Source organism: Labrus bergylta, chromosome 20 (genome assembly GCF_963930695.1).
Source record: "Labrus bergylta chromosome 20, fLabBer1.1, whole genome shotgun sequence".
NCBI classification, from domain to species: Eukaryota; Metazoa; Chordata; class Actinopteri; order Labriformes; family Labridae; genus Labrus; species Labrus bergylta.
In genome coordinates, this window is record NC_089214.1 from 14,731,410 (window position 1) to 14,875,588 (window position 144,179).

Below are 144,179 nucleotides of genomic sequence, written 5' to 3' on the forward strand. Positions count from 1 at the left end.
ATTGCTCTGTAACAGAGCGTAGATATGACTTGCTTTCCCATGTACCCCAAGCATCATAAACTGCATGAATCAAAACAAACATGGCATCACTTTGAGATCCTTCAATTCATTCAGTTGTCGCCACCGCTGAAAAGCAGCGGTGCACGGCCGGGTTATAGTACTCACAAGGAGCCAAGGAGGCATTTGATTGGTACTTTCCATCCGGACCTCACAACAGTGATAAAAGGGGATTACAGCAGCTAGAGATGATGGCTCTTTTTCAGAGCACATGATTTTTTGTACGCTTACTGAAATCACCAACCCTTTTACCTTTAACTCAGAGATTTTGAATTCACATATTTACGATGACAGTTCTTGTTGTTGTTTTTTAATCATTGGCAGCCTTCCTAGGCCTGCTGCATTTTTGGCTGAAAAGCCAATATGATTTTCTTCCAAAGCCTTGGGGTTCATAAATCCCCCCCTGTACAGAGAGATGCTTAGCATTGATGGGTGTGCACAAACACATTTCCATTCCTTTGGGCGTTTTGTGGAACAAAACAATCAAGCAGGGTTAGAAAGTCACTCGGTACATTACAGTGACGGATTCCTGAAAGCCCAATAAAGACCCTTACATCAATGCCAGCTTCAATTGATTACTTTTAATGAGTGCAAATAAATAATTCAGGACTCCTCACACAATCACACACACACACACACACACACACACACACACACTTAAAACTTACAAGCACACACTCACTGTGGGAAGCAACAGAAACTTTACTCAAGTTTAATGCCCTTCTTTTGCTTTGCCTTTGTTGAAATGTCTTTGAGCAGAATTGCTTGTTAGCACTTTGCCAGCCACCAGATCCCAATAGCACCAATAAGACGGCATCAGAGGACCCTTCATCCTGTTAAGTCAGACATAGCGGTCAGCATTTGTGAAAGCATGCTGCAGATTTATGTTAGCCAGGATAATACCAGGTTTGTCTGAACTGCAGAATATGTTTGTTATTGCTCTTGCTTCTTCCTCAATAGAGTTTCTTTATAAGCACAAAATCCTTGTACTTTTGGGGCATATCCATATATGTATACCACACATAGGTTAATGAGGTGTTAACTTAAATTAACTTATTATTGAATTTGGATATTCATGGTCCAAGGATGAGGCGTTGGGTTTTTACGTCCCATGCCTGGGATGAGGACGCCTCAATCAATATCTAATACTTTAAGAGCAGATAATTCATGAAGCAGCATTAGTTCAGCAATTGAAGACCTGTTTGCAGTAGGTGAGTTGTATAAGACGGTCATCCATGCCTCAACATCATTGGTTTATTCAAAACTTTGGCTACCAGCTGACTGATGATTGGCTCAACTTTGGTTTGGCTCAAACATAAAGAGTTTCTAGACTTTACTTTTTTATTTTTAAATATATTTTTGGGTCATTTTTACCTTTATTTGATAGATTCGCTGAAGAGAGAGAGAAAACGTGGGGAGGAGAGAGTGGGGGATGACATGCAGCACAGGTCCGATATGAACCATCGGCCTCTCTAGACTTTCCTAAGCAGAGTCCAAACATTGTCATTCCAAAATTGTCAAACAGGCAGAAAACTACAACACGACTTTCAGTCATTCATTGGGCATCATTACCATGTGTTTTTTTTTTTTTTTTGTCAACTTTACTAACCATACCAAATGTCTTAGAAAGCTAAAAAGAGGACTGTAGCTTTTGCATCTGTGAGAGATGTTGACATGCTGGTATTTTGCATTGTAGGTTGATGATACATGTGAATGCTAGCATTGGTTGAATTTGTAACCACTTAACGTCACTGTGAGGGTTTTTTAAGCTATTTAAAAAACAGACTGAAATCAGTTGTGATGTATTTTTATGAGCTACAAGAGAAAGCAAAACTATTAGTAACAAAATCAGTTCCATTCTAGTATTGTAGTACTTTAATTTGGTCTTGGTCTCAAACCCGGTCTTGAGACCAATTTTTGAAGGTCTTGGTCTTGTCTCAGAATCGAAAGCATTTTTACTCGGTCTTGTCGCGGTCTCGCCCTGCCTTGGTCTTGACTCACAGTCCTTAAAGGCTTTACATGCGATTTTTTGATCCAGCAGATGTCGCCCTTGAGCACCAGCATGAAACCAAAACAACTCATGCTGCATTGTTGTGTTAGCATGCTAATGCTTGCGATCTTTATTATGCTCGTTTCTTCACATTGCATGTAAATTTACCTGAAATGACCGTGATCTAGAAACGCTTACGTGACATTCAATTAAGCTGTGAGTACAGTATGTTGTAACATATTTGTAACAACACCACAGGTAAGTGAACCCAAAAGCACGACTCACGACGCAGTCTTTGATGGGGGGAAAAAACAGTCTTTACTCTTGAAGAAGATACAATCCAAAAAAGTGATCAAAGGGGAAACAAAAAGGCTTGAACGCTTCTCACAGGGGTCGAAGACGAACTGGCACAGAAGGAAGGGAAGCTACAGACTAAATAGTAGGGTGAGGGGGAAGACAACGAGATGCAGCTGGGAACAATCAGGGCGGGGCAGACAATCACACAGGTGGGAAACACATGAGGGCGGGAAGTGACGGATCTGAAACGAGAGGAGAAATTAGTGACCCAAAACAGAAAATAAAACAAGATAGAAATAAAAACAACCTAAGACCCTGAGCTGGACATGACAATATTAACATAAAATCAACCCAAAACTCACAGGACATGAATGAAAACCCCCAGTCTTCCTGTTTACTGATAACAAAAGCCATTCATGTGATTAACCGTGCAAGACACTTGACATCGTAATGTAAAGAACAAAACGTCATAAAAAAACAATAAGCCTTTAATCCAAGTTGGGGAACCAGACCACTTGGGTACTTGCGAACGAATCTCTGAATAAACAAACCCAGGAAGACAGCCATCTGCCGAGTTAATCAACATGGCAGGGGAGGCCTTTGATGTGATCTGGACTATCTCAAACGGACTTAACAGCTTTTAGACCCATTGAACAAACTGCCTTAACCAACATAATCCATTTCTGTTATAAAATAATTTCGGTTCAGTCCCTGAATCGGATAGAGGTATCCATGACATCAAGACAAACACTTTCATGCAAGTTAGATTCCGCTACGACCATTTATGACAAACTTAGATATTGGAAAACTAAATCGCATTACCTGATGAACTCTACGTGAATCTTACATGGAGCACTACTGTCCCCTAGTGGCAGGAGCGCTGTACCGACCTGAGTTTCAGAACAGAGGAAGTACGATAGTTACTATGTGATTTTGTCCTAGTTATAAATTTAGTATTGTAAGATATGATTCTATACTCTTCATGTTATATTAATGTGTTTTGTTTTGAATGATGAATGGCATAATGCTGATTCATTCCCATACAGGCGGAAATCGTCCAACTGTCTTCAGGTTGGACGTAATGTCTATTTCATTGCATAATTGTCTGAAATGGTTAATGTCGGAAATAATCCTACATACAAATATTGACATGGTGATGTTCATATGATCAAAGTTCTTATTTATGCTCTTAAGTAAAGAACTCGGAGTGGATTAAATTAAAAGTTAAACATTGGAGGCGGGTTAGATATTAGGCCCTGCCCCCTTCGTAAAGTCATCCTCAGTATAAGTAGCTCGTCTCTCAGGAGCTCAGTGCTTTTTTCCTTTTGCTTTTTTTTTTTTTTCTCTTCTTGCAAATTTTATTCTGAAACTCTTTCTTCCCTCTTTAGATGTCTCTCGTTAATTCTTTTCTCGAACCACGTTGTTCTTCAAATTTTGCCGACCGCAAAACTCTTTGAATTTAAGTTTGGATTCGCAGGACCTGCAGAACTCGAATCCAACTTAAACCAACCCTGATTCTTCACACACGCATTCTAAGGCTTTTTCTTACAGCCTAAGATTGAGCGCCACTTTCTTTTCTTTTTGAACACTACGCATAAGTAAGGAAAAGTTCTGATTATGAGATTGGGGTGTTCAGTCAAGCTTGTGGTATCCGAATCAAAGCCTCAGAGTCCATTTCATCAAATTTATTAAGTTCCCTTTTTATTTTTCTTCCTCAAAACCCCACTTCGTTAAATCCCTCAAACAATATAGTTAAACTCCAAACTTGACCTAAGGATCTCACCATGACAATCTAAACCATTCAATTTTATTGTTATTCAAGTTATATCACTGTCATAATTACACTAATATTACCTTTGCATTTCCTTTATATTCTTCTGTTCATCATTTTTTCTTTGTTAAACTTTCATATAAAATTTCAGTACTTTGTCTGTGTAATTTTATGGTTTTTACTACTTGAGAATTCATCCCAATGATATGAGACAGATTTATAGGTTCATTAATTACTACAAGTAATATTAGTTTCCTTACTTAACAAGGATGGTGCCCCGACTTATATATATTAGATATTAAAAGTAGATACGCTACAATGTTATTCTTCTTTTCTCTAGTCCTTCAATTAAACAACTTTTATACGCGAGGAGATCAGCCGGCCGGCTGTCCCGGTGTATAAAAAAAAACTGAAGATAGGACTTGGAAAACTCGGAAAGCATCGCCGACAGTGGGACTCTGGTGTTACACCCATTGTAGACAGTCATGACTCACAGAGTTATTTTCAGAGGATATACTTGATTTATATTACATTTGTGTGTGAAAAATCGCATATAAAGCCTTATAATATATAGCCTAATATCTTTGTCTTGTCTTGGTCTTCCAGCACTCTGGTCTGGGTATGTCTTGGTTTCAGTTAGTGTGGTCTTGACTACAACAGTAGTTCCTTCTAGTAATTGCAGAAACTTTTTTTTTTTTTTTTTTACATTTCCCAGACAAATGTTCTGAATGAGTGATACATTTGACCGTTAAAAGACAACATGACAAGATTATATTATTGAATTATAACTTACACATGTACAGGACAAAATTAGCAAAGCAAGAAGACATACAAAGATCAACACAAACCAGAAGTTCCTCACAGGGGCTTTAACAGTTGGCTTTAACACCAATATGAGCCATATCATGATGATGTAACATTAACCATATCAGTGCTATATCCCAAAAAATCCATTTGAATAGTTAATAATATTTCAGGAGGGCAAATGACAAATGATGCCTGGATCCGAAGATTATTACATGGCTTTGAAGCTGTGTTGTCATGGAGATGGTATTCATCAGAACAAAACAACAACTACCTGTTAAGCTTTTATAAACAAAAAGCAAAGTGAGTGGGAACATTTATGGTTGGCTTTTCTTTTAATCAAAAATTGCTTATGCATCATGTGAAAGGTATGTGCCAAATGACTGCTTATGTCCTTGAGGTTAAAAATCTACATTGAGGCGGGTTGCCTTGGTATTTTCTGAGAACTATTATAGAAGACCGTTATGCGTTGAGATATTCTAATGCCATTCTGTAGTTGAAATTTCACATGGGAAAAAACTTGAGCATACCTGTTCAGTCCAGGGGTTCAGGGTTGTTCAGCAGCCCCTCTGCTGAGTTGTCCACAGAGACAGTGCTTCTTGATTTCCTTTTTCCTGGCCAAAATGCTCCCTGCCAAATCCACATCTCGAACCTTTTAGACCCCTGCATCTCCGCCATGTTGTTATGGTTTGATCTTTCCCCATGTTATACGATGTACAATGTCATCTTCGAGGTGTCAGAAAGCACTTGGGAAACACATAGTCTCCACCATGCAGTGCTGCCAGTGGGGTGCTCTGCATTAAGCACTGGAATCACATCAGCTCTCTCACTCAGCAAGGATTCTGTCTCTACAACATGTATATTTTATGAGCGTATGAAAATGAAAACCGTTGTCTCTCACTGTTTATTATTTTTTCCCCCAATGGAGGCATATAAAAAGAAGAATAAATCTTGGCCATCTGTGATTCATCGACACTGCCACAACCCAACTTATTTGAATATGCAAGGTTTAGACAGGCTTAGTCATATGATGATTTCCACCATCATTCTGCTTTCTGTGCTGCAACACAACCGGTGGCTTGATTAGATCGCCGGAGGCAAGCCGGTGGTTTGCCCTCGCTTTCCCTCCACATAAATAACCATCATAGCTCGCTGAATTAACAAACATGGGCTGAGGGTTAATTTTGTATTGTTGCTCCTCTGTTTCTCCATCTCTTGCTTTTTCTCCCCCTGCTTTGCAGTCTGAATTCACTGATTAAGTAAACCTGATTAGCAGAGCTGTGGCTGCCAAATTCACTCAATTCTCCTCAGTTCCAAAGCGTTTTTTTTTTTTTTTATCCTCTTGTTTATTTTCTATTTCTCTATCTAGTCTTTGGAACAGATGCAAGGATGATGAGCTTTGACAGGCCCACTTTTACCAACAGAGAAGTAGTTTCCCACAGTTGCACTGATGAAGGCTGACTGCGAAAACCAAGAGACCTGCAGTAGGACCAATTTGTAATATCACCTGCAAAGTGTTACTCCTTCCCCCCTTATGGCATGAGCTCAAACTCTGTATGAACAATTAATGAGGGTTCTAGATTGCTTCACTTTTAGGAAACTATCAAAATCAAAATATATGGTTAGAAAGAGGAGGTTAAATATATGGAAACCACCTTTTACTATATACGTTAATGCAATGCCATTGGGTCCACACAATAGTCAAATTTATGACAATCCCTAAAATCTACATCACTTCCATTTATATAAGTTTATAAATATTAATAATAAGATGTAATGTGTCTATAGTGTTCCCGTCCCGGATTTCTTTCCAGGAGGATTTGTCTTGAGAGCTGATGATCAACCCTACTAACCAATACCTCAACGTTACAAAAGTTGTCCGAGTGTGCTTCCCTCAGTAATGACCATTGAGTCCATCTTCAGCTGCTACATATGCTTAATATTTGCTTTAATTTAAAGAAATAATGCAAAGAAAGCTCTAGAACTGGAAACTGTACTCTCTAAATGATGCTGCTGATCCACCTCTGTTGTTGGCAAAGCTGACATTCAACGCTCGGTCCCTTCTTCATTTTGATTGGTCGGAGAGGGAGGAGTGACATTGTCGATAGGGGCAATGTTCCAGAAGTTTAACTCTTTTCAGCTGAGAGTTCTGTGACGTCGAGCTCATGGTGGTAAGCACTGAAAACTGCTTTTGTTTTGAATATAAAAAATGGGAGCTAAATCTTACCTTGTGTTGGAGCACTGGTTTAGCTTTGTAAGTAGAGCAAGCGCCCCATGTACAGAGGCTACAGCCCTCATAGCAGTCCCTAGTCCTCATGGTCACAGATTTGAGTCATGAAGGTGTTTGGTGCGTGCCATTTATAAAACATACAACCATTTGCACATTTTTGCAATTTCTGTTAGTCATCTTCTCCTGGAAGGGGCAGCTGTGGACCAGTAGTAGAGTGTGTTATCTCTCAACCGGAGGATTAAGGGTTCGATCCAGAGCTCCTGCAGCCTTTTGTCCAATTTGTCCTTGGGCAAGACACTGAACCCCAAGTTGCGACCTCTTCTCTGTCGACGGCGTTATAATGTGTATGAATGGGATTAGTTACTTCTGATAGTCACATCTACCATCAGTGTGTGAATGTTTAAGTGTGACGTGTGGTGTAAAAGTGCTTTCAGTAGTCAGAAGACTAGAAGAGCACTATACAAACTCAAGTCCATTCACCAATTACCATTCTAGTTTTGCACACTTTACACTTCCGAATTATTTTGCACAGGGATGCTGTATAGTGTTATCTGTCTTACTCGCATGGGACATTGTTTTGGGGAAAACTCAGTAAGGATACTTATTGTTATCTAACCTGCACATTATGTCAGTTTGATGACTTTTAAAGCGGTGTTATTCAGTCTATTGAGGCCTCTTTAGTCCTGTTGTATTTATTACTTAGCATAAGTGCATAGTATGGCAATGCTCACTCTTGCACATTGTTCATGAGAACACAATGTCATTTGGATGGCAAGAATAAGTTGTATGTTTTAAAAGTTAAATGCATAGATTTAAATCAAAGGATGCCCATTCAGATAAATCCCCACACTTACAATCTGCCTTAAATAAAAAAAAGCATATACAGTAATGGATCAAAGCCTAAAGCCTAAGTGTTTTAAAGCTCCCATTTTCTCCAATTAAATCTTTATCTCAGCTCACACATTAGGTCTGTTGTCATATGCTTATTAAGTCATCCAAAACTGTGCCAATCAGCAGCTACACATCCTTACACACATTATTGCTCGAGTTTCACATATTACTGTAATCCTCTTCATTTTTCCTTATTTATATTTGAGTGGTTGCATTAATGAAGGATGGTCGATTTTGAGAAAACATTTAGCAGCACTATCAAATGAAAATTGATTAATCCAAAGAAACTGTTCAATGAGTTTGAAACTGGGCCAGTTTTTTTTTTTTTTTTTTTTTTTTGCCATTGTCAGCACTCTCTTCAGTTCACTCCCCCTTTCTTTCTTTTTTTTCAAGCTCAGTATGTTCCCAAGCAAACAGATGGAAGCCCTCGGTGTTTGAATTTCATCTGTGAAAATGGTTTATTTAAATATTATTCTGATATCGTCATTATAATACAAACTGTTGCAATGTTCCAGTACAGAAGCCTCACACAATACCAAAAGAAAAAAAAAAAAAAAGAGAGAACTAGAATTCATCAGAATTTTTGACAGCTTAACAAACAGACAGGACCGCATTGAAATGAAATACATTAGAAGAAACAAATACATCTAGAGTGGATGGGTAGAGTGGCATATAAAACAGAACGGAGAAATGCGTGTGATGTTTCTAAAATGGCATCCCTGGATGAAGGAACTGCTGCTCTCAAGCCGTCACTGTGAACTCTTCTCTTCTTTGGTAACAGAGTCTTTGCTGCTTGTAAGCAACCCAGCCTCTGTCACAACCCAAACTCATGACTCATTTTGTATTTACTCAGTGTCACTTTTAATCACTCTGATCACAAATCAATCACTACTCCTATCTCCACGTCTTTTGTTATACAACTCGTTGCAAGCATCCACAGTCCCCTAGATCAGGATGAAGCGCTATAAAGGAGATGTTTCTAATATATATATAGAGATTTTTTTTTTTTTTCGTCAAATACATTTTATCCAAGTTCATTTTCAAGAGATGAAAAACCCACTTTTGGACTTGTTAACACTTGAATATGAGTACATGACACCATTATTACAAGTACAGAACATCATTGGCCTCTGCCTTTTTAAATGGATTTAAAAAAAAAAAAAAACATGTTAACATGCTGATTATTTCATTTACAAGTTGTACAGATCTGTAACTTTTTACATGAGGGTTGGACAAAACCGTCCACTAGTACTGTGCACACTCTCCGACGCGCTGCTGCACATTCCCAACACAATCAACATCCAACATCCCGTTCTCAATACCTTAAAATAAGCTGTACTTTATTCTGCAAACTAAACATTCTGAATCTTTATACATAACATTTTAAAACACAGCAATCGTTTTCCAGTCACTGCAGAGTTGCTTATATATTTATATATGATGGTGATGCTAGATTAACTGTCCAAACAACACCCTGAAGCTATTTTGGACTTGAGGGATTAGACAGGGTTGCACCCTTTATCACCTGCACATCTTGTACCCCTGCTGGAAGCTGCTGATGCTCCTTGTCTGATCCCGAAGCCTCACACACTCTGCCTTTTGAACCCTTTGCACTGCATCAACACGTTCCCCCCCCCCCCCCCCCCCCCAGAGTTCTTTGGGAATGCAGTAGGACTGTACAGAAGGGATTGTTGCTTTGACTGCAAAGCGGAATAAAAGCTCAACGGGTGGTGAGTATTTAGCCTTTTAGAAAACACACAGCTCAGTAATCGCTGGAGGAATTCATCTGTATGTTATGTATGAATGTTAGATTATACCGTACAACACATGAGGTCACATAATCATGCTTTATGTTAGCTTAGAGTCAATTCTGGGCATCAACTGTGCAAAAAAAAAAAAATGAATGTGCTTAGGGGTCGATGTCTGCCAAAATAAAATATTGATCTTATTGCAGGGCGACCGCTGCACTCCAGCAGCATGATCCTCATGGCGGGCAACATTCACTTACAGCTCTTGAGACATAAATCAACTACTCTATTATTCATAAATGTTTCAGTTTGAGTTGGAACCACTGCCTTCCTGATGGATGGTGCACAATTTCCTTTTTTCGGCTCAAAAGTTAACAACAACAAAAGAATCCCGTTTATTTTGAAGCTTATACTGCATCGCTGTAGTAATCGGAAGCTTACCAAGCGCTATGAAACCAAAAGAACACCTCCGTCTGTGTTTGTGTCAGATTGTCAAAGCCTTCTGCTCATAAATGCTTTGCGTCATTAAAAAAAAACTCGGATATATCATCTGAAAATAAAGCTTAAAAAAAAATAATTGGGAGAATTTCAACGACAACTAACTTATTTCTTCTGAACATGTGGAGGTCATATACAATGATAAATCAATCAATGTTTGTTGCACTGCATCTTATGACGCTGTCCAGCAGAACAAACATCTGGAAATGGAAATGTGTGAGTGTGTGTGTTGGCATGAACATAAAACAAACTATCACTATAAATATATGTATTTTAGATCTGAAGTGGAGGAATACTCAGTCACCGTGGAGTCACCAGAGAGTCATCGTGGAGCAGCTGTAGCTGTACAGCAACTCGAGCATGCTGTTTAAAAACAAAAAAAATGGTGCAAAGCGGATTTAAATTCATCATCCAACGGTCAAATGTTAAGATTTTAAATGACTCATAAATTGTGACATCCTTTTTATTCCTACTGAGGATGCAATACAAATAAAAAAAAATGACAAGGAACAAGAATTATTTTCTTCACACCAAAGCTAGCACATCAAAATAAAGCGGAATTCAACATACTGTTACATCAAACTCCAATTAGTGCTGATCCATGAAGCTCACTTTACATATTTCCCCGCACTTTAAGGACTTCAGAGCAAGAAGCATGCACACCTGTATCACCAATAAGATGTTCATTTATGCATGTAAGCACATTTGGATGGCCAAGACAGCTGAAGGAAAATGACAAATTTAACCAGTTTTAACCTGATGGTTGTTTGTTAACAGTCTGAATTAGCATGTACTTGAATATATTTTGTTCCTCTGAGAGGGCCAGAGTGCCTTTTCACACTGACGTTCCATGGCCAACATGGTGAGCGATGTATACAGCACATATAGTAATTCTCAGTGTCTCAAATAAAACATATATATCTAGAATCATGTATTTTACACAAATGTAGATTCTCCTTTTTTTTTTTCACATTTGAGCAATGAACCATGGAGAGGAACAGTGGAAACCATTAGAAAGTCATTCCTCCACGAGAGTTTTCCAACTAGAGTCTGTTTTCACAGCGGAGCCTTGCACATCGGATGGTGTTCGAGTCGACATCTGTACAAAAGGTAATCCGACCGGTTTTTAAAGGTGACTGGTGTTTACGGTGGCTAATAACAATGTGCTGGGTGCAAGAGCAGTGGACGCTGGGAAATGAGGGCCAACTGTGCTGTCCGCATGGTGGGAAGGGGCGAAAAGACAAACAACCAAAAAAAAAAAAAAACAGGCAATTTTTTTGTTCGCTTTGAGAGCAAAAAGAGAGGGAGAGAGAGAGAGGGAGAGAGAGAGAGAGCGAGATCTGGCCGCAAACCATGTCAGTTCTCCAAATTATAACAAGGCATCCCTCACCAAACCACATGCCAGAAGGAGGACCGCCAGTCCATAGCTGGATGATATTCTTGTACCTGAGAAGAGAAGAAAAGAGGAGTTAAAAATACGATTAAAAAAAACATTTGACTTCTGATGTATAAAATAATTTCAGTTTAGTAGAAAGGTAAATAAATGCGTCTCTGTGGAAGGGAATAGAAATATGTATTTGAATGATATCTGACGACATATCAGTGTACATTATCTTTCCCATACAACAGCTATGACAACCCGATGAGATCCTATGATAAGAAAATGGCTGACCAAGTCTAACTTTTTGAAATGATGTCTCGTTGGGACGATTTTTATGCTTTGTCAGAAATCAGAGAGAGAGAGAGAGAGAGAGAGAGAGAGAGTGAGAGAGAGAGAGAGAGAAAACACAGTCGTAGACAGACGACTGTCTTTTATTGATTACATGATTCATGAAGAGAAAGCCAGCAGAATGGAAATGATAAACCGTTACAAAAGTCATAAAAAGGAAAAAATAATAAGGCTTTAAAATATTCAAGAGGACATTAATCCTAATCTTTTGGAGGTAGTTAGTACTACTCTAAATATCACGTGTGTCGGAATGAATTATGTTGTAGTTGTTTTTTTCTATCAAATAGACATTCTTGCTCTCCGTTTTCCATCAACATTTGCTCAATGCATTTTCCCAAAACAGCAAAGATCTAAGATCTAAGTATAAATGATATTATTCAGATACTGTAAAATTTCTAATAAAAGCCCATCAGAATTTAAGGCCCAGTCCCTGACTAGCCTTAGTGTTAAAATAATAATTTATCAACTTCTGTCCACATTTGGAAAAATGCTAGAATAGAAAAGCAAAATGAAACTAGAGATTAGTAATTCATTTTGTTCAATGTATAGCCCATATTTTTAACACAATTACATATTATGTTTAGTTTCAATCTACAACTTAATAGTCCACCCAATCTTTGCTGTGCACAAGTTTTGTTTGAAGATATTTAAAAGCCGGTCTCGTATTGACGCCTGTCCTGAATAAAGGGAGGGTCATTTTAAAGACCAACGTAAATAAAAGCCCAGGCTATTAATTGAAGTTTTACGGTATACATTAATAACATACAGGACTCCATCCATGCTGTCCCCCTGCAATTACACAACAAAGTGAGTGTCTCAATATGAAACCTCTTTTCAACAATTTCATCCTTCCAGTGGTCATTTTGTAGAAGTAGAAATTGTGCAATAAATGTTCCTTGACGGCATTTCTCCATGATGGAGACGAGACGATGATGAGCTAGAAATAGACTGATGATGATTAAAAACTACGAGGACCTGTATGTTTATTTTAAGCTAAAGAGACAAGACTAAAACGTCAAAGGTGGTCTGTCAGACACAAAAAAATCCATGCTGTGTTCCCCCCACTGTGCGTTTAATCTCTCTGTCCAAACACAAGCAGGAGAGAGGAGAGGTGTGTGTGCACTGCCAGGAGGAGAGAAGGAAGCGAGTTAGTGAGGCAGAGCGAGACAGTCAGAGCGCGAGCCGTCGCGATTACGAGCATCGACGAGCGAACTATGACGAGCAGCGAGTGACTCTAGTCTGTGTGGTATCATAATATCAGTCACTTTCAAACGCCACAGCGTTCCTTTTGTTACAATGCCAGGAAAAGCTGTTTGATGGGTTGAATCTGGAGCTCTCTGTTTTGCTTCCAGATCAATGTGTGTTTATGTTGTTTACGTTTACCTCTGTGGCAAACATTATAAAAGCAATCGAAATGCGCCATTCCCATGCATCTGATGTATCTCAAAAGCTTGTTTTCTTTATTTAATTGTACTTAGTTATGGAATATACTGTTTACCTCTGCCAGACTAATGAAAACTAGTCAGATGAGTCACTGACATCTAATAAACGCATCACACACCTGTTCTGAACAGGAATTATAATGTAAAGAAGGCCTTGCCTCTTTGGACAAACATGTTTGTGCATGTGCTGCAGCATTCATACAAACAAACTGTCAAGGTCTAAAAGTGGCCTGTTGTTGCTATTTGGTTTAAAAATTCATACATGGATGTGACACGTTCTTACATGAATGCCACAATCTTTTCCCAACAACTGCAGTGTTACTCTCTTATAAGTAAACAGTCTCTAAAGTGTTTTGAAAAGGATTTACATGGGCGGCCAACGTTGCCATGGCCCTGACAAACTGCTATCTGCTCCGACTGTTTACCGAGCTTTTGACGTGACTAACGACTGCAAACCAGAACACTGCCTCTTCAGCCTTGTGCCGTTTGATTCTCCGGTGTCTCGGGGACATCCAATATGAACCGATGTGATGAGAGGTAACGGATGGCAAGTATTCCATCCTATGCAGCGGAACTCTGTACACCAAAGGAAAAAAAGTTCTCTCCTTCAGCAGACAGAAATATTAAAGCTTTAAAAGAAGGGAGAAGTGTGAAAGAAGGAGAAGTATCAGTTGTAATCCTATGAACCAAGCCATGGCAGGCACTTGGGAAATAGAAAATGAAATATTCACTAAATCATATTGACATTGACTAGATTCCGGTGTCAGACTGGATGATTCTCTTAAGAAGGAAATCGTCCAAAGGGACACTGAGTTCCTCGCAGCCAAGCTCTGGATTTTCTCTGGCTGTTGGGGATAGGGGAATGAGGGAGGAATCGTGGGGGGGTTGGGGACTGAGATGGAGGGCTTTGACCCTTTATTCCTCCCTACCACATCTCATTTGGCTCGAGGTGATCTAGAGAACAGGAGTGCCACAGAGGAGCAGCAATCACTCTGGGCCAAAACACCCTTCACACTGAGAATAATTAATCAGCCTCCAGCATGGAGTCAAAGCAAGACACCGATGCAGACAGGCAGAATATAGGAATGCACATGAAAACATGCTCTAATTCTCTCATAACAAGCTTGTCAAGCAACAGTAAAAGAACAGATGAAGGGGTACAACGCCATTAAAAAAAATTAAACCACCTAATTGTGTCAGGATCAATATGTCCTTGTTCCATTTCTTCTTGAATTCTAAACGCCAAGCAAATTTATCTGTCTGAACAGTGCCAGACCGGTAGACCAAGTACCAAGAGAACAAGTTGTTCCTCAGCAGACATATGCCTCTCTATACCTACAGTGGATATAAAAAGAAAACCTTTTAGTGAAAAATAAATAAATGAAAAATAAATTACTGTGGTTTCATAAGTGTGAAGCCCCTTGTACTATTGGGGATGTGGCTGCATTCAGAATTCGCCATTTACATTCGAATTTGTTTTAAAAAATAGTCAGTATACTCCTACCATTAATTAGATAAATTGATTAACCACAAGTTAGATTAAACTGTTCTGGTAGGCCTTTCCTGACATTCACTGAGCTGCATCTTTCAGCGAGTATTTGAACCCGACAGCCAACATGATGGTGCCTCTGTTGTCCAGTAGATCAAGGTCATCCACAGACATAGCTTATTCAGTCCTAGATTGTGTAGACTACCACTCTTATATATGCCTTTGACCTGATGACATACAAGTTAAGTACTTGTGAGTACTTCACAAGTAAGCATTGAGTATTGTTTTAGAATATCAATATCCATAAAGAAATATCCGATTCTGGGCACAACCAAAGCTTGATAAAGAATAGCTCCATAGCTCTAGATTTCCAACACAGTTACTGGGGGGGGGGGTGTATTTGAGGGGCAGAGTGTGAGACCTGCCATCCTCGTAGTTTAATATTGTCAGCAACTCAAATGGGGCCAGAATAAGAAGTTCTTTTTTAAGAGTTTGCACAGGAAACTAGGGGGGTAAACAGAAGTTGGAATGATGGCCTGACAAGGCTGTGGGAGGAACAAGACAGTGATTGGTTAGATTGGGAGTACTTAGGAGGGCACTCTCCCCGAGTCCCAAGAAGAAGGCTGAGGTGTTATTTTTTAGTTTGGAGAGGGACGGCAGAGAGTAGTTGGTCTAAAAAAAATACTTTCTCAATGAAGCAGTGTGATCTGTGAATCAGGCATAGGCAATCGACATATCGATAAATATTCAAAGTTGCCTACAATTTCAATTTCCTATGTTGTGTACACACCTAATCCAAAGGAGTCTGAGAGTTACTTAGGGGTCTACCTAAATCTTTGTAGGAAGATTATGAAATTCCAAATCTGAGAAATAATTGGAAACATGACCCGGAACACAAAGGAAAACGGAGTTGAATATATTTGAAAAAGTCTTAATCCCTGGACACGTAGGCTTCCAAGTGGGATCTAGTATGTCTCAGAACACTGCATGGTTAGAACACCTTGCTTAATAAAAGTAATAGGGCCATATAGGTATGGAAATTGTGGCTACATCTCAAGCCTTTTTCCACAGACAACAGCTACGTCCCTATTAGGGGAACAGGAGTCAAGAGCTTATGAGTGGAACAATGAATACTGCTGCATTCCCATTCACTGCTGACTCACTGCATCAGGATTTTACCACGAAAACATTGCTTCTGTAATGGTGGTTAACGAGCGACTTTAAACTTCACTAAATGAGTCACTCTGGCTAGTCGTGCAATGATGCCATCTGACCTGGTGAAGGAAAAAAAATGATGGTTGGAAAAAGCAAGAGTAACTATGACAACCTTGATAGTTATTTTTGCCAATACTGCAAAACTGGGCTGAATATTAAATCTTTGTTGAACTTTACCACCTTGAGCTGGTACTTTATTACATTTTTTTATACAGTGCATACATAGCACATGTTTTGCTGTAATGCTCAGGTAAAAAAAAACTTAACTCTTAGAGAAATGCGTTTGCTGTATTACTTTCACTGTGAAAAATGGCTGTGTGTTATCCATGTTAATTCAATAACTATTTGAGCCACTGTGTTTGTACATTGCATTACAGAAGCTTTCCTCTGAACTGGAGGCGTAAATATTGTACTAAACTGTTTGAGAAAGAGTGGATTTCCTAAAATCATTTGTTTGACAAACTGCAGATGAACAAATATTTTCTCTTTGTCTGTTGTTTAATTTTCCTACTAGGTCAAATGGTCATATATTCTCTCCCTAGTTTGTTGAACATGATGTTGTTACTGATTTGGTTTTGTGCGCATATTCATTTTGTGAATTCTAATTGCCAGAATACCCAGGAAATGACCCGAATAATCCAATAATTAATGCTACTAACAAGAATTGTGTGTATCCAAAGACTGACGTGTAATTTAGTTCATTTTCACCAAACCCCATGAATACTGTGCTGCAGCCAGAAATAGCTACTAGAACATCAAACACCAAAAGCTACAAGACACACCCATCAAATCCACTCAATCATCCTGTTTGTTAAAGTTTAAAGACTAATGACCATCTGCTTTGGCAAACTAAACACATGTTGAGCTATTCCTGTATGCTTGTTGTTTCTCTAGAGTCTGTGTTCCTGAGCTTCTCTCAGCTCATGCCTGTGCCTGTGCGAAATCTAGTCACACAATGGTCCGGTCGATATTCCAGTTTAACCTGACAGCCTGCATGCAACTTAATCTCCATTTCATCAATCAAAATGCTGCCAAACTGCACCGCGCTACGGGATGCCATTCCTCCACTGTGCGTACTTTCGAGTCAAAGTGCAGCATTAGGTTGGATGTGCAGTAGCCACTGACCATAGCGACAGCCCCAATTAGTGGCAGGTGCCACCATGGTACACAACATTTGACAGGTTTTGGTGCGCTTGACAAAGTGCAGTGTGAAAGTCCACCGGACTTCATATATGAAAGCGACCTACATCTCTTCTACATGAGCTGTGCGACACTTCAGCTGTAGTAAATCTATGTTACTAATGTATTCTTACTTTTAGAACAGAAGCATACCTGCGCTTTTAACTTTGAATTTTCCTTATGTATCTCCCTGGCATATACTTATATCTCTCCCACGCACCCCTGGAGAGGCTCCTCACAGAAATGTCTAACTATATAAAAAATAACACAGTGGTCATTTGAAGTTTTACCATATAATCCTTTTAAGTCATACAATATAATTTGATTGTATGATACTTATAAAACATACTTTTGCCCTTGCTTCATAATGGCCATGAATCTGGTGTCAGGTTCTTTTAATTCTAACCACGACAGTAAAAATGAAGCAACATAGCAACACCATGTCTTAAGCTATTATTCTCGTTTATAAATCAATGACAGTCTTTTTAGTGTGAACAGGTTTTCAATTGGAAAGTCCCTGCCAGCGAGCATACAAAAGGTAAAAGTACCGTCTTTGTTGCCGTGCTATTTTTAGAAGACAACAAAGGAGGATCATTTGTGGATTGTTGTTTTTGTACACTTGAATGCAATTTTATTTCTGAGCAAAGGAACATATTTCGGTGAATAGAGCTCAGTACAGATTAAACACCTTTAATACAGGCAAAGTTGAATGATTTCAGGAATCTATCACTTGCTTAAATCACTTTTAACCTTTTCCTGTCATAGTTTATCTGATGAGGTCACAATTTCTTTGCAAGTCATGTCGTCATTTGGATTCAATCACCGCAATCAGGAGAAGCTCAAAGAAATGTTTCCATCGCAGACATAAATCAGAGACTTTTTAAGCCACATCTCAGGGTTAGTAAAATGTATTTTCCTGGCTCTTCTTCCTGTCGGAGAGAGACTACAGACGCACTGATATTTGGGCATAATGAGCAGGAGTATCCGTCTGAGCTTAGCATAGACCTTTTCAGGCTTTCTCCGTGCATGCTGGGATACAACAGACCCACACAGAATACTCTTCATTTTGTCCTACTTAACCTAACACAACACTCTTACATTTTGCCAAAATGTGTTTGGCTCGCTGAAATGGTGATGTGGAATATCAATTCCAGGCCAGCGAGGCAGGGAGGTGAATCACCGCAGCACCTCTACAGGGAGCTCAAACTGGCTTAGTGCCAGCTCCATCTATTCCTACTGATTCCTGGCTGGCTGACTGGCTAGCTGACTGTCTCTTTGACTCTCATGCTTACTTGCCTGGTGGCTGCAAGTTGCCGTCTGATTTGCTTGTAGACTGATACACCCTCTAACTGACAGTGTGGCTGCCTCAGCCATGACTGCGTTTCTGGCTGAGCGGCTGGTTAAATACAACTGGATGTCATTACCTTGCAGCTTGACTGTTCATCTGTGACTGAGGGTAAATGTGATAACACAGCCTAATGTGTAACACTAAAGCTCCGAGATTAACCCCCCCCCCCATATTTGAAGGTCATACCAGCCATTTTGTGTCTTTCAGATGACATTGCTGTAACCATTTTCCACTTTGCATAGCCATAACTGAAACGGGGAACATGCAACTGTAAATGGCTTAATGTGGGGGTCTATTAAGGAATGGTTTAACCTTGATGAAACTTTTTGTGTACCTGCCTCTACTGAAAATGACTGTGTTGGAATGAAGTTATGTACATTTACACAAGTGCATATCTTACATTTCAAGGGGAATTGTGTTTTTTTTACACCACTTTATTTATTTGACAGTTGTATTATGTGTTACTTCACAAAACACAACTTCAGCAATAAAAAAAGGGCTATGATATCACGATTGTATGAATATTAGGGCAAACTAATATTAGTGAACAGTTGAACAGAGGGACAGTGGTGATTCTAGAGTCTGTTGGGGACCCAGGCAAAAATACAACCCGCCATGTATCACCATTATGTCTGTCACTGTCACGACGCTTACTCCTTTTCCTCCTTTTTACTGTTTCTGTTTTCTCTCCTACAGACAGATCATTTCATTTGTTAACTGTTGACATTCATTGACAAACTTTGGTTTTCACAGCAATTATGCATGCAACGCTTAGCAACGCAACGATAGTGTCGTCAGATGGGGCCCTCTTAGGGAGGTTTCCTACTGTCATTGCAGAACATGCACATTTTGGGCTGCTGCTGTAGTTTAAAGTTTGTGAGCACGCACTGACATGCAAAGCCTCTGCAGAGGAGTTTTTTTTATGCCTTTATGTATTTATTTAGTAATATCTTGAGCTAAGTTTGCTTTACTTCCTGTTTAGATACAGACCTGCTTTTATTGATATATAAGAACATAATAAACCCCCCTGTATATCTAAAGCAGACACAAGTTCAGATTTTGTTGCTAACTTAAATGCACCATTATTTAAATCTATTAAATCAAATTAATTCTAATAAGAAATCACACAGATTAAATGAAGACTATTCATAACAATGAACATGAATATGTGGCATCAATTTGAGCTCTGTGTCGATATATTGACATATCTAATTTTCTTCTAATTGTGTTAAATATGTCATGAAAATTGAAATGGTGCTCGTACATCATTGTATCAAGATTATAACGATTACATAAAAGGGTAAAAGTATATTACCACATGGGCCTTTTGGTCCTGCAGAATGTAACAAGTCTTTCGTAGTAAAAATTGTGAATCCATAGTACTTAAGCATGGCCTCATTTTATGCACAGTTCCCTATCCTTTTTGAAGACCTTCACAGGAATTAGAAAAACAATGTTTCAGTGCAAAGTTTTCCATGTGAGATTCAGAGTACAGCTTTGAACACGGGCTGCAACCAAAAAAAAAACAAATGCAAACACTCTTGGTTGGTCAACATCTATTTTGATTCCAGGTAACTGAACACGTATTGCTGATAGAAATGGTTGGTTCCACTCTCTCAGTCGTTTTTTTTTTAGTGCTGTTCTTGTTTAGTTACTTATGTTTGTTTGGACACAAACTGCCACTTTGCAGACTCATTGGGCATGGAAATAATTTGCCACATTTACTGTGACGCTTGTGGGAATCTCAGAAGTGGGCTTTCTCTCCGCTGAGCACTCACAGACATTAACCAGATTTATATGCACCCAGAGGACAACAGTGCGAATAAGTGAGGATCCACAGAGGCATCCGCATGAACCTGAAACGACACACTCACATTGCATGCGACTGCTTTAGCAATATGAATGCAACCATGAACAGCAGTCGTGCTGTTCTTAACCACCTACTGGAGTGATGACTCATTGGTGTTCTTTCCTTAGACATATGCAGTCGAGGCAGTTTAAAAAAAAAATATGGTGGTTCTTAAAAACAAGGTCAGTGATTTTTCGTTTGGATGAATGCTTATGCAATCAAGCTGAGTCCATATTTGTTTTTCTTCCATGCAGGAACAGGCTGGCCTCAGGGGGGTGGGGTTAGGGCTTGGGTGGGGGTGGGGGTGGGGGCGGGGGGGAGAGACAAGTCTGGCTTACGGGATTTTTTTTTTTTTCTTTCACATTCAGCTCCGTTCACCTCTGAGCTTTGAGAGAACAACACTGCCAGGAACGATGCAGGCCGATCTGTGATCTAACAACAGCTGACACACTGGTGGGGAGTAGCTGTGAACAAACTACTCGGCTGCGGCGACTGCTGCTGCTGCTGCCGCTGCAGCCGCTCCACCAGTCACAGTCACATTCCCCCCCCTTATGGAAAGTGCCTCGTTGTTTACAGATGCAGCAATGCGGAAAAAAGAAAATATCTGCACTCTCCCAGGTTTAATTTCAACTCAGCCCATTTACCTATTGTTGCTCATCTGCCTCCAACCTGAGCCATAGTAATAGAACTCGCTCTCCCTCAGCCGTAACACCTCTCTGCCGCTCAGAGAGGACGGCTAAGGCTGCCTGAGCAGCCACAGAGAGGCATTTATCAGTGTCAGACACACCGCGCTCAGGACTCACTGCAACACAGTTGTCAGCATAATTTGGCTGCCTCATAATCTCCAACTCTGCAGCTCCGGGGATTATTCAACTTTTTTTTTTTTTTTTTTTTTTACCTCTATTCAGTGACAAGTAATATCTTTCTGTGTTTTGCTTCAGGGTGCAGAGGGCTATCTGTGCGCAGTGCAGGGCCAAGTTTGTGTTTGAACTGTCTGACCAGGTAGAACATGATTGGCATTCCTAGATGGAGACAAGCAGTGCCATTAAAAATATAGTTTGATAGTCAAAGAATTGGAAATGATGCAGAGGTAAATGAGAGAAAATTCACACTGAGCCACCGAAGGAGAGAAACGAGGCTGCTACAAACGGATTTACTGTAGCTAATTGAAAACATGCAGATATCAGACTTATGTCCACTGTAACCTTGAGCATGCTGACATGAATAAGATATGAAAATGTTCTGTGTAAAGTACTGTCTGCATTAATTCATCTCCATGTACATGCAAAAAAACACATGAATACATCATGAACACGTGAATTAGTCATTATAAGCGACGAGGAAAGCATGGTGATCTAATGCTACATATATTATCAGTCTTCAGTCTCAGTACGGGTATTTCATCTCAGGTCATTCAAACTGATATAAAAGAAACACTTTTCACTGATCATTGGAGGCATCTCACGCACATGCTTTTAAATTACAATCTGACTAATACATTTTTTTATAAAACATTGGTAAAGCATTTGAATTAGCATCTACTTCAAACATCTTAAAGATGAAATTTCCATTTTGATTGCTGCCTGTTACAATTTAAAGAGTCCATAACACACATTTTTAATGTTTTCCATTTTGTTTTAGTCACAAACACAAATTGGGTAATCGGCATTCTCACATAAGCCCACATTTTGTTGATACAATAATATTTTACATGCTAGATTTTAGAGCCTGCACTGCAAAAACTCAAATCTTACCAAGTCCATGTGTGGCTTATAATAAATGTAATGAGATATGATTGACTAAAAATAAGACATTCACCTAAGAAGTTCAGATAACTGGGGCTTTTCTGGCACAACTTCACCAACTACAGTACCAAGGATGTCATATGGTGTCATGCATGCCTTTGTTGGACACGCCCCTCCCCTCCCTGTCAGTGCTAACCCAGCAGCCCACCTTTGCAATTTGCCTCATTGGCTGATAAATATGTCAATGCATATGATTGGTTATTTTTGTGTATTTTTTTACCAGTTAGATTTTTTTCATCATATTTTTTCAAATCCATGCCTACCCTTTTTAAACGGTGCTTGCAATGTGTTTCAAGACAAAATGTGTCGGTCGTATCGAGTAAATAAAGTTGATCTTAATACTACAAGTGTTGCTGGAGCTTTTTTGACATCTTTAATTTGACTAAAAACAAAAGGCTAAGCTGTTTGTAGAACTGTGTGATTTACTTTGGCCCACGTAAACTGACATTGATGTGAAATAATTAGAGTAAATTGTCAGATAAGTGACCCTGATGACCGTACAATAATATTATCTGTATTGTGTACACTTCACTCCTTATGATCACTTATCTAAAAGAAAATAATATTTTTAAACAAGTGGATTTCATTTTCTTTTCTGAAATAAATCTTCTATGAGCACTGCCGTCTTTTAACAGGAATGAAAGGGTGTAATCATACTCTTCTCGAGTACTGCATGTTTTCAGTCAGGCTGGAGAGGTTTGCACTTGCCAAGAAGACTCAATAGTTGTTGCATGCTTTACACACATGTTGGAAAGGATTTCAGCCGTACAGCGCTTCATGAAGGACAAAGGTAACACTGATCTTCTTTGAAATCCAATGAATGTAATTACACATGTATTAGAATCCACTGATAGAGACATCACGCAGGAAGTTTCATAAATTACATTTGTTCAGGTGAAATAGATACAATCACCTAAAGCCAGTGTGAGTCGCAGCTCAATGTTAATTAAGTATATGTCTAACTATTTAAAATGCAGGGTTTTCTTTGTGAGGAATACGGTGCAATCCTGCAGAATACCTGTGACTGTTGCTTTCATGTTTTATTTTCATGTTCCCTCCATGGGTCATTATGAAAATGTGTATCTAAATTCAATTCTATTTAATTTGTATAGCACATGTCAAAGGCTGGAGAAGTTTGCACTTAAAATCAATGTGCTTCACAGAAGGCGTAAAAAAATAACCACTCATTCACCTGTTCCTACTAGAGCGCACACACAGGACCATCCACCAACCGTACATATGAACTCACACACACGCACACACACACAAAGATAAACTAGCAGCCAAAGGCACAAGACGAAAGCAATGTTTAAGATTCCTCTAAAAATAACTTACAAGTTTCTACAGACCTCAAGTCAGCAAGCAGTTTGTTCAAGAAAACGTCACCATGGTGACAAAACACACCTTCACCAGAATTAGTTTTGACTGTAGATATATACCGCAGACCGATTACCTGCTGATCTGAGGGATATGATCAGGCTGTAGTCATTATATTTTCAATTCTGTAGTGAACTAGAAGCCAATGAAGATTATTTTTTTGAAATAGGTGTTATGTGTTCTATTTTCTTTGTCCCGGTTAGCACTCTGGCTGCAGAAGTTTGGATGAGTTGGAGTTTGTCGATTACTTTTTTTTAGGAAGTCCAGAATAGAGGGCATTACAGTGATCTAGCCATAACTAAGCCTGCAGTGACTTGGGTTGACGAGTCCTGGTGTGGACCAAAATAAGGAAGCACTTCCAAAGTACTGCCAAGGTGCCCTTGAGCAAGGCACAGCTCTGGTGCGCTCCCTGTGTAGTCATGTGTAGCAGCACCATGTCTCCATTAATGCTTGTCCACAGGTCCTGTTTGTGCATGTGTGTATTTCGGGCAGAGTGTAAACCAGTATCTCCCTCAGGGATAAATCAAGTATGTAAAAATATATATCTGCTGGATATGAATGCATGGACCTAAAGGGGTTCCTGTAAGGAAATATTCAAAAGCTAACCACAGAAAGAAAAACTAATAACTCAAATGACTGCTGAATCCCAGCTAAATTAAAGTGGAATATAATGTAAAAAATGTGCCACAGTTTGGGGGCTAGCTTGCTCAGGCTGGGAGTCCCAGAGCTGAGGAGCCTGCAGCAAGAAGACTCTTGATAAAATGGGAAGTTTTAAGTTTCACCAGAGGAGACCTGCCTGAGGACCTCAAGAGCTACTAAAACATAGCTTGGAGTCTGACCATGTAGTGCTTTCAACAGTAATAGCAAAGCATTAAAATCAATTTAAAGACACATCTCTTAGGATTAGTTAAGAGATTAGAAGCAACATTTGGGGAATGCTGGAGGCTTGGTGATTGACGCCAAGTTTTCACACGCAGGGAATTGTCATTGGTTTATTGTTGTACATCTTCTGGAAAGTCTTACATTTCTGGGGTGGATCAAAGATGTCAAATACATCTGAAGAACACAACATTGAATCTACCCAGTCACTTAGATGTACGTTTTAGATTTTGATTCACTGTCATGATTAAACTGTAACTTTCAGCACTGCAGCTGCTTCCTGTAAATGATTGCTTAGTTGTTCTAGCATCCCCACATCCGTCTTTAACACCAACAGGAACACCAACAGGAACACCAACAGCACATATTCATGCTAGAGTACAAGAAGGTAATGTATGCATATAGGCGACAGGTAATACTCCTGTTAATTGGAAACAGGAGGGGGTGAATTCCGCTTTACAGTACAGTAAGATTTCAAGTGTTTCCATGGAGATGAAATGAAGTTTCTGACTCTGACACTCAATTTGAAGTGCTTTTTTAACCCCCTAAATGATTCTTCACAGTACTAATATCTGAACTCTAGAAGTGGATGACTGCGTAGCACTAAAGCTAAAACAGATGTGAAGCTAAATTGATCCTTTACATGACTTGTCAAACAGGATTATGTTCCCATTCATCCCTAAACTAAAACGTCTCACACCATTGAAAGAAAACCTGTGTAACTTTCAAACCAGATGGTGCCATGTTGGTACTATTTTACACTCTGGCAGGGATACTTTCAAAAAACTGTTTTCACACATGCACTGCTGGAAGTTTCTAGGAAATTGCGGAACAGGCTGCCCATGAAATACTCCTCTTATTGCCTCTTCACAAATGTCTCTCAGCCTGATGTTTTCCCCGTCAGACAGGTTGGGTTTTTTTTTTTTTGTAAAGGAGGCAAGATATGATGTGAAAATAGACGCTGAGGAAATGTAAGATACAAAACGACAGAGTCCTTCAATATAATGCCTTTATATGCATTCTACATTTCATTGGAGGTATTGACAGTCTTAGATAATAGGTAGAAAAGGATATAGTCGCAAGCAGACAAGAGTACAAAGCAGCTTAATTACATGTAGATGATCGCACCGTTTCACATCGGCCAAATGGTTTAAACACCTTTACCCATGCCCTCTGGCTCGTGGTGACTCTTTCCTGAATATTTGCTACTGCGTTCCCACATCAGCTAAACCTGACTTCACATGGAAAATTGACATGCATTTTGGGGGATTTCTGCACCCAGTCGGACTCTAAAGAAGTCCCCAGAAAGTCTGCTTATGGCCCCTTGCAGTCTTGATAAATAGTGCACTTTAAAAGCCCTCTAACACGAGGGAGGTTTCAGCCCAGACATTATGCTTGAAGCAAAAACTACATGAGCAAAATGGAACACAAGTCTTTTTTTTTTTTAATGTTCCGCAGTGCCCTCATTATATAACCCTCCACCGGGGGGGCCTTACCTGAGCCAGGGTTGTGTTTATTTGTGTTGGAGGATGTGTGAGAGGTTGAAGTGGAGTCCACCCTCTGGTCTGAACTCATGCTGTCGTGGCCCAGAGAAGAGCTGGACTTCCTCGGCTTCTTGTCCGTCAGGTGCAGCGGGGAGCTTTTCTTGAGAGGTGGCTGTGGTCGTCTCGGCCTGGCCGTGGCGTTGACCTTCAGCCAGGCTTGGGCTTTGTATTCCACAATCTCCCCGTAGTTGGCGCGTGTCACCCTGCACTCATACAGTCCTTCATCATTCTTGCTGACTCTGGACATCTGGAGCTTGTGTGAGATGTCGTTGCCCTGGACCTTCACTGTCTGTTAGAGTAATTAAAAGAGACGATACAGGACAATATAATGGGCTTCATTACACATCATGTTCCCTCATTCTACTACGTGATACAAATATTTTGCAGGGACATCTCTATGTTCAAAATTTTAAAATGTGTTTTTTCTTGTCCAATATTTTTTTACCGATGTTGTTTCAGACAGCTTTTGTTGTCTGCAGGAGAAGAGTCTGTGTGGAGATGAATATCAAATAGGATCTAAACTAATGCAACCCTGTAGCCCACTGTCTATAGTCTGATTATACATTGCTTTTAATGGCTCTCTATAAACAGAGACCTGCATATAAGTGCACTAAAACTCATCTCTAAGATGTTGTCTCTCTACCTGCAATCTTGCATCAAATAGTGGCTTACATGAGAGGGAATCTTATTATTCAAATAACAGAGGCTACATGAAAAGCTGGCATTAGCTCTCAGAAGCTGTGCATGCTCTCTAGTTGCCACCGTATGGAGTGCCAGACTGCAAGCTTTGTATTGTGACTTTGAGTTAACCTTTTTTTCTCAGCTATATGTCCATTAATAATACTCTGCTCTTTTCGTAAGGTCTGTGGAAAGCCAATTCCACAACAACAACAACAACCTTCTAACTATGGTATTTATGATCTCATGTAAGTAATATCAACCGTCTAAAAGTATTTCAAATAACTATCTATCTGATCTCTCTCTCTCTCTCTCTCTCCTCTTCTCATGCTTGTGTGTTCTGTTCCTGGTGACACACCCACCGATTTAGAGGACAGCTTGTCATTCCCTCTATTTTCAAACTACAATGGATTTGGAGAAACAGTGGTCCCTGCTATTGGTGAGCCATGGCATAGTTGTGCAAAAAAGCACTCCCACGTCTGCTGCACTCATTCCCCACAAGATTGGTTCACCCATCTTGCCCAGGAAGCTCAGGGCTGTGCGTGCACCCTGAGGGGTGCCCTGCACTCCCAGCACTTCAGCTTCCCTGTGTGAGCCCCCATTGAAAGCTAACAATTTGGCTAGAGTTGTGCTGCCCACGTCCACCAAGTCACTTGTTGTCACAAATTTAGGTTTCTATAGAAACAAGCAACAAATACCGTACAACGTTTATTTGTAGTGGTGATTGTGACTTAAGAGGGAGAATAGTTGTTCAAAAGTGGCACAGACAGCTATGCCAGGGTACTTTGAGCAGAGAATCAGACGGTTGCAATACACAATGAATGAGGGTGAATTGAATTTCTGTCAGTCAAAATGTTTGCTGCCATGTCCACACAGTCCTGTGAAACGGTATAAACTAGCTAAATAAGCTTTTATTGAACAATGTTTTCAGATAGTTTTGGAATGTTTATTTCAACTACATTCAATTTCCATATGATATGTTTTTTTTTTCCTATTTCAAGTCAAATATCCAGAGGCTTTAAATAAAATGGTTGGTTCAATATAACCTGGGTTTTAAAGTATTGTACATTTTTTCGAATTGTCATTACATGGAAATAAAAAAATCACTTAAATCAAGGACTGCAGCTACATTGGAGAAAAGGTTCCAGACAGGACCAGAAATGAGTGTTCCTATATTTTTTCTCATTATGATTCGATTGTAAGCCTCATGAAATACTGACCCAATGTTTGATAACAATAGGTGACCTTGAGTCAGAACCTGCCACCAATGAGGCTGCGTGGTGTTCTGGGCATAAAAATACACATGCAAAGTGACAGGAAAGGAAAAAAAAATGAGGGGTGGATAGTTGCTAGGGCATGTGCGCAGGCAGGGAGCCACTCTGACAGTAATAATACACTGCCTCCCTTCCCCTGACTAGCTCCTTTCTCTGGTTGAAGGTGTATTATTCAGGAAATCAGCTGCTGTTGTGTTGTGCCCCGAATGAAACGTTGCCAACTTGGGTCACGACAGCTTGCTACTGCAACCAGGCTTACATGATGTGCTTTTCAACTTACACTTATTTTTGTCCCCTCGTCGTCAGGATCCAGCTCTGGTATCATCTCCATCTGTAAACACAGAAAGCAGCAGTCAGAAAAGGAGAGTATTAAGAAAGTGTAAGTAGCACACTTAGTACAGTGAAGCCCTGAAAGAGCCACTCTGAGGACATGCTAAACGATGGATTTAAGCAAGTGTTAGACTCTGGAGAAGCAGCTATGAAACTACTACAACAACTTTCGAAAAAAAAAAAAAGCATCATCCATCCGCTGACGGGTATAAATCTTTCATTCAGACATCAACTCACAGTTTACAGACTGAGTGACTGCAGTGCAATGGTTCTGCCTTTAAAAATAAATGCAAGGAGATGTCACTCTTGCCACGGTGTTTTTTGATTTATTTTTAGATTCTTAGAATTGTTCCGTAAGATAAATTAGAGTCGGCTTCCAGATGGGGAAAACTGGTTCAAACCAGGATGCTGTATGACAAACTAACAGCTTCCTGAGACAAATCATGCCTCAAAACCTCCATCAGTCACTGCAGCAAAAGTAATATAACCCCTGGAAACAGATGACACATAATAGAAGTCCGAAGGCCCAGAATGACTTTTCAATAAAATAGAAAAAAATTCAAAAAAAATTGTGCCTCTAGGGTGCAAGGTATGCCCCTGTTTGATCCCTGGCAGCATAATTCTAGCATGGTGGCAAGCACTAAGCCTACAGCCTACATCATGGACTGGGCATTGATTTTAGAGGCAATAATTTATTTATCCCACATTGGATGCCAAATGGATGTGTGCCCGGGAAAAGAAATAAAGTCTGCTGACTACAAAGCTGAAGAGGAGCAAGAGCGGTGCAGCAGAAAAGGCTTGAAGAGGAGGAGGAGGAGGAGTAGGTTTCTCCAGAGGACACAGAAGCTATTTGCTCCATGGCGCAGACGAAAAAGGAAGGGCAGGATAAGATGGCTACTTATGAGCATTTGCAGCAGAGAGCGTTCCTTCAAGTGCTGTAATTACCTCTGAGAAAACCAGGGCGCTTTTCTCTGGAGGATGTTCGGCAGACAGGTGATTAATGAGCAGAATTTGGAGCCATAGCTTTCTCTGTCTGCTTGTATGCATGACTCTTACATCTTGACATCACGGGTGGACTTGGCAACCTCTATTGTATCAAGGAGACGTCTTTAACAGAGAGGCAGGATTAATTGTCCACCTCCGCCTTGGCGTTAGACTGTTTCAAGTCATCAATTTCAGCCCCCTCTTTTTACAAACTTCAGAGTGGTTATATGGGCTCAGTGTGCAGTCTATATATGTCACCTGAGGAAGATAAAGTTCCAGAGTTCCACTTGAGGACAGATTTTCCACCTTTGTCTTCACAGCGTAGCTGCTGTGATCTGGAGGATGTGTTGATAGTGAGAATAATGATGGATCAAATGGTTGAACTCTTTCTTACACATTTTATTATGGAAAATCTAAGGGGACTGCTGAGATGGGTTTCCATCACAACAAAGCTGAACTCCATGTATTTTCCCTGTGGCCAGAGTTTAATCAATTGTTTTTTGTTTTTTTTTCCTGATATTCCATCAAAGCAAAAAACAAATAATGTTGTTGCTGCATAGATTTGAAAAGACAAGTGGTTCACTACTGTTTGAATATGTTATAAGGGGAGCTGATTATGATTAGTAAACTTGCCAATTTTGGACTCAGCTTGATGAGGCAGTTGAGATTTTGTAAGTCTGATATAATATTTTGTCTGTCTACAGGCTTAGATTAGTCTGTTCTTGGAGCATATTTCTGAGGGTAAGCCCCAAATTTGAGGCATGGTAATTTGAAGTCTGCAGGTGTTAATCCTAGGCTATATAAAACATGGATGTAGTCTTGGTGACTTCCCCCATTAGTTTCTGAAGTGGCTTTGTTAAAGCTGCACAAAATCTCCACAAAACAAATACAGAGACAAAAAAGATTTATAGATCGGTGTTTAAACATATTTAATTTTTCTGTAAAAAATTGCGTTTTAACATTGGTGTGAATGGGCCTTCCTTGGCTTTTACAGCCAGCCCCAGGTGGATGCTCAATGAACAGCTTTTTTTTCATTTTTCATTTTTCAACACTGGAGGTTGCTGCTTGGTGTACACTGGTCATGGTTTCAGCAGGAAGACATTTCAGAAAGTTTGGAGTTGAATATGAGATGGAAACAAAGGTAAAAAGCAAAGACTACAGGATCTTGCTGCAAGTGTTGGTTACAAATCTGAGTGGATCACCATGACATGTGGAGTTGCAAAGAGTTAAACTCTTACCCTGGTATTTTGTTAATGTAAACACGCCCTCTTGTTTAATTCAAACCTGAAAAAAAGATGGCTAATCACAGCTATGCAGATGACACTCCGGTTTACTTTCCCCTTTTTACTAAGGAAATCTGTTACCCAAAACAAACCTCCTTTGACCAAATAATGGGAGAAAAAGAAATACTTGGAATATTACATCCCAGGATTTAAGTTATTGCTCAGCTTGATCCCAGAGTTATGTCAAAAAGATTTGAATTGAGATCTTGGTATTTAAATAGATTCTAATCCGACCATCATCAGTCACAACAAACAGATAAACTGATTTCACTATTTTTTTCAATCTCCGACAAACAGTAAAGACCAAAGGTCTTGTGCACATAAATTATTTGATAAACTTTATCCATGCCTTCATTTCCGGGATAATGAAGTATTGCAATGATCTCTAGCCGTGGTCTTGCTAAAAAATACCGCAAGATGTGTTCACCTCATTCATAACCCTGCTGCCGAGAGAAACTTTTAATGAGATTTGTTCTAAATCTCCTCACTAGCTTCAATTTGCTCACAGAATAAACAGTAAAAGTGCTGCTGCTAGCTTCTAAATCAATGAATAATCACAGGTCTAAACACATTTCTTAACTCCTGAAATAACATAAACCCAGAGGGGGCCTTAGATCTTGAGGAATCAGTCAGCTGGAAGTACCTTGAGTCAGTACAGAAAAAAAGAAGTGAGCCTGCTTTTAGAAACTTTGGAACCAACTTTTTGCTCACCTCAAATGTAGCCACTTTAAAATCCAAATTAAAAGAAGTGCTGCTCCCCTGTGCCTGCACTCTAACTGCACTTCAGGTCCACTTCATTAGTAATAAAAGCTGTTTCCTTCTTTCTTATTCCATTGGACATTGATTTTAGCAGTTCTTTCTTTATTGCTTAGTCTTCATTCTAATGCCGTTTTGCATTTCAAAAGATCAGTGAATCACCAAATGTGTTGTATAAATACAGCTGCCTTGCCAGTACAATGACTTCAATTTTCAAATACAAACAGACATCTTTAGGGAGGCCTTGGAAATAAGTGTTCCATCATTTGCAATGTTCTCTTCTGACTGATCAAAGGTGTACTGTAATAAATTGTTTAACTTTTGATGATTTAGTTCCCTCTGGAAACATATTCCTGATTTCCACAGTGTTTTTGACAGGATGGTTGTCTTTTTATCATTATGACTGTGTTTGATGGAGACTTTAAAGTGGCACAAAGCTTTAAATATTATTATCTAAAATAGCTGCCAGTCCCAGCCTTTTTGTGTTTCTTATGATGTCATTAGCCTGTATTTATTAACATGATGGACACTTTTATTTTCACTCATTACTTATCTTCTGTCACAAGCATGTATCAGAGTCAGCGGCGTGTCCAGAGGGGTAGCCAGGGGAGGCACAGGCCCCCCTTTGAAATCTGATTGGCCACACCAGGTGCCACCCCAAAATCAGACTGTGATTGGCTGTGATTTTGTTTGGGTATCGAAACATTGCAAATAAATGTATTTTTGCAAAGTAGACAGTGCAAGAGTTTTCAGGTTACATTTTCTAAGTATTTGATATTGTGTACATCATTTTTGAGTCCACAAAGAATGAGGCTAACAAGATGTTGCAAAATTGTGTTACTTACAAGTAAAGATCATTAATGGGGACAGAAAGGGTAAACTCATTTGCATGTGTGCACAAACTTCATGCCCCCTGTATAAGTCCCAGTCAAAAAATATCTGGACAAGCCCCTGATCAGTTCCTACAGGCATGAGAAACCTGGAACAGTCATGGAATATGATATACCAATTTTCCGGAGAATAAATAAAACCATACAATTTTGGTAGTTATTTTTAATAGTATATGTATGGTTCAATTAAGATTCAGCTGAGACAAATCTATAGGCTATTGGCTAAAAAAATAATGTAATGATCGGGCAGATTGGTCACATCACTTGACATAATGTTGTTTTCTGCATGGTAAATGTCAGACTGCGACCTGAGCTGCAGCTGGTTCTTTAACAAGAATTAAATTCTCTAATGCCATGAAAATGTAGATTTACCATTGTCTGGCTTCAGACAAGTAGAAGGCTCACTATCACTATCCTGACTAGTGTTCATTTCTTGAACAAACAATATGACAAGAAATTTGTTAGAGACCTCTATTTCATGACAAATAAAAGACATTGAGTAGCATTAAATATATCGATATATAAAAAAATAACTCTCAATACACGTTTTGTTTTCATTAACGGGACAAGCAGGACTAAAATGTAAGAGGGCTTTCCAACACTGGCAAAAATGAAGCCTGATTCATATAGGGCCTATTAAAGGTGTTTATTCCATCTGTTTTCCATAAGGGGAGTTTGCACACTGTCTAACTCCCTCAAACCTGTCTAGTCTCCATCCTAATCACCTGGTAACCATAGCAATAACTCAGCTTGTCATCTTTTTAATGAGTCCATCTAGTGTGTCGCCCAGAGCTGCTCATGTCTAATTACAGTACAGAGAGATATTGGCTGTGATGGACAACATCATGTTTAAGAAAATCTGTCTTTTATAGAGGTGTTCCTGAACACAATAATTTTTTTTTTAAAACATGGATTACTGCTAAACTCAGGTTTATGCACAATGTTAAACATGAAACAGGAAGCTATTTCTTTGTCAGCAGGTACTTTTCCACGTGAAACATTTAAATCTGAAAGCATACACGGAGAGCTGAAGTTGAGAAAATGTATTCATTTAGATTAAGCTACATTTTTTGCTGTGGGCTATGGCTGTATTTCTCCTGTATGCCTTATAACTTCATATATGTATGGTTGACGGCCATTTTCCCCTGATGTCATGCTAAGGGTAGGAAGCTCAAATTTGATTTCACAAACGCAGTGGCAGAGTGTTGGGGAGAGGGTGGAGGGAGTGGTTTGAGAAAAGCCCCACAAGGAACAACACATTCCATCACCTCCCCGCCATGTTTACCAGTTTGCAGCTTCCTGTTTGGTGCTGGCGAGACTGCTCCGTATGGATGTTGACTATGGGGACTTCATTGAACAACACTATTTGTACAAGACAAGACTAAAGACCTGCAATACTATTAAATGTGTTTGATTTTGAAAGAGAGACAAAAACAGCTCGGATTGAGTTTGACCATCTTACACCATATGACCAAGATCACTGAGGTGCACCCAAACCGTGGTGAAACTCTAATGATTTCATCTGACTTTGGAAATGTGTCTGTGACTTTGAAATCGCTTTGTGTGAAAGTGTAAAAAAATAAATAAAATACTTTCCCAAAACTGTATTAGACTAGGTTTAACTAGAAGTCCCCCTAGATCCCAGTTCCCATGTTCCTGCAGCTCTTAAGGAGGACTTTGATTTTGAAATAGTCAGTTATGGGTTTCGTTTGGAACTAACTTTTCCACTACTGTGGCTGTGGGACAATGTAAACAGGAAGCGGATCAAACATTTGATGTTTAATTTATTATGTTATATTTGTTGAGAGCTACATTACCAGCTTCAGATATGAAAGCCGAATCATGTATTCAGCCTCTGACATTCCTTCATGTTTAATTATGTATTTGCATACTTTTATATCTGAAGCTGCAACTGAACTAATGGACTCTATCGTGGAGAGTAGAATTTTCAAGAATCTGCCAAACTGAATGCAGGGGCAAAAAAAAAAAAACCTGATAGTTTTCTTTTGAATACTATATCTCAGGGTTCATCAGGGTGACAGCACAGCATGCATGGCTGACATTAGACACACTGCATAACATCCAAGATGGCAGCATCAGGACTCCGACTGATAACACAGCAGCGTTTTAAAGAGCTGACAGCGATGATTTGGTATCAGTGGGAACAGTGGGATGAAAGGAATGACAACATGAATCCTTTTTACCAGGGTTCTACCCCATCTCTTCTTTCCCCAAGTCCTTTGGCTGTGTACCCCTCGTTCATATATTATAGATTGATAATTATTCCACGTCTGGCCTCCAGCTTTAAAACTTTGTCAGATATTTTATCCAATTGACTTTGAATTTGCAGACACTAAAAAAAAAAGAAGAATCACTCTGTATTTTATGAGTGCAAACCCATTAGTCACCCAGCACTGTACAAATGCAATTAAGGTAATTTGGACATAATGAATGTCCAATATCAATTCATAGTCCTGGCATTTATCATCAGCTGTAAAAGGCATTTATCTGCCGCTAAGATGTTCCAACTGCTACTGATAAAAGTTGTTTACGTGTTAGACCTTTTTTTTTTTTTTTTTTACAGAGAATCCACAGCTGTTGCTTTTAACTGTTGGAACTAGTTAGGGACAAATTTCCTTATATAAATGTAGTCCCAGAAGAAGTTAGTTCCCAGCCTGTGACAGCAATGGAAAAGTTTTCAATGAATCTGTCGGAATAAACCTCCATTATTTTCCCATTTATATTTCATTTCTATCGCCCGGGTGCCTTCTGAGCCAAAGCTGCGGCCGCTCGCAAGTATCTCAATTTCAATCGCTTGTCTCTTTATTGCAAAACCCTTCCACCATGACACACTGCCATTCTTCATGCAAATCTCAAATTGACTTCTTGTAAAATGTGCGCTGCAATTATTGTGCATCAAAAAAGGTCTTTATTGAGTTTTGGAGACTAAATTAACGTCACATGAGGAAAATCATCACTTAAAGTCATCATTTAAACTGAAATATAGGCTCGACCACCCGCGCTGCTTTGACTGTACTGCAGCTCCTACTTTGATGGGATACGATCTCATTTGAGGGCCTTGACCCTGGATGATAGACATGCACAACTGATGAGAACACATTTATATGAACCAAATATTGAAATGGGCTTATCCGGCAATCAGCCGCTTCACAAACACAAACAGTCAGAGGAGGTTAAACTCAGGTCGTGGACTTCATTTGACACATAAAGCCCTGTAATCTTAAGCTATGGTGGCAGAGAAAATGTGTCATTATACACTGCAGTGAAAAGCATATCATCACCAGTTTTCATAAAATGATGCAAGCTTAGTAGTGGTTTAAATACACATTTAAAAAGACATCTATATTGTCCTTAAATCCGACAGGAAGCAATAATACTCAACTTAAATACCCCAATTTGACACGCACCAAAATCAGTCTTATTTCCGAATAGGATCAGAACGCCAAATGCACATCTCAGTTACGTAATGAATTCATAGTTTCTTTCTCTCTTCTACTTAAAGAAAACATAGCTAACCCCCTGTTACGGCGCTGGCTGTATGTGTGTGTGTGTGTGAGAGGATCTCTGATGCTGCTGCAGGTGGTGATCGGTGTTTGGTTAGAGGAGCTGATCAGGTGGAGGGAGGACGCCTGCATCATTGGTCCAGAGTCTGGTCGCAAACCTTGAAGTCTGCTGTGATCCACATCAAGAGCGGCGTTGTGTTCAACTGACAGCAGAAGTAGTTTGTTTATCCCTCGGCCTCCAAACTTCTTTTCTATTTCGATTGTTGTACAAATAGTTGTTGAGTTCGGTAGTTCTGAATTTTGTCTTTGTTGAGCAGTTCATTCGTTTGAGAAGCAGTTTACTGCCATTCTCTTTTGGGCTCACTTTTTCTCCTGTTTTTGTTTTTGTTTTTAATTTAGGTTTAGAGATTTTCTTTGGTGTGGTTTGATGTACTAAAGAGATTATTTAGTTTGTGTGTTGTTTGGTTTTCTGTTCATCGTGCTTCGTTTAGGAGATTGAATTTGTGTTGTTAAATAAATCCTTCTTTAAACCACAGGAAATCAGTCTTGCCTTTGGTTTGGGGACCGGGGGAATCAAGAGAAAAATGTGCAAACAACATGTTGCTTTGTCTTTCTGAGGATGATTTGTTGTTTATTTGTATGGAGTCAGGACAGTGACGGCTAAATTGGCATCGGAAATAGCATTTGGCATTTAAAATACCTGAACAAAAAGACTGGAATTGAAACACTTGTATTGTAAACATTTGTATTGGCGCTGAAATAAGTTTCAATGAAGAAGAAAGAACAGGCATTAAAAAAACATTTCATTTTATTTTGATAGCTTTTACTCCCTCCACGGTTAACATTTTCAGATACTCTATTTATGTAATTGTTTGCTGCTCTTTTATGCAGATATCGCTTTAAAGAGATACCAATAAATCATTATGAGAATACTGTCATTATACCCAGATTGCGTTCCTCCTACTTTTTTTAAATAAATTTCACTACCCAGATCAGTGGTCAGTGTGTGTGCTTTAAAGTTATTAAAGCTATTTACAAATGAAGAAAGACGACTTCATTAATTCAGTAACAACCTTAAAATGAGTGGAGACTTATACAGGTTTCAAATTAGAACCTGCATGTGTCTGCAGTATTTTTTGGAGCACTATTGTGCGTGTGAACTGGATGTACAAATAGCATAACTGTAGCATTTTGTTCAGAAGAGAGCATGGGAAAAATATGTTGGTAGATTTTTTTTTTTTCCAGAGCTTAGCTACTAGTGAGATTTTCTATATTAATGTGAACTGACTGTGACACTGACTTTCTCATGCATCTTTGACACCAGCATTTTGCAGCTAATTTGTGACATTAAACGAGCCAACACATCATTAAACATTAAATGTTATTTAACAGCTTGTTGGCCTTGTTTCACTTATACATACATCTCTTTGCCTCAAACATAGAAGCAGAAATAAAGACTTTTTTTTTTCTCCTCAGAGTCTGTTGAAGATTTTGCTGTCCGTGACATTTGCTGTAAGCTCAGTCTCCGTCCTCAGATATAGCCTATTGATTATCTATCAGCCTTGAGCCAAAACAAACCGTGCGTTTAAACGTGGCGAAATTGCTCTGTAGAATTTTCATTTCAGGCGGATAAGAGCCCATCAGGCCCAAACATAAAGTTCATGGCTGAGTGATTCCTCCGTTGCCTTTACTGTAAACTGTGTGCGGGGTTTGATGAGGTGGAAAAAGACATCATTTGTTTTTGCTTTTGTCACAATTAAGTATTGACAATAAAGTCTTGCATGGAGTTTCTAATCAAGAGCAACAACTCATGAGCCCTAACCCTTGTGCTATACGTTCATTATTTTCTCTTTAGCAAATTAAAAGTAATTCAAAGATCTGAGTCAAAGTAAATGGAAGTGTTTACATTTAGGCTACAGAAGTAAAGTAAGTGGGATATTATGCACAAGAAAGCGTCCACCAGTGATCCCATTGGTGTTTTTGCTTGTTGTAATATCGTTCATTTGGAACGCTGAATGCTGAAAACACTGAACTACATCGGTTTTTGTAGAACATGGGCATTGCCGTCATTGATTCACCCCCCCTTTTCCCCAAAGAACAGCGTTTGTGGATACAGGACATAATGTTCCTAAAATGTTTTCATGTTATGTAACTCTTACTTTAGTTGCTAGGTTTTTATTGTGTTATGTGTGTGTGTTTAATAAATAAAAAAGAACTTGGAAAGTGGATGATTTTGTCTTGATCTGATTTCCCTGTGTAACACTTGAAATCAAGTGTAGTCTGAGCTAAGGTGGCCATGTGCCACAGTAAGTCCTTAAATGATTCATGTGACTTTAAATTACATGGTTACTATATATTTCAATGTGATTTTGCATCGGGTTTCCTGTGTCTAGGCAGTCATGCAAACATCTGTTGGCTTTGTTCCCGGCACATCTGGTTCCTCTTTGTTACTGGCTGTGTCTCTCTCTTGTCCTATAAATGGCTTAATGTGCACAACGTGACACAATGTCAGGATATTTCTAGTAGAGCATCAATGGGGTTTGATGGCAGAAAAAGTCTCAAAGATCTGAAACACCATGTCTCAGTGTCTGTCTCCCACAATCAAAGAGCCAGCCTTTCTTTGTAGAGCCGCCATTTGCTCTGATGTTCTATAATGATACAAGAAGTACTCCATCATGGAAGAGGCTGAGGCAACAGTGTCTCCACACACAGCAGCAGAAAATAGACTAGCATCAGATATAGTAATAGAGTGGCATGCTCTGCGTAAGACCAATGGAACCCACAACTGATTGTTTTAATTCAGCCGTGGATATACCTACACCTCCACATTCATTTTAAAACAGCAGGTTCATGGCCTTTTTTTCTGAGGGATGTAGGACAACATGAGCTTTAGTTGAAGTCCACGACGCAATATCTGACACACAACACATCAGTTATGATGTTAAACAATGTAAGAATATGTGCAGAGGTTCTTTTTCTAGTGTTGGTGCTCTGAAAGCATATCTGCAAAAGGCAGAATTGATGGTAGACTAGATATGATTCTCATACAAATTATAAAATAACCCAGAATAATAATTTAAATGAAATTGTGATAATAAGAAGGTAACTAACTACAAGCTTACAAAACCAAGAAAAATACCAGTATAGAGAAATATTAAATCCAAGTATTGGCACAGATCCTCATATTTAAATATGAAATAGTCTTTAAGGTGCTGATAGTGTGCATAAGATTTTCAGTCTTAAAAACTAGGGGTTGAGAAAAAGCCATAAAGAATAGGTACAGATTTTTTGACATCCACCTAGATGCATTTGTTACAAGACATATTCAGTTGGGCTGCTTTAATTTTTCCATAGTGACCTATACTCCAATGTCAGACATAAAGGCGAAATTCAAGAGTCCTCTTTTTGATCAAGCTAAAAGTGCTTCCACACTTCTTTCTGTGTTGGTACCAAAGACTGTAATTGGACATGAATGCAAAATGTAGGATTGCCAGACACGGACTCATTTGTAAGATAACGTGGCAAAACTCAATGACATATTACAGCATGTTACCATACCATTTCATGGAAAATGTTATGTAGTCATGTATATATCAGGACTGGAAAGAAACCTTGATATTCACAGGCTGCTGTTGCCTCAGTAGTTAAGGACACTCTTTTGCTCAGAGAAAGGCCTTTGGATTTTGCTCCTACTTATCTCAATGTAATGAAATGAATCACTCCACAACCAAGAAAAATTACCACAGTAACCAATTCTCTTTAAGCTAAAATACTGCATACAAGAAATGTATAGAAAACTGCCATAGAAAATTAAGACCTAACATTGCAAAAGGCTGATTCATCCATTTCATAGCACCAGTATACCAAAGAGAACCTCACCATTTATGCTCCCAAAACTGTAAAGGTTTAGGTTTGCTACACTTGTTCTGCCATTGTGAGACTGAACTTCTCTAACCTCCTCAGAATAAGTGGGAAATCTTCCATGTAAAATCCTGTGAACTGTATAAAGTAGGATTTGACTTGCTCTATCCTCAACTCACAACCTTAGTAGCTCTCTTTGGAGACATTGGACTCTCATGATCCGGCCAAAGCACAACACTAGCTGGATTGTTTACTTAGCTTAATGCATTCATCCTATAAGACAGATAGCAACAACCCTCCAGGGCAATGCAATGAAGGAGCAACTTATGCATATGAGGCGCCTACAAATTGACAGTGTATTGATGGGCAATGACACATCACCAATTATGATGGATGGGTTTGGTGTTTGGCGCCATCAGGATCCATTACAGCCAGAACAACTTAATCATATCCTTTAATGAGATCTAAATGTTGCATGCATTTAAATTCAGTCCCTCCAGCAGCTGAGGCTTTTGGTGGCAGCGTGTCCCTCTTGGAGTACAAAATGAGGCCATACTGGGTGTAAAGTTAGAGTACACAAAGCACAGTACTGCGCCCATTTGAGTGTTACCTTATTACAATGCTAACTGACTCCCCCTTGAAGATGTGTTGGGTCTAAGCTCCGTTGTTAACCCCAATTACATCCCACAACTGACAGAGGTCCCATTCACATGCAAACACTAATCCCCTTCACAGTCCATTGGTTTATGACAAGAGCTGTGTTAATTACATGTAAAGCCTGCAATTGTGCGTGTAGAAAACATGAAAGTGCTTGAATTGTGTACAATAACTCCATTACTTTATCCGGTGAAGGGGAAATGATTATTTGACAAGCTGATGTTCCAGGAAATAAAGACCAAAGTAGCACTCTTATTGAATTTTGAAATGGTCTTAAAGTGCAACTGAAAAAGTGAGGTATGAGATGGGTCTTTGCACTGACACCAAAATGCCATAAAGCCACACACACTGCTTAACTATTATTATCTATTCATGACACCCTCACACACTTGGACGGCTACATTTGCGTTGGAAATAGGACACATCAGTCCCAATGTGCAAACGAGGTCAAAAATATGAGGTTGGTCCTCTTCAAGAGTTCTGCGAAAAGGCCATGCAGACATCTTCAGACACACTTCACTGTCATTGTGTTGTAGGATCAGAACCCCACAGCATTCGCTTCAATGAATTACAATAAGTCAACCGAGCCTAAAAGGCTGCAGGAGTGCTTTCAGCGCTTCTATCATCTGTCCATGTTAAATATCTGCACGGCAAATATTGCTTCTGTCTATGTCTATGAATTCCAGATGCAAAAATGTCTGTAAAATACATCCAGAAAATTGTGTATATAATTAAGTTGTTTTTTTTCATTGGAAGTTTTAACAAGTCATCCCAATTATATTCCTAAAAATGTTTCAATATTTGGATTTCTTTAATTAAAATGGCTACTTATATTACCTTTTAACTCAACAAAAGAGAACTAAATCAAAAGTTTGGGATAATACTGATGGACAATTTTCATAGCAACCTCTGCCATGAGTGTGCGAATGGGTGTGAATTGGTAGGTGTGACCTACGGTGTAAAAAGCGATTTACAAGCTCAAGTTCATTTACTGTATAGGTTTAAAACCCAAAAATCTAATTTGTGCTTCAGGATATCCTCATTATAATAACCCTATAGTTTATCAGTATGTCTCTACTAGGTTTGTATGGAGTCCCTGAAATTCCAAAATTGTAAATAAAAAGTTAAAGTAAAAAAAAAAAATACAATCTTCTGGACACAAGTTAGTATCCTGTGCTCACAAGATAATTATATTGTGCACACAAAATACCACTTTTTACTTTTTGGGACTTAAGGGACTCAGGAGATTCCCCCAGCTGTTGCCTGTCAAATAAAAAAAAAAATGCATGAAAAGGAGATTAAGTCTAAGTCATGTATTTATAAAAATTATTGGTTTAATAATTCAATTCATTCATTTCAGTAAATTAATAATACAGGGAATCAATATTGTTTGGTTCCTAATAAATGGAATCCAAGTAAACAGTTAGTCGTTGGTCATGAAAGTGTCAAATAAGACTGATGAGGAGGAAACGCAATAAATCAGAGAACAGAGAACATTTTTCACGCTCATAAGCAGTCGTAAAGACATTTTCAGGAATCATTTTTGTAAAGCTGTGTTGTCGAAAGTGAAACAGCTTATAACTAAAACCACCCGATGTCCCTGACGCCCAGCCACCACCATTAGAGTGTGTCGCCCCCACAACCACCACACGGCCTGCTCTGACCTCCACCTCAACGGGAAGGAAGTGTGGACAACAGGAACGCAAAATACAAAGGAGAAATCTTTCCTGCATCTTATGCCATCTCCCCCTATCCCATTTTCTAGACAATGAGTATGGTCTTTTACCTGTTCTTTTGTTAAGCGCCTCGAGATAACACTTATTAATTGGGGCTAAACAAATAATGATTGATTGATTGATTGATTATAACCTCTGACCCTCAACACCTTTGAGGCCATATCTGGTCATGAAGGTTGCCCTATGTGCAAAATGTCCTTGGGTTTATACAATAACCTGTCAATGCAAATCCATTTTCTTTATGTTTGTGATTGAACTTGCTCACATTCGATGTTCTTGGCTACTAAATTTTTTTTTTTTTTAAATGGTGATGAGTCCATCCACAGCTTCCTGAACGGAAAAGGAAACATAAATATACAGAAGCAAAAAGCAATGTTCTGGCTACAAGATGGACATTTTCACACATATACATTTCCGTTTGGAGAGTTAAGGCGCTAAACTCGTTCAAGGTTACGGCAAAATTGTTGTCATGGTCAGAAAAATTGACACTGGGTGGAATGAGAAAGCTGTAAATGAAGAGCACTCTACCATATCAAAGTCTAAGAAGACCCACTCACTCCACCTTGGCTTTCTCTTTAACTTAATAAATGAAGGTGGTGTTTGTATTATGCGAACAAAGTTTTATATTTTTTATACTTTAAATGTAATGTACACCTTAATAAATACATGAAGCAGTATCTGTTAAAAGCTGCCACTCATGTTTGTCCCAAATCCAATGTGCCAAACTTCTTTTGATGCTCTTTCTGAACCATGAATAATAATAAGCTTTTCTCATTTTGTATTTCTCCTTTAAATGTTGACCTTTGCCGGCTGGCACACGATAAAAGAGCAACCAATAACGCAAGGATGGAAACAGACAAGAGTAGAAAAGGGCGTGATGAACAAGCGTGAAAATGAATCTGCACCTTTGACGAGCCCTAATTGATTTGGCAGTTTCATTTTTTTTTTTTTTGTGTGTCCTGGCAGGCTTATCCATTTCCAGAGAGACAAAAAGGTGAAATGGCAGGGCTGGAAATGAGGGACAGAGGCAAAGGCAGTCCCTGTAGACTACTGAGTGAAAACGAGGGACACTGAGTGAAATGTCAATTCAAGGCGACGCCTAGCAGAATGACAAAGTGCTTACTATTCGCAACGGGAATGCCTAATGAGAGCCGAGGGGTGACATTTGGCGAAACGCTGAATTGTGACATCTTTAGTCCAGTTTTTAAAGCTCAACTTGGCTATTTTGTACTTTGACAGCTCTGACTGACAACTGTTTGAAAAATCTTTAACTGAAATGCCCAGAACCCCCCGCAAGATGACATCAGCAAGTGGTCTGTCTAGTTTGATCAGGGTAGTGTCACTCTCACTAGTCAAAGGAGGCTCTAAAACATTTTAAATTTATCTGTGTTTGTGGACGGATTTTACCATCAGTGACAACACAGCAAATAGCATTGAATTTGGATGGTGAACCGTAGGCAGGACACATTTACATCAATGCTTTGCCAAATACAGCTATGCATCACTCCTTCTGACTCTGTGTAAGAAAATCCAACCAGCTCTTTCTTGTTCTCTTTCGATGCTCCAGCAATCTCATCTGAACATAAAAACTACTAAGATCACTTAAGATTTTCAACCCACTCATTGATTATCTTAGTCCAATATGGTCCAAACACATTGAGGTGAACAGCAGAGCTTCCTAATGAGTTAACTCAAAAAAAAAGACTCTTGAAACAGATTTGAAGCATATCCCTTCAGACAAGAGTCAGTGTTCAAAGCGCTACAGATGGCTGTAGTCTGCTGCCTACAGTAATGATTTGAGACTGTTAAAATAAGAGCCACAGGGATGGTACAATAATGGGAGCAGCACAAGAAAGTAAGTCTTAACAACAACTAGATCACAATAACAAATGCAGCCGCACTAGTGAGTGCTATATCAGGTTGAACGACAATTAACAGCTAATGTATCAGTGAGGAAGAAGTGTAGAGAAAGTGTGGTCGTCACTACTTTTATAGTGGACAGGAAGGCTTCTTATCTTAAACTGTGTAAAACATGGAGGTTGTCTTAGTGATGTCTTAGTATGTATTTTCATATATTAATTTATCTCTGTAATTGTTTGGATATATACAGAAAACATCTTCTTTCTAGCCTTTTAGAAGTATAGCCAAATAGAAAGGAATTTGCGGGGCTGTACCTGCAAACAGAATATAAGCAAGACTGTTAACGTACAAACTCTGTCAGTCAGTCATTCATCCTATGTCTCGTCTGACCATGGCCAAATAAATCTAAGATAATCCACAGTCTGTTTCACGATTTCATCATTGAACATATACAGAAGAAACACCCCCACCTAATTGTGGCGTCACCCATTGGTTTTTAAGGAGACATTTTGAAGTTGAACAATGGTGGTTGCCGTACTGGAAATTATGCTTTCTCCTAACTTTTGATCAATCCAGTCACAGCCTGAAGCCTCCTGACAAACAGCTACAATGTGCCAACCTGTCGGCATTGGACCTATTTGGACACACATGGGTTAATGTTACTGAAAAAAAAACACATACATACAAACAAGACAATGGCAACCTCACAAGCACAGATGAGGTGGCAAATAAAAGCTCACTCCATCTGGAGGAACACCAAACTGTGGCATTGAGAGTTGAAATAATGGATTAATCTGTACAACAAGGTTCCAAATAACCTTCGCACAAGTGGCCTATTTAAGCTCATGCAAAGATTCACATAAATCTAGTGAAATGAGCACAATTAGGACACAGCATTTACAAAAAAAAATCTTCCCATCTGTGATTTCATTCACTGCACGATCCGAAGAGTTTTTAATTCACGTTGCTTGAGACAGCTTGCAAACATGCTGCTGGATCTGCGTGCTTGTGGTCTATTAGCAGGCAGTCTAAGCACAATGGAGCATGAATGCTGTTCTAGACGCACAGTCCGATGTTTCATCATCATGCCCAACTGCTTAAAAAATGTTTTTTTTTAACATGACCTCTTGAGAGGTGAGGTGAACTATGCTATTTAAAAAGTAACTTGCTTGAGTTACTAGAGGAGTTGGCCAAATATTCACCTATCAGCTGAAACTAGAGCAAATGAGAGAAAAATCTTGGAAAATAGAAGTAAGACCTGGAGTTCCTGTTGAGGTCTCAGGTTAGTCAGAGTCAGGCTTAACATAAAAACGCACACACTCTGCACACATGGGTTAATTTGTTTGCTGGAGACTCCTGTGCAGTTCACACGCAGTTTTAAAACCATTAAGATGCTTTCAGAACAAAAGCAAATGATATGTCAACAATGAGAATTAAAAACCAAGTTTGAATGCAGGATCATTTATTTTTGTTCTTTCACATTGCGTACATTCATCCAAACACATATTGATTCCTTTCAGATTCTTGGTACGTCTGCAAAAAACTGCTATCACGAAGCTTTTTGAATGTTATTTTTTGTTTTATTTTGAAGGAGCTCGGAACAACCATATTTAATGCATTTTCAGGATGTCAGGAGAATTTCAACACTGATGGGCTTTCACGACACAGCGTCATGAAAATGTCTCACTTGAGTTAGAAATATTCAACTAGCCCAGTGTGAATTTGTGTCTAGTTGTGTATTCTGACACTCGTGGGCAACCATTCATAGGTAGTGTGCCTCCTGGGTCTTGTAGCATTACCTATAGCCAGTTCCCTGATATTAAATATGCAGTCTGACAGTCACTGGAGAGCAGGCAGAATGAAAATACCTGGAACATTTTTAGCATATTTTGTTTCGTTTAAACAGCAGTCTGAACCTTTTACCACACGCTCACATCTTATATTACCTTACAGCTCGACAACTTTAACTGCATGATGCCGTGTCAACACCCTGAAGGGGGAAATATTTCACTATTGATCACTTTAAACTGCAGTATGCAGCACACAGCATGCTTATGTTTACCAAGCAGGCAAATGTGTGGCGCTTCATAGCAAATGGATTCCAAAGGGAGGAAAGAGGCAAAGCATCTATCATTCTCCACAAAAACTGAAAATATCTGCCTCTAAGGTAGCTTCGTGTGTCGTATTTTTCTGCTCCGCTCCAAAAATGTGTTCTTTCATTACCTGCTGCTCTCTGAGGAGGTTTCCTGGCAGTTGTCATTTCGAACAATGTGAGTTTATACAGACAGGGCTTTCATTTTACTGTGTCCTATTTCTATAATGTGGAGTGTCATGCATTACTAAATGGTGTTTGGTATATACAGGATCTGTGGCCGGCGGCTAAGCTGGACATGTTTCACTGTGTTCATCTTTTGCTACTGTTTTTCTTGACAGAAGATGGATTTTTATCCACTAAATATTGACAAAAAGACAATGTGATTTAGTATAACTTCTCAGTTAAGTACTCCCTTTTATCTGGAGAAACTAATTTGATTCAATACACAGATCTATAGATGAGAATTTGAAGTCCATCCATCCATCCATCCATAATTATCTATAACGCTTTTTCTGTTCGGGGTCGCAGGGGGGCTGGAGCCAATCCAAGCCGTTATTGGGCAAGAGGCGGAGACTCTGTTAGACAGCCAATCACAGGGCTGACATATAGAGACAGACAACAAGCCACACTCACATTCACACCAATGGGAAATTTTAGAGTCACCATTTAACCTAACGAGCTTGTCTTTGGACTGTGGGAGGAAACCGGAGTACCCGGAGAGAAACCTTGCATGGACAGGGAGAACATGCAGAGTCCACACAGAAAGACTCCTGTCCGACGGGAATTCAAACCAGGAACTCTCTCGCTGTGAGGCAACAACGCGAACTACTACACCACCACTATCCAACACTATATTTTATTCTCTAGTAGTTTTAGAGTTGTCTTGACACAGCCCTCAAACCAGGCCTGGTGATTAAATTACCAATAAAAGTTTGCGTTAAAAATAATAATGTTGCTTTGATGCTTGATTTGCACAGTTTATCCACATCTACCCGAGTCTGCAGTCCTGTTTGATTGTTTATTTTGTTGTCAAGCAATCTCTCCTGCAAATGCATCTAAATGCAAACGCATGTTACTCTGGATTACATTTTGGACTTTTTGGTTTTCATTTGGTTCCACTACAAACCTTGACATGTCCAGTTTTATGCAACGTCACGTGTGAATCAAGTTTTAATCCTAGAATTCATGGGGTCATGCTAATCCTGTTAACTGCTGCATTACATGCCTGGATGGATGGTACATTCAGGGGCGCCGTAAGGGGGAAAAATAATATTTGTTATAATATATGTTTAATGTATAGCCTTAAGAGAAGACTGTCTTCACAGTGTGCTCATAATAATTGTCATTTTATTTCATTTTTCTTCTGCAAAAAAGTAACTGGTGGCGCCCCTTAGACACTGAATGTAGTCAGAACCTAGTTGAAGTCACTCCCCCGCCCCCCCCCCCTTGTCTCTTGCCAGTAGATTAAAATCCACCGACTTTGAGTTGCCAGTCAGAGGGAAAGGGGACAAGGAAAGCAGCAACAGCAGTTCATGCGCTCTCTAAGATGTGTGAAGTGTGAGCTTGTAAGATCTACAGCAGATGTTTCCAAAATCTGAGACGTGATTCCTCAGAGTGGTGTGTGAGAAAGTTGACGGTGGGCGTGGAGGGAGAGACCTGAGGCAAAGATACTTGTTGAGATGAAAAGGACATGTGTACGCAGCTTGCTTTAAGATAAAAAAAAAAAAGATTTTCTTTTTTGTGGGCCAGCTGATTGGTGAGTTTTTCAAGCATTGGCTATTTCTACCAGCTCATAGAATACTGGATATTCACTTTAGAGGCGTTGTTTTTCATCTGTAACAATATACTCTACATCCTGACGGTACCGAATGACATAGTTCTCTGTCTACCCACCTGTTTGCCTACCTGTCTGCTTTTCTACTAAAGGCACATGAGCTTCCACAAGCTAAAAGCTAGCATGCTAGTACCACAAGAATGGCCAAGAGGGTGGCTGGATATGGAGATGATGCATTTGCCTGAATCCCAAATCCACATTCACGAGCTCCAAGTCGTGTTCCTGGTAGGCTTGTGAGTGCTAAATGCTGTACAACCTGTGAAACCTAGATGTAGCCAGAGCGAGCATGGACGTGACAGAAAAATGCAAATAAATCGCCTAGTTCATAACTCTTTTATGGTTTTATATAGCACTTGCATTTTGCTGTCAAGTATTAACAAAGTATTCATATTCAATGCTTATTCTGAATTTTGAAAGTTAGCCTTACAGTATCAACACCGTAAAGAAAATGTAAAGAAAGATATAAAAACATACTGGAGGTGGGCTTTTTCTCTTATAAACGGACACATCCTGGTTCCTGGATCCCATGATTGTGTGCCCCATTACTCATTTTTTACGAGTCTCAAGCCCTCTCACCGCTTCTCAAGCCCTTTCACCGCTTCTCAAGCCCTTGGGTACTTATGCGTTCACGCACTGCACACCTGATGCCATCAAAGTCGGTGAGGGTTCAGTGCTTAGGCCTTAGGGTGGACGTTGAGACTGGGCATTTGTTCCTCTCCTCTATCAACTCGTACACCAGTAGTAGGGAGTCTTTGTCAATAAGTTCTGTTGGGGAGTAGTTTAGCAAGTGTTTGGTTGCTTACTTTCTCAAATTAGCTTGCTCTTGCTAGTCATCTTTTTTTGCTAAGTTGCCTATGCTAACTTTAAGCTCCTTAACACCTAATTACATAAGTTTGCATTAAAAATCAGACTTTTATTTCACTAAAGCTTCCTGAGGATTACATACTCAAAGCATTTGCAAATAAACGTGCATTAGTCTGCTTAGACGTTCTTGGATAAAGGATGCACGCTCCTAACAATTCTAACCCATGCATGTCATCTTGTTTTTATGTTTTTTTTTACAACTAATCGTTTTTAGCAGACGCTTTTGTTCAAAGCAACTTACATCAGAGAGTAAATACAACACGAGCAAGGATCAAGAGAGAAAAGGTCAGTTAGTGCAAATTAAGCGTCGTTATGCTCAGAACTGGATCAAATGTATGCACACTGAGTGAGAACGCATTGCCTGTTTACATTTTAACTGCTTTTTGTTTGAGGAAAATGTTCCCTTTTGCAAAAGTGTTGGTTGGAAATTGTTATATTGCGAAAACTAAGAAATAAATGGGTGCGCTGAAATACTATAGCGTGCCTCATGTACACAGGCTGCTGACCTTGTCGCAGTCGCTGAGGGCTTGAATCCAACCTCAGCCCCTTGCTGCATGTCATCCCACACTCTCTCTCCTAAAATGTCCTGTCTCTCTTCAGCTGACCTATCCAACCAAGGCAAAAAGGCCCAAAAAATAACCTAACATCTTTTTTTTTTACAATGAATTGAGCGTCCCTAAGTTTCTGTTTTGTGAAGCTATTGCATTGTGATAATAACTGTAATGTGGTACATATGAAGTAAATGAAATAGTTTTTGGATGAATGATCAAAACAAACATATCTAATGCTCAAAATGATTTGAGTGTTGTTTTTTCACTGACCCCACTGTAACTATCAAGTTATCATTTTACTTTTTTTTTTTTTATCCATCCATTGTCTATCCCGCTTTCTACATTCACCCCTGGAGCTGATCCCAGCTGTCATTGGGTGAGAGGCGGGGTACACCCTGGACTCTTCACCAGTCAATCACAGGTCGGACATATAGAGACCAACAACCATTCACACTCCCGTTCACACCTACGGGCATCACCATTTAACCTTTGTAATTCAATCCAGAGAGCTGCATGCATAGTCTCACAGCATTAACAAATAGTAGGTTTTCCTTTATCTACCACAGTTTTGTAGAAACGGTCAGTTAGCACCATTAGTCATCAGAGTTGTGACTGTCAACTTTCTCTTTCATTTTGAGTAATAGCTCTAATTACGCAATGGCTATTACTTATGCCGAGTATAATAACAGTGTACGATATCATCTTTTAAGATGAGAATTAATTGGCACATCAATCATACATTCAGGAGTCCCAGTTTTTGTTACTTTTGTCGATTCCATGTCAGGAGTGTTAAAAGTCAGGATATTTAATCACAGGTATAATTATAATTCAAAACAGAGTGGATTTTATATAAACGATTAACACAGGGTGACAGGGAGTCATATTAATAATATCTTGACAAGCTTGGGAGCTATAGAGATCGAGATGTCGTGTCAGAGACCAGGAGAAACAGCGCTGTGTTTGTCTGTCGCAGTGGCTATGGATGCAACTACAACACAGGTGCTTCCAATTTGAGTTATTTAACAATTGCTGTGGTATATTAAGGCAAACCTTTTCCCTTTTCCTCCAGTGAGCCATAGCCAGGGAAGGTGTGTGCTGCATTATTGAGAGGTTGTGCTCCTGCAGCGCTTTGATTCTATAAGCAATAGACCTCTTTAGGCAGATAAAAAAAAGTTGAGAGAGACAGAGGGAGAGAAAGAGAGCGAGAGAGTCTCTTCAGAATACTTTGCCATGAATCCATATCGGCTTTGAAGTTCAGCTGCCTGACTTCAGAAGGTAATGAAATAGTTATCACAAAATTTCCCGAAAGTTAAAAGGGAGAAATGAAAGCGTGGACGGGGAGAAATTGCACTCAGATGTCACATTCCTATTATGAAACTGAAGAAACTAAAGCTTGATTCTTCATGCAAGAATTTACCTCCCTGGCTGACTTATATGAAGCTTATATTACGCCATTAAAACAATATTTGTAGAGCATTTTCATTAATCACAGATTGTCCTCGTTTACTGCCAGTATTCAAGCTTTCATTTAGTTCGGTTAGGGGATTAGTCTCCTGGGTCCGAGCCCACAAATCCTGTGCCCATCAACCTGACAGCAATCTATCAGTAAAGTTTAATTGCATGTTGCTCTTGGATAATGGATAGTGTTTCAATCCAAAGAGCAACCTTAGACAACTTTTTTCAACCTCCCCTCACGGCAAGCATTAGTGTCTTAATCAATTTTATGAGGGAAACGATCACAGCAGTCAGTGCAGACGTCTGAAGGGTGGGCGTCAGGGGAAGTAAATTAATTGTGATAAAAAAAAATTAACCATACTGCAGAAGTTTGCCGTTATGATGAGACAGGTTTGACTTTAATGATGTGATGGTGAAAGTATTGATTCATTGAAGTTAGTGCAATGGATTAAACGAGATTCCTCCCTTTGAATTTTAAAGACACTTCTTTTTTTTCTACGACAGCAGAACATCCATCTACAACTAGAGGCGAGTTCACATTAAAGAGTCGGTGAGAGTTTTCTTGTTCTCCAGAGGATGTCTCCATTTTTAAGGTATCTCTTTTATCGTCCCACTACTGCCTATGTTAGCAGTTTTGTAAGTTATTTATTTTAATAACTACCGGCCAGTTCAAATGGACATTTTTTGTGAATTTTCTTGGTCTCCAGAGGGAGATTCCTGGTGGCTCTAACCACACGGATTGAAAGTTTAGCCCCTAGCCATGTTAAACATAACTGGGTTGCGGGGGGCAACCCCCAAGTAATCAAAGATAATTAAGAAACACAAGGGGCGGGAGACCTGGCCAAAAAGAAGAAAAGATGGGAAGGTACCAAGCCAACAACATAATAGGCCATCGCTCCCGGCACGTCCCCCTAAAACTACCAAAGAAAACAGATGAACCTGAAGAAAACAAAAGAGCAAAGATAGCACGATAGGTGATCCCCAGCCCAAACTAATTATTGTCATTGTATAAAAGAACACAAAAAAATTTAGTTGGCAGCAATTCTGTACAGGTGCTTGCATGCCTGGGGAAAAAAATGGAAACTAAGATTGAGAAACAAAAAGAAAAAGGGGGACCAGAAGCTCCTCATCGCATTGCTGCCCAGAGTAAGTGTGCTCGAGTCTCTCCTACCTTGCTCGTCTAAATACTCACCATACTCCCTGAGCACAAATTGCACTCAGGTGTTCAGCAGTGGAAGGAGGAGGGGGAAGCAAGGAGAGAGATAACAGGTGTGCACCATGTAGAGGAAAAACAGGGAGAACAGGGCTGCACGTAACAGGGCATATGCCATAAAGTGAACTTAGTCGAAACACACCTATTGTGGTAACAGGGGGAAAAAAATAAACTGCAAAACTCAAGCTAAGAGTGCCATTAGTGTGCTCAGACACACCGCGAGCTTTGGGATTATGAAGGTGAGAGCTTTCAGATCTGCTTGTGTAATCAGGTAGTAAAGACCTTTTTTTTTTTAAAGCATATAAGCCCAAAAACAATACAAAGAGGTCCTGCATGGGTGCATGGAGTGCCAGGTCATCAAAGTGTAACTGCTTGGTTCAATCTCGGCCCAGCGGTGCTGTGTGCAAAAAGGTGGTAGGGGAATATAAATCAAAGCAGGCAGCCAGTTACGTGACTCATCTCAAAGTGCTACATTACCTGTGCCAATTATGCAACCTCTGTGACCCCATTTCCAACAAGTTCCAACATCTTACTTTGCACTGCCTGGTATGAATGAAATTCCACCTGGTTTGAACTTCCCCTCCCATGGGCAAGGCTACTTTCAAGGCCAGGAAAAATACAAAACTGTCAAGAGGGCTACTTGTGCTTTCTATTGTGGCGTGACCATGGAGGAAAAAAGTGCCCAGAGAAGTGATGCTCTCGTGAAAAAGTGTTAGCTCCTAGCCCAGGCATTGAGGCGTTTACTCATAGAACAGTGGTTACCTCTTGTTGCTAACTTCCCACACCCCAATCATCTTTGAAATTAACGAAGGATAACAGCCTTAACAGACAAATGCAATTTTGCTGACAAATCTGTTGAAATGCACTCCGGTCATGGCTGCTGCTGCTGTTCAGCATACCTAACACTGTTTTTTTGACACGGCAGATTCATTTTGATCAGGAGCCATCACATTCCCTCCTCTTATCTCAACAACACTGAACTTTTATCTCCCAGCTGTCCATCAGCAATAATGACTCAAAGGACATCTTCTCTGCTGTTTTGCATCTTCCAACTCTTAATTTCCCAAAAAAGGCAGGAAGGAGTTCTCCTTTGTATTCCTCGTGTTCGTTTTGTCCACACTTCCTCCCCGCTGAGCTGGAGGTCGGAGCAGGCCGTGCATGAATAAGGACAGCGGCGGTTGTGGGGACGACACAGTCCGATGGTGGAGGCTGGGCATCAGGGACATCAGGTGGCAGTGACCAATCGCCTTGCTGAAGGGTTGGGGGAGCTCTTTGCCCTTAAAAAAAAAGTGGGGTCTAAGTAGTTGGACATATTTTTTCTTTCCTCTAGCTCTTGTTTGGCACCTGAAGTTTCCCCTCACAACTTATTCAAAGAAGCAAACGTATTCTCAAGCTCTGCTGAGTCTCTCTTCTTCTTCATGTGGTTTGTTGTGTCTGCCTCTTCTTCTGTGTTCGATGTGTAACAACGGTTGGAAAACAGTTACAAGCATTACCGCCATCTGCATTGGGGAGTGGAAACTGCCATGTGTGACTGCTTTTATTCTCAATTCTTTTCCTCCTATGACTACGTACACTCGACCAGCCGTTAATGAAGTTTGCTATCTAACATGTTGTATGCTGACAGCTTAAAAAGCTCACAATTCAAATTTCACAACTGTATTTACCATGTAATTGACCTTTTAAAGCGCATACACAGGATTACACAAATAATTAAAGTGTTATCTGTATTTGAAAGCAGCATTTGGATGTTTGTGTGGCGAGTGCTGGCGTGGCTTTAAAATACATGTGGAAAATAATGAGGTAAATAGTGAGCTGTTGGAACTGCACTGCCTGTAGAACTCTTCAATTATGCAAATGAGCTTTTCTGAGGTATTAGACAATGTTGTGTACTTATGTTAAATACTTTCATATTTCCCATTATTCTTTTTTTATTTGGTGTTTTTTATTGGATACAACATTTGGCCTGTTCAGTCAATGGTTTTAATTAAATTAATCAGTGTGTATCTACTTAGCTAAAACACATTCATTTATTGGCTGCACTTCTCCTGAGCTGGAGTAGTCCTCTGCACCTTTTATTCTTACACAGTGGAATAGTACTGTGACTGACAACACTTTCTGGAGCTAATCAGGTTCCATGCACGGTGTTAATCAGTTAATTGAGAAATTGAGTTGACTTTGTGCTTTGCAGTTTTGTCATGAATGGGAGACAAACTTAGGCATAGAGACATTGGGACTCATTCACCACCCGTTCTTAAGAACCAATGTGTTCTTAACTTCTACTTACAAACTCTTTAAGAAGATTCGGAGATTCACCAATGTTTCCTCATGTATTTCTGTGTAACCATTACTCACACTTGCTAAAGTTTCTTCTTCATTAGGAGTACAGTGCTCCACCGACACCATTTTCAGCACTCGATCAGGCACCTCAACATCCTTATTCTGTGCTACCAGGATGTGTTTCTTTGTGTCTGGCGGGCCCTGCACTCATGCCCTTTTTTGGTCATGAGTGGGTGGTGACCTTAGTTGGTACTTAGTTGGCACAAATGAGACAAACATAGGTAAATCTTTCAAGCACCTGCAAAAGGTTAACTGCAAGAAATTGCAAGCTATGATACACATTATTTTGCAGAGAATCTCCAAATTTCTTTGCAAATTTGCCTCAACGCAAAGCCCAGGCAATACAAACACACTAGAACTAACAGCTGTTAGAGTAAAAATTCAGAGATCTGGTGGCATATGTGTAATCGTTGTCACAGACATATTTCCCTGTGATCATTGTAACAATAACTGTAGTCAGGTGAAGGCATCTTCAAGCAAGACATGCTGGTGAGCAGATGTTTTGGAGGAGAATATTACCCTTTGAGTTAACTGCCATTGTCCTGCCCACTGTGTTGTTGGCATACAGCTATTTATACCATGCCACATGGATAATTAGAATGAGCTGCATAATGAGGGCAAATTGCACTCAGCTGAGACACTTTATGAGTGTCTTTGCTTAGTAATGTCATTAGCCCAATATCTATTGTGAATAAGACCTTGAGACGGGGCTGACAGCCATGTGAGCGAGGGTGCTATCAGCAGCCGCCATCCGTTCTTTGTGAAGTAGATCCTTAGTTTTGTTTGACTGTGTGGCACATTTTCCCCAAAAATGTCATGTCATGGTTTCATGTAAAGTCACGCAAACATGAGGTAAAATACGGACAAGTAAGCTGTCAAGGTGTGAAGCTGTTGCCGGTGCATTGAACTAAAGAATAGCAGGGTGGAGACGGTTCATATTTTTGTCTTACTTAGTGCAGATTAACAGGGTGGAGACGGTTCATATTTTACATAAATAAATTCAGATTAACAGGGAAGAGACGGTTCATATTTTGGTAAATTGTTTGTTGATGAAAATGCACCTGTCATAATTCACAAAATATCAGAGAACTAAACAAAGAAAAAAATAAAACTTGAACTACCTGGGCAAATAGAATAAATACGAGACGACTACAGCAAGAATGACTCTCAATTCCCTCAGGGATGGAGAGCGATCCCCAGTAACCAGTCCTCAGTTTGGGTCTAATGTCACTGCATTACCAGTATAAACCCGGCTGCACTCTGAGTGATTGATACCTCCATCTTCGAGGAGATGTCAGCGATTCCCTGTGATTGACAGCTTGAAATGACTTTCTTTACTCACCCAAAGTGCTTTCTGTCTGCTTCCACCTGAGGATATTGAATCAGTCATCCCAACTGCTTTGCCCTCCTTCCACACACACACGCACACGCACACGCACACACACACACACACACACACACACACACACACACACACACACACACACACACACACACACACACACACACACACACACACACACACACACACACACACACACACACACACACACACACACAAAAATCTTCCTTTCTTCCCTCAAAGTGTCTACCGGCCTTCAGACTGTCATTGACCTGAGAATGATAGGGGCCTGTCTGTAAAATGTCTATAGCGTGGGAGTATTCAATTTCTATAAGCCAGCCACGACTCATCCATTTACAGCAATTGTGGTTTTGAATAAACAAGGCCTGAAGGACATGGTTGTGTTATCTTTTCTTACTGTGTCTGCGTTATTGCTTCAACATTTCCCCTGCATGGAAACCTAAAGCAACACACTTTATTTTTGACACATTCAATACCACATGTAACTGTTTTTGCATCTCATCTGGGATTTTACAACTGAGGGGCACAGATAATACTTAAAGCTTCGCTGTGAGTGTCATTTCAGAGGCCGAATGCAAAGTTGCTGCCGCTTCATCACCTCGACGACGCTAAATGTTAATCCAACTGTTGCACTAAATTATGCCAACTCGTGTTCCTCTTCACTACAACAGCAATCCTTTTTTTCTTTTTGTTCTCACTCTCTGTTTTCCGCGACAGTTTGTCTGTTTGCCATGGTAACATGATTGTTCCAGACAAGGACGTTAAAAAAAAAAAAGAAGAAAAAAAGACGAGAAACGGAGAGAAAAAAAAAAAAAAACAGACGCTGAAAGTAATTCAAACAAAAACCCACAGGATGAGTTAAGCCTGAAGTGGCTATTTAAATTAGGTGTGAAGAATGAGAGTGGAATGAAAGTGAGGACTCGGGTGATAAGGCTTTGTCGCAGGATAAGGTCAATTTTAAATGAGCTCTTCTCAGGGCTGCTGGAATGGGAAAGCAAACAGAAAGCAAACAGCGAAACAAAAATAAAAAACTCAGATCCATCACAGGCTGTGTTTGAGTTGACCTTGACCCAATGAGTCAATGTTAATATTAATATAAAAAAGGGATATTTTTGGATATTCACATTATTTCACAAGGCTGGTATATACTGTATAAAAGAGCTGCTACCTCTGCTATCCCGCTGGGAAATATACAGCAACTCTGCAGCTCTATTCAGCTCATTCTTTGGTGTTTCTGGCACATACAGACCACATGCGGGGTCATGCCACAAAAAAACATTTCAGGGGGAAGTGAGTCATTCATAAAACAGTGCACAAAAAAAAATGCGATAAACAGAGAAAATAAAGGCTACAGGCTGATTCCCTCACAATCACGTAATTATGTGCTTTGGTGCACAACCATGTGAACTTTCGATGAGGAGTTCTAGAAGTGATTATGAAACAAGCTCCATTTAATGCAGTTGCCTCTGCATGACCTCAAAGCAAGCCGGCTATTTAGGAGAAGCTTGGCTATCTCTTTAAAGACAATGGCAATAACTGTCACCTCTGGCCCTGGCTCTGATTAAGAAAAGCCATTTTTCAGTATGCAAGAGCCTACAGCCTGAGGTGTGACATTATTATCCTTTCTCGCCATTCTGTGGAGAAAGTAAAACAACTGAATGGCGGATTAATGTTAATACAACACCATTAAGTGTGACTCAGTCTGATTGATGTCAGATACTTGTGAATATATCCATAGTGAAAATACAGCATAGAGAAAAAGAAAAAAGCCAAAGTGACTGAAGAACAAAATAAAAGCTGAAACTGAAAGTGAGAGCATGGCCAACAAAACAAACTAAACAGTTTCAACCTTGGGCTGTCATTTCAACAGTAGAGCAGAAGCAGGTCACAGCCCACCCCACTCATTCCCACTCCCCATTCTCTGACCTAGGCTGCAGATGGACACTTTTACAATTTCATACACGATGATGTCGTTATTGATCTACCCACTCATGCACCATGATTTTACATTGTTTCATTGTCACCGTTTTAGGTGTGAGGCGATATGATTGTGATGTGAAGATTTCTGAGCTTGTAATGCATGACATGTTTACCGTGCAAACAGACCATAGCGTGTTATCTTATCTTATTTCACAGATCAAGGAAGTTGCAACATCTGAAAAAGTAAACCCGTAATTTCTTTTTTTTTCTTTCTCTTATCTTGAATGCGATTTATCTTATTGGGACATAAGCGTGAGACAAACAGCTCATAACGCAAGGTTTTTTAAGTAGGGATGCACCGATGCATTGGTTCAACATAATAATAATCTGACATGAGTCAATGTTATTTGTTGTGACAAATCATTATTCAATGCTGACATCTAGTACACCTAAATCCTGATTCAGAGAAGAGTTTTTTTTAAGGCAGAAGAAGTAACCTGATAAAAAAAAACTCTGATTGTTTTAACTGTCAAACTCGAGAAAAAATGTTGGCACTGTGGGAGTCACCAAAAGAAGTCGTTAAAAAAAACATCGGAATCGGCAATCAGCTATTTCAAACATCAATATCTGTATCGGCTCTGATTTTCACAATCGATGCTTCTCTATTTGAATGTTCTTCTTGCTACCAAGCTAGAACTTGCCATTAGCTTCTATAATGAAGATATACAATTATCAACGGGATGCTCATAACTATAGCGTTTTAACAGTGTTGCCATCTAAGAGCAACTCCATCTGTTAGTTGTGGGGTAAACTATGTGTATGACCAGCACTGAAAAACAGATACAAAGCTTCATCACAACATGCAATGCTCGATAAAACGTGTTTAAAATGTTAAAAATCAACTGCCTTTATCTCTTGCTTTTCCACTAAACAGAGCATATTCTGTTGCATCAACATTTATAATGCCAAGCGTACTGCTTTGTCTACAGCGACTGTCAAATCAACACACAACTAATGTGATTTCAAACTGTATCAATCAATATCTCTACATTAGTAAAAGATTCAGTCACTACTTGTTATGTCAAAGAAATGTAATGAGTACTCCTGGAGCATTAAAAATATCCAAATCCTCATCACATTGATTTATTCCCTACGTCTGTTTAAAGCTTTATGTCATCTATAATGCTGTGGGGTTTTTTTTGTGACGATAATTTCCAACAACATCATTTTCAAATCAAGTCTCTTTAGAACGCATAATACTGCCATGTGTCTAAGCAAACTCAAAAGCAGCTTAGTATTCAGTATGGAATGTTTACAGAGGCGCTGCTTGTCAATAGGCAAGGCAGGCAACTGCTTTGGGCCCCAGGCCACTTAGGGGCCCCAGAGGGCTGACAAACTTTAAACCACAGCAGTAGCTCAAAATGTGCCACTTTTGCAATGACAGTGAGAAACCCACCTAATGGGGCTCCATCTGACAGCACTCACTCTCATTGCCCTGCTTAGCATCTTCTGTATAACTCCTGTGAAAACCAAAGTTTGTCAATGAGAATCACTGAAGGAAAATGAGGACGAATGAGGAAGGAGGAAGAGTGTCAGGACACTGGTAAATAAAATAGTGATTGGAGGGGCCCCCAATTAATTTTTGCCCAAGGTCCCAACAGGATCTAGAATCACCACTGATTGTTTAATTCAAACACAGCTCAGTTTGACACAAAGCTCTCCCGTTTCCTGCCTCCCTCTACTCTTTGTCTCCTCTATTAAAAAAAAAAAAAAAGCCACTACCACTGTAAGCAACGTGCAACAAGCAATATGCAGTGTCATTTAGGAGGCTACATTAACCTTAGCTAACTACAGTCAACAATTAGCATGTAATAGTGAAGTGCAATTATGAGCTCATGAATATCCAATCCAGTGTGATGAAATCAGCAGTAAACGCTTTAGTACAGATCAGCAATTATGAAAAAAATGACAATAATAATCAAATGAAACATCAAATGCAAATACATTTTTTTATACATGAAAAGTGCATGCAGGGCGTGATCTGCTTTTCAACTATAATGAACTCTATAGAGTTTTTATTTCCTGTTTCCTGTTCATCAGACACCACATGTATCCTTCAAAAAGTCATGTGGTGGCCTGTCAGGTCTCCCCGCCCTCATTCACATGATTGGGGTTTAAGCTAGTAGTGTCAAGCTTAATAGCATAATGAAACAGAATCAAATCCAACGTGCAGACTGCTCTCATCATACAGCGTGACCTTGGTTTAGTTCCGCAGATGTAACAGCTGATTTTAATCAACCCCTATGATAAAGAACTGCTTGCGTCAAGCTAACTTAAAGAAAGAGGGGGGGAAATAGTGTGAGAAAAAGTTCAACTCTGAAATGAATACTGATGCTTGAAACAATGATGTAATCGCTCCGTGAAGGGTTCCAACTTGTCTTCTCTATCGCAGTAATTAAAAATGGCAGCAGGGCAGACAAGGACGAAGCCATTGATGGTTCTAAGGAGAATTTTCATCAATTTTAGTTTTGTCATTTAGGCTGGTGGTTGTCATAGCAGGAGTCCCGATCCCTCTTGGGGGTCACCAGGGGGCACTGGGGGGAAGCAGTGACAAAATTAAATAAAAATAAAAATCAACTAACATTAGCTTATTTGTGACAAGGGCTGGGAATTTTTAGGTGTCTCAAGATTCGATTCGATTTCGATTCTTGGGATCACGATTTGATTCAGAATCAATTTTAGATTCAAAACGAATCTGGATTCATGGATCCATAGAGTCAAAGTCTATTTTTGTATGAGTACATACTTCAGGATCTACTCCAATCATCTATTCGACTGGCTGAATTTCTTGCTGCGCCATTTGGCATTCTACTGAGTTAAAGAACTAGCCTTAGCACTTATCAGGGAGTGACTGATTAACCAAAATAAATATGTTTTTGGAAGGTTTGAATGATTTAAAATCTTAGAAGATAAGAATTGAATTTTAAATAATACTATTTTCTTCCCACCTCTATTTATGACATTACATTTCAATTATTTTGCATATTGCAACGTGTTATTTTTCTATGCCGATGATTCAGATTCTGATTCAGATTCTGATTATTTATGAGACACACCACTCCAGCAAATCACAATCGAGCAAGCGCTGAGAGTGACACTAATATATCAGGAAGTTACTGTTGCTGTAAAAAGAGTATCGCTAATAGTAATTGTATGTTTAATTTGGGATATTTGCCATTGTAATGTTAAATTAATTTAAGAATTTTCAGCAAGAGTGGGGTTACCATGAGAGGCTAATTCTAAATGGGGGTCCGACGCATGGCACTGAACTTTGACCCTTGATTTAGGGTACCACAGCTTAGGAGATCAAAGGGTAAGTAGCTGTAAAAGATGAAGTACAGATGTATCACCATGTCCTCCTCATATTTAGAGTCAAAGTGCTCATGGAGAGAGTCCAAAAAGCTTGACATTCACTGGACAGACATATTGCTATGTATCTGTTGGATATTTATGGCAAATGCTTGGTGTCATGTTAGCAGTTGCAGCTATTGAAATACATCTAAAGTTTCTGTCAAACACAAAGTGGTGCTACAAAAGACAAAAGTGCCATAACCCACGTCCTAGTTCACAACAGATTCACATTTGCTCAGGACATAATGAGAATGGACAGACAGGGGGACATATAATGACCTCACAGTTCTGCGTAATAAAATCCATCAAAATTCGAACACCAGCTGCTGTCTCCAGCTGTCATTTGGGGCTGCTAAAGTGAGACATGGCCTCGCACAGCTTCAAAATAAACAGTCTGACATTTGGGAAAATACACATTGATTGCCATCTTACCCAGAGTGAGATGAGAACAATCGATATAATTTTCATCTCCATGCATGCAGCACACAGATGTTTAACCTAGCCCTGTGCAAAGCCTGAAAGCAATGGGAGCGAGCGTATTTGAAAAGCATCATTCTCAGTTTTGATGCTCCTTTTTGAGGCTGACATCAAAAGTTAACCGTCGATGAAACGGCAGCTTCGCCAACATAACCGATTTATTTTGCTTCCTTAGATACAGTATGATCTATTTTAAGGTGCTATGGTTTAATCAAATGGCTTTTTAGATAGTTTTAGCATCTGAAATCACCTCTCTAAAGTGGTGGGGTTACAACTATTTTTAGAGCTTGTGTGAACCAACAATCTAACAAGCGTGTTCACTTTGGGTCGTGATTGGACGGCCGTGTGGAGGAACAATGGCCCTTCTTATTTAAGAGCTCCTTTTTTTTCTAGCAAGTAACTGGGCTTTTTCTTGAAACCACTCCTTACACCCTCTCCCTACACACTTGCACTCTGTTCGCAAAGTGTCATGGAGGGTCTACTACATTGAGTGCAGTCCAACACCATCTTTAGTAGAGAGTAGGCGTGAGTTATTAAGCCCTCAAACAGTGAGTATGCAACGACGGCGACGACTCACTGGACAGGCTCATCAGCTCTGTTGTTTGTAATTGGAGACGCTCTGTACAGGAAGTTCTATGGTATCATCCACACAAACCTGAACGCCTTTGAAAAACATAAAAAATGTGTTGTTTCATATGGTGTTTGATAATACTATAAGATGTTAACAAAAAAGAAATTGCACCAAGCAAAGGCAGCTTTTTCTTATTCTGTGGAGTTATTTTAATGAGTCTGCCAAAGTCCTTTTTTTTTTTTCTAAATGTAGACAACTTGTTATTTTAATGACATGGAACCATGGTTATATAAATGTCCTGTTTCCGTGGGGGCAATCGGAGTTCATCCTAAACATAGAGTGAATAAAATGTGGACATATTCTCAGTGACATCATCCATTGGTTTCTGAAACTGACTTGAAGCCTGTCAAAGACGGTATATTGAAAATGCTGTCTCAAGCCAACTTTCGGTCAACGTAGTAATAGGTAAAGTGCTGAGGCGGGCCTTAAGCCTCCTGACAATCACCCACAATGCCCCCTCCCTCCCCCACCAGTCGGATCAGCTGCATCCCGTATTATAAATAACTGTTGTACTTCATAAACTCCAAATGATTTTTTTTTTTTTTAAATTGGCAGTGTGCGTCAATAAAGAAATGAGCTATTCAGACAATTTTTTTTTTTTTTTAACCAGGCTGTAATCATTTGTATGTCGGCTGTCAAAATGGCATTGTAGAATGGGTGTGTATGTGACTATTGGACTTTGTAACTGGCCTCAAGTGGACACTAGAATAACTGCATTGCAACCTCTATTGAAGTGCACGGTTTTTCACTGAGTGTGGCCATTCATAAACCATTCGTAAACTTTTGCAACTTTTGCCCTAAGACATGATTGCATGACACTGTGCATGGCCTGGTATGTTTCAATCATACTGAAATGGCAAGTCTACCAATGGAACCTTGGAAAACTGAGAGCTGACTGAAAAAAATCAAAAAAATCAAATCAAAGATAATAGAAACCACTTCTGGTCAAATGGGAACAACCCAGGTTTCATGCACCACTGGCATTTGATCCAGACTTGTGAGTGAAGACACAATTTAGCCCTATTCCTTTCAAAAATCATTGCAGAAAAAGAATAACATTGAAGATATAGGACGGTGGGGATGCAGGAAATCATTAGTTTTGCTCAATAAAATATCCATGCTGGATGGAGACAGAGAGCTACTCTGCCTGAGTTATGCCCCCGAACAATCGCTGTAATTGTTTGGAGGCGGCCCCAATCGATAAAAGGATTATTGGCACTGACAACACATGAGTACATATCAGTGTGTGATCAGTGTCATAACTGTTCTAGTGCAACAATACATTACATTTAATATCCTCGGACTGCCATCCAGCCGGCGCAGGCCTAAAGCAATTAAAGGCAGAATCAATGCCCTGAGTCAAAACACTGTGACAGCTCTATTATCCCTGGATATAGGAGGCCTAGTGGAGTCCTATTTCTCTGCTTCTCTCTCTCTCTCTCTCTCTCTCTCTCTCTCTCTCTCTCTCTCTCTCTCTCTCGGTTGCCTGGTGCACACACACTCACACACTCTCTCATCCGTCTTTAACCATCTGCAGTAGACTAGATACAAGCCGCACTATCACACATAATACACCAACCTTTCACATTTCAACCATTTTCGTTTTTTTTTTCTCCAAAGAAAATTCTTACAGTCTCTCTGTCTGAAATAATCCCTTCTGGTAGATCCTTCCTTTTTCCTTCATTACCTTCCTCTCCTCGTTCTGTCTGCCTGCCTGTCAGCATCAGTAGTTTACTGTTGAAATCCAACCACATCAACGTCAGAAGCACATCAGCGCTGACAGCGCTTTGGTCTAATCGCACACTTTAATGTGCTCAGGCTCTTCCAGTCCTCTAAGGAAGCACAGGTAAAAGTGATCTTTGCCTGCATTTGTTCATTTTGACACATAATATTTTGCTTCAATGAACACTGTAGCTAGAGTAAGCTTAAAACTATCCAAAGTAATTTTTTTTTCAAAAGGACATTTCACCACTCCTGGAGCGTTCTGCTTAGGGGCCAGACACACTAAGCACACCAACTTGAAGAACTAATTAATTTTGAGGACATGGGGGTCACATTCTGGGAGTTGGGGGGGTTCAAGCAATACAAAATCTCTAATGTCTTAACACCCAGTGCATTTCCATAAGGATTCAGTAAGCGACCTGACACCACCTGGATTTCCTCACGGAGAGTTTTTGTAACAGCACTAAAAACTGCAACCCTTTCTCTCTTACTGGTCAGTTATTATCCACAAATGTCTTTAAATATTTGTTGAAAAGAATAATTAAATGTGCTACATGTTGTTGGGTGATATAATAATAATAACAAATTAGATTTATATAGCACTTTTCTAAATACTCAAAGAGGCTTTGACAGGAAACAACAAAAAACAAAGCAAAAACTAAGAGAACAACACAACATAAAAGTAGTGTCGAGGGAAGAGAATGAGAGTCTGTGGTTGTAGGCGGTGATGAAAAGGTGAGTTTTTAGGGATTTCTTGAAGGAAGAGAGTGTGGGGGAGTCACTGATGTTTTTAGGGAGAGAGTTCCAGAGGGTGGGAGCTGCAATGGAGAAGGCCCTGTCCCCCCAGGATATGATATGATGATATAGTTAAAAGAAATGTTTTTAGCCTAGGTTTTATTCAGAACACCCTTATTTTTGCTCTTTGTTTCTGACTCTTCCTTTTTTGGTTTGAAAAAGTACGAGATAAAACTTTACATTTGACATGGATCAGACATGTGGTTGTTTTTAAAAGGTTTTGTGGTGCCGCCTACACATTTTCTACAAAGTGATACAAGTAGAAGGTTTAGGCTATGTGATTTCAATACAAATGCATTTTAATCAAAGGGCATAATCATGGCAGCTCAGCGATAACTTGACGTTTTGCCAAAATCCCCGTAATTGCTGTAACTGTCATTGACAATACCAAATCAGTCCCAAGTTTCACATTTGATGGTTGTCCCTGCCTTAAAAATTCTGCCAAAACCTAATCAAGCTGTAGGAAGCGCCGTCCCATCCATGTCAACACAGAGCTGAGATCAACAAATCTTTGACTTCACCTTTTTCCCTTTTCTTTAGGAAGTCATTACTCCACTATATATTTACATAGGGTATCATCAGAAATTTGCACATTATACCTTTAAGGCTCACCTCTGTTTGTTTTGTTTCTCTGCTAATTTCACTTGGATTTGTCATCATCTGGACAGTAAGTCAGCCAAAGATCTCTCACAGCCTGCCTCTGCCACTGACTCAAAATGAGGGGCTGCACAAATTAACAGAGACAAGGACTGACAACAGCCAACGAAGACGAAGCCAAACACACTGCCAGACAGGAGAATGGAAATCATCCACAGATGCCTGATTATGGCAGAATAGTCCCTGACTGTGTTGCAGCAATGGTTGAATTTGACATGCCAAGTCTTACTATGCTCTCTGTAGTTACTTTAATTTATTTTGTCAAATATGTTTTAAGAGGTACATGACTGATGCAGGACAGTCCCTACTAATCCCTCCGTTAATTTCTTACTTTTTTCTTTTCATTCCAGTGAATGGGAAACCAGATGCTTTGAATAGCCTTCATACATGGAGAAGAGCAGATGCATTTCATTTGAATTTGAAAGAATAGCAGATGCATTTGTTCTGTACACCTGTGCTGCTTTGTGCAAACAGTCCATCAGCACCTTGGTGGTTGGTGAGCTTAATGCCAGCAGACAGACCGGCTTGAGTGATGAGGACTCCGCCTGAGGAAGTCACATTTCCTGCAGAGTCCATCATGTTTTTTTTTTTTTGTCACTTCACTGTCAGTAGGTTACCTTAATGAAGTGCAGCAGGTTCTGCAGCCTGCCACTGTCACTACACATGTAAGCATTTGTAGTACACAAGCATCTGCATTGAGCATTTTCTTCATTTATCTTGGGAACGTAAACCAAGTCTTGTGCACTTTTCTCCTGACATCGTTAGTTTTTCATACATTTGCATTGACAGTAATGATAGTCTCTTGGGTCTGTACAAGAATACATCTTGCATTTCTTAACGAGTATGCTTGTCAACACACCATCATGGTATGGATGCAGTCTCTAATGGAAATGTTGTTTAATTCCTCCTGCTGTGAATTTAGACATTTCACAAATTGTAACTGATTAATGCCCACGCCTAATGGGCTGATTAAGGTTCAACCTTTAAAAAAACAATGAAAGGTTGTGCAGAATGAGACAGTTTGTCCCAACACTTTTATCCTGATGTACTTTTGATTCAGATTTTGCTATTTTTTCCCCCTGCAGCTTGCCTTACTAGTCAAATTGACCCCCAAATTTGCAAGTCCACATAACTGCGGGGCCAGGGCTCTCACTTGGATTCTTAGAAAATGATTAGCTCGTAGCCAGATATTCTGCATTAGTATTTATCATTCATGCCTTTCACATTAATTAAGTCCCTATAGAGTTTTCTGGAAAACCATTGAGCTCCATGTTACATCATTATCAAGGTTTGAATAGCAACAAATGGAATGTGCCGATTGTATTAAAGGTATAATATGCGACTATCCGAGTAGATGTCTGGTAGATGTTGCACTTAAGCACCCGTCTCTCAAAAAAAAGAAAACAAAAACGCACAGCTCCCCCTACTCCCACTAACCCTCTCTCAGTGATCCAATTGAGTGCAGTCGTTTCTACAACTGATATCCATTTGGATATGCAGCCCAAAGTTGATACGATTATCTTATCTTTGGTTTGGAAGGTCCGTTGGTTCTTCTTGAATTGTACTCTTGGGAAGAAACTATGTAATAAGCATCGACCAACAGCGTTCCTGATTCTCGTGAACGAAACGTGTTGGAGACTCTGAGCTAAACTCAAACAAGCTGAAGGAAGCGCCATCACTTCCCGTGTGAACACAGAGCTCAAAACAACAACCCCACAGGGAGTTTGACTTCACTCTTTCTAGAGAGGCATTACTCACCAATATATTTAGGATTGATTTGATATCTACTATATTCATGTTTAGAATGTTGCATATTATACCATTTGAAATGAAAACTAAAGATCTGTTATATGTTAGCAACTGATTTAGTGTCTTCACTTACTGCATAATAAGTGAAATTAACTCTAAAAATGTACTCCATGTGTAATAGGCCATTGAAAATAATTCATACTGCCTGATTTTGTGGTTGTATTTACATCCGCTACCTATCAGTGCTACGGTCCAAGTGAGTGACTCGCACACAAGATGATGATTTTTCATTGATATTGATGGTGTTGGTCTTGTCTCGGTCTTGCCCTGCCTTGGTCTTGGTCTTGATCCCTAAATGTCTTGGTCTTGTCTCAGTCTCGGAGCACTCTGGTCTCGGCTGTGTCTTGGACTCGGTTAATGTCATCTTGACTATAACACTACTGTCTGCATTAACAACCTTCTGGTATTTTAGTTCACTGACGAAAAATTTAAAAAAAGATGAATATGAGAGAAATGTCCTTGAACTTATATGACCTCACAAATAGAACCCATATGTGTCTGTCCATGTCATGAAAGATACATTTGCACTGGACAGACACCTAAATAATGTATGCTTTGGTTTAGATTAAAAATGACACATGTGCTACTGACATTATTTAATATGCACGAGTGGGGAATGAATATGATCGTATTAAACGTATATCACTATAGGTCTTGATTAGAAGAAGGTTAATCAATTCTTTCTACTTGAGCTAAAACAATACAGTACTTATGAAAGATCTGGCAGTGAGCATGTCATTATCTATATAGTGAAGAGTAGGTGGATAAGGGGATTGGACACAATTACAGAAATGAATCATGATAGCCAATAAAAGTCCACTACATTAGGTCTAAGCTCCTCAGGGAAAGCATTATGGGCCATAAGTCCTGTAAGCTGAAACAAATCATCCTCCTCTCTGTCTTTGGCAATAGCCTGCTTCCATTATGATCCAAAATGAAACTCAAAGAAATACTGGCTGCCTTATAAATAGTAAAGTCATGCTGCCCTCACTTACACATGGAGTTTCATCTTTTTGTACTTTTACACACAAGTTATTCATCCAGTTATTCTTGAATTGTGCACATCGTCAGATATGGTAATATGCGACTTGATTCTGTACAGTGAGTTTATTAATTATTCATCCTAAAAACACAAACTTGGACAGAAGTCAAAGCATGCTTAATAAAAAGTAACTCTTTTCTTTGAATTATTTTGTTTAGTCTCGAATTGCCTTTGCTGACATTAACATGAGTATCACTCAAGAGAGTAACAACGATTTCAAATGAGTATCTTCAAGTTTTTAATCAACCATTATGAAACATTAACTCTGTGAGGGGTATAAAATACAGTGTACTTGGCATGAAGAAAACACATGCTAGGTTAGCATGCACATGCACATGTTAGGCATGTTTCCCTTTTCTTTGAATTAATGTCAGTAAACAGGACAGTGAGAGATGTAGTTATAAAGGTCATTCAGACAATGATTTTATGTTTATCAAAATGTATAAATATCGGTGAATCTGTATATTAGGATGTTGTTCTTTTGCAGAATGTCTGTGCAATGGATGGCTATTTCTTTATTTTCTGCATGAACTTTAATTCTACTAAAGGAGCCGGTCTTGCTGTTTGTCTTTGTTACATTCTTTTGTGTATTAGTAAGTATGACTGGGTGTGTGGGACCCCAGGAAGAATAGCCGATGCGTATGCTGGTGCTAATGGGGATCCTAATGAGGAAAGAAAGAAAGAAATATGAGGAAGACAGAGGATGAAATGTAGCCATGGTGGTTGACTGATAATGCTAATATGCCGTGTAAAATGAACAAAAAAGCAGTTTGGAAATATCTTCTTTTTTGTGTGGTTAAAAAACATGTTGCAATTATTTTTAACTGCAAATGCTGTGATTAAATGATTTTGGATGATTAGCACTACACACAGAAAGCATGATTTTATTACATTCATGAAACATTTCAAATATCAGCAGATCTACAGCTTAAAGTGCCCTTTGTAAACAACATATTGAGATTCATTTAAATCAACTGTATTGATGATACCAATCAATCAATCAATCTTTATTTGTATAGTCCCAATTCATAACAAATGTTATCTCGAGACACTTTACAAAAAGCAGGTAGAAGACCTTACTCTTTGTTATGTTACAAAGACCCAATGTTAATCCATCATGAGCACTAAACAACATTGAGCTAAGTTACAGTGGCAAAAAAAAACACGTCCTTTTTAGAGGCACAAATCTTGGACAAAACCAGGCTCGTGATGAGCAGCCATCTGCAGAAACTGGGTCGGGCTTGAAAAATGTAGGAAGAAGGATAGGGACAAACAGTGGTGGTGGTGGTGGGTGGGGCGTACAGACAGGTTGTCCACCAAACGTCCTTGTATCTGCCACTAACATGGGTGCCTGTGGCTCAGTTGGTAGAGTCGTCATCTCTCAACCGGAAGGTTGGGGGTTTGATCCCCAGCTCCTGCAGCAACATGTCCAATATGTCCTTGGGCAAGACACCTAACCCTGAGTTGCTCCCGCTTGAAACAAGACCCAATCTCCAACTCCATGCAGCTGTGCTATAACAGTTCTTGGTATTAATTCTAAGCATTAGTTTATCCCATTGAAAGTGAAACCAAAGTAAAAAATAAAGCACATATATAGAATATATATGTGATTTCACAAACCAATTAGGTGTCATAATAACAGACTCAAACATGTTGAATGTAGTTACTAACTAGTGTGTTGAAGGCATTTCTTACACTTTACTGAAACCCTACCTTCCTCCGCTTAATGTCACACTGGCAGCAGCCGCGGTTGAAAATATTTTGTGCTGTATTTGCATTTTTTGTGTCCACAAAATGTGAACAAATGGGGGACTTGACATTTACATTTTCCACAGCACTTACAAGTGGTCAGAAAATTCAAACAGCACGAAGAAAAAGAAAAAACATCATATATTTAAACAACTCTATGGGGCGCTGGTTGCGCAGTGGTTAGTGCACATGCCCCATGTTTGGAGACTGTAGTCCTCTAAGCAGGTGGCCCAGGTTCAAATCCCACCAGTGGCTCCTGATTTCCAACTCTATCCACTATCCTTTCCCTACATAAAAGGCAAAAAAAAGCCCAAAAATAAACAACTTTGTTGTCTGTACTGTTTAGGGTCTTCTATGTACTTTTTAAAAAATCTTCCAGAAAGAGACCAATTTCCCATCCATTTAGGATCATGATAATAACCTAATACTATAACATGCTCAATGTTTTTTTTTTTCTCAGCATTGTACCATAATTGCATTGCGATCAACCATTTAATTAAATTAAAACTTCTAACAATACATTAAAGTAGTTTGGACGTCTCATTGCAGTTTACCAATTACATACTGCTTCTTTAAATAGCTTTTTACAACTGTTAAACAAACTGTGGAACAAAATACAAACAGCCAAATAGAAAATAATCATTTGCATTAACTAAAGAAACAACTAATAAAAGGCAAACATTTAGTGATTAGGAGCATAATGTACTGTTAGGATTAATGTGCTGTTAATGAGATCTCTGGGCGAACACAATACAGCTACAGGATTTGTTGGAACTGATACCATGAAGATGAAGAAGCGCCTTTGGTAGAAAATCTTCTTTTTTTGGAGGGGGCGGTATAGTATAGATCGGACAGTGGATGGAACCGGAAATCAGAGACTGAGAGAGTGGGGAATGACATGTGTGAAATGAGCCACAGGTCAGATTTGAACCTGTGCGGCCCGTTTCAAGGACTAAAGCTTCTGTACATGGGGTGCGCTTCCTAACCACTCGTCCACTAGAGCCCCTGATCAAAGCCTTTCTAAGTTCACAATGAATGCTATGTAAACTGATGGATTCTTGAAAATACAGAAAAAAAGGCTCCCTCTAGTGAATTGTCTTCAATGAGTGCATTATTTGGAGTACACACAGACTGTAGAAAGATGATGTGAGTACTAAATGTATCAGTCTGTGCTGGTTTTTTTTGTCCTACTTCAAAATAACAGTGTCATGATTCACCATACGTTATAACACACAGTTAATATTGTACACAGTTGGCTATTGATAAAGCAGGGGATCAGGTTCATGTTTGACATAATAACAATTATTAAATGACATACAGCTTACTGACACCTTCATGTTTTGTAGACTGCAAACGCAATCTTAAAAAGTATGACACAAATATGGCAGTGGCATATTTCTTATGGCTCATTGTTATGCCCCACTATATGGTGGTGCTACCCACAAATTGACCTAATGAAGTGCCATAAAAAAAATTAACACAGACAGAAAAAATAACTTAATGGTTAACAAAAGCCAGCAATGAAGTAAATCAACAAGGAATACCAAACAATCCCCAACTGGGAGACACAACAGTCCCAACCTCCAAAAGCCTCTCTCCATCAGAGGCCAGCACTGCAGCTTTGAAGCAGTGAGGCCGGGTGCACCTCGTTAAGTAATCAGTAGGTTCACCTGGGCAGAGCTGACGACAACAGGAGGGGAGAAGGGACAAACAGCACTCATTATGCCAATATTGGAAGCTAACTTTAATCAAAAAATTCCTTCCTGTTAAACGCACTGTAAGTAAATTCCGCTGCCAAGGGGCTCTCATTTCAAACGATAAGAAAAGATGACATCAAGGCTGCGCATTTAAAAGATGCAATCATGTTTCAACACGAGCAAACCTTTAGTTAATCATGCCTTAGATGCCTTATTTGTATTCCTGTGTGTAATAAATAAAGAAATAACTCTTTTTAGTAAGAAATGAATCATCCAATATCAACTAATCAGCCTTGTGTGGCTAATTTGTTGTAGTTAAATTCATATTAAATAGTCAAATATTGTGTATAAGTATTATCAAAAAGTTATGATACCCATGTCAAAACACTGTTTTGTCTAGAAAAAGTCAGTGCAAGAAAGTTACAAAACACTGCAATCAACTGAGATTGGCAAACATGCAATCCAAAAATCTGCGTCAGACAGCAATGAACAGAGTGACAAGGCAAGCAAAGGGCTGCAACATGGCGAGGCCTCCAACAATAGAAGAGTATTCCAACAGAGCTGACATCAAAGGCATCATCTGTAGGCATTTGGAGGAGCCTCTGATTCAATTTGAAAAGTACTTCTCTCAGTCTGACAACTGCTTTTGTGACGCCAAATGGATTCAGTTTCCTTTTTGGTGACAGTGTAACAGAGGGGTCACAAAGAACAGTGACAGCAAAGGATCGTCTGATTGAATTATCTGCAGCGACTGTTGGAAAAAAAAAAAAAAGGCGGACATGATATTCAGCCTTCGTCTCCGTCCAGCGGTGGAATCGTCTGCACGGTCGTTACCAGCATCGATATCAAAAGCAATAAAGCGGCTTTGCTGTTTACGACCGTGGATCTGTGACACTGAACCCTCCACCCCTTCAGTGCAAGGAGCATTAATACAATTGAAGAAGAAAAGGAATGTGTGCAGTTGAGGATGTGGAGATTTCCCACTGGCAGGAGAGAAAAAGTATTTTAATTTTCTTTCTTTTTTTCCTGAGGATCGGTTGCTTCCGAAAACAAGGCTGAATTACTGGTTATAAACCATTGCCGTCTGTAAAAGTGAAGTGCTATTATTTTGAAGGAATGCAAGCATCTCATCATGCAGCAGTAGCAGGTCGTATTTTCAAAGTAATCCTTACTGCCATATCAGCAATAAAATATATGAAATACATTCGCGCATTCACATCTACATGGGAAAAAAAAAGTGTCAGTGTATATAAGCTTATTTCCGCAGTGTTAAAGCCACAGTCAACCTTAACACCTCCATCATTACGCTTGTATTATAATCTGCCTCTGCTATCAAACAGCAAGCATAAATCTTCTCCCTAATCCATGTTTAATTTCCTGTCCCACTGTGATGTATATAAGCCCTTTTTCTGCCACCGCCGGTCATTATCTGCTGCTGATTGAAGCACCAAAAGGAATATGGCGGATTATGGAAAAGGCTGTTGGTGAATGTGCAGGCTGCAGGAGATGTATAGACACGTGAAAGCTGCAATGATTGATGGTGGTTACAAAGACTGTAGAGGTTTTTGCAGAATCAATACTGCGTGTGGAAACCCATTCGTTTAAAAAGAAGGTGAGTGGTTAAGACTTTGTGTGTTTGAAGTGCTTGACATTCTCAGCCAATGCTAATGGCCATATCAGTTGCTGTTGTAATTTATTGACTCGTTTCCACCTGTACTTACAAAAGTGTTCACATTTGATGCTGCTGCTGTCTTAGGGATCAAGACAGGAGCCTATCTCTGTGTGGAGTCTGCATGTTCTCCCTGTGCATGTGTGGGTTCTCTCCAGGTACTCATGCTTCTTCCCACAGTCCAAAGACATGCTCATTAGGTTAACCAGCTGGGGATTGAACCCTCGACCTTCAGGTTGAGAGACTATGACTCAACAAACTGAGCCACAGCATGTGAGTATTTTTCTCCCACAGTCCAAAAACATGCTCGTTAGGTTAACTGGTGACTTTAAATTGCCCGTAGGTGTGAATGTGAGTGTGGCTGGTTGTCTGTCTCTATATGTAAGCCCTTTGATTGATTGGTGAACAGTCCAGGGTGTAACCCCCCCCGTGTCTCACCCAATGACAGCTAGGATCGGCTCCAGCCAAGTATGGAGATTAAAAAAAATATATATATATGAGGTTTTGGCCTCATCTTGTGACTGCTGAGCACCAACTAGCTGTCAGGAACAACAGGAAACAAGCTCTTAAGCATACTGGAGACAAGAACTCAGGTAGGTAGACGTATGAACCGAGAACAAGAGAGAAAGGTACACTTAAAACTGAAAAGACACTCGGGTAATCAGACACAGGTGAGACTAACGACACAGGTGAAGACAATCAGGGCAATCAGAAATGGAGAGAAACCAGAAAAAGGGAGGAAGTATGACAAGACCAGAAACACTCCACAATAAAACAGGAAACCACAGCTAAGCAGCAGCAACAAGTAGCAAAATAACATAACAAGAGTAAATCCTGACAACTGGAGTGTTTAGCTGCTCAAAGTAGACAAATACGAATAGTTTAAAAAATTAGTGGGGACCAAAAACAGAGCTAGAAGAGGGGGGGCTGTCAAACGCTGTCAAACAATGTTTCCATTTGTTTGTTGGACATATATGTTAAGGAGTTTAAAGATAAATCAAAAGGGCTGCAAAAAAGAAGAAGTTGAATTGGATATTAGGAAAGGATAAAGACCTCTTAAAGCCTTTAACACGTCTGCAGATACATTGACGTAAATCAGGCTTGGGGTCGGCTTCTATTTAGCTCAAATCGATGTTTGTGTCCCTTTTCATGTTTACTGATTCAACGAGAATCCATCCACTTGGTTTCATAGTGATCAGTCAGCATTCTGTCTGCTACTTTGCAAGTCCAATGAGATGAACTGCAGGTGCCAAACAAAGTTGCGCAAGTCAATCCCATTAGTGTGAGCTCTTATTTTCCGAGGCTTTTGGAGACACAGCATGTCTCTCTACCCAATACTCCATCTTTTCCCTTTCCTTTAGCCCAGTTTTGCTAAAATGTCTCTGTTATTTGCACCAATCAGAACAACTGCTCTTAGCTTCCATGGCGTCTAACTCAAAACTAAAATGTTCCTTGGAGTGACACTGGTAGTCTAAAAAAAAGACCTCTAGGTTTATGAAATTTTAAGCAAATTATTGAGTCTTGTGAGTTCAATTTAAGGAACACTGCCAAACAGAATTCCCCGTCCGCCTTTGTACTTGTAAGATAGACAGAGTTAGATTCAATCTTGGCATCGAGAAAAGTAACATGATATGATAACAGTGGGAGATTTCTTTTTGACCAGAGGGTGGATTATGTTTGGGCGCAGAGTGCACACAGTGTGCTGTTTGGAGGCTGATCAGAGGGAGCTGGATGAAAACAGCAGAAGGTTAAGAACAGTGCAATGTGAGTTAAACTGTAGCATCTCTTATTGGCAGATTTAAATGGGTCAATAAATTGGAATGAAAACAAATAACTATGGAAACAAACATCCTTCTGAGAACAAGAACACTGCAGTCGCACCATTAAACCAATTATTCTCATTTCTTTCCAAGACATTTCAATCTCTGCGGGTTTTATACGACAGTGTTACGGTACAATGTTGTCTTCAGATCCAAATGATAGAATGAGTCACTCAGCTAACTAGCTACTTTTCACTGTCGTTTGCTCATTGCTGGATGGCTGGCTTCTATGAAACATCAGGTCCCTGCTTAGTTAGTCCACTGTGTTCATGTCTGGCCAGCATACAGATCTAAGTAGATCCACATGGGACAGTAAATGAGGATTTATTTTGCATGCATGTATGAATCTCTTCCAGATTTTCCCCCAGAGGCATCCTGTATCCTTATTACATCACATTTCCCATATGTTTTCTTCCATCTGCCCGTCCCTTCATCTCTCCCTCCATCATCTCATTTTCCTCCACAGCACATGAACGCGGACACAACATGGCTGAAGCCGTCCCCGGATCCAACAACAGAGCTGCTTAAAGTTCCACATCAGGGTTCCCTCACCTTGTTCACCCAAACATGATGTTTCACTTATTCCTCCAACCATTTTGCAGACCGGAGAGCGTAGCAAACACGAGGCAGACGAAGGCGTGTCATGATACCATAAAAGCAAGACCAAATTAAAAATATGTGAATCCATTATGCAAAATAAAAATCCTTCAAAGAGAGAAAAAAAAAAATCTCTCTGACCTTCACGTGTTCAAATGTATTAAGTCAGTCAAATGCGTCCTTCCAACGCTTTGATTTTCAAAGAAGAGAAAAGCAGACGGGCATGTGAATAAGATTGCCGGAGCTCCGTCCATCATTCTCACTGACAACAGACCAGTCAATCATAGCCTATAACACTTAATCCATTATCATCATGATAAAATAAATGCCCTCTAACTAGAAAACTTGGTACAACCGTTCTCCCTTCTTGACAATATCCCATTATTCATCCTACTCTAAGACAAAAATTAGCTTTTAACATTTTAGATATCCTTGAAGCCAAATATTATACTATTGAATGCATTATTATCTTTTCTTTTCCTTAAGTCTACAGGTAAAAAAGAAATGCCTGAGCATACAAAGTCTGATGCACAGTATCTATTTTCTCTGTGCCATACAGCTCCGTTGGTGTCCAAAAACGTCTGAAATGTACACACACGCTGTCGTTCATCTTCACTCCCACATCTGCTGTCCTGCTGGCCCAAATTCTCACTGATTCACCTGATATGTATTAATCCACCAGTGAAAATAGTCCCCTTAAGAGCTGAACTGTTTCGTCCCCTTTGATACTTCTCGATTATTATGCATGCTCACCAAAAGGGTTAAGTAGAGGTATAGAAAGCAAATTAGGGTCCCAACTGAATTCAAACCATAAACACCCACATCCTTATCTGCCTTTTAAAACCTGAGCCTGACATTTTAGAGGCCATTTACGACATAATTCTAAACGGCTCCTGATGATTCAAAAACGTTGTATCCACGCAGCACAGGCCGGTTTCATCCTCTGAGCTGCATGATATGTAGACATTATGACTTGTTTAACAGGATGGACTCAGTCCACCAGTGGTTGCCATGGTTGCTTCTTCTTCTTTCTGCTTGGCAGATTTGCAACTATGTGCATGCCGCCACCTGCTGAATTGGACTGTGCACATACGGAAGTGTACCTGGGTACAGAGCAATGTTACTGAATGTTAACGCAGACCAGCGGGGGAGAGGGGGGGAGGGGAGGGGGGGGAGCAATCATGCTCAGGCATGGTACGAACAAATCGTGCCTAATTTGAAAACGCCCTAAAGGATTTATTTCACATATACATCTCCCTTTCCATGCCCGTTATCTTCTTTCAGTGAAAAAAAAATAAAGAAACATGTGAATAACTCTCAACAATGATTTTGAGGTCAAAAATAGAAATGGTGTGATTTCTGCTTTGTTACATTTTTCTTGTTTCTTTGTTGGAATGATTGAGCTTCAGGCTTGAACTTACAACTTCGGTGTTTGGTCTTTTTGTGCAATCTGCAGAGTGCAAAGTGACTCAAGAATCTTCAAAATGTAGGAAGAACAAGATGGAAACCTATCCATTTTCTCAATGGTTTGACATTTTCAGTGATCTTTTGTTGTCATGAAATTTTCTTTTTTCTTTTTTTTTTCGAGAACAGGTTGGCGAGAAGAGAACACTTGAAACAAGTCTGTAGATGTTATGTCTACCATAAAAGAGCACATCAGAGGATCTGCTGGAGTAAGAATGTGACACTGTTGCAGTTCAGCAGTGTTTCAGCAGCACAGTGCAGTCACGGAGCAGCTTTTAGTGAATTCAAAGGAAGCCTCGCTTTGAGACTGATGACTGTAGCCTGACAGCGAGCCGTCTGCAGTCCACTAGTGGAAAATGAAAGCAGCAGGCTCCCTCGTGTGTCTGTGCATTGCCACACTCAAACAGCAACCTCCCGCGGAGAACTCGTATTCACCGCAAACCATTTGGAAGCCATTACAATCATTACGGGCGTGTGTGTTCACAGGCGGGCGTCGGGGCTGATGAAAGCGGTTATCGGGACTAGGCTGCATCGTATTGACTGGCGCTGCAGTTATCGCAGTGAGAGTGTTGTAGGAGGCTACACAGGGCTGCAGTCAGGCAGTGATGGAGGGGCGGAGAGGCAAGACAGTAAGGTCACTCAGAGAGCATGGTGGCCTATGGATTTTATGCTTCCTTGCTGTTACACCCACTGGATTTATAAACTCACTTGTTAAGAGAGGTAAAGCTCGCTGTGGCTCAGGTGCATTTTTTGGTCAAAGTGCGCTGGTGGATGTTTTATGTAACTGTCATTTGTATTCCCTGTTTTCCTAGCTGCCAGGGCCTGACAAAGGGCAAGCCTTGCATCATGTCCACTTACCTTTTAAAAAAAAAAAAAAAAAAGAAGATCCCTCTAACTTTTAGAGACACATCATCATCCTTTTTAACATATCCCAGGGCAGGTAAATCCAGGTTGGAATCCACCCGCAGTCCAACTTTTCTAGCACTCCAGGCGGTATTTGAGGAATGAAAATGCAGTATGAATTTTTAAACAACACACATCTGCGTCGAGTCTCGAGCATCATCTCTTGATTCTCTCTGCCTTCGCTTGATCCACCTTTTGGAGTTTATACAAACAGAGGCTTTTCTGGTATTCAAGATATGCAAAGATGTTTTCATCCCTCGCAGAAAATTGATTCTTAGCTGTTTTGAGTTTGTCTGTGTATCCCAAACGTGAGTAGGGATATAAATACGCCACTGCACACTTGGCGAGCACTGGCAGAAGAGTTACCTTCATAGATCAAACTCTGCTTTTCTCCTTTTTTTTCCCCCCCATATATCCAAACATAATCCCACACTAAATAGAATTACCAGCGGACGAGGTTGTAAAGATCCACTCAATAAATTGATCTTATGGCAAACAATAGCGCTGGGATTAGCTGGATAAAAAGAGAGATCAAATCCAGAGAAGAATCGAATCCACCTCTTCAGAATAAGAGGGATTTAGGGTTGGAAACCAAGAGGGGAATTCGCTAATGCAGTTTTAAATTGAAATTCATGGAAATGAGGCTTTTTATGTCCACTGTGTGCGACATGGCCTACAGCTATTACCTTTACCCAGGAGCCTCTGTTCTGTTCCTTCTATGCTTTTTGATTCTAGGATGGAGGTCAAAGCAGCAAAGCAGAAATCCACAGCCGCAGGGTGTACATATTTAGTGTTTCTGTATTTATTTTCTCCACCGTGTTTCCCACCCCTGACTTTTATGTACGACATTATGTAGCTACAGATGTGACGATGGAGGCTGAGATGAAGCCGGCGATAACCTGACTGCATGCCTTTGATCTGGATGTTATGGATTTCAAAAAAGTAATTGATTTTGTATTGAAGGAAGTGGATTATGTAATAACCATGAATGATCATTTCACTACAGAGGAAATATTTCATAATGATGCATGTTTTATTTGGCCATGCATGACATGGAGCTCAGCGAAGGTTATATTCTCTCACACATTTCTTCAATTTCTTCATTCAATTTAGCCCCTCCCTCTCTACCACTCCACTTGATTTACTCTTTTTAGTGATAACCCAACCAGATTCTGCCACAACCTCTCCCAACCAATCAACCTGCTGCTGTCAAATTTTAAAATCTGTTCTCTCTCTTCCACGGTCAGTTTGTCATTTTCAGTGCGATCACTGCAACCCTCCTCCGCCCCAGTCACCTCCATTCCAGCTCGGCAGAGTTCAGATACAGCCTCAGAAACCCACTCCTCATCACATCCTGCATTCTTCTATCACCACCACAACCAGTGTCTGGACTTCATGGGGAAGTATCCCATCCTGCTGTTGGCCTCACTACCCCTCTGAGTGCATGAAGTCATCATGACGGAGTCTAATCGCCAAAGACATTACGTATTTATCTTTTCCTAAACTTTTGAAAAAAAAAGGAAACTCTTTATTGAATCCCTCCTGATTTAAATATTTACCTGTTGGAGAACGCATGTGCACCCTGATCTTCAATGCCTGCTCAGCCACTAAATCAATACACTGAAACTGATAAAGTACAAAATTACAACAAAATTTACTCATTACTCTCTGCATATAAATCCTCCCTCTACTATTTCCTTTCTTATTCACAAAGAAAAGGAAATTCCACGTCGAGGAGGCTCAGCTGCAAAGAACAGAACCAGGCTCTAAATACAGAGCACTACGTTAGCACTTCCTTCATTGATTTTATTATTTTACCACATATTTGCAGGCAGCCATTGAGATTCCTTAAATGAACAAATGTGTGACTGAGAGATCAACAAAGGCAAAAACTTGGAAATTACTTCAAGCAAAACTGCGTGTGTCATAGGGATGAGCATGTATTCTCCAAGCGGCAACCTTCCGGATCTTTCTAAATGAAGCCAATGCGGAAGTGCAACATCCTGCAGTTCCTCGAGTGTCTGCTTGAGACTGGCTCCAGGAACCCCAGAAGTCACATAAACACCACAGCCAAAAAAAAAGCCAGTTTTTACAGTAGAAATTAACATGTTAACAACCTGGGACAAAAAACAAAATAGGTCTGATTCGTTATTGTCATCATGGGGACACACTGCGCGGGGGTGATTTTTTTTTTAAAACGGCTCTGATGGATTTTACGATGGAAACTTGTTATCAAATGGTTATTTACGCAGCTGTTATGATTGACAGGGGGGGCACGATGTAACGGTTTGTCAGAGGGCTTAAAACCCGCCTCAGCTCCATTTATACTCTATGGTTTTTAATTTGAAAATAAATACACTCAGAAAGAAAGGGAATGAAGAGCCATTATAAGACTAGTAAAAGGACTTCACGGGGTACAAAGATACAGCAACAGACACCAGTCGAATGGAAGCAAATAGTCAAAAGCAACAGTTATGAAATGCAAGAGTTTGGGGGCATGTTTTAGTGCATATGTACCTACCATAGAGAAGAAGTGGACTAAACTGGATCTGCAGGGACATTTCTGGGAAACAGAAAGCTAACAACACGTCTAAGTATAGGCCTCATTCATTTCATAACTGTTTTCTTAGACAGTTGATTTTCAGAATGAAGCCTGTATTTTAAAGTTAAATTGTCTCTCCAAATAAAATTATAGAGCAAAAAATGTGTATTCTTTAAGGGGCTACCTTTTGCCCTCTGTTGATTAAACCTCTCAATAACAAAACTACACCCGGAGCATGCAACAGAAAACCAAACAACAGCACATAATCAGATGTAATCAGGCCCTGCTCTGCCTCGTTTACTAGTCGAGAACCCGCTGCCAAAAATGCTACACAGAGTGATGACCCGTTGCAGTCGCAGCAATCTGCTTATGTTTCTCTAACAGCAAATGTTTAGCCCACACTCGGCCGCCGCCGCTCTCCTCCCCGTCTGCGTATCTTTACTCTTTGACTTGAATCAACAGCATCACAAGAGCAGCGAATCCCGTCAGCAGCATGAATCCTCTTTGTCATGGAGGTGTGAATATTTTGTTTCCGTCTCTCTCTGTTTGTAATAATTATGAACTGGCAGCATGTCATTTATAATCTGAGAGGAGGATCATTTACCACTTGTTGTAGAAACTGGAGCCAAACAGCTTTCACTGTTCATATGCTCAGTTCTCTTATCTGTGTCCAGTGCAAGCTCATTTATATAAAATGAGCACAAATCTTACAAGGTTAACATAGTTATCATTTTGTTCCTATAAGCCCCGACGTTATTATGCCATTTTCATACGTATATTTCTTGCATCAGTAGCAAACTCTTATCTATTTTTATCTTAGAAAATTCAAAGTTTTCTTCTTCCCTTTCCTTCTGCTGCTGCTGCTGCAAAAAAAACGTACTGAATATACATGACTACGACTGTTAAGATAAGATAAGATAAGATAATCCTTTATTTATCCCACAACGGGGAAATTTACATTGTTACAGCGGCAAAGAGCTAAGATTGCAAACAAAAATTGAACACAGTACAATTTAAAGAAAAAAAGAAAAATGTAAAATGTACAAAAAATGTGATATGTCTGCTAAAAAGTTCTGCACCATTTTTCATACCCAACTTGCTTCCATCCTCAGTCATCAAATACTAAAGCTCTGACATAACACACATGGTGGATTCTTTTAACATCTGTTTTAAGTTCTGTTTTTTTTCCATTTCTAACATTTGGTCAATGTGAAACTGTCTGTCTGGTTTATGTTCAATAACTGCTTGCTTTAGTTTAGGAAATACATTTCAATGCACGGTATGACTTCCAACCAATGGCATGTTCGTGCAAACAAGCGTGAGCATGTGTTTTGGGGCAAGGCAGAAGGCCCAATAAATGTATATTTACAACAGGGCTCAGTACAAGTATGTTACATGGCTGGTTAAAACAACCACTCAAGGTTTCCTTTTTATTTCACATTGGACACACACACTCTGCTGCCCTGCATTGTAAACATAAAATAATGTATGACTTTTTGACCTTAGCTGTAAGTTAGAAGATATTAAAACAGCCAGTAATTGAGATAGACATTTTCTCACGCACGAATTAACAGCGTGCCTCTAAGAGTACCTTTTATTCTCATATGTAACGACAAAGAGGCCGCTGATGGACGAGCGGTAAGGCAGCACTGCATGTTTGGAGGCCGCCATCCTCCAAGTGAGTGGCCCTGGTTCAAGTGAAACCTGCGGCTCCTTTTTCACAAAGGAGCCGCACTCATCAAATGTTGCATCACATGAAACGCTTTCTGTCTCTCCAGCGTTGCTCACATGTTTGGTTTGTCACTCTGTTCATGTTTAAATATGTATATGTTCATGGCTAATGGCTACTGTAAACACCAATCAAAAATCTGTGAGAAGAACCTTTCCAGCTTGCTGGTTTCACCTGTAGATGTGCAGAAGTGAATTGCACCCTGCAAGCTTTTTCATTTTTAACGCTTCTATACATACATGGGATCAATGCCTCATCTACTGGGTCTTTTTCAAGTGTTTTCAAGCCCACTTGTGAGATCAATAGTGCATATGAAGGTGAACTTTTTGGAAAGAAAAACTGAGTAGACATTAATGTAATGGGTGTATCTATTTTCTCACTATCAACAAGGTCGTTTTTTTATACTGATGGCCGATTTCTACTCAATTTAATACTTTAGGGAGTTAAAAGAAAAGACAAAAAACCCATAGGATGTTAAGTGAAGGTGTGGGGGGGGGGGTAGATGCCCTTAATCTCGCCTCTATTATTTATGATTTTTTTTTTTATGAAGTGTTGATACAGCATCAACAAATATAAAGGTTTATTTTTGTGTTGCTGTTATTCTTTTTTGCACGACTGTAAACCCTTTAAATAAAATCTTCACATAACACAAAGGTTGAATAAGAATGTTTCTAGCTGCTGTTACACTGTGCCTTTCTATTTTTTTTTTTCTTCTTCTTTTTTAAAGTTGGGGACTGATCCTGGGTCGTTGTAAAGTTGAGAACAGATCCTGGGTCGTTAAGAGTTGAACATAAAGTATCCACCAACCTCTCCACCTGACGCATACTCTGTACCTTCTGCTGCACTATTTCAGTGTGAAAGCGCTGTCTGTTTCCTCTGCGTTCCTCTTTTCATGCCACCCCCTTTTCAAAGATCCAACAACTCTTTTCACTTCTCATGCATGCCGCTCATATTTGCATACATATTTGCATCCTAAGACATGGAGCTCATTTCCTCTGAATTTTCAGGAGACCAGCTGCTTCCCAAGCAAGCATCTCTCTCACACAGCCTTGACTCTGTTCCCATTCAAACCGCAACACTGCAGGACAAACACACACACACACACACACACATACACACACACACACACACACACACACACACACACACACACACACACACACACACACACACACACACACACACACACACACAGCGGCTTTCATTTCAAACAGCCCTCCCTGATAAGAAATGTGGCTAACAATGTGATGTCTGCATCAATAGGCCACTTCAGCCCCAACATCCAAAGAGTCACATGGGATCAAACCCACATCAAAGCCTGGCCGACGCCACTATGAGAGCCCGGCAACAATGGAACAATAATTAAAGCCACATGGATATCCAGCCACCCCCTGTCACACACATATCTCCCTTCCTCTTTGTCACAGAAATAGAAAGAGCACCGTTTGATGTCTGTTATGACAATACACCGAACCCGTTCAAATCTTCACATGCAGCTACCTGCCATAGAATATGTAAGCACGTCATTTTCTATCCATTTCAATGAGGTAAACACACTGCGACGCGCTCATCCGCTAAGAAGCCAATCATTATTTGGGGTGAGGGAAGCTGTCATAAGCAGACGTAATGGAAGAGCGATACATAACAAAATGCCAACACGCCTCCGACGTACTGTTTAATGAGGCACTACACAAGAATATACTCCAGCTCTATTGATTCAGCCACTTCTTATCCATTCATCAATAATCAGGCTCATTTACTTCATTTTTTATGTAATTAATATCCACAATGAGTTTTTTTTTTTTGGACCCAAGACTAGTCCTTAATTAATGTTCTTATTTTTTTATTTTTTATTTTTGATGGGGCTGCTGCCAGCTTAGTGTATTAGGAACTATTTTAACTGTTTGAGCAGAGGAAGGAAAACTAAAGCAAATATGAGAGAAATAACAGAATTTGGCAATCCAAATTATTGGGTAATCAATGAAGATTCTCAGCCTTCAAAAATGTTTTATGAAATGGGTCTGCCTCGAAGTGGAAAAATATCGTCAAGTGTTGTCCATTCATTTGAGGGGAATAAATGTGGAAGGGGATACAAGTTAGAGGAGGGGAATAGATGAATACGATGAAAAAGCAACTAACTGCCCACTCAAGAAGCAGTTTGAGGTATTTGAAGGTCGCTGCATATTGATCCTCGTATATTGAAATACGTCAAGAAAAAGTTTACCACAAGTGCATGGCACCATGTCGAGAACTGTTGCACAAGCTTGACACGGCAAGAGGAACAGCTTGTGCGTAAAAGCGCGCATACCTGTTGGTTAGCCTTTTTTCCCCATTTTTTTCCCATGCCCCAGTGCATGTGCTTAAACATAACGCACACAGCTCTTGGTGTGTGTGTGTGTGTGTGTGTGTGTGTGTGTGTGTGTGGGAGGGGGGGGGGGAGGAGGAGGAGGAGAAGAAGAGATTCATTGTACCTCTTCGGCATCCACGTCTTCCTCGCTGTCAGTGGGTTCCGGCGCTTTCACGAACCACCACTGGATCTCCAAATACACTGACGCGGTTCCGCTCTGGAACGCGCACGCCATTTCTATGTTTTGTCCCTCTTTAACCGTCATGTTGGAGGGCAGATCCGTGAAACGACCTGCAGATGAGAGAAGGAAAGGGGGGGGGAAGCAAGGAACGAAATGAAAGGGGGTATGGTGGTGACAGTTGCCTGATTTCTGCACGCAAAGACATGTATTAATCACTTAAATGGCGTGCTTGTGGCGGCTGCGCGGTCATAGCAGCTGGGTTATTGAAAGCAGGCGCTTGATAAAGGTGCGTTCTTGTTTTAATTGAAGGAGATGGCGGGGGCTCCCCCCTTCTCCTGTCACACACTGACGCGTCTTCATCGGGAATTTACATAACGCACAGTCGCAACATTAGTATGATAAATCAGAAATTCCGTTGCGAGCAACTTGGGGTTTCATGGGAGTTGTTCACCTTTTACCTAAATGTATTGTTCGTGTCCTGTTGTGGCCGTTGTCGTTGTCGTGCTCTTTGCGACCACGGTAATATACGAAATAAACTCTACTGACTTAAAATTATAGTCAAATGCAGAAACAGAAAGCACACATGGGGGGAAAACCACGAGAAATAATAAATGAGTTTGGCCACGGGGAGGCTAAAAAAGGGAATATAGCCTAAAGGAGAGACTGGTGGCGACGATTAAAAAAAAAAGAACAGTGTGGATATCCGTGCGTGCAAACTTTAATGCCAAACCACCAGTGCAACCCTGCATAAGAAACTATAACCGAGCATACAGACTATTTAAAGATGTGTTCGCGTTCATCGGGGGATTGCAGCTATAAGTAGGAAGAAGAGCATAGAAGCGGGTTGAAAGTGGTGATCTCGTTGTGATGAAGCATGGCACACAGGATCCGCACGTCGCTCTCAGGACCACGGACAGCGGCATTCAGCGGAAGCTGCAACTGTCCGTGGTGCTGAAATCGCGGGCTGATCGCTCGCTTTTCATTCATCTCGAACACAAGTTGAACTGATTGTTCTATCTGCTTGCTGTAGAGAAGACGCGATAAAACCCGTCCTGTGTCTTCCACGCAATGGAAATTGACTTGATTTCAAACAATCACCAGTTGCATTTTTTCTTCTTCATCAGGGGGTAATAAATGTCACACATCTTTCTTTATCGAGCATCATAAGCTTTATTTTACCTCGCTGGCTTATTTCTATACATCTTTCTTGAAGTATTTCCTCCTTTCCATTTCCAGAAAGGCTGCGCACTTTTAACACTTTCTTCTACTGAGCTGCTTCCTTCCACCGCGCAGGGCAGCAAGCCCGACACGATCACTGAAATAGACTAGACTAGTTACGATTTAAAAAAATATATATATATATATAGATGTTTGTGATTCCCTACCTTCAAAGGAGAATCCGAATTGCACACAAAATCCGGCTAAGAAAACAAATCCAACAGTATCATGAGAGGTCCACATCATTCCAATATAGAGAGGTTGATTCTTTTACATCAGCCGAAGGAGGAAAAAAGACGAATCTTTCCCAAAAAAAAGAGGCTTCACACCAGCAAAATCAAACAGTTGCTGGGCTCGTGCGTTGAAACGGAGATTGCGGAAGGTGGATCATGCTGCAAAACTACAGCGTGTCGTTGCTGAAGTTCTTTTTCTTTTTTATTCCGCTCTCTGTGTTTCTCTGCGCAGGAGAGAGACCGTCGACTGCTTGGCTGAACTGAAGTCTGTAGAATAACCGGGCTGCTGCGGTGTTCGTCTGCGCTACCGGAGAGACGTCAGTCTAGTGGATCACTGTGGCATCCACGCGCTCCACACCTCTGCAAATCTAGTCCTCACCCGGCCCCTCACTGTCACCTTGACCGCTTGTTTCAAAAGATGCGACGCACACTTTGGCGTCAACTACAAATAACAGCATCCTCATGAGATGATTTTGTTTAAAAAAAAAAAAAAAAAAATGTTAAAATGAGCTGAATGGTGCATAGTTCACTTGTAGTTAGTTTATGGTGGACTACTTTTTTTAATGACTTCATACAGGCCTTACAATCAATGCTTAAATCACAATGTAAAACTCCCGCTCTAACCATATAGTATGAATAAGTGTGCGTATTTAGAGTGGGCGTGTCAAACTCGTGAGTCTTTTAAACAGGCTGGTGACATTCCGACAGCCAGTTTAAGAGGCTATAAAACAATATTGTAGCATGGGTGCGAACAGGAAGGGGGTAAGGGAGGTGGGGTTTGGGGGGGGGGGGGGGGTAGACCAGCGACCCGGCAACAAAAGGGCAGTCACAGAATGTCCTGAGTCACTAGGAGGGAAGACATCCTGCTGTATTATATTATTAGTCTCCTGGGCAGACTGGGAACACTTTGCCCTTTAGTTGCAATGTGCACAAATTATGCCACTCTTAATATTTGTTCTTGATTGATTCAGAGACAAATCGGGGATCATCCTTTTGGGATGTGTGAGGACACAGAGGTATTAAAGTGAGCCCAGGTCCATGCTGCTGCAGGCTAGCTGACAGAAGACCCCGTATACCTAACTTTGAGTAGGCCTAATTTAGTCTTGATGATTTGAAGGATCTAAAGTGAAACACTAACATGTTCTCTAAATGTTCTGCCAGTGAATTCACATTTACTCACCGTGTTGATTCTTTGCTGAACTTTTGCAGAGGTTGCAGTAAAACTGTTGCACCCTGAGTAGCTCATTTATTTCTGTGTATTTTCTATTATTAGGGTAAAGGGTGATGATTATTAGTGACACTTTTGTAGTTGACAGAAGGGTTTGATCATATCTGTTTTTATTTATTTCATTAAAAATAACAAGGTTTAGACTTTTTTAGTCTTTCTTTCTATTAGTAGTTCAAAGGTGTTATCATTAGAAAACAATTTTATTGACATTCTTTATTAATTTTTTCGATGACATTTTGTCTTGATTGGAGAAATGAGTTGTTCTATGATTGAGATTATATTTGAACAAGAAGTGGATCATAGGTTATAGATCAGTTATTGTTTTTATAGATTTCTGAGCAGATCATTTCACCCCTAAAAATATTCATATTCATGTTTTTTTTTTTTTTTTTAGTATTCCAAGATAAACAAGAAACGCCTCATGTTTTGTTGCTGTCTTTGATTCCTGTCACTCAGTATTGATGTTGCAGCCAAACGGTGAAAACAAACTGATGCTGTTCAGAAGTGATGAAAGAAGAAATGAAGAAGCACAGGGAGCGGCAGCAGCTCTCCATGGTGCTGAAAACACTCACTTTTTCCAAACGGACTTTTGATCACTTGTAATGAAAGGAGCCTCTTAAAAGAAGTCGGCATTATTTATTTAAAGCCCCCTGAAACCTTCGAGAAAGAAGAAGAAACAGTAGAAGTAATTAATATATGTTATATAAGTAAGATCACAAGGTTGATTTTTTGACTGGACTCACACACACACACACACACACACACAAGCACACACACAACTTTTTTTGGTTGCACATACATTTTGGGACTGTCCACCCTCTGTGGACACTTTCAAAAAGCAGTTAAAGACTCATCTGTTCAGACTTTGTTTGATCTGTCTATATTTGATTTTATGTAAGTGTCTGTTTGTAACGTCTCTGCTCAATACTTTATTGTGAAGCACTTTGTGCCGTATGTTCTTAAAGGTGCTATACATATAGACTATAGACTTCTTACTTACACTCACTCAAAGTCTTCTTTCTTAACAGAAGTTGACTGATGTGGTTTAATCAGGTTGGACTGACAATAAAATAAACAATCCCTTTGGGGGGTGGGGGGGGGGGGGCTGGTTGGAGAGTGATTGAAGAGTATAGTCCTCATCTCAGCTGCCATGGGTTCGAATGTGAGCACAGCCCGCTCTCTCCTCCCAACATGCCCTGTCTCTCTTCAGCTGTCCTATCAAATTAAGGCAAAAAAACTAGTTTTTCATTGTTAACAAAATTGTGACCTTCATGAAGAAAACACACACAAAAAAATGATTACTGAAGAAAAATAAATAGAAAAGAAAGGCAAATGACAGATTCTAATAAACAATGTGTGCTGCATGGAATCATTGCTGTGGGGTATAATGATTGTACTGTATGGTTGAATGAATGAGAGAGTCAGAGGATAAAACAATCACATAAATAAATAGAGAAAAAGATAAATGAATGAATACAGAAGGGGAAACAAATTATAAACAATATAAAGCAGAAAGGAAAAAAAATAAAGAGTTATTTTAAGGATCACTGTACAAGGTAGAAACACATACAGGTACCAGTCAAATGTCTTGACACATGATTGAAATGCATGTTATTATCTTAAAGACATTTTGATCTAAAGGCTAATGCTTAAATGTTTGACATGTGTTTCTTTTATAAATAGAAATAGTTAAGTTGAGGCATTTGTATGTATGCATTTCTTTCCAAAACAAAAATGAAACACTTTATTTTTATTGTTTTAATATCTACTATTAATCTAGAATGTGGAATATAGTAAAAAAAAAAAAAACCTTCTCTTATTAGGTGTGCCCTAGATACAGCTTACGGTAATCATATAGTATACTGTATTATTGATCATTCTGTTACTGTTGTGTGTACAAACTTTGAACTGGTAGTGTATATAGACATATATAAACAGTAGGTAAAGACATACAAACACAGACTCAGACAAAAAGAAAAATACAATCCCAGCCTTGGACACTTCTAACAAGAAGGAAAAGCACAGATGGAAACACAAACTTTATCAGCCATGTTAAAATGCTGATTGGAGCACTTTGCTTTTTAGGGCGTTTAGTAGTCAACTTTATTTTCTGGTGTGCGAAAAACAAAACCAAGGAAAGCAGCCATGTATCACTTCTGCAACTGTACAACGGTACTGCCTCTAACAGTTGAGGTTCATCACTCATTTTAAATCCCCAACTCATCACTGTTTGTCGGATGGATTCTTTGTCCATATGCAGACTCTAACATCGGCGTGTTCTTATCTACAAGTCTATCTTAGGTCTACTTCCTTCATACTTTCTGACCTTCATCAGCCGAGAAGAGTACAGATACTTATAATCATCGATACCAGGACCTTTTCTGGCTGTCTGCTCCAAAAGTCAGAACTGAACCGGGGGGTGGGGGGGAAGGCGTTGAAGTTTGCTGCTCACTTTACTTTGAGCAAGTTACAAAAAGAGCAGAGACTTAACAAGCTGCTTCTCATTGGATGCTTTAAAGAGGACGTTAAATGACTTGGAGGCGGACACATCTGGCTGTAGATGTTCTCCCTGATGTGATTTTTTTACAGAATGATTTTTTTTTTTTTTTTATCTAAATCAAACCCTGGAGATCTGCTTTGTGATTGGTGCTGTAATTTAGGGTAAATAGACAATACAATTATTATTTATTATTATTATTAATACAATTAAGTCTTTTTCTAATCTGAAATCATGGAAAAAATATATTTTTTAAAGGCCTTTAAATTAGAGATAGGACAGCAGAAAGAGCCAGCAATTGTGGAAAGAGAGAGTGGGTAACCAGCAACAGGTCAGATTTGTACCAGAGCTGCCCACCTGGAGGGCTATAGCCCCCACACATGGGGCGCGCACCAACCACCAGGCTACCCGGCGCCCACACAGAAACAAGACATTTTAAATGCTTTCAGATAGTTCAGCCTGAGATTAGTCATCATAAACTTGGAATGATTTATTTTTCACCGTATCAATCTGATTTCACCGTCATTGTGTATCATTTTTTCACTTCTATATTATGTTTCCTGTTTACGCTAATGAGTGAAGGAATATCAAATTGGAGATACAAACAGCAGGTAAATGTACTACCACCACAGTCCCAAAACTCAGAAGTGTTTGGAGACAGTAGTCCTGATGAACCTTCTCCTGGAGTCTACACTCACACGCTCGTTTTGCAGCAGCATGTCCCGTGTTTTTCCCTCCCATCTGCGCTGCTGCAGACTCAGAGATGTGTTTGCACCTGTTCGCCGAAGGCATTGGAGGAGGTGTCGCCGGTAGAAGCAGTTACACAAAAACACAATGGCTCTTCTAATCATTGGCCCACATTTATTCTGCACAGGTGCACTGTGTGTGCAGGAAAAAAGCTAACTCGCACCTGTTGAGGACACCGCTACGAAGATGACTCACAACTAGTATTTCTTTTTTTTTACTGAACCCTAAAGTGTTTTAAAAATCTAGCAGGTAACAGGCGTTTGTATGAAGCAAGAGATACAGAAAAATATGTATTTACACCTAAACCTAGACTAAGTAGCTTATTCCGCTACTTCAGCATTGTTTCTTTTACATCACGTCTTACACCTTTAAATGAAGGCTCAGACCACAACATTTGAAAACCTTTGCAATGAATGATCATGCATCTCCTTCTTTGTTCTTTGTGAATGCCAAAATGACAAGAAAGTATCCCTCTAGATTGTACTGCTTAAAAAGAACGACATAAAATAAATGGAATTAAATGCTGGTACATCTCACTTTTAACTTGGTTGAACTTTTGAACTTTTTTTTCATAATTTATGAATCCAGAGGGGATGCTTCTCACACACATAGGCCAGAAATACACACATGCACAAACTTGACCTATGGATCTGCATTAGTGGAGGGATGTCAGACTGGGGCTGCTACACAGGGCACACTGACAGTCCCTACAGACCAAGCTACTGCAGCTACTTCTTTTTTTTTTTTTTAAAAGAGAAAACAACAGAGACACATTGCCTGAGTTTCCTGCAAAATATTTGAATCAGTCTTTGCTGTTCTTGGTACATACTGTGTCATTGCATTCGCTTTAAATGTCCTCAGGAAGAATGGCACGCGATCATAGGCTACAAGATGAAAATATTTCACCATCAAAGAAAGATCTGATAAATAACAGACAGATACAAATCTGAATGCCCTGCTGTGAAGACGAGAGAGCATCTCCTCGCCCGTCACAAGTACAATGTGATTGTTATCCCAGTGCTTTCATACAGCATGTCCTCCTTGTTTGATTAAAGGATTGACTGAGTGTTGGGTTATGAGCAAACAAACCATAACACACCACACTCGAGCTGCTGTGTTCAACTGTGAAACTGTGTTTCAGTTCAAACACAAGGCTGATGTCTGTTTCCCTGTTGTAATCACAATCTTTTGTTTTTCCTTTACACTAGCTATGTTTTCATGTTGAAGTAGCCACAAAGCAAGAAATATGCATTTTTGCCAGAAAGCCGTCGTCGACTACAAAACACCGTTTCATGGTAATTACATCACATATACAGTATGTCTAGGAATATACACCATGTTAGATCAATAACCACTGACAGTTGGGGATTGGAAGGTTCCAATTTAGATTTCATGTGTCTGAAGCTGCTGTAATCAGAGGTGAATTTTATATTATATATATATTATATTATATTTTATATTATCTCATGTTATCTTCACTGTCATTTTGAAGGCAAGAAGAAGTGTAATCTTTTAATTTAGAGCGGAAGCTGCACTAGCAGTTATTGAGGCCATGTGTTCTGTTTTTGTGGATTAAATGCAACACTAAAGATAACTGTTTCAATGTGTATGTGTAATGTTTATTCCAGTATTGTTTAAGCTCAATATATTTGACTGAATTAAAAATGCAACTCACAGAATTTGTATTTTTTTTTTAGAGGCACAGTATGTTAATTCCGCCACCAGGGGGCCATCAATCACTACTAGGGCCCGACCAATATGAGATTTTGGGGCCGATATCAATATCAGAAAGAAATCTGATACCAATAAATAGGTCGATATTTTTCTACAGCACGAAGATAGATATAAGATCATGACCATATAATTTACCTAATTTGATGTCCTCCTGAAAGTACAGGGGACCTGGACTACTGATGTCAGGACTATTAAATCTGGCATATGTCTTGTTTGGAGGGCTTTTTCCTGGTTTGTTTGTTTTTGTAGCAGCCTCATGTTGAGAAACAACACATATCTACAGCCTTACATATAATATATGTTCAGCTGCTGTGAGCACTCAAGTTGAGATGGGGGAGGGGGAGACAACCTTTTCAACGAAGCGGTGTCACCTCTGCCGCAGCCGACCTCAGTGCATCTCGACTGTCAAGAAACACCATCTGCCCTGCCAGTACAATAGCCATTAGGCGGTGAAACCACAGTTTAGCTGGTTCCCTGCCAGCATCCATTTTGTCAGCCTGAGCACACTCCACGAGGCGCGCTGAGTGCAACAGAGTGCATCAAAAAATAATTAAACACTTTTTCCAGGGTGATGATGCAAGCAGTAATTAATTGCCTTTGCATTCAGTAATGTTCATTAATGTGAATGCCACAATAATACTTTCTACGGAATAGTCTCATCTCTCGTTATCTAGCTTTCCAAGGTTCTATGGCCATGATATCTGGTGTTGGGAAAAAACTAGTATATTCAAATAAAACCAAAGCCCTCACAGCAGCGCAGTGGTGTACAATGACCACTGTCTCCTGTTGTGATGTCGGTATGAAACAGTACATTTTGCTCTTGTTATTTCCATTTCCATCTATATTAAAAATGAAATAATCTTCAGGAAAGGTAAAGGAGTAGTAATGGATTTGAAGTCTCTAAAAATGTCAATTCTGGTAGGTGTATTTTTTGGGGGATTTTGAAAATTTCCAGTAATCAGAGAATCGAAAAAGGCCGTAGTACTTTGAGTTTTTTGTTGTATCTTTCATCACAAGAAGTACACTGATTTAGACAAGTCACAAAATATTTGGTATATAAGACACACGTTTTAATACCTTTTTCGGTAACACTTTAAATGAAGGTCAATCTTCCCCATTTACAAGTTGAAAAAAAGGGAAAACTCTTACTTATGAATAGCTATCAAATATGGTCATGTAGAATAAGGTCTTATTAAATAATTTAATAATGACCAATAATTAGCCTAATTATCATGCTAATAGGCAACTAGTTAAGTTTGTGTTAACGGGTTCTCAAAAGTTGGCTGCGTTCTAAATACTGGTACACACTATTTACGAGAAACATGCTAAGAGTTTATTTATTTTAAAGGTCACATATTATGCAAAATACACTTTATCATGTTTTTCTAACAATAATGTGTCCCTAGTCCGTCTACAAACCCCCCAATGATGAGAAGAGTCCATCCTCTCAAGCCTGCTCTACTTTTCAGAAAATGTGTGCTCAAACAAGCTTTTTGGAGATTTTCCCTTCATGACATCACAAAGGGCAGTAACCCCTCCCCCAGGTGGGTGACACTCTCCCAGCTAGGTGTTTTGTTCTGCCCTCTGAGTCTGCCACCTCACTGTAAACAATATGTTAAGTTGCAAGAAAGCCAAAGACACATCCCCTTCCAGAGAGGGGGCGTGGTCAGACACAGGTCATTTACATTTAAAGGTACAGACACAGAAACAGCCTGTTCTGAGCAGGGCTGAAATAGAGGGGTTTATAGGCATGATCAAATACAGGATCAGAGTGGATTTAGAACAAGAAACTTCACACACATGTTTTGGAGAGCTCTTACACTTATTGAAAAGAATAGTATAATATGTGACCTTTTATACATGTTTGGTTTCATTTGCCTTTATTAAGATAAATAGAGTAGGATAATAATGAGAGAGTGTGGAATGACAACGGGAAAGGTGCCGATGGTCCTGATCCAGCTTTTTGTTGCACAATAGTCTCTGTACATGCACAACATAACCGCAAGGCTGCCCAATGCCCCTAGAGAGGTTTTTTCATCATGCTGTAATCTATCTTAAACTGCAAATGGAGATGCCACTATCACCCACTGCATGCAACCTGGTCTGAGTCAAAATCCACTGCAGATAAAAACTCACTATGATACATAAAAACGCTGACCACGCTAGCAGCACTAATTTATATGTATGTGAAGTATGTCATTGTATTTGGTTGAAAAGACTCAATTAAAGACAAGTGACTTGGGGAGTCACAGTCTGTGGGTCTGAACTTCACACCTATCAACGCTACCATAGGCTGAGAGCTCAACTACAGATTCTGTACCTAACAGGATTACAAACTCAAACACAACAGCAACAGAAGGTACGAGAAAGAGCTACACAGTTGCACAGAAACTGCACTTTGTACTGAATGCAATGGAAATCTTCATGCTGGAAGACAGTGAAACCTTTTGTTTTTTCTGGGTGACCCCCCCCAAAACAATTAGGTCTTCAATTAGGTCTTCATATTCCAGATTTGACCTTCAGACACATGTGTATGTTTATTTAAATTTACATACATATTTACATGTTTTTCTTTTAAAGTTATTTAATTTTGTTCATATTCTTCCTCATATTATTATGATTATTATAATGGTGGATGGGTTTATTGGTCTTATAGTTTTTCCAGATGTAGCCTGATGTCTGAATTGTTGTTTGAGAAATATGAGAGGCGTTTGAGATGAGCCTGTAGTGTTTTTTTTATTTTTATTTTTTTTTTTTTTTTAAACTCTGATGAACGGAGAGAGAAAGAGAACTAGTCGAGCTGAGTCTGTGTTTGTAATCCGAGTTTGAAACTGATGTACTTTTGATGGAAAGTTGTACTTTAGAAATCCGCTTCAAGGGGAATTACTCCTTCTTTTATGTTTGAGGTCACAGGCTGCTAAACTGTCACCTCTGAGGCTGGAGTGATTTGACCTGCGGTTGGTTTTGGTCTGTGGTTTCCTCGAATGTCACCCACACCTGTCAATCAAGAACACAAAGAACAGATTACAGATACACACTGTTTTTAATCTATGAAATCTGGTTTACATATAAAGAGGCTCATTCCTTTTGAAAATGCTGACTTACATCTAAAAAGAAACTTTCTTCTGGGACCATTTTCAGCTGCGGATTAAGCGACACTTGCACTCTAAAGAGTGTCGTCGACTGGAAGCGGGGATGTGTCAAAATAAACTGCAGTCTCTTTGTTCCTGTGAATGAAAGGACATACCATCTAGAGTGCAACTGTATGAGGCATTGATGTATATTTTAAAGTGTTTGGACAACAAAAGATCCCTATACCACTGAGGAGTAAGATCAGACATGTCAAATTAAGGGTTTTTCAGAACTTTGTATTCCTACCACCTGCCTCGCTACCCTAAAAAAACAAAAACATTAAACTCAAACTCTGCTAAAAGTGAGTTCAGTTTTTTTTCTTCTGCTGGGTGTGCAGGAGTGAAAATCAGAGCCTGACATTACTCAGTGGTTAGCAGTTTTTAAACTTATGCCTTTTTTTTTTTTTTTTTTTTTTTTTTACAAAAAGAACTCAAAAAGAAGCTTCTGAGACAGTCCTCCTGGATGCATTTTGCACAAACACAGTCAGCGCCCGCAGGCATCACGAGTCCGTCGGTTTAATTGCTCTGCTCACAAAATAGCCCTGGTTCTTTTCTGGGTATCTCCACATGTGGTGGTAAAAAAACGGCTGAAGACTGAAGCAAAAGTCTCAGATATGAAAACAGGAATACTTAAAATGATGTGTCTTCAACTAGAAAACTGGTAGAATAATTAACATTACAGCAAACAAGTGCGCAGCCATGAGCAGCTGTACACACATCACAGGAGAACTACTGTACAAGATCACGCGAGAGTAAAGAGAAAAACGTGCAAAATGTTGTCTCGTCTTTCTGGGGAAGATTTGCTGTTCATTCGGTGCCTGTTTTTTTTGGTGTTGCAGGTGAGTCATTGCAGCTTTAATTCTTGGTTAGATAAAACAAAGTTACACATTATTTAAAGCTTTGAATAGGAATCACATCCTCCCTGTTGAATACATCCCTGCTCTGCATGTTTCCCGAGGCTTACAATAGCAGCCTGCATCAATTCAGCAATCAGCATGTGAGCAAAGTGGAATGACCTCAACAACAAGAGGCTTTTATTGCACATAGAATGTCGCCTCCGATCTATGGCTAAGCTGCAAAGTAGTCTCTGCTAAATGATCATGCAGGTCATCATTATCATCACCATCATCATCATCAAGGGAACAATGCGCGGGTGCTCTGAGCAATGTGTTTTGGAATAAAAGGACCAAGAACTGTGCATGAAAAATTCATGGGCCCTCAGACGTGGTTTGTAATCCTGAAATATCATGTCCCGCTGTGTTCAATATTTTGTTGGCTACCCAACTCGATTCCTCCTGCTGCTCTTCACAAAGTTTGAAGCATAACTCTGGTTTTTTGCTTCAGTTGTGCTTTTTTTTTTTGTAGTTTGGACCATCATGCCTTTTGCTGATAACACTTTATATGCTAAGGTTTCTACTGCAGGCACGGTTTAAAACAAACAACTCAGACAGGATAAGAATCAAAGACAAAGTGAAAACAAAATGTTGGTTGGAACACACACAACACGTTTCTGCTCCACATTTACCTCCGTATGTTTTCGTCTATGTCTAAGAAAAATGGTTTGAATGATCAGGCTTGACAGTTTTTGTCAACATTTACTCAGAGCATCTTAGCTTGCTTTTCTTTTGTTTGTTTGTCTTTTAACTGTTGTCAATTTTAATCTCCATGTCATGTTGTGAATCGTCTCCTGCTGGGACCCCCTGGAAAAGAAGATGGTACATCTCAAGGGGTTTCCCCTCATAGATGAATATTATATACATATTTTTGAAATTTGGTCAAGAATTTTAAATGTCTCAGAAAACCCTCCAGTAAGAAGAACACAGTTTCAACCAATAGAAACCCAGTACAGTATATACACACCAGCCAGCATGTATGTCAGTAATAAATCCCTGTACCCTTATATGGGCAAATATAGATACATTCAAGGCCTGATTATCAACATTTAAAATGTTCCTATAAAAGTACAACCTCCAGCCCCAATAGCTTTCTACTTTTATATTCTCCTTCTATGTTCTTTGGGAGTTTTTTTGTGCCAAAAACACCAAGTCAAATTCTTAATTCAAGACAAAATCTGTGTAAATGTACTTGTCAACAAAGTTGATTTAGATTCAGTGGCCAATCAGAATGTAGTATTAATGAAAAACTAAAAATAAGAGATTACTAAATGTAAACAAAACTGGAAGGCCAGCTCCCTGTGCCCTTTTCTTAAACGCAGTGTATTCTTGTTCTCTATTGCTTTTGTGACGTATTTTTGAGTTTTCTTTTGTTCTTATTCCAATCAAAGGCCTGATGCATTTTGCACAGATGGCAAATGAGTGATTTGTCCAATATAAATAACCGCACTGAGGTTGAAACAAATCTCAGGACACAGAAGGAGACCCTGCTTTCTGTCATAGGGCTGCACATGAATGACCCGGGAGGCCTGTTTGACTGAATGCAAGGTTGTAGACAAGAATTGCTCTCAGCTTCTTCCACACAGCCTGACCTTTGACAAAATGAGACGTTTGTGTGGAATCAGTACATTGTGAAAAAAGCCCTCTTGCCCTGTTGCTGATCTTATCAACAATGATTGAGGCAAACACCATCAGTGATGAAGAAAAAGCTGTAAGCCTCTTTCTAGAAATAATGCAAAGCCAGTCACACATCAATGAAAACATCTCATCAAAATGTATGCTATCAGCTCTGCAGCAAATCCATTTGAATATGCCGAGCCCCAGGTATAATTACAACCTGTGATGATAAATAATCTCTTCAGCAAAGTTAGAGGGACACATTCAGGCATTATGTTTTCCCCCAGTCATCGCTTGTGATGAGGTAATTAATAGCAGCATGCAAATCACGACACAATTTCAGAGTTAATGCTAATTACCTGCCTCACCGTGGTGGATTTCAGCAAGCCCACTATATTTTTGACAGCTTAATGCTGTAAACCCAAGGTCTTAGCGCTGTGTGCGCCTAATGAAATAATAGAGAACTGTAGCAGAAGAAGAGAAGATGTCATGGAGTCAAAAGTGTTTTTCAAAGAAAAAGAAGTTTACAGATAATTGCAAGTTGCTTGGGGTGGTGTGTGTGTTTCATGGCGATTTCATCATGAAAGAGTCTGGTGGAAGTCATGTGTGACTACAATAACCGCGAGAGACAAGGGAGAACATTAATAGCACAGTAGTGGAGACCGGCGACAAGACGCAACCTGCACAGATGCGCCGGACAACTCTAATGCATACGACAGTTACAATCTTACCTCCAGCTCTTTCTGAAGGCCTAGCCATTTCCTCACCCGAAACCTGTTTTTTTTTTTTTTCCTTTCTGCACAAAGCATTATTTAACCGCCGGCTCTATGGTTTACATGACATCATGTGAGGTGGTGTGTTCCTCTGACCGGCACAATAACCTAAAATCCTGTAATAGGGCAGCAGTAGCTCAGTCTGTCAGTCAGTACTTGGGTTTGGAACAGGAGCGAATCAGGAAATTTGGTCTGGTAGCTGGAGAGGTGCCAGATCACTGAGCAATGCTGAGTGCCCTTGAACAAGGCACCTAACCCCCATCAGCTCAGGAGCGCCTGCTGTGGGCAACCCCCTCACTCTGACATCTCTCCATAGAATCCTGTTTGTGCATATGTGTATTTCAGCCCATGTGAGTGTAGCATGTCTCAATAACAGAGTGTCAAAATCTAATTTACCCTTGTGGGATCAATAAAGGAAATCTTCTTCTGGTATGTGATGTGACATGATTTTCAGATCTTGCAGTAGTTGCATGGAGAATAATATCTTTTAAGATATCTCGTCATGTGAGTGATGCTATCCAAATCCAAAATCGGGTAGGATTTTAAAACTCCTGTAGTGTAAGCCAGGCTTTAGAGGAATGAATAAGAACAGAAAAAACACGGGACTCAGATTCTCAGGTGAAACCAGAATTCAGTGCTGACTGCTTTTGAAACATTTTCTTCCATTTTCGTGAATTACCGCTCAAATGTCAGTTCAATTTGTGATGCATATTTGATCCAGAGAAGCTGGCTGCTGTACCTCAACAGAAGCTAAGCTCTGTACCTCTGTGGATGGGGTTGCTGAAAATTATGCACTTTAACATCTTTTTAAAAAGTGTGGGGGCGGGGGGGGGGATTATGTGCTTATTGTCAGAAAAAATAATTTGGTCCAAAATGTAACACAATCAAGAGAGGGAAAATTCAAGTAAGATCATGTTTTTAATATGAAATTGTATTTTCCGTATATGACATGAAACTGATACTTTTTTCTTTTTTTGCAAGCCTCAGCTCAAGCTAAACTGATATGAACTTTCTCAAAGCATATACTGTAGTTGACTCAAACAACTATTAGGATCTGGTTAATATTGTGAAGGAGATGGAGAAGGAAAAGCTCTTCAACCAAGATTGGAGGGGGGGGGGGGGGGCTAGTCTGTTACACATCTGTCAAGCTGCCCAAGGACTAAAGTCTTGACCTCTGCTAGGACAAAGGTGATATATACAGTCTATGCTTTGAACACCAACTCTTAACATTTTGTGTTCAGGTTTTCAAAAAAATGTGTTATATGTGATTGTGAGTGTGAAATTGAAAATAGCCATATTTAGCAGGAATAATGAATATCTAGCTTGAAGCTGTTTTAAGCATGGGGCAACAGACAAAACTAAAAAAAATTTATAAAGTGAACTGAAGAGAGCAAAACTCTATTATAAAACGCTGCATCATTTGTGGTTTTCATTGTGGTTTTCAGAGGGTGATGGAAAATCCATCCATTGTGCTCAATTGAGTTGAGATTTTGAATTACCATTGGCCTACAGTATATGGGAAAATCTGCCATTTATTGTTATTATTGTTTCACTTAACTACAAAAGTTCAATGATGCCAAAAGATCTATGAACTGAAAAACAAATGTGTTTCTAGGTGTCAAAGTTCTTCTTGTGTAACTCAGCTCTGGTTTACGCATCCATCAGGCCAGCAAACTAACAGGGTAGAGAACCAAATTCTTGTGATAGACAGACAAACACGGGGCTGGGCCTGTGTGAGTCCAGAGGGTGACAGGCAGTCCTCCTGCATCATTAACCCACTTTGTTGTGAGGAGTTGCTGCCATTGTGAGGTTGTGTTTTTGGCACGGCCTCTTATCAGTAGTGATGGGAAGACTGATTGCAGCTACACAAGGGGGAGGAAATTTCCACAGCCCATCTATCACAGCTTCAGATAAACAGATGGAGGACTGTCGGCACTAAAGGCTGAGCCCGCTGCCTCCCCTGCTGTCCATTAAAGCCAGGGATTTGGTGGATCTGGGACAAACTTAAAAGATGCGCACTGCAGGTCGAGATTGTCTTTAATGGTAAAGGAGCCTTAATCAGTCACAACAAAAGACAATCCCCAACATTACTAACCCAGCTTTGCCTAAAGCGGCACAGCCCACTTACATTTCTTACAAATATATTAAATATGTACACATACACCATCACAAGCACACAAACACAAGCCAGCACATCTCACCCACACCCACTTATACATTCATGCTCATACAAACATACCCGTGAACAATATAAAAGAATGTATTAAATACTCTAAGAACAAAAATATAGGGAGCAATTTGGTTTAAAACAGGAAAGTTATTTCACTGAGTCTGGGGGTGACTTCTGTCTGTGTATGTTAGTTTGCAGCATGTCCACATCTCTGGGGAAAAAGCTGTTTGTGCGGGTGTTGGGGGTTCTCAGTCTACCTGAGGGGAGGGTGGTGAAGAGGGGGTTACCATGGTGTGAGGTGTCCTGCAGAATGTTTGTGGCCCGTGTGAAGAGACGGCTCGAGTAGATGTCATTCAGGTTTGGGAAAGGGGAACCGACAATCCTCTCAGCCGTCTTCACAACCCGCTGCAGATCTTTTTTTTTTTGTCTGCAGCAGTGCAGCTGGAGTATCAAACAGTACAAGCCTAAGTCAGGATACTCTCTATTGTGCAGCAGTAGAAGCTGATGGGCAGTTTCTGGGGAAGCCTGTTACGTCTCAGGGTCCTCAGGATGAACAGTCTCTGCTGGGCTCTCTTGATGATGTGGGAGGTGTTCAGGCTCCAGGTCAGGTCCTCAGCGATGTGCACACTAAGGAATTTAAAACTCGAGACCCTCTCCACCGCCTCCCTGTTGATGCACAGACCATCGTAATGTGTTTTTTTTTTTTAGTTTTTCCTGAAGTCGATTATGATTTATTTTGTTTTCTTGGTGTTCAGGAGGAGGTCGTTGTCCTTGCCCCAGGTGGTCAGTGTCTGGACCTCCTCCCTATAGGCAGTTTTATTATTGGTGGTTATGAGTCCCACTTTGGTTGTGTCGTCTGTGAATTTGATGAGGGTGTTGGAGGTGTGTGAGTGCAGTCGTGTGTGAAGAGAGTAGAGGGCCGGACTGAGTACGCAGCCTTGGGGGACACCGGTGCTGAGAGTGATGGTGGAGGAGGAGTGATGGCCGATCCTGACATGCTGGGGTCTGTTGGTGAGGAAGTCCTTAATCCAATGATAGAAAAGGGCTCCCAGGCCCAGCAAATGCAATTTGTTGACCAGTTTTATTGAGTTGAATGCAGAGCTGTAATCCACAAACAGCATCCTGACATAGCTGTCGGGGTTTTCCAGGTGTGTATGGGCTGTGTGCAGCGCGATACAGATGGCGTTGTCTGTGGATCTGTTGGTCGAGGTCAGGAGGGATGCATGCTTTAATATGGGGCAGTACCAGTCTCTCAAAACATTTCATGATCACCGGGGTGAGAGCAACTGGCCGGTAATCATTCATGCTGGTGATGGCTGAGGTTTTAGGGAACAGGGATTATGGTGGCAGTTTTCAGACAGGTGGGGACTGTGGCATGCTGCAGTGAGCTGGTCAGCACACGTCTTCAGCACTCGTCCTGAAACGCCTTCAGGCCCAGTTGCTTTATTGCAGTTGATGTTGAGTAGTGCTCTCTTTACCTGATACGCCTGGAGAGCGGGTGGCTGGTCACTCTCTGGAAAGCTGGTTTCAGCGTCTGGATCTGGTCCTCTGCTGGAGCTGTCCTCGAAGCGGGCAAAGGAGGAGGAAGGAGAATTAAGAAGAGAGTAAACAGGTGAGCAGCAGTAAGAGGGAGAGGTTAACAGTCTGTAATATCAAACAGCAGCTAATGCTTTATTTGCGTTTCTTCATTTTTAACATGTACAACTACAACAAACCTTTTTATTTAATTTTAGGATAGCTGAATAAATTGGCAATCATGCTTTCCTTTAAGAAGATGTCTTTATCATGTTTTCAGATAAAGGCCTCCTGAGTCAGCATAATAGTTCTGGGAAATCTGTAAAACCACATTATTTTATCTCTCACTTTAAGATTTTTTCAGATCTGTGATATCTGATACATTTATGTGGAATTCAAAAGGCTACAATATAGAAATCATGTATGGATAATACCAGTTTGGCAGTTACGCTGCATCTCCTTGTATCCACTCTGTAAACAATATTAATAATTGGGATATTTGATATTTTAAATAAACCTGTTTGCGATCATTTCAGATACATGTACCTTTTTCCCTGTGTTACGTTGATTGTTTTCTTGTTGGGCTTGTCCTAAGGATTTACATAGTCGAGCCTGATTCTTCAGATTTCGTCTGTAGTCTACTGGCAGTCAGAAGTTTTGTTCTTTAAGCTATTAAACTATTCTCTCTTCTCATCTTGGAATATAAATGTATTCTATGATATGACAGGACCTCATAACCATGTTACACATGCCAGTGTACAATACAGCAGGCACACACTGACGGCCTAATGTATGCGGGTCAGACTACCAACAAGCAAACGTCTTTTAACCCCCCATCTGAAGATTTTCACAGCTTTCCTGATCATAACAATCCACAAAAAGTCCCCACAATTTAAATCCAGTAAAAGATTAAATCAAATAATGTTAGATCTATAAAGATCCACGAAACTGTTCAAAAAAATCTGCTACCCCCCTGACCTTTTTATGACACTTGATAGCAGCGTATAACAGCCAGTTAGAGCCTTTGTTGAAAGGAGGTTCCTCCCCCTTTTTCTGACGACCAATTGAACATGACTCGGCCAATGACTGACATGTCTTGTAGCCAATGAAATTCTCCAAACGAGGATATGAAGAACTCAACCACCACCCTCAACCACCGCCTGATGCCCAGCCTCCACCATCGGGCCGTGTCGTCCAAACCACCGCCTGATGCCGAACCTCCACCGTCGGACCGTGTCGTCCCCACAACCATCGCCATCCTCATTCATGCACGGCCTGCTTCGACCCTACCTTAGGGGCAAGGAAGTGTGGACAACGGGAACGCAAGGAATATAAATCCCTCCTGCATATTATCCCATATACTCTTTTGTAAAGCGTCCCGAGATAACACTTATTATCATACTTACGTTATGAATTGACGCTATACAAATAATGATTGATTGATTGAAATGCTGCTTTAGGCATCCACCATCCTAGAGTGTTAAAGCGTCAACCATCCCAAATCCAATTGTCAGATAAATCAACAAAAAAACTAACCAAGTATACACTTTGGAGCCCTAGAGCTGTAGGTAACACAACATGCTGTTACAAAACAGTAAATTTCCATTTTCTTAGTTGAAGTGTAAGAAAGAAGCAACCTGCTCTCCTTGAAATTGACCAGCACACACCTACACACACTGACAACATGTCCTCATTCACTGTATAACTAATTGTTACAGTGGCCATGGTAATTGTGCCCTGCCAGATTGGAGATAAGGGACCTTGGTTTCTGATTGAATGCTGGCAAAACTAGAGGGAGGACAGCCTGGCATGATGGCACAATAATAAGCACAAAGAGCACAGCGCAGACTTTAAAACACTACTGTGGAGTGTCAACATCCAAGGTTGATGAATGTTTTTGTGTGAATGCTCTATGTGTGGGCTTGTAGGCCTTAATCACGACACAGACGCGATGAATCACCTTAAAACGGCGACGGATGCTACAGAATATTGTGGAAAATAACCTACCAAGCTGTAAATTACGCAAGACACTTCAGCGTCTGTTAATTTCTTCATGCTGTAATTACTGTAAGGGTCTGCAGCCTTTCTGCTCCTTTGCCCATGCCTTCCTGGAATGTGCTTTCCTTCCACACCTGGAGATTTATTTGAAGGATTTTGTGCATTTAAAAAGAAAGGAGATGAAGTGTCAAACTCAGCCGTGAAAAGGTTAACTGCTGCACTTAGCATTCTGGAAGGATCCGGCTTCAACCTGAGAGTCAATCTGTCATTAAATCACCAGCAGCACCGTCTCTGCTACACGCGACGCGAGGACATCAATAAGCCATCTCGAGCAGAAACGGGTTAGGCCGCTGAATTGATCATTGTTATCCTGATGGCCATGTGCCATTGGCGCTACAAGGCTGGATCTATGGGAGGGAAGTGGTTTTCAGATAAGGCCGGCCTGAGATGTCTCTATCTCACACTGTGGCATATGTAGAGGTATGTGGCATTATGTCCTTAAGTCTGAGGAGTAAATCCCCCCTTATTTAACTTAAATCCCTCTTTAATAATGGTCCACTGGTTTATCTTTCAGTCTCCGACAAGGATGATTGTAGGTCTGACTCTCCAGCTGTAATAATAGTATCTTGCATCATTGATTTTATTATTGTGTCATGCCTAAACAATTTGCACAGTCCAAAACATGCTTACAAGACACCATTATTAAAACACAATGACCCAAGACCAGAGGTAGATACTAAACAACAACACTGATGAAACGAACCACCCTGACTCCCAATTTCCACACCGTGTGCGCAGCGGTCCGTCAGCGCAGTACACTACGCCATCGTTCGCTCCCACTCTAGTCAATGCTCCTTTTTCACGGCAAGCGCTGCGCTGCGCTCCGTCTCTGAGGCGTGCCAGTACAGCCGCTACTCTCTGCTCCGTTTCAAATACGCTGTGAGGTTGTTGTTGTTTTTTTTTTTGACAGAGCTTGAAGCATCAAGCTGTACAGAATAGAACGACCTGGACAGGAAGTCAGAGAAGGAAACGCACACGGCGTCCCGGTCATTTTCAAAATAAAACACCACATACAGACTCACGATCTATTTTCCAACCCTTTATCAACATTTTGTCAAAACAGGTACCAAACAAAACAATAAATCAACCTCAGAAAGAAAAAGCAACATGTTGTTTGTACATTTTTCTCTTTATTCTTGTAGTTCTCCTGTGATGTGTGCATGGTGTGATTTGTCGGGGGGGATGATCTATATATCCCTGCCTCTGCTGAATTATTTTTTAACTCCAGTTGGGACAAAATGTGTGTTTTGTGGATGTTGTCACCTCTGACAGGGATAGTCCCCCGCTGAGAGAGGCATAGACAGGTCGGGAGAATCTTTGGAGCAGTCCTCCTGTAAATATCTAGATATTATCTGGAGTGCATATGTGAAAACGGCTTTAGAATAACAAGCTAAGCCTGTCAATGGCAAAAACAAACACTTTGAGTGGACATACTTTGATCGGTGCGTTTGCCCTAAAGCAGCCATTTGCAGCTGCTGGCTGTGGCGATCTATTGAACCAATTCCAAAACTTTTTGTAGCCTACCTATTAGTCATCAAGACACCAAAATATCTAGAAATAATGCCCAGGTTTAAAAAATACTCAAGTTATCCTAAATAGTATACTATTTGTAGAATTAGATTCAAGTGGTGGCTGGTAGCTGACTTGTGTGAACCAAACATTTCAATTATCTCCAAAGCATTGTAAAGTCCAAAAGTAAAAATTTACTGAAAAAATTTCAAAATTCACAACATGTTTATATTTAACAAAAGGTTCTGTTTCAATTATATTTGTTTGCATTTAGAATTTCAAAAACAACATTTTCACTGCGGTCAAAAAATGTTTTGCTCTCCCACTACGCATCTGTATTAACGGGAAGGTCTAAGAATAATCCAGCGGCACCATAAATTATATTCATTAAAGGCTAAAAGGCTTCAAAGTCTATAGGCCCAGTGTTGTTCATCAACATCCCTCCCTCTGTTAATTTTTCAAATCGCACCGTGGATGTATGTATAGTAGCTCATGGCTGCGCTCACCTTCCAGAAACGGATCCAGTGGGGCAGGGCAAGCGCCATCCGATGGAGCAAAACCGTGGCGCTGACGGACCGTACACAAAGTATGTAGAAATTAGAGACAAACATGGCCATCTTATAAACATTTAAATGAAACAAGCGTTCCATCCCGTCATCATCATTGTTCCAAAACATTTCAGGATTCTGAGCGTACATGTCCATTAATCAAAGGTGTTCTTAACTCTTCTCAAAAAGGACATTACAAAAGACAATTAGTTTCATTCTTCACTTCTCCTAAACCATATAGTTCAAACAAGTCTGTGTTCCTCCAGGATTTAAAAAAAATCTGCTATCTTCAAGAGCGAATGGAAGGATTCCTGTTCTAAACTGAGCAACCAAAGATCTCCGACTTCTCGATAAGTTTGCTTTAACAAAGGATTCGGTAACATAATTGTGCTTGTTGTGAATATATGTCTGTAATTTTGGTTTTATCAAGGAATAATTTAACAATTTCTCTTCATATCCAGCAAGTACTAATTTCTCATCATGTTCACACTGCATGGCAAATGATAATAATCCTGCATTGTATATGCTACCTCTTGTGATACTAAAGATACATCATTTATTTTTTATCAAAACCTCAATCGTGGCTAAAAAATTGTATTTCATTCATGTTATAACAACACAATAAAAAACAGATGTGACCCTACACATTACAGGGCAGAATTGAGTCTAAAAATGAGAAAACATTTCCACTCAAATATAAAGGAAGAACATTTTCTTTCAACAACTTCAAGTGAGAAAATATTAACTGCATAAAGATAAAGATAAACTTTATTGATTAGCGCAGCTAATCTTAACATCTTGTTTTTTTTTTTGTGGTTGTCAGGTGATGTTAACATGTAGTTATTAAGAGAAGGAGAATTAACAAGTCCATGATGCAGCTCCACAGTGTGTTCAACAGAGGTCACCACTTTCCTAAACTCTTCTTGCCCTCTAGGCCGCTGGTCACCTGACAGTAAGCTAATAGTCAACTGTCTACTTGAAGAGAGCGGAAACCAGTTTTTACACATTCTTTCAAACAATAAAGTCAGCAGAAATGTAATCCTCTTGATTGTTTTTGTTACACAGTCCTTCTCAAAGCTTAAAAAAAATCCTGCTTTTGCCAGAACCTTATCACAGAGTTATTGTGAGTGTAGGGCTTGTTGATTAGATATTTTTAAGCACCAGCTGTTGGCCATATTTATAACATTTGAAGCCAACTACTTTGTATTGATAGTCAAGTAACCATGGCAGCTATATTAGTTACTTTTTATCTGTAATAAGTATTTTATTTGTGTAGACTTTAATCTGCAAAATGTGTCATGAGTGTTTAAACATTTTCATTCACTACTTCTCTTTGTGTCTGTACTTGAACAGTAAAATGTGATTTTGGCAAGTTTTCATACCGTGCCCTAGCATGGACCCCACTGATCTGCATTCATATCAGTCACTTAGTCCACAAATGGACGATGTGATCCATTCTGGTAACTGTGGATGATTTTGTTATTTCTTAGATGCCAACAACGACCCTTTACCTACTTCCACATACTGTGCAGCTCAGAGGATGAAACTGGCTCATGCTGCGCAGATTCCATGGTTTTTGAAGCGGAGACATTTAGATTAGCGTCATATAGTGGTCCACTGATTAAATTAACCAGACTTTGGGGTCAAGCATACTCGGTTCCAGGCCCGGTTCCCTAGTTTGAAACCACCCTTAGGCTTTAAAGTTTACAACATGCTTCTTGCTTGATTGCTCTACATAATAACTAGTATTCAGTTCTTGAAGAGGACACAGTTGAAAGAGAATAGTCTGGTTGAGACTAAAGCCCTGATAAGAGCTGCGCGTCTCACCACAAACTTTGGTTTAAGATATATTATAATCCCCAGGACTTCCAAAAGTAGTCCTGAATAGAGCTCTACAGTTCTCCAGGCGCCCAAATATCACTGCCTAATTTCAACAGAATAATTCCATCATATTTTAATTGGGCCAAAATAATTACATTCCAATTTTATGCTGCTGTAACATTTGCAGATCCGGCCCCATTAAACCCTGCACTACTTCATTTCTGCAAGGTGAAACCTTGAACAATTAATGGCTCTAGCCTATGCTGAGGTGCAACCATAAAACATTTTTTTCACTTAATGTAATCATAAAATGTGTCAAAAATCTGTTTGGTGCTTTATTAGCCTGTGAAGAGGGATTTTCTGAGTACATCCAATTACGTCGGGACGCACCACCAAATGTCAGTGAGTGCTTCGCAGGACCGCGGCTTCATATTAATGCTTCAATGAGTCTTTGCCACCTATCATGATAATGCACTGAGGGACTGCACATGTAGTGAATTATGAGGACGCTGGAGAAGCATGTGTGTGTGTGTGTGTGTGTGTGTGTGTGTGTGTGTGTGTGTGTGTGTGTGTGTGTGTGTGTGTGTGTGTGTGTGTGTGTGTGTGTGTGTTAGTGAGCAGCTCTGTGTGTTTCACTCTGATGATCCCTAATGAGAAGTAAATGAAGCACTTGTAATGTTGCATGAAGGAGTGAATACCTCGTTACTGCAGGTAGGGTTTAAATATCAACACAAAAACAAAACATCGTAATTGCATGTTGTGTGCGCACAATGAGGTATATATTTATTTATTTGATGAATCATTAATAATTTGTTTTTTAATGGGTTTTTATTTCTGGCCCTAGGCAATAAATCATGAGATCTGAATGACTCTGGTGTTTTTCATATTCACTGGGTGCTGTTTGTTTAAGCTGTAACTGAATTTCTGCAACACAAAAGTAATTGCCCACAATAGATGTGTTACTGAGAAATCAGAAAACTAATGGGTGGAAAATGTTCATTATCTCAAGGAGGGAACCTGCCTCTCAGGTTACTAACTATTAGCATCTTGTGGCCTGGATTGAATGAGATGGTGTAAAGTTTGTACAGAAACTGGTCCTCTTTTTACTTTTTGGTTGTTAACTAAAAAGTGCAGAGGCCTTTCATTATCAGTGCTTGGTATCAGTGACATGAGTTCCAAGTGTCTGTGTGTGACTTGTTTAGACCATCGTCTGTACATAAATATGGACAACTCCTCCCATTGTACAATAATGAAGCCAAAATATGAGACAAGTTGACATATTGCACAAGTGATCGCATTAGGAGGCAGGACATTCGCAGGGCAGACCTGGCAGATGAAACCGAGTGATCATGTCCTGCTCCTTCCTCTAGCCAAAGCACATATTTCACTTAGAAATTATCCATCCAGTCAGTTTGGTCCACAGCAGAACATATGACATATAACTCTCCGTTATGGAAAGTTCAATGACTCTATAGTGTAAGTGTTAATTATTTTTTCTCTTGTTGTTCAATCTACTCTGCTAATCTGTTGCACAGTGCAGCCGTATAGTTGTCAACATAGCTGTCAATCATGATGTTACATCCACTCTTATTCACATCAAATTACTAATTAAAGCAATTCTGCAAAAAAATAACGCTTGGACATAAGTCAGCATTATATTAACTGACTATGGTGAAAGTAACCATTTTTGACCCAAACAAAATTGTATGTGTATTTTAACTCTGTAATTTGACCAGTGTTCCCTTTTTTAACATGGAGGGGGCGGAGCTTATGACCTATAATGCAGCCAGACAACAGGGAGAGCTCCAAATAGTTTGGCCTCACTTTCAGCAAGCGGTTTTGCCATCCTTCTTTTTATACAGTCTGATGTTTGTACATAAAAGGCAGACTTGTAAGGGTCGAGGGATGTGGAATGAAGGGAGGAGGGTAAGGGTAGAGGGATGTGAGATGAAGGTAAGGGTCGAGGAATATAAGATGTGGGATGAAGGGATGAGGTTTAGGGTCAAGGCATGTGAGATGAAGAGATAAATGTAAGGGTTGAGGAATGTGGGATGAAGGTAAGGGCTGAGGAATGTGGGATGTGGCATGAAGGTAGGGGTCGATGGATGTGGAATGAAGGGATGAGGGGAAGAGGGGAAGAGGGGAAGAGTCGAGGGATGTGGGAGGAAGAGATACCGGTAAGGGTCGAGGAATATGGGAAATGGGATGAAGGTAAGGATCAAGGGATGTGGGATGAATGGATGATGGTTAGGCTCTAGGGGTGAATGTATGAAGGGACACGGGTAAGAGAGAGAAGAATTTGTGTTTGTGGTTTACAGATGTACAAGGAGGACAATGGACTGGTGTGCTGATACGGGTTAGTAGACCAAGATACAACTATATTTGACAGCTTACCAAGTTTTGACTGCACACGCTGCAGATAAGACATGTTGTTTGACAGTGTCTGGAATATTTGACTATATGAAAAGTATTTATAGATGATGCAGCTTCTTTGATTTACCCGATGCAGATAAACAACAGAAACGTAATGCATGCCCATATTGGGTAATAGTTTTGCAGTACAGTTTGTGCTCTGCAACAAAAAGTAGGCACATTTAATCTCCATTCTTTAGGCAATCTTTATCAAAGGGTGTGAACAAAAGACAAAGGTTTTGCATGTTTTACAAATCCTTTATCCTTTTTCCTCCTCAGGCCCCTTTCACAACTAAAGCTGGTCAATGAGGCCAATTACCATTTTTATATTCTCTTATATTCCTTCCTTCAAGGTTGTGTTAGGTATTAGATATGACAGACCCAAATCTTAGGGCCAGGTACAGACATAATCAGATCTACACAATATGTATTTTGTTACAGGACTCAAGTGTTATTTATATGTAGCCCTGAAGCAGCTCCCTAACGGCAAATCAATGCATTTTGTTCATTTCTGTCCCCTGAAAGATTACACCAGTTCTTGCATGCTATGTGTTACATCCACAGAGTGTATTGAATTCAGTTATGGATTAAAGTTGATCATACCTTCTGTTGTTTTTTTTCTTTTTATCCATCAGTCATGTAATATAAGTAATACAATATAAAAATTTTATAAGTATGACTAATTACCTTTAATGCTTCTATGTGCTGCCATTAGGCAGCAGAGTCTGGAAACCAAAGACAATATTTGAATTGATTCTGTTTTTAAAAATCCAAACAAAAGACACACTATAATGAAACTTGGGCATTTATCCATTTTAAACTAATATGTGCAATCTGCATCTGAGAGATCTGAAAATGTGCAGAAGTTTCGTCACATTTAATATTGCAATAATTCTGGGATTTATTTGTCTTTTTTCATTTTACACTAAATGAAATAAATTGACAGGTTTTCTCCCTCATGTTTAACCTCTATTGCAAAGTTCACAGCCATAGTATTAATGATCTTCTTGTGGTCATTGATCCTCCATGTTCTTTTAAGCATCTCTAATAACTTAACTTATCATCGTTTTATTGTAATGTAACATTTCTTGAGTTTTGTGTGATTTTTTAAGTCTGCTAGAAAAACGCACAACTTGGGTTTTCCATTACAGTACTTTTGTATCCACCCAAAGAAGGATATGCAACTGCAGCTTTATCACAGGAGTAAAACATGTCTGGGGTCTTATTGATACCAACCCTTGGAGTTGTTGCTATGAAGGAGTTAGCAAAGATGTCATTCAAACACAGGAAAAGCATGGGACAAGATACATTTTTGGACTAATGTTTTAGCTGTCTCTCCACTCTGATTTGCATGTAACATGTAAAAGTGTTGAATGTGACCCAAATTGGCTGAGCCACTGCCGCAAATGTATTACATTGGATGTTAAAGTCCAGCATCGCCATAAAAAGCAGTTTTGATAAAAAAAAATGTATCGGAATTAGCCATTAGGCGTCAGAGCTCTAACAGGAGCCTTCATCATGGGTGATAGTCTTGTCCCTTTTTACGAGACCTCTTTTGGTCAGTCTGCTTTCTCTTCAAAGGGGGATGTCCCACCTACTCATTTTAAACTAAAGACCGATAGTAATGCTAGAGTCTGCTTTTGAGGACTCAAACAATGGCTAAAATCGAAACAGCAGTGCTCCCATGAATTAAGACTTATGACTGGTTTATTGTGTGATCATGTTGCCATTCCGATTATACTGCTTCTCATTTTGTCCTGCTATTTTCATCTTATTATTCCTTATGTTTCTATTATTAATACTTCAATTATTCTCTCAAATCCTCCTGTAGAGAAGTGTTGGGAATTAGCATTTGTGCTACAACACTCAAACAACGTATCTGGTTTGTCCAATGTAATTGTGATGTCCATATCAAATCAAAACCTATCTATCTGTCTGTATTGGTTATCATTTTATTGAAATAACCCAAAAAAGATGAAAGACTCTGTGCATTTCTGGCCAATTCCAAAAGCAAGCAGTAGCCAAGGCTTATCTGCCTCCACACACTTTAGCATTTTTGGCAACGGTAGACACCAATCGATTTCCCACAGCAAGTCCCTCCCTTCTGTCTTTAACATGAATATCAAGCTCCGCGTTAACTATTTGTTGAGTCAGCAAAGCCTAAGTCAATAATCAAATCATGTAGTAAGAACCTGCATTAGTCATACTATAATGCTATAAAGAGCAACACTGACTGTCACAGCTTCAGAAAGCAACACAGCGGTTAGAAAGAAAATATGTTTCTACATCGTTGCTCCTCACTCTGGCCTGATTGGCCCCCAGCTGCCCACCCCCGCCTACTTCCTCTCATGGATCTCCCCTATCTTTCCCGCTGCTGGGCACTTTACAGCCAGCCATAAACAATAAGCAGAGGGCCTGTCAGCGTGCCCACCAATGCAGCACTAGCCGTCTCCGGGGGTCATCTAATTAATGCAGGGGATTATTGCCGGGTCCCTGGGCCAAGGCTGGGCCCCGCTGTCTCTGAATAGGATCATTATGAGAGGTAATGAACAGGGTGAGCAATGAGTTTTGGGCCCACTTGGCAAGGGGCTGCCTCAAATGTCAAATCCACAATGTAATCATCACTTTGTTTGAGGCACTGGGGATGCACTTTATTTGTTTGTATGTAAGCAGTAGAGTGGAAACAGCAAAGATGGAGTCATGAATGGACTCAGCTGGGTGGTTTGGGGAGTTTGGTTACTGGTAAAATCCATTCTCATTGACAAAGCTGATTTAAAAAAAAGGCCCATGTTGATACTCTGACTGGAATACAGCCAATGGGCAGTTTTGCAGTCTCTAGGAGTTTTTTTGTTTTTTTTTAACGATGAGATTAACAAATAAAATGTCATATTTTCAATACAACAAGAACAAACTAAAACAATTTCGTATCTCTACAATATTGATATTAAATGTGAAAGAAATGTGTTTCACTCCTCTAAGTGCTAACTGCAAGGAACACTCCCTGCAAATCTCAGCCAGGCTAATTTATTCAGACGCTTTTTAAACTACAACCTGCACTTCCATATTTTTTCTGTGACTGCCCACGGAGAGTGGTCTCCAGAGAGGTGCCAGATTCAAAATTTCCCGTCCAACATCAGCTAGTGAGTTCATATGTTGGAAGAACAGGTCGGAAAGCAGTGTTACTGTGGATATGTAGGAAAAAGATTTAAATGTGTGCTGTTGGAGTCAGACATTCTGGCGTTGCAACACCAGCATGTGTTACAGTGTAACGAGTTACCTTGTTCATTGGTGACATGCAGCCGAATGTGTCTGTGGTTGTCGTGTTTACAACAGATGTTGAAGAGTGTCCCAATGAATGCTTCTTAATTCAGTATTATTATGATTATAAATACTCATCAGTTGTGGCTATGACAACTACAGATGGATACTGCAGCAAGTCACCAGTTAAAACAGTTACTTTTCAAACCGTAACACCGGGGAGGGGGAGAGCTGGTGGTGCTGCTTAGGTAAAGTAAGTGTGCACCGCTGAACACTGAGGTGGAGTCATTATGCTGCAGTGAATTTCATCGCAAATTTAAACAAACATAAAGTATCTAAGCATTTCTTCTGTGGGCGACAGAAAGTCTGTCATGTCATTTCATCACGTGATCATTGAAAGAGTAGACGCTTTTAGGAATATTTGATTTGATTAAAGATGATTTAAAAATGTAAATGGGATGAGATCAGAAACATGTGTATGGAGGACTAGCTGAAATATGAAATCATAGCAACTTATAATTACAAACCCAACTAAGGATACAACCTTAGTGGGTTATTTTTGAGGGAGCACTCACACTAGTCCAAGTTTCCCAGTACCATGCTGAAGCATGATTGCACCCTCCTCTCCATTCCCCTGCTGACCTGCACTTACACTTCACCTGGACTAACCGGGCCTAAACAAAGTTATCTCTTGTACATAACACCCCATTATGACACATGCATGGCTTTAGAGTCTGTTATCATGAAGCTTGCTTACTATAGTTTACAAGACAAAAAAGTTAAAAAGGGATGTGCGGTTGAGTCTGTGTCCACACATCGACGAACAACAGAGGATGGCAGATATGTTACTGACTTTGTGGCCTATTTGGAGTCATTTTAGTCAGATACAGCCATAACACCCCGGGAGTTATTGATAATGGATTGATTATACTTAATTTCCACGTTGTTACCCGTGTTTATGCTCGTGAATGAGCAACTGTATTGTGCCGAAGAACACCTCTTCAATCCTTGCCAGGGCAAAGGAACTGTACCGGGCCTGAGCACAGAACAGAGCTCTAACACTAGTTCAACAAACTGAACTTTGAGGGTGAATTGGCTTCTGCACAGTACAGATTGCCTAGTGTTTGTTCCCTAAGAGTTAAAAACATTTTTGTTGGTCTGCAATCAGGTTCTTTTCTTAAGTTTAAACCCTCGACGTGACTGATGTACAGCATTCTATGTTCTACACAGTTACTGTGATGTGGATCCATTATGAGGGAATATTGATAGTGCTTGACAAACTTGTGATGTCATTGCAGATGTAGTTTGATCATTTTGGAGTTAAGTCTCAAAAACTGATTTTTTTATTTATTTATCCTCTTGTGATCTGTTGCAGTCATTAAAATGTGAACTTCTTTTAACTTCAGTCTGTCATGTTTGAATCAATAAAGAACACTGATGAAAGGGTTTCTCTCTAATTCAAAGGTCTTACTTGTTTACTGCTGTGTTGCACTATCATCGGTCTAGCCACACAGCCCACCACAGCCTACATTCCCTCTGCTTTTCTGAAGTCTGATCAAATTATAACATTCATTACTGAGGGGTTCTGACTGGCAGTGGGAAGCCAGTATGGGATCATGTTGTCATGACTTGCCTTGTACCTCCGACTGGTTGGTCGGGCACCTTTGCACAATAATAATGGCCTCCTTGATGCCCCTCACTGGTAGGTGAAACCAAGCAGATGGTAACTCATTGTGCATTGGAGGGAGCACTCGTGTCTTTCTACAGTCTCTTAAACATGAGAGCCAGTTGGCAGGAATAAGGCCTTACCAGAAGGAGATGTGGTTATTCTAAGCAGTGGAAAAAAGAGAAAATTCAAAAAAGCACTTCTTTTTTTTTTAAGTTTGTTTGGATTATCTTTAAACTCCACCACACAAATGTTAACTAGACTTAGTGCTTTTAATTCCGCAGGCCACACCTACCCCTTCACACCAATTCACAGACTGATGGCAGGGGCTGCTTTGTTAAGTGACCATCAGAAGTAACTTATCCCATTCCCATTCATACATACACACACATACGCCGCTGAAGCAGAGGGATCAACTTGTGTTTCAGTGTCTTGCCCAAGGACACACTGGAAATGTAGTTGGAGGGGCTGGGGATCAAACCCCAGACCTTCAGGCTACCAAAACTTTCCCAACATAGAAACTTTGTTTGACATTCATGAAGTATCTAGGCTTTGCAGTGATTGCAGCAAATTTGATCTTTGTGTCCGCCTTTTTTGACTTGAAGGACCAGTGTGTAATATTTTAAGGGATTAAGTGTACAATATATAGTATTATATCCATAACTATTACTGCATTAGTGTATAATCAACTGAAAATAAGAAAAGGAACTGTCATAATTCACTGTAATGTTTCTATGAATCTCTCTAAACACATATACTTGGCTTTTCAAGTGAATAAGAGCTGACACTGATTGGCTCGATAACAGTTTTGCATAAAACAACAATATATTAGCAACTTGCATCTTAAAGTATGGGTTATGTGGCTTTTTTTGGTTTGGTTAATGTATAGTCTGCATCTATCCATCCATCAATCCATCCATCCTTGTATCTATCTAGTGTTTCCCTGTTTCCCTGTGTGTACCTGCATGATTTCTTTGTGTCTCCTCCCACTTTCTGTCTTTGTGTATGTCTGTGTCCCTGGAGCAGCTTCACCTCTACTCATGGTCAGATAATTCCATCTCCATCAGTGGTGAATAATAATTGGCCACACACTGTACTATCTTAGTCAGCGTTTACTGCCAAGCCCAGTAATCAACCTCACTGAACTCATTATGTCTTTGTGTCTGCTTTTTCTGTGCCAATATTTACTCAGAACTCAATCTTGTAACCAAGGAAATCATCAGAAATTGTTCTCTAGATAGATAGATGAGATACATCTCTGGGAGCAGATGCTGGTTTTTCAGTAATTCTGGTAAAGCCAGCAGTAAGTGTTAAACCACTTCCAGCAAAGACTTCCGTTTCTGTAACTTTAATGCCGTCATTTCTATGTCCATTACATCCTGTAATCCTGAGTGTCTCCTGTTCATTCGTATTTCATGAGTCTCAGGTAAAGAGTAGAGGAAAGTTGCACATAGGATTCAACGTTATGAGCCCAAAAAAGAAACACCTTTCCTTGTGATTTACTTGCAATAAATGGCTCTAAAGCTTGCTGAATTACACAGAAATTGCAGATTTGTAAAAAGTAAAAAAACGCAAGCCTTGGCAGGTCACTCTAAATAGGAGAATAAAACATATTTTAAAATGTTTGTTTGTTAAATGGAGGTGGGATTGATCATTTCTGATGTTTTTCAGGAAGTTGGATAGTATAGACACTGATTGGATTTCGTGACAGCAGATTTGTTGCTCAAGTTGAAATATTTCCCTCTTTCCTGGCTACCATTTCAATAGCACGGATTGCATTTTGCCTGCTTTGGGTGTCCATACAGACAGTTTTTACTGCACATACCAAAGCATGCTGAAACCTACTTGGTCAATACAGCTCGGACTACAAACTAGTACAAACAGAGACAAGAACTATTCCCAATGCTGGAAAATCCAGACCTCTAAGTAGACCAGACCCTCTAGGTATAAATGACTTAGAATCATCAAATAATAAAGAGAGTCATTTCAATACCTTTGTTGATGTGCATCTATTAGCACCCAGTTTTTTTTCACTCGCTTTGAACTATTCATTTAAACCATTGAAATAGAACCCAATGTTTTTATTGTGTAGAGTACATACTCCACATGTTTACGCTGCTGATTTATGAATCACTTCCTACAAGACACAACTGTGCTCCTGAATGCTGAATGTATACAGAAGCATGAAATGTTAATTTGGAACACTGGGACTGTCGCCATATGTGCATTGTAAACAAACCACACTTACTTTGAAACAGCTTTCGTATATTTCATACAGGTGTTTGATGCCTTACAGTCCACAAACTAGCTGTTTACCACCCTCTTCAGTTGTTGCACACATCTGGGTCCTCTTTTTTTCGTGTTTAAAATACTTGGTAGCAGCCGTGTGAGTTCTCAAAGCTATGTGTTTTGTGTTTTTGGGCACTACCCTGGGCGCTCCAAGGTCTCTGTTTAAACTGCAGTGCACAGAGTCAGCCTCAGACAAAGAAAAACACTGCAGCGCCTGGAAAGACGTGCACATTTTCCACTGAGAGCTGTTTACTTTAACTACATCCTCCATACAGAATGAGACCGTTGGATTTTTCCCTTCACAAAATAAATAAACAGCACATTTCTCGGATTTAGCAGTGCATTTACAAAAGAATCAATCAAGACAGGTGCACTCTAAAGTCAAGACTTCGTCATGATACATCCATAAATGACATTCTAATCAGAGATAATGTAGCAATAACATAAAGACAGCAGCCCAAGTGTTCTTTTCCCTCAATATCTCTGAGTTCCTTCCTTCAGAATCTACAAGTACCCCCAGATCAGCTGGGAGATGTAATCCCTCCAGCGTGTCCTCAGTCTGCCCCGAGGTCAGCCAGTCATGCCTGGAACACCTCCAAACTCAGACACCCAAGGGAACCTTTAACAGGTGTCGGAACCTACCTTAAGACAGAGCTCTCACTCACTATTCACTCACCTTCGGGCAGCCATATGAAGCCCCAAAGTGTCCTATATAAAATAAAAAAAAACTTTAATGAGTGAACTCATTTAAGAACTTATTGAGTTTCAATATTATCCCTTTTAAAGGTCTTTAAAGCTTGTTCATTACTCCTAGCAAATTCAGCCAGTTAGCACCTGTTAGCATAATGCCCACGCCTAGGCTAATTGTTGCTGCATTGGGAACCATTGTGTTGTACAGTAATGTGCATTTATCTGAGTCAGGGAACCTCCCAGACAGTTGGCCTGCTGGATCCAGGGGAATGGATCTCATAAAATGCAGATTGCCAGATTGACAATGACTGTCTTAGTGCTAGATGAGATGAGACATTATGTAAATGATGCACCCTGTTTCACTCAGGCGTGTGTGTCAGAGAGGACAGACATGAGTAATGTAAACAGCGACTGCAGATACTAAATGCTGGATGGCTGACAAGCCAGGGTGACACATACAAGATTTCATATTTACAGGAGATAAATTAGTTTTCCTTCTTTCCATTGCTGGACCTTGATACTATTTTGTGTGGGTGAGCTTGTGTAAGCATGTCTATTGTTTTTTTGATAGTCCTATTATTTAGTACATTTTTGTGTACACTTTGATTACACTGCTAGTAAGTTCAGAGTACCTACTACTTTTCAAGTGTTTTCTAAATAACACTGTGTACAAAACACTTGTTTTTAGACACTATTAAGCACAAATACATAGTTTGTTCTCAAACCTGAAAAGCACTATATGTGCACTATACAGACAAACACACAATTTGTACAGCATGAGGGCCCGTGTCCACTAAGGCCCTGGGCAGCTGTGGCTCAGTGTTATTATAGTGTCAGACTCTACTGAATAAGCAGCTCAGGGGTGGCTGTGGCACAGTGGCAGAATCTGTCATCTCTCAACCACAAGGTTGGGAGTTCGAACCCCAAAATCCATATTTCAAAGTGTCCCTGGACAAGGCACTGCACTGGAGTGGTGTAGAGAGTAGCATGTGAGTGTGTATGAATGGGATTAGTTAATACTGATGGACACTTAGCAAGCATCTGCCTTCAGAGTGTGAATGTAAAATGCACTTTAAGTAGTCATAAGACTAGAAAAGGGCTATACAAGCTCAAGTCCATTTACCATTATGGAGCAGGCTGATGTGTGTGTGTTTATGTTGTAGGGGAGGAATGTGGTTTCAGAAAGAAAACAGTATAGTTTCCTTCATCATAACTGTTAAAGAATACTTGGTGATTCCATAGACGTTCATAAAAAAATAGAAATGCAAACACTTATCAGTAGCTACAATGTGTATGCTTACCAGCTTCAATTTTCCCTGAACAATATTTCCCTTGTAAACATGTCCACATGTGCATCTGCTGTTGAAATCCATCCTTATCTGGACAGCTTATCTTGCATTGTTATACAAAGTACCAGAGCAAACAGTTACTCCTGAAAAAGACGGTCAGCCGTGCAGAGAAGCAGGGAGAAGTGTCTACCGTGTGTACATTTTTTCAAGTAGGTGTGGCAATGAAATCTTGACATACTTGCATTTAAATATGACCATGTTTCTGCTTGTATTCCACATCTTTTGGTATGCTCCCTTTTCGCCATTCAGACCGGTTTCCTTTTTGCATTTCTTTGTTACCAAGGCTGTTAAACTGAGAGGCACACCAAAGTTTAACCGCAGCTTCTCATGCTAGAAGTTGTTACCTCTGTGGGAGATAAAATGATAATTCAAACATTTATTCATGAGCTGTACTTAAACCATCAAAACCTATTCCATTACTTTAAAAATAACATCTTCTTGAGGATCAGTTAATACTCCAACAGGAAAAAAAATATATAAATATATATAATTATATATATAATAAAGAAGGGTTGTCAAAGTTAACATGTGGAAAACTGCAACTTAAGAGTCAGTTTGAGAATATAGTTTGTTACTATACTTTTGTGGTGGTTCCATTTGGATGAGAAGATTTACTTTTCAAAAGCTTCTGTGACCAGATATTGATTAGGCCATTATAATCTAATGGAATTGAACCACACCTGCTGTTTATTACAGCTACCTTTCAAGCTGTTTTGAGTGTTTGAGTCTGGAATGAGATGGAGTGCCAACTTAATTCCAAAGCATGCAAACCCTTCTTGCTATGATGGTTCTCTACCAATGCTCTCCATACAGCATAGTACCTGCACGTTCTGAGAGTACTTCACCATCAGTGCTGCTTCAACTGAGGATGTCTGCCAAGTGTGTACCAGTCAAGTCAGGAGGGATGATAAACATATATAAACATCTCAAATTTAACTCTCAAATCAAGCAAATCTCAAGGACAGCCTATTTTCACCTTCTTGATATATCTAAGATCAGGCATATCCTGTCGCAAAATGATGCAGAAAAACTAGTTCATTTGTTACCTTGGATTACTGTAATTCTCTTTTGTCAGGGTGCTCTGGTAAGTCTCTAAAAACTCTTCAACTAGTGAATGCTGAATGCAGCTCGTGCACTGACTAGAACTAGGAAAAGGGACCACATTACTCCTGTGTGGGCTTCTCTGCACTGGCTCCCTATAAAATCTAGAATATAATTTAAAATCCTTCTTCTCACTTACAAAGCTCTAAATGGCCAGCCACCATCTTATCTTAAGGAGCTACTAGTGCCGTACTAGCCTTCAAGAACATTAAGGTCCCAGAATGCAGGCCTGCTCGTGGTACCTACACTCTCTAAATGTACTATGGGAGGTAAAGCCTTCAGTTATCAGGCTCCTCTCCTCTGGAACCATCTTCCAGCCAGGGTACGGGAGGCAGACACACTCTGTGTTTTTAAGAAAAGACTTAAAATTTCCTTTTTGATCAATCTTATAGTTAGGGCTGGCGCTGGTGTAGACCAGCTCCTAGTTATGCTGCTATAGGCTTAGACTACCGGGGAGCTGGCACCTTGAGCTCCTCTCTCTCTCTCTCACTGTGCATATACAGTACATCATATTACTGCATGTATCTATCTGTAAATCTCAGTCAGTAACGACCTACTCTCCTGGGATGCTCCTCAAGATCATTGGTTGACGGCCTGCTTTTTGTAACATAACAATGAGTAAGGTCTTTTACCTGCTCTTTTGTAAAGTGTCTCGAGATAACACTTGTTATGAGTTGACGCTATACAAATAAAAATTGATTGATTGATTGATCTGCAAAACAGACTCACATGTTTTTCAAGCAATAAGCGGAGACTTATAAACAACCGCCACCCAAACAACTTCAACAAGTACCTCTACTGCTTCTTCTTTATGTCACCTATCACATCTAAAGCAGCATTTCCTCCTAAGCGAAACACTGCAAGTCAAACACACAGTGGGAGACCTGATCTGCCTTGATGCGTTACCTTGCTCAGTATAGTATAACACAAAGGTTTCCAAGAGCTATGTTTGTCCCCACTGCAGGGTACCTTCTCGTTTACATAATCCTTGCAAAAATGTGCCAGAGCTCTGGAAAAGGTGTCAACAAAGGTCAAAAAGGAAAAAAAAAAAAAATCCCTGCTATGCAACACATGTCAGACAATTGATTGAGGTCGTTTAACTTGCAGATGCATGTCCTTGTCTCACAGGCTGCTGGATAAAACTAGCCACACCCGATGTGTCCCAAGCATTCAGCCGTTATTCTCATCATGAAGGTGATAAATTATTCGTTAGAAACAGTCTAAACTATGTAAGAGATTTAAAAAACAGAAACAGCCTATACAACTAATCAAAACCACAAGAAAACTAGGTCAGACACTTTTTTCTTTAAAGGTCACACGTTAAACTCCCTTTCAACCAGTTTAAATAAGTCCTAGAGGTCCCCAAACATGTCTGTGGACTTTTTTCTTATGAATCCACTCTGATCCTGTATTTGATCATTAATAACAACCCCTCTATTTCAGCCCTGCTCAGAACAGGCTGTTTCTGTGTCTGTAGCTTTAAATGCAGGTGAGCTGTGATTGACCACACACCTCTGTAAGGGTTTTTTTGGGGGTGCTTTTTTGCACCATTCCCAGTTGTTTACAGCAAGAAGGCAGACTCAGAGGGCAGAACAAAAACCTAGCTGTGGGAGTGTCACCCACCTTGGGGAGGATTTACTGTCCTTTGTGATGTCATGAAGGGAAAATCTCCAAACAGCCCGTTAATAATTGGGGGATTAGTAGACAGACTAATGACACATACTTGTGTTAGAAAAACATGAAGTGTATTTTGCATAATATGTGACCTTTAAATCAGACTTATCTAATACTAAAGGTATAATATGTGTGACACACTGAAACGTGTTGTCACATTTTGAAATTGTGTTTGGTTATTTTTATATGAATAATATTAAACAAACCTATCAGTGATTTTGTGAAATAAGTTATTTTGATATTGTTCATAAATATGCCACAAGGGGGCAGCATCTTCAGCATCGGGCTTTGTATAGTCTTTGTTGCACTCTGCTTCAGTCTGGCAGAAGCGAGAGAAGAGTTAACAACTTTAGCCGACTCAGTGTGCTTTCTTTGTCTTTTACAGGTTAGTAATCAAATTAAAAAATAACTTTCACAATATGTTTCATATGTAATTCCAGTAAATGTTTTTACTGGTTTTATAACATTTTGTTCGTTCTTACAAAGAGTGAAAAACGTTTGGAGTGCTAGCATGCTAAGTAAAGGGCCTCGTGCATTACCGCAACTTTCAGTTTCACTCCCTTCTGATTTTTAGTTGGTTAAAAACACAATAAATAGATAATTATGTACAAAATTTTGAGTTTTGTATCAGTTAAATGTTATTTGCTTATCTGGTAGCTCTGTCAGTTAACATGAGTTTTTCCTATTGAAAATGCAAAATGCTAATTGAGGTAATTTTACCATAATGTGCTTGTATTTACTTTGATGCTTGTTTGAACAGTAAAATGAGATTGTGCATTAAGTGTATTCATGTGTCTGAAATGCATTTAAAGAAATAACATATTTAGTATGTTTTGGTATTTAAACATTTGTTTAATAAAATTCTGGCAGAAGCGAGAGAAGCGATAACAAACAGCAGACTCAGTGTTCTTTCTTTGTCATTTACAGACCTTCTTCAAGCTGTTAGCAGGTTCCATCCTGTACCTGTTATGCAACATTTTGAATATGAATATAATAGATATATCCTTACTAAATATTTTGTTAAGTAATGACATTCTAAAAAAAAAAGAGTGAAGCCAAACTCCCTCTGGGTTTGTTTTTCTCAAGAACTGTGTTCACACTGCAGTTCCTTCAACTTGCTTACGTTTCGCTCAGAGGCTCAGACATCTTTCATGCATTAACAGTTGCATGAATCCCTTCCTCTCCAACTGTTAGCCTTGCCACATTGTGCGGGAAGAGAGACAGCTCGGCAAACTCATGGAAGGTGTATGTCGTTATACAATGGTGAAGTTTCACCACAGGATTCCAATTCATGGAGAACTGACAGACTTTGTGTGTTTGGTCTTTAAGACTTCAAAGAAATAGGAACTGAAAAAAACTTTGGGCTGCATATCTGGATGGAGATCAGTCCTTAAAAAATGGCTGCTCGCAGTCAGAACACTTAGGACGGAGGGTTGTGGGGGAGGGGAAGCGGTGTGATGAGGCAGAGAGGACAAAGCTTTGTTGTGGTCTGCTAATCTGGTACGAAGGTTCAACGAGAGTGGACATCTACTCTGTAAATCTCACAAGATACCGTTAAGTTAGATATATTCAGAGTAGTGGTGTCACTGGAAAAATGGTAATACTATGGAACTTAGAGGGCCCATTTTCAATGAATTCTATTCATATTTTAGTGTAAATTTCAATGCATGAATTTTGGTATGGAGGTATGACTCATGACTCTCTTATCAGGTATGTGTCACACTTCAGTAAGGCCTTTTTCATGATCTTAATACGTCCTTTACATTTACACACAATCCAATGGGGCCAGGACTGCTTTTTCAATGTCTGACATTATGTTGCATCTTATTCTTGCCATCCAAGAATAATGGCTTCCGGCCATATTTGTGTTTGTGTGCGTTATGGACCTTGAGAGTTATAGAATGATATGTTTGACCAGGTTGTCCTTGAGTCCTTGTTCCGAGACTCAGTGATGTTTCAGCATTATGTTGCCAGTCTGAATGCTCTTCCTTCAAGGCTTGGGCCCACAAACAATAGTCACTGACTTAACGCCACAGTGCACATGGACTATTCTACATAACTGATTCAAGCCTTACTCATGAAGGCCCTGACAGACCGCAAAGAACTGGTGGCGACGAATGCTGCCTGTGGCGTCGGCGCACAACGCCTTTTGCCTTGACCAAAAAGTTGCACTAGAAAACACCACAAAGACTACAGCAAACGACCAACCACCACGTACGTTCTGCTCATGGGTGAGAGGAAATAACTCTCCATGCCAGCAGGTGGCGGTAGTCTTTATGTAATCGTCATTTCAAAAAGGGGAAACCGGAAAAAGGACGAGGAGGAACGCGGTTAAATAAACCTTTGTTGTGATACGAGAAGACAATTTTCTCACCGCTGTCACTCAACACTCGTAATGTAGGAACTTCTAATGGAGAATAATGTCTGATAAAGAGTTGAAAATGGCGCTGTCGTTGTCAGCCCTTGGTTTTTTATTAGTGGAACAAGAAGAGAGGAGGTGCTTCCGTATTTCTTCTTGTGCACTGGCTCTTCTGTTTCGCTTAACTGAACAGCCAATCAGAGAGATTCCTACCCCCCAACCGTGCCAGTTGTTGCTGGAACCCGATCAACTCAGGTGTGATGTCATTACCGGCGCCGACTTCCAGCTTCAGAGGTTAATGGAACACACTATTATACAGAGATTAATCTTCACAGGACCTGGGTGTACTCTGACCCCCTTTGCTGTTCCCAGATGCCCAGAAGTGGCAGCAACAATCCTCATGTGTCTGCACAGAAGGCGTTGCTGACAGCTCTTGAGACAGAGGCAGATCCAGCGGCTCAGTCATTCACTCTCAGCTGTATATGTTGAAGGACTTGCAAGATTGCAAAGAAGAGATGGTATTTGTGTGAGGATTGAGCTTTTCTATCCTCTTTGATGCTTCGCGAGAGTCTCTTGAGGATGTGGTGAATAACCTGTAGGAGGATGAGGCAGCAAAAGCTCCGGCAGAGGCACTCAAACATGTAACATGACTGCAGTAGATGTTTAATGTACCCTTCAGACAGCCTTTGCTGATCCCTCTGGATTTTCATGTGTGACGGCTGTGCATCACCAGAAGCTTAATTCTTAACATAATGAGAATATGATAGGGTGGTGGGGTTAGGAGAGAGATGTGATGTCAGGGTTTAATCATATCACGTTACATCAACATCTTCAGGTGATTAAGAAGCCTGCTGCAATGGAAGCAGTCAGTTTAATTTGGTGCATTAAAACATGCTGCAGTGTATAATGTGTTTTAAAGATATTCAAACATCTTTAAAGTCATCTGCAAGTGTTTATAAAAATGCACACTGACAGCTTTGAGCCAAGTGTAGAAATTTCGCTGATTCACCCTAAGGGGAGGACTGCAATTACAGGTTAAAAGGGGGAGTGCATCATCAGTGGAGCACGGCATGTTTTCTGCTGCTGTTTGAAGATAGACTGCAGGCATTTATTGGCTTTCTGGAGTGGCGTCATGTGGAGAAAAATTTAGGCCACACACAATTAGATCAGAGGCATTTTGTGGTGTTGTGAAACTGCGAAAAAGACAAAGGTGAAGCAGAAAGAGGAATTTAGTGGGTCATATACTGTATGTAATCTCACTTTTACGACAGTTGCTGATGCCAACATAAACACTTGTGTGACCCGTCCAGCAGGGCTGAGTGGATTTTTATTTAAGGCCAGAAAAGGTCTCAGTGTTTTAACATTTTAGAGCACATAAATGTAGAACTGAATCTTTTCAATGACTGGTTTTAAACATGTTCTTTAATGACAGAATAAAAGGATACAGACAGAACTTCGTATAGGTATTCATCTGTGCTTTTATATCAGTATTTGTTTGCAGACTCATATTCAGCAGAAAGTAGAGTTCTGCAGATGCTTGACAGCAGGCCGTATGCTTCTAGATGTAGTCAGCTGTGCTGTTAGAAAACATGTCTCCCCTTGGGCTGGGCTAGGTATGAGGTCATGCATTAAAAGCTTAAAAAAAACATCTCAATGAACCTGGTGTAAGTTCTTTGCACATGGAAAAGAGACAAACTTGCTGAGTGGGACATGAGGTGATGCTCTAAAATCCTGGAACCATTCTGTGACCTCTCATAAAAAAAAAATATCTGTTCAAGAAGCCGATTCCAGACGTCTTGGAATTTGTAAGCATGTCCAGGAAAGAGATATTTCCCCTGTTCTTCATTCATCTCAGAAAAAATCATTGTACTTCTGTCTGTTTTGCTGTGTTGTTGTAAATGATTGAATTGTTTTTAGTGGTGTGCTCTGTATTTGGGTTTGTTGTTGTATTCATTTGTGTTGGGCTAGGGTTAGGGTTATGTGTTTTTGGTTTTTGTTCTATTGCTGCATCAGGTTTTGTGGTTTTATTTGGTAGTTTGATTAATTTATTAGTATTCCATTGTGCTGTCAAATTCAGTTGTGTTGCTGCTTTTGGTTGTGCTCTCGAATCTGATTTTCTTTTATTTGCATTTGGTTGTATTGTTGGCATCTTGGTGTCTTCTTATAATTCATAGCTTTCATGTGACATCACAAACTTACTGAACTTGCCACCTGGCTGGCAAGAAAGGCTGCCAATTTTTCACATTCTCAGCGACATGGTTTTGCTCCATCGAATGGAGTGCCCTGCCCCACTGGGTCCGTTTCTGGAGCGTGAGCGCAGCTGTAGACACATCACGGGACAACTACGAGATCACTTAGAATGAAGAGAGAAACAAACATGTTACTTTTTCTTTTCTGAGGATGATTTGTTGTTTTTTTCGGTGCCTGTTTTGATTTAATGTTGATAAAGTGATGGAAAATATGATCAAGAGTCCGTATATTATGTTTTATTTTGAAATTGACCGGATGACCAGCTTGATGCTGATCTGTCGCAAATAGACTAGCAGCGTATTTGAAATGGAGCAGAGCGTAGAGGTGCCGCTTCTGCATGCCCTGAAGACAGGAGCATTGACTAGAGTGGCAGCAAACGGCGGCGTAGGGCGGTGGCACGCACAGAATATGAGGATATGGATAGTTACTGCCGCATGCTACAGATAAGTTATCAGTCTCAGATGTCGCCTACGTGTTTTCTCTTTTCTTTAAATTAAACTCAGTTGCATATGAATGTGATGCACTAACTGAGGAAGAGACAATTCCAGGTTCCTCAGAGAGGAGGAGCATTGCAAGGTACTTTAGAAAATTACATTTGTTATAATAGAAAAGCGGATAATTTAGCAAGCTAGCACATGCTATTTGCTGGTGTTTGACACCTGCCTGTCCAACAGAGAGCAGGCCAAGTGTGTCCAAGTGTGAGAGCTAACTCAAGGTACATTTTGCTTTACAATGACTCTTCTTTTTCACTATGCCCTTTTTGCTGGTACGCATGGCGTCTGAATGCTGAATTGTATCAACTCCCAAACTCGAGTGCGCTGTAATTGAATGAGGGAAACAAACCAACTCCCAACCTCGCCCAAAGTCAACCAAAACATCACAATACAGGCAGAGGACAGGCTCTCTGCAGACGCAGTCACCACCACACAGGTATGGAGGCCCATAAGTGATGATTGAGTGACATTACTTTTATATAAGTCTATTGTATATTTCTGAGAAAAAAGCTTCTGACTCTGGGTGTATTCACACCTACCTTGTTTAGTTCGATTGAAACAAACTAAAACCCTGGTGCGGACCTTTTGGGTAGGTGTGAATACAAACCGTCAAACTCTGGTGCACACCAAACAGCCGAACCAAGACCCAGCCGAAGAGGTGGTCTTGGTTCGCTTCCAAACGAACGATCATTTGAGATGTGAAAGCGACCGGACCTCAGTCCGACCCAGTTCTAAAAATCATACGCCTTTATGGACGACTTTTGCCACGAGCATTATGGGAAATATGGTTTGTGCTTTTGCATATAATAACATTAATTATAACAAAAATATCCCTTTAATTTACCCTTTTAGGAATTCAAAATGAACTAAAAGTCCCAAACAAACGAAATACGCAATATGATCTACAAAAGTTTAGTTCAAATTGTCTTTTTAGATCAAAGAAAAAGAAGGAAGCCATCGGCTGACGTGGCCGCTCGCTCATCCAAAACAAACTCAATCCATCCAAAAAAGCAACAAAAGTAATCCAACAAAGGTAGTCGATCGATCACTGGTATACCAGAAGAAAATACAAGAAAATAAGAAGCGATATCAGCAGGGTCTGGGAGGATGAATAATCCGGTCAGTTGGACCGTCTTTGTCTAAGGCCTTATCCTGCTTATCCCGTCGCGGGTGAGGAGACACAGAGGGAATCGTCTATATTTCAGACACTTTCACAGGCGTTTCAGCGCTCTTTTCTTTCATTATCCAACACTTTTAAACCACACAGACTCTGAACATAACAGCAGCTGCAGTAACGTTTTCCTGGCGCTTCACTTTTCGTTATTTTCCCCCGCGGCACTCTGATTCTCCTCCCTTTCCCTGCGCCACATCCTGCCTTTATAACCTCGGCCATATTCATCATAACACCGGTTGATTGCTCACACATACATTGTTTTACACAATGGAATATTTTCGTACCTATATTATATATATAATATTTTCAATAACAATGGACCTACTTTTTGTTATTCTTTGAAACATTTTTGCAATAATTAATATTTTTTACAGACACTCCATTATTATGTGGCACTGTCACAGTAGCCTATCAAACGCTCTTGCTTCTCAAAATGCTCAATACCTGGACAACGAGTGCAGCACGCAAGATCTCCATGATTGTTTACTATCACTTTGCGATTACCCCGCCCCAGATCTTTTTTTTCCAACGATTGAATGATCTTTGCACTCTTGTTTACAAATTCTGGGCCTCTTGCGAAAAGTGCACTGTGAAAACGAACCGCACCAAACCAAAAAAGAAACACTGTATTTGGTCCGGACCAAAGAAAGCGAACTAAAGGACTTTCCTGGTGTGAATTAAACACTCTATCTTAATGCTCAAAATACCTTGCCTGCCCATTCAAGTACACTCGTCGTCTGTGTTGAGAAGGAGCGCAAGCCATCATTAAGTGCAGGAAATGTGCTTAAAAAGGATATTGCCCATTGATAGGATAAATGACCACTCATGCGTAGGAGGTAAAATTTCCCATGAATCATTTATATATGTCAAAGTAGCACTGCTTCTGACACATTAATACATTTATGTCTTAAGTGAGTCACCCATCTGAGACTTACAGTAAGTTTGACAAAAAAGGGAAATATTTTCATTTAGATTGTACAACTGAGCCTCATAAAATCCACTGAAAGCTCAAAGACGTCTCTGAAAAAAGGACATTAAAGACAGCTGCTCTAATTCTCTTTGTGGTACAGCTTTTCTTAGTTTTTTTATTGTTTTTTTATGAAACTTTTTTCCAAGTGTTTCCATGGTGGTCTGTTCAAATAATCAACAACAAACACCTTTTGATGTAAAAGCCTGTGCTCACTCCATCAAAACCCATGCCGGGAGAAGTGTAGCTTAATTAACAACTAAAAATAGGAAAGAAGGAAAAAGACACCTTTACTCTGCAGCAGTGTGTCGAATGAGAAACTCCTGCTGTCAACACATTCTTGTGGAAAACATGAACAACAAGAGATATGTAGGTCAGGCTTGTCGAAGGGGAAAGTACTTTGATGGACGTTGTGAAGTTGGCCAGGGGGATAAAAATCAGACCCCCCCCCCCCCCATGTGTCGTTCTTTTTCCTCTTAGGTAGGCTGTAAGAGTTTCATTTTAAGAGATGGATGACTGCGATGAATCAAAATTTGACCACACAGTGAGGCTCCGGTAGCAGCTGACCTGTGGACTATACCGTCTTAAAAGAACATTTTCAGACGGGCGGATAAAACCTTTGGGGGAGAAGGAAGGTGAAAGGGGACAGAGAGAAAGAAACTTGATGAAGGGATACGCAGAGATAGAAGAGGTGGAGAAGAAAGTTTTTTGGAGAATGGAGAAGGTGAGATGGGAAGAGGGATAGGACTTCATTCTGTTTTGAAGTCTGGTTGTGTGAGGTTTGGACAGCTGCCACAGACAGCTTTGAATGATATGTCAAAGAATATGTCTGTATTTCATGACAGACAGATCTTGTGGAAGTGGAAGCTGGACTCACTGACAGGAAGTCAACAAAGAGCACTAGAAGATGTTCTTGAAACAGCAGTGTTGATTTTCAAGAGCTGCATCAGGCAGTGATTTATTTTGTATTATGTAATGTATCTTATTTGTTTAATTTGCAGGTCGGGCTGTCCTGAAATTTTCTAGAATTTTTCAGAAGCGCAGTTCAGTCAGACAATTTACGTTTGAATTGTTTAGATATGTATTGCAGCAGAACATAGTCTGTGTTTGGCATCTAGGCTCTGACCTAATCAATCCTCACAGTTTTAATTTGCATGCAGAAATATGAGGAGTGATGGAATGACATCTTAAACCCTCCCAGTTCAAGCCACCACCCAAGTGTACGCTTGGGTGGTGGGACTTAGCAAGAGTGCATTTCCAAGCTAGCAAGGAAAGAGCAGAGGGAAAGACCAGATATCTTGCATCTTAAATAGACTGCTAATTAGAAGAAGGTGTTGTCATGTGATTGTGGATTATTACGCATGTCAAGTAAGAAATCAGTGCAACTCGAGTTGATAGCCTGAACTAGCTTGCAGACGTTGCCTCATGTGAAAACAGCTTGTCATTTTTTGTTGTATCTGACAAAAAAATAATTATTGGCACCTCTCCAGCTATCAGGCAACACTCCCTGTTCAAACTACACATGCCCACACACATACACATTAAAGAGCCCATATTATGCCCTTTTTGGGGTTCGTATATTTAATCTATATACCTACTTTTGTATGTTCACAATAGCTAACGTCCGAAAAAAGTGTCTGTTTTCATGTACTGCTCCTCCTTTCTCCCTCTCCACTCTGAGTCTGTCAGCTACACTCTGTTGAGCCCACACTGTTAGACCCCACGTGGGCCAAGTCTGATCTGATTGGTCTGCCGATCCGCTCTGTCGTTATTGGTCAGTTGCTCAGCGCGGCTCTCGGAAATGTCCCGCCTCTTTTACCATATTGGGAATGCAGCCACTGGCTCCGTCTGAGGGGAGCATAAGCATTAGCACCTTAGCATTACTATGCTACCGCAGGCTACAGCATATCGTGGCCATGCTACAGAAGTTAACGGGCGTGCAACATGAGCTGCTGGGCTTGCCACAACGAGCCAATGGACTTAGATCAGTGATCTCACACTGACAATGACGTCGGACTGACAAATTTTTATCGAGGGGGGGCTACAACCGAGCGTTACATGCGGCTTATGCTACAGCTAACAGGAGGAGGTAGGAGAAGCTGCGTTTCTGCGGACTTTGAAACATGCACAGGACACTTGGAAAACACACTAAAGAGCATATAAAACCAGAAAAAGTGTAATATGGGACCTTTAATGGGACAACACTAATTAAAACTTCTCTCTCATGTTGCCATATAGTCCCATGATTAGATCTCTCAGGCTGCCGCATGCTCATAGCAAGAGTTCTATGAGTTGAACAACACCTTACAATTGCACCTAGAGCCTTGAGTATAGCAATTTCACCTATTTTTATTTTTGGAGATTCAAGTGACCAATTTTGGATGAGAGGATAAATATGCATCACTTTGTTTCTATTCTGAGTCCCCATGGTACACTGAGAAAAATGATTCTGAGGAGAAGTAAATTTAACTTAATTTAATCTGTGAAATCAACAATAAAAATTCAAGTTAGTATCTTTACACAAATATATCTAGTATTTAAGTCAAAAACATTTGTTCAAAATACAAGACATTGTGATTTTTTTTCGGAACACGAATAATTTAAGTAATGTGAACCAATCTTTTTAAGTTCATCCACACAACGAAAAACGATCATGTTATCTTTACTGTGTTTCCTTCGGTATTTCAAAACACCAAATACTACAATACCCATAAGCCATCAGTGTTCCCAAGCACTAACGGACCTGCGGTGATTCAAAACAGAGACGGTAATGAGCGGGCAGAAGTCGATAAGGTAAGTAAAAAAGTTTTTCAAAGTGTCGGTTGGATACTACGTGACTTTATTTTCTTGGAAGTTATCAAAACAATAACATTTACCAGAGGCTTATCATGGTATTTGATGATACCATTGGTCAGTAAGTACGTTTAGATAACTGGAAGGTAACAGTCATCTGACTCTAACGTTAAAATATGGCTAGCGAGCACGAGAAGATAAAACTGACACGTGCAGACACGACACTGTGCCGCTAGTTGGCTGGCTGCCAGCGTCGGTCCGTTGGTTGGCTTTGTGTTTGTCTGGCTATTGCGCACTTACAACGAGCCGTATTTGGCACGTCGGGGTCCGAAGCATAAATTATGCCGGCCAGTGACCTCAGAGACGGTCATTGCTCGCCGGTGTAACACCGAGGCACACGGTGCTTTGTTTAACATTAAAATTGTGAAATAGTTCATTTTTTTCTTTGTAATATGTAACAGTAACTTGATTTATTCTCTTTTTCCTCCCTATACAGACTCAATATGTCTGCCAGACTTTGTGTCATACTGAAAGGAGACATTCGCAAACTTTCTTTGCCATCAATCCCCCAAACTGTGGACGAATTAAAGACTATCGTTCAAGAGACATTTGATATTGCGAAGATTTAAGTTTGCAGTTCCAGGACCAAGATTTTGATGGACAGTTTTTCACTCTCCTTCAAACTGACGAAATAAAGGACAAAGACACCATCAAAGTGGTTCTTGTGGAACCAGAGATCATCTTAACCATTGAGGATTCTCTGAATGTCAAAGGAGTCCAAGATAGCTTTGGTAGCAGTTGTGCTGATTCATCAGAGGATGCAGGTTCTTGTTCTGCCGCATCCAGTGACACCATTATTTTGCGTTCTCCAGGAAGCGCCTCTTCCCTTCGTTCTGAGTCTTGGCCTGCTCAGTTTGAGGTACCAACCTTCTCCCTTGACACTGAGCTTATTCCACAAGCTGCCAATGAAGCTCACAAGAAGGATGGAACCCTTCTCAACAATCCTGCTGTAAAATCCAAAATTCTGGACAAACTTGCAGAGACCATCTTTGCCTACACCGCCTATCCTTCTCAGGCTCAAAGGGAGCAGGTTGCAGAGGCCTTGGTTATGAAGCACCCATGTTTGAGAGACCCAGTGTCCTTCAATGGTTTATATAGTTGGCACAACAGCTTGAAATACAATCTTGGGAATTACAGAGCAAAGGTGAAACACCTTGGACTACCAGAGCCAATTGTAAACTGTCTGAAGAGAAAATCAGCTCCAGATAAAACTCCAGCGAAAAACTTGAAGAAGGCAAAGAAATCTGAGGTAAACTACCTCCCACCTCATCCTCAAAGTGACACTGATGCGACCCTTGTAAAAGAGAGAGTGGAGCTTCTCTATGAGCACAAGAAGAGAGACAACAACACGTTAATCAGTGAGAAGATGGCAAAAACATTCTCACTACGTCGAAATGATGTTATCCTTAATAAACCACCAGTGATTGACATCAAAGCTAGATGGCCTGCCCTCTTTGAGCCTTCCCAAGTATGTATATTTTTATATTGTCTTGAATGTTTTCAAATGAAGGGTCTAATGGATTTTGAAATTTTCTTTTTTTTCAGTTTTGACCTGATTCATTTCTTAGTTTGACAGAATCCCTTGTATTGCCTTCACTGTTGCTTTAGGGTTAATTTAATACCTGTCTTCCTTCCCTTTTTTTTCTGGAATTCTTTCTGTGTTTAGTGATGTTTTTTTCCCTCTGGTCTCTCTTAGATTGAGGAAGAATTTCTGAGGATCACACTGAAGCCATTGCAGTCCACATTCCTGGGGAAGTTGGATCAATTCTCACCTAAACTGTTGAGCCTGTACAGAAGGAAGGGAGGAGCTGTGGGGAAGAAACTTGATGCGACCCTTGACATGTTAGATGAGGTATGTACTTATAACTGTTTACAGATGAGTTTATGTTGTAGCTATATGATTTCTGTGCATAACATTCTTTCATATCTAATTTGTTGTAGGACAACAGCACTGAGTCCCGAAGAGAAGCTGTAATCAGAGGCCTTATTCTCTATCTTGGAGAAAAGATGGAGGATTTAATCAAGGACTCCCAGGTAAATAAGACATACCTCTGCCATTACTCTGATTTGAAGCCCTGCCTGTTTGAGACAAAATATTTAATTCTAGGATAGCTAAAGGTAGATGTAATTATATGCCTTCAGGTTCTAAACTACTGGTAAGTATTTTAACTTATGAAAATAAATACATACACAGTACAATACAATAGGGTCTTTTTAAAGCTACTAGAAATAAGCAAAGTAAGCCTTATCTCTTTTATTTTGAAATTCATATTAATTGAAAATTGAAATTGAAATTCATATGAATTGAAATTGTTTACACATCCTTACCAAGCCATGAGTCTCCATTGGAGATATGCCAATGTTCTGTGGCTAGCACAGAAAAAAAACAACTAAACACAATGACATTTACTGTAGGTGAAATACATCTTGTAGATTAAGAGGGATTGTTTGATTTTTTGTGTTTTGTTTTTAGCCAATACCTTGACAACAGTTACCTGCTTCTCCTGGCTGATAAGAGACTTAATGATGAATAAATCTGTGCATCCCTTTTATTGATAAAGATGTAGGTTTGATGCTCTTGTATGGTGTATTTCACAGATATATGATGATGATGATGATGCTGCAGATGTCCAGGATGCCCTTACGACATTTGTCCTCAACATCTTTGTGGTCAGCAAAGCTGGGAGCGAAGGCCAGACGCAAGTTGGGATAGCCATCGAGGGAGCTGAGGTACTTTTTGGGGTTCCCAATGTGGCACATGCTTGTGCTTACCTTATGGGCCTCATCTATGCCCTGGAACTAAGCTACCCTAAGAAACTGAAGTACACCTTCGAGGTCTTTCAGGAGATCTTCCTTGAGCAGGAGGATGGGAACAAAAGAATGTCCTCCAAGGTACATGATCTTAAGGTCAGTCTTCATGCCTAAAAGCCACACACACTTCATTGAAGGATGTGAGTTTGAGTGACCCTTTTTTTTGTTTTATGCTGCACTTTCTCAGGTTACACTGTAAACTATGACTTTTTATACTGGTGTACAGTGCATTTTGTTTTTTTGAGAATTTCGTCGTTATTTTGCACTTTAAATGGCTCTGGTTAACCCAAGCAAATCAACTTGTCACTAATTTTTTTTTGAGAACCTGCTTTTGTTTTAGGTTCTAAGTGTTAATTTTGTTCCATAATGCTTCTTTAGAGGAAAAACAGCTTAAAATGTACTCTTGGCTATCTCATGTCTTGAAGATTTTCTTAACTTATAGTTACATTAATGAATGTTAAATTTAAAGTGGTTGCTCACAGTTGTATTTAAGCCAGATTTGTTGTATTTTGTGTTACCTCAGAAGTGTAATGGTATTATTTTGAAGGTATTTTTTTTTGCCAAATTGGATCTATGATGTTCAAACTTTCATAAAATAGTCAGTTTGTTTTTCAATGTAGACAAATTTTCTGAAAATGTCTATTTTGTAAAGAAACTCTGTTCTTGCCTGGAAACCGCTAGAATCTCAGCGCTTTTATTTAGTATTATATATATATTATAGCTTGAGCTAGCTATTTGATTCATGGAACTCAGGTTGAGGCCAGAAAGGCAAAACTGAACACATGAATCAAGATTGATTTACTGTGTTGCCTGTTTCACTTGACAAGTGTTTTCAGAAGATTTAAATGTTTTGTTCCGCTTTGATTGGAGGAAGTTTGGGAACAAGCAGCCATCTTTTTACAAGTGCTGCTCTGATTGGCTGTAGAATATGTGTCCATAGTCTGATAGGACAAAAACCTGATGGTTTGGAGGCCTTTCCTTTTTTTTATTGGTAAAGCCCCTAATCTTTGTCAGTTGATCTGGCAGTGCCAGGGTAAATGCACAACATTTTTGTTTTCTTGTTTGCTGTTCAGATGTGCACCATCGTCTTTGTATATTCAGAAATAAAGCAAGATGTGGCACAATAAAAAGTGATAATATCTGACATGAGAAACGCTTTTTTCCCCAATATCACTCCTTTGCTGCACTATCCACAACCTAGGAAACACCAAGGTTATGGCTTATTAAGTTTTACTGTCATTATCAGGCATGCAATTCAGATACATTATAAGGAATACTTTCTTAACAGAAAATGCAACTTTAAAAATAAAACTATCACTTCATGTGAGTAATAAGGAAAATAGTTGATACAATGGCTATTTGTGCTCAATCTCTGTTATAATTTCAATACATTTTACTTTCAGAATTAATTTTAAATATCTAAAAAAGTATATTAATACAAAAAATAGTCATGCTTGATGTACATGATATAAATAAGTTGATTTTACTTAAAAATGCCATTAAATACATAAAAAAAGTAAGTAATTTATACAAAGACTGGTTTTGTTTGATCTACATGACAAAATCAAGTTGGTTATACTTGCAAATTTCATTTACTAAATTGAAAAAATTGAGTAATTTATATGAAGACTAGTTTTGTTTGATTTACATAATAAAATCAAGTTGGTTATACTTGCAAATTTCATTTACTAAATTGAAAAAATTTAGTAATTTATATGAAGACTAGTTTTGTTTGATTTACATAATAAAATCAAGTTGGTTATACTTGCAAATTTCATTTACTACATTGAAAAAATGGAGTAGTTTATACAAAGTTTAGTTTTGCTTAATCTACTTGACAAAATTAAGTTCACTTTACATGGATTTTATTTTTCATGTAAAAAAATAAGTAAGTAGTTTAAACAAAGAACAATCTTGCTTGATCAACATAAATAAATTATGCAAAAAGTTGCCTTAATTTTTTTAAGTAGATCTAGCAAAATATTTTTATCAGTGTAGCGACTTGTCAATCACCAAAAAGGTCAAGATAGACGCACTGCTACCTCCCTATCATCAAAAATAACTGGTATATTTTGCAAAGAACAAACTGGAAAAAAGTATTTCTATTCTGTAAAGGAAAGGCAAAAGACAGAAAAGAAAAGAAGGTTCACTGGCTGAATAATAGGTTATACCACTCTTATTAAGTTTTTTCTTATAGTGCTTTCCTGAGCTTTCAAGATTACAGATTTTTTTTTCTCTCCCTTCATGCCTCCACTAAAACATATTGTCCTTGTATGTAGAGGAAGAACATTTTTGCACACAAACACTTTTTTTAAAACAACCTGCCATTGAATTGCTTTATCTCCTGGAGAACAAGTATGTAGATGCTGCTTAAACTGTCCCTAATGTCTGCAGATTCTGTCCGCATGGCTTTAGAAAGATTACAATGGGCCTCCACTAACTTGCCTTGAGATCAATAGTTCACCTAGTTTGTAATGTTAAGCTAAATCGACTGAATATAAGAAAGTAATCACTGAAGAGAGGCCGCTGGCAATGGTCTGACCTTGGATCATTCTGTTACTGAAATGGAAAGACTCCAGTAGCATTCTTGCAGTGAGAACCATGCTTCATGGATTACCGATAGTGGCCAGATTTGCAATTTTCCTGCCAAACGTATCATATTTTTTAGTTCAAGTTTTGGTGCTGCTTTCACATTGAAGCAGATTTGTCATGGGGCATCAGTCGCTCCAGGAAAAGTACATTACAAACGTCCTGGAAGGCAGACCGTATTGATAATAAAGTTAGATATCTGGCAATCGGACTCAAGAGCCAAATACATGCTGCACCGGCAAGTAATTGGAGAGTTTGTGTTGGCTGCAGCTTAGGTTTAGATAAAGTAAGGTCTCACTCCAAATTAAATTGCAAAGTTCATAACATAACAATAAAAACACATGGGCTAAAATAACACAATTTCATGATTTTTTTTTCAAGATATGACCTTTTTCCTTTAAATTTAGAGTCTATATCTCCCAGGATACGTTGCCCGCTTAGGGTTTAAATTTAACATTTTCCTCCTTCTTTTAAAAGTTCCTGTACATACTTTTAAAACATTTTATGAACATTTTATTGCCATCTTTAAATCATTATTTGCATATTGAGTGGGAAAAACTGAACAATAGTTATTCACATAAGCTGTAAACAGTAGTAACTTAATCTAATTTTTGAATAAAAAAACTACTTATAAATAAACACAAACCTCCATAGGGAGACACTTTGTTTTCCCAAATTACGCCTGACTGCAGTCAATGACAAATGCATATTTTGTTAACTTCCTTTCAGAAGCCTTTTCCAATCAATCCTCCAATGGGACTGTTCCCGCGGCATTGCCTGACAGTGCTTGGTGCCCTACAGTAACTATGTTTGGCTGTTGGTTGGTGGCATAGTAATAAAACAACTTGAATAGAAATCCCATATTATGGTGCCACTTATTAAAGACACTCTTATGTCTCGACAAGCAACAAACCTTCATAGCACTCATTATAGTTGATCATTTTACAGGAAAGTGGAACACTTGAGAACCTCAGGATTCTCAAGTTAGACATCTATCCAACTACTTAAATGTTTAAAATAGAGAAGTCGGTTATTGAAGTTGTCCTGAACAGTCTTTGTGACACCTTTGCTTTGACTGTTGTCCTATTCATAGCTCATACCGCTATTCTGTTAATCATGGACATCTGGAAATCTGATTGGCCACCCCAGGTGCCACCACAAAACAATCCTAACCTCTGATAAGCTATTTCCTTGCTTCAGGACCGAAACATTGCAAGTTAGACTGTGCAGGACTTTGCACATTTTTAAGTACTTTAAATTATGACTTTAAACATACATCTTCTTTTTGCGTCATAAAAGATTAAGCTAATGTTGCAATTTTCTTGTGTTTTGAAGTATATTTTATTGGTGAGATTAGAAATGGTATATTAAAATTTGTTTGTGCGCACATCATACTTGCATAAATCAGTGCCCCAGTTGTGGCCAGCCTAGTCATAAAAAAGACTGGACACGCCCATGCATGGTGGATAAGTGCTGGGACTAAAAGCATGAAAAGCATTTTACTGGATAGTTTATTAAACCACAACAGTAAACATCCATGCTGTAAAACAATAAATTGAACCCAATGTCACTCTCTAGCTTGTCCCATGCCACAGTGAGTACCTTTGAAATACTCAATATCTGCTTTGCACTTCTACTGATGTTCCTCATACATAGTTGGCCGACTCCTTACTCTTTTCTTATGATCTTTCATATCTGCAAGTCAGTTGCAACTCTGCTGCAATTCGAGCCATTATGATTAAAACCCTTAAAATTTGACAGGTTTGTGGTTTTGTGATATGATGATCGAGTTCATTGATGTGTTTGATTTTTGGTCATTTCTTTAGAGAAAAAAAACAGCACCAGTAGTGGGGCTATTAGGCATGCAATGTTTCGTTGTTTGACTGGACAATCTGAGAAGAAAGAATGAGTCCAGTTATACTCAGCTGTAGTTGGATTACATCAACTGACACATTTCAAATACGATTGGCCCTGTGAGCCTTTGATGAAAATATTGATTTCAGCCACTCTAAGGATACACTTAGTTTGATTGATCAGATTTTCCTATGATTCAATTTGAACATGGCTTGACAAATATGTTTTTGATATCCCAAGTTGTTCTTTAGCCTATTTTTTTGTTGTTGTTGTAAAAAAGCAGCATGAGAAGGTAACGATGTTCTGAATATTGTGGCTTAATGACATTTTTTAATAGTAATAAAGCCTGCATGTAGAGGAGATTGACATAAAATACAATCAAGACAAAGATACTCTGAGTGGCAGGACTGTAACTGCCTCTCCTAACAGCAACTCAGCAACTAAATTATCTTGATCCTTTAGTTTTCTATTGGAGTGTCTAAACGGCCCACACGCAACACGAGAAACAGCGACATGCAGCGCGCCGTTATTACCCCGATGCTCTGTTTCCATGTTCCACTCTGTGGGTACCATAGACAGACGAAGAACGAGGAAGGAGGGGGCTCTACAAGACACTGACGCTCGCTCTTCTCACTCAACAGAACTCGTCAGCTTGTTTTACAGAGTGGAGATAATGGTGTATTAATAATATCTACATCTGTGATTCAAATATTGAGCTTTGAGGTCAACTACGGAGACAATATTTTTAATTGATGAGCCTTTGAGTGTTGTGATTTAAGTCAAAATGTGTCAATATAAATCACCACACATCCGTTTGTACATTTAAAACAAAAGCAAATAATTAAATATTTAAGGGATGCAGTGTGGCCAGCCAGCATTAAATCATGCGCGATGCAATATCTATCCCTTCAGAAGAATCATTTTGAGCATGAGGCACCTTGTTCTTCCATCCTCTCTTCTATAGTACAACCATAGCACGCATATCAAGTGAAAAATAACAAAACTGGCATACATTAAGCTGGAAAACAAAACATAATTATCAAATATAACTTATTGAGTAGCCAGCAATCGCAGTCTTTGTGGACTTAGAATGGAAGTTATTTATTCTGACTCCATGTTTCCTTTTCTCTCTGTCCAATCATCAGTGTTACCCTCATCAAAGCAATTATGGCTTTAGATTTAGATAAAGTGGACCCAGCCTTGTTAAGTTTCCTGCATTCTCAGCATGTTTTTATTTTATTCCGTATGGGAAAGATGAGCTGGGCAGCCTGATGACAATAGAGAATGAGAGGCAGGGAAACTCCGTCTGGCTCTGCAGGCAATGAGCGATTGGAGCCCCACAGAGTTCAATCAATAGCATGTGTACGGCAATCTGTTCACAGTGTTTGTGCCCAAATACTGCTGCTCTCCTTCTGCAACCTGTCTTGTATTGTAATGTCAAGCTTGCTCCCTTTTGAAGAATTTTTCCAAACAAAATGTTTGATGTTTGACAAGATTGCTCGCATCTTGTGCACATACCTCCGTGGATGCTTCTGGGAAATCTAGAGTTGGTTCTAAATTTGTGTGCTTTTATACTAATTAATTCACTAACAATATTACATTTTGGCAAGCACACAAAAGCAGATGCATAGTACAGCTACACAGCTCTATCCAACCTGTGTTTGCAATCTATAAAAGTCTCAAGAACGATCCTTTCAAAGTGGTTACATCCTTTGTGGTACGATAATTTATTTTCAATTAACATAGCATAATTAGCACTTGAGATTTAAGGGCACTGCCTCATCTGAATGACCAGCAGTAGCTGCAGAATAAAAAGCCATTAACTGTGCATGATGGCATGACGCATTAGTGTACAAATTCTTATTTCTCTTAAAATAAATCCATCTGGACATCCGGCCTTTTCTGACAGATTGTCTGGGTCTGTGTCACGGTGGCCAGTCATATTCTCAGCTTCTCCTCAGGGAATCCCGAAAGGCCAGATGGAGTATTGAAAGCCAGGCAGAAATTGTACTGAGACCATTGGCACAGGCTTTATATTTTGATTTCTTGCCCCGTCCCTTCCCCTGTTTGCTTCTCTCTTTACTTGGAATGCATAACAAAAAAAAGACCTGAAACATAATGAGCTGCTCTCATTGGATGATTTTAAGGAGATGTTAAATGACATGGCGGACACATCTTGCCGTATATGTTCTTCTTGCTGTTGTTGTGTCTATATAATCCATGTTTTGTTTTGATTTGTTATTTCAGATCTTTTCAATGTATAATTGTCTTGTTTCTTTGTTGTATATTTGTGTAGCATATGGCTTCCCAGGTTAAATACATGTTAGAAAAATGGCCAATCCATTGGATGAAAGAGAGGTCATAAAAGAAGCTGGAAAAAACAAGAAAATTATGGTTAACAATACTTGTTTGCACGTGCCACAAGTCAGTCACCAAGAAGCACTTCAGGTACACACACGGCCAAAATAACTTCTGAGCTATGATCGTGTTAATGACATAGATGAAGCTGTAATAAACATGCAATTTATTGTTATCTTTCCAGGGCCATTATTAAATGGGAGAAGATGAAGCACCCAGAGGGTGTGCCATGATTAAGGACCTCAGAAAATTAATCCAGCTCATACTGGCTGGCCAAGAGCGCAGAAAAGTGGAAGCATTGGTCATACGGCTGGTAATGACTAATGGTGATCTTTTCCAAGCATAATGAATAATTTCACCCAACCCTGACTTACATTTTCAGTTGAAACTGAAAAACAACTTTGGCTCATTAAAAGAATGTGATTGAGCCATATTGTGATTTTAGAGGATTATACAGCTCAATAAATGCAGCTTATAAACACATAAAGTTATCAGACTCAAGATGTCATTAACTTTTGGTGTCCCAACAAGCAGTTGTCAGATTGTACATATTACTAACTGAAAAGTTTAACAATTTATAATGAACCGCAATAAGCCCCTGTGGTCTCTCAAAAACACCCGAAAAACTGGGACATGCTGTATGGCTATGATCCAGTGCGAGCTAGAGCTGTGCGGTGGAATGTTTTCTCAGGGAACACTGACAGAAGGACGCAAACGTGACTGGCTGTTAGAGCAGGGACGGGGATAGACATTTGGTAGTAGATCATTTTTGAAAAATACAGTGCACTAAAGACGACCATATGAATGCAGGAAGAAAACTGTTTATTTTAAGAAATGTAAGCATTACATCATGGCTCATTGAACTTATTTACCATCATAATCTTAAAATCCTTCATTATTACAAGAGAGTGAAGGAAAAAGATGTCTATTAAGGACTCTGGAACAGTGCAGTAACTATTGACCTAAACTGACTTTTGGAGCTTTTCTGAAAAGTCAGATTTGGAGTAATTATATAGCCTTGGTCAACGTTTCTATTATTGTGTTTTACATCTGTTTGATTTTGATTTATTATTTCAGGTAAGATAGATAAGATTAACTTTATTGTCCCAGTGGGACATTTGCCTTGGATTTCACAGTGCTCTGATGCAGTCAATTAATTAATCAGTAAAATATGTCAGTTAACTAATCAAAATTAAACTGTGATCGTAGTAAATTACTATGTAATAAGTATGAATAGTAATTAACAACTGCAGGTACAGCTACATATCTACACCCACACTTGCCGCCACATACTCATACAATCATACACACTTCACAGCTTAGGTGGTGTTGAAGGCTTTGATAGAAAAGTTGACAGAGGATTTTTTCAAACGGTTGTTCCTGCCTAAGGGAAGCTTGTATCGTCTTCCTGAGGGGAGGAGCTGGTACTCACATGAGATTTCTTTTGTGCTTGTCTGATTATGGTTTGTACAAAAATATCCTGCATTTTC

At 39.7% G+C, this 144,179-nt stretch overlaps 1 protein-coding gene across 1 annotated transcript; it reads right to left on the minus strand.

The window, feature by feature from the left end:
• Positions 1-8,473: 8,473 nt before the first annotated feature.
• Positions 8,474-86,696, minus strand: vstm2a (V-set and transmembrane domain containing 2A). The gene is made up of 5 exons (XM_020637299.2): positions 86,235-86,696; positions 84,793-84,959; positions 28,375-28,425; positions 26,095-26,431; positions 8,474-11,732 (listed from the first exon to the last, which is right to left on the minus strand). The coding sequence occupies exons 1-5, from the start codon at positions 86,311-86,313 to the stop codon at positions 11,656-11,658; spliced, it is 711 nt and encodes a 236-aa protein (XP_020492955.1). The 5' UTR covers positions 86,314-86,696; the 3' UTR covers positions 8,474-11,655.
• Positions 86,697-144,179: the final 57,483 nt, after the last annotated feature.

What these genes read in the sequence shown, in the direction of transcription:
- vstm2a (XM_020637299.2), bottom strand. Translation starts at nt 86,313, where the DNA reads ATGATGTGGACCTCTCATGATACTGTTGGATTTGTTTTCTTAGCCGGA. An exon ending in ATTCGGATTCTCCTTTGAAG is followed by an intron (nt 84,960 to 86,234) that starts GTAGGGAATCAC and finishes TCTCATCTGCAG; the next exon opens with GTCGTTTCACGGATCTGCCC. An exon ending in ACGAGGGGACAAAAATAAGT is followed by an intron (nt 26,432 to 28,374) that starts GTAAGTTGAAAA and finishes TTACTCTAACAG; the next exon opens with ACAGTGAAGGTCCAGGGCAA.